The 144179-nt window shown below is 46.6% G+C and overlaps 1 protein-coding gene across 2 annotated transcripts; it reads left to right on the top strand.

Annotated features, from left to right (window-relative positions):
• Nucleotides 1-29333: 29333 nt before the first annotated feature.
• On the top strand, nt 29334-143310 carry ACER1 (alkaline ceramidase 1). Of its 2 annotated transcripts, none has more exons than XM_078668997.1 (7): nt 29334-29760; nt 57295-57398; nt 119606-119720; nt 126635-126773; nt 128398-128535; nt 134722-134859; nt 137836-143310. In XM_078668997.1, exons 2-7 carry the CDS (start codon nt 57306-57308, stop codon nt 138011-138013), a joined length of 801 nt encoding a protein of 266 aa, XP_078525123.1. In that variant the 5' UTR covers nt 29334-29760; nt 57295-57305; the 3' UTR covers nt 138014-143310. The 2 variants fall into 2 exon arrangements, with proteins under 2 accessions (XP_078525123.1, XP_078525124.1); XM_078668998.1 differs by lacking the exon at nt 29334-29760 and adding an exon at nt 48027-48103.
• The last annotated feature ends 869 nt before the right edge of the window (nt 143311-144179 follow it).

Raw genomic sequence — 144179 nt, 5'->3', positions numbered from 1 at the left:
CGGTAGGCATCGTCTGCGACTCCGCGTCCATCGTCGGCGTCGTGATCGCCGGGATGACGTCGTCGGAGTACTTAGACGCCGCCCTCGCGCACTGACGTCAGTTCTTTTTGACGCGCCAGCAAGCGCAGATCCAGGAAGAGCAGTACTCTAGTCATTTTTTGACTAACTTTTTTGATCTGTTTTGGATCTGTTTTCGAGTCGACTTCGACTCCTGGTGCCGGTAGGAATGCTTGGGTTTAAGCCGTGCGACGCCTGTCACCGCCTGATGCTGGTGACCGACCCCCACCGCCGGTGTCTCTACTGTCTCGGGGCCGACCACGACGACAAGTCTTGCCCCGACTGTCGGGCCTTGACCTCGAATGCTTGGCGGGAGCGGTCCCGCAAGCTGCTCGAGCTCCGGCATTTGGCTCCGCGCTGCTCAAGGTCCCGGTCGAGAAGGAAGTCAAGGGACCGGTTGCGGAGCCGCAGCCATCGCCGCCCATCGAGTCATCACCACTCCTTGGGCTCCAAGTCCTCCGGTAAGTCAAGGCATTCTAAAAAGAAGTCGAAGAGATGACATCGCTCTTCCGACTCCCCTCGGCGGTCAGGTGACGCGGCGGAGGGTTCGGGCGACACCGCCCGTGTGGCACCACCGGAGCCGCAGGCGCCGCATCCAGCCCCACACCCTCCAGTCCCTGGGCTGAATGCAATGCCGGAGGAGATACGTGACTTCCTCGTGGCCATGGGGACTCACTTCAATCCATTGAGACCTGTCGGCGCGCATTCGGACCCCGCAGACCCGACTGGGGGCCCTTGCCGGCTGGCGGCTCCGGCCCTGGCGCCGTCGGGTGCTTCGGCCCCAGCGTCGTTGACGACTTCGGTCCCGACACCGCAGGGCCCCGGGGGGATCCAGGCCTGGAACCCGGTCGACGCCAGTTGACCTCATGACTCCTCCGCTAACGCCAACCCCACTGGTGTCGCTCCCGGTGCCGTCTTCGGACGACACCGTCCCCAGTTTCAGTCCGGGTCCGCGTTGGATCGGCGCCGCATGGCACCGTCTCCGACGTCCATGGGTGAGCAATTCATCTACGACCTGGCTCCGTCATTCCTGCCTGTTTATCAGGACACGTATGAAGGGGAGGACTGGGAGGGGTCTGAGGACCCTCTGGCACAACAGTGCCAGTTGAGTCAGGACTGGGCAGATGAGCTAGGGGAGGCCAGTGGTCTAGATACATCGCCTGACACTAGATTTATCTCTCCTCCCTCCGTGGCTACGGAGGAGGGTGCTACCTATGGTGTGGTGTTGCGCAGGGTTGCCAAGGCCTTACATCTTGAGCTCCCTGCCACGCCCGTGAGGGCTAATCTCCTCACCGAGGTGCTTCAGCCGCCAGTAAGCTCCTCGGAGCCTCTACTGCGGTTCAATGTAGCCCTCATGGACTTTCTGATGGGCACTTGGTCCAAGCCCTCCACAGTGCCCCCTGTGGATCGGGACGTGGCCCGACGCCACCGCCCGGCTCCGTGCGACCCTAGCTTTCTGTCCGTGCACCCCACCCCCGAAAGCCTGGTGATCCAGGTCCCAACGTCCCAGATCGCAGTCCCAACCGCTCCCCCAGATCGGGAATCCAAAAGGTTTGATCAGTTTGGGAAGAAACTGTTCTCCTCGTTGAGTTTGGGGTTGCGGTCTATCAACACCGCTTGCCTTTTGGGCCGTTACACCCACTCCCTGTGGGACACGGTTGCGGACGTGCTGCCCCAGTGTCCGGAGGAGGCCCGGACAAAGCTCGCCCAAGCCCTTGCTGAGGGGCGGGATGCAGCACGTTACTCTATATGATGTGGACTTCATACAACGGACTCGCTGGGCAGAGCAATTTCCACAACAGTGGCGGTTCGTCGCCAGGCCTGGCTGAGGTCCGCCAATTTTTCAGGGGATGTCCAGTCCACGCCCTTCAATGGCGGTCGCATTTTTGGCGACAAAGCGGACAGTGCGCTTGAGCGTTTCAAGGACTCCAGGGCTACGGCCAAGTCCTTGGACCTGTCGGGCCAGCGCCAGCAGACTTCTGCTTTTCGCCCATTTCGTGGCCAAGGAAGGGGCGCCCCCACACGTCCAGCCGGCCACAGGCCGCAGAACCAACCTCAACGCGGGCGTGGGCGGGGACGTGGTAACCACCGTGGCGGTGCAGGAGGACAACGGCAAGGTCAGTCCACATCCGCTCCCTAGCATCTACCTCAAAGCCTTCCTAGTCCGAGATTTCAAGCCCATTCGACGCCAGTGGGGAGCAGGGTCCGCCATCACCTCCTCCACTAGCGTACCATCGCGTTGGACAGGTGGGTGCTGCAAATCGTCCAAAGGAGCTACTCCCTCCCCTTCGAGGCGACCTCTCCAGCCATGCCACCGCAGTACCACCGCTTGTCGGGGGATCCACTGCAACTTCTGCAGGAGGAAGTTATGGCCCTCTTGGCCAAGGGAGCCATCAAGCGCGTTCCTGGGCCAGAAGTAGGACGCGGTTGCTACTCCCACTAATTTCTGGTATTCAAGAAGGGCAAAGGAGTCCTACGCCCTATCTTGGACCTCTGGAGCGTCAACGACTTCCTCCAGAAGGAGAAGTTCAAGATGCTGACTTTAGCTCAGGTCCTAGCTGCCCTAAACACTGGAGACTGGTTGGTAGCGTTGGACTTGCAGGACGCATATTTCCACATCCCCGTCCTGCCGGCCCACCGGCGCTACCTGCGGTTCATGGTAGGCCACGAGCACTTTCAGTTTACCGTGCTCCCCTTCGGCCTCACCAGTGCCCCTCGGGTGTTCACGAAAGTGATGGCGGTGGTCGCAGCCCATCTGCGCAGATCAGGGGTCTCAGTCTTCCCCTATCTCGACGACTGGTTATTGAAGGCAGGCTCGCCCCAGACAGTCATCTCCCACCTCCAGACTACGGCCCATCTCCTGCACTCGCTGGGGTTCTCCATAAACGTGCCGAAGTCACACCTGTGCCCCTCTCAGAAGTTCCTTTTCATCGGAGCGGTTCTGGACTCGGCGCAGTTTTGGGTTTATCCTCTCAAGCAGCGTGTTCATGATATTCAGGCTCTGATTCCGATATTTGAGCATTTATCCCGGGTTTCGGTCAGGTTGACACTGCGGCTCCTGGGGCTGATGGCCTCCTGCATCCTACTGGTGCATCACGCCAGGTGGCGGATGCGGGCTCTGCAGTGGGACCTGAAGTTCCAGTGGGCACAGCATCAGGGCAACCTGTCCGACCACGTCCTGATCTCGGAGGGTACTGCGAGACAGTTGCAGTGGTGGCTCACGGACCGCGATTGTGTCAGCGGCAGATCCCTCTCCCTACCCCAACCGGAGCATGTAGTAGTGATGGATGCGTCCCTCCTGGGATGGGGGGGCCACATGGGAGAGGCGGAGATCAGAGGGCTCTGGTCTCCGGTGGAGTCCCGGCTCCACATCAACCTTCTGGAGCTGCGGGCGATCCGGCTTGCACTGAAGGCATTCCTTCCCACTGTCCGGGGAAGTGTAGTGCAGGTGTTCACGAACAACACCACCGCCATGTGGTACTGCAAGAAACAGGGCGGGTGGGGTCGTGGACCCTTTGTCAGGAGGCTTTGCGCCTCTGGACATGGCTGGAACACCAGGGCGTCACCCTGGTGGTTCAACACCTGGCAGGTTCCCTCAACGCCAGGGCGGACGAACTCAGCCGTCGGTGCATGATGGATCGCAAATGGCGTCTGAACTCGGCCGTGGTCTCTTTCAGCAGTGGGGAGAGCCTTGGTTAGATCTATTCGCCACCGAACAGAACGCGCAATGTCATCAGTTCTGCACGTTGGAATTTCCAAGGCGGCGCTCGCTCGGAGACGCTTTTCGTCGCGAGTGGAGCTGCGGTCTGTTGTACGCCTTTCCACCTATACCACTTCTGCCTAGAGTGCTGAAGAAGATCAGGCATGACCGGGCCCAAGTCATCCTTGTGGCTCCAGACTGGGCACGAAGGTACTGGTATCCCGAGCTACTCAGCATGTCAGTCGATCCCCCGAATTGTCTGCCTTTTCAAGAGGACCTTCTATCGCAGCAGCAGGGGACGGTCGTCCACCCGAACCTGTCCAGTCTCCACCTACATGCTTGGAGATTGAGCGGCGACAGTTGATGCCATTGAACTTGCCTCCTGAAGTCTGTGATGTGATTCTGGCAGCTAGGCGTCCCTCCACAAAATCAGTATACGCCTGCAGGTGGAACAAATTTGTGGCATGGTGCACAGCAAAGGCTGTGGATCCACTTTCTGCCCCTCTTTCAGAGGTTCTCCTCTTCCTTCTTTCTCTTGCCCAGCAGGGCTCTACTCTGGGCACCATCAAGGGCTATCTCACTGCCATTTCAGCCTTCTTGAGGCTTCCTTATCAGCCTTCTCTTTTCAAGTCCCCTGTTGTAAATAGATTCTTGAAGGGCATCACACACATGTTCCCTTCTTGATGCCTCAGTGGGACTTAAACCTTGTATTACCTTATCTAATGTGCGCTCCATTCGAGCCACTGCACAACTGTCCTCTTCGTCTCCTGACTCTTAAAACTGCCTTTCTGGTGGCCATCACCTCTGCCAGGGGAGTGAGTGAGCTCCAGGCTCTGTCTTCTAAGCCTCCTTTCCTCTCTGTCCTTCCGGACAAAGTTGTTTTGAGAATTCGTCCTTCTTTCCTGCCTAAGGTGGTTACAGCCTTTCATATCGGGCAGTCCATCACCTTACCCACCTTCTTTCCGCCTCCGCATGCCTCGAAAGAGGAAGAGAGGCTACATCATCTGGACCTAAAACGTGCGCTCTCCTTTTATCTAGACCGCACACGCCAGTTCCGGGTGGATGACCAGCTCTTTGTTGGTAACGTGGGCGTTAAGAAGGGTTGGGCGGCGCACAAGCGGACCATCTCTCGGTGGGTCGTGTTGTGCATCAAGGTCTGTTACTCCTTGGCGAAAAAGGAGCCTCCTGTGGCCACGGCGGCTACTACTGCCCTGGGCCGGGGAGTCCCCTTGCAGGACATCTGTCAGGCAGCTACGTGGGCGCTGCACACGTTTGCTAAGCACCAGCCAAGTCTTGAGAGATGGCTTTTTCAGCTGTTCCGTTCTCCGGGACTTTCTGGTGTGATCTTGGTTCGCAGACCCACCACTGGGGTTGGTATTGCTGGGGTATCTATTCTAAGGTAAGGAATCTAACATTAACCAGTTTCTTTCAGATGCACAAGTTACTTACCTTCGGTAACAATATATCTGCAAGAAACAGTAGTTAGTGTTAGTGTTAAAGTTACATGAGAGCGCCTTTAGGACTAGTATTCATGGAGGAATGAACAAAGACTACATTACCCAGAAGTCTTAGCAGCGTCATGCTCAGGGGCGTTTCTATATAGGAGTGCACTTCCTGTACTCCTTGTCGGATATTCTTGCTGTTTTTTAAAAATTACTGGTTAGCAGTCTGCACCTTCTTGGGGGAGGCACTGGTTAGAACAATCACAGGTAGCCCTAGGTTGATTCTGATGGGTTTGTTGGAAGAATATGATTTGACAGATAATATTACCCAGTTTATATTTTATGTGATTGTCATCGCTAGAAGAGAGGTATGCAAAGAATGGAAATCCCCAACCCCTCCTAGGTTTGCAGAATGCTTAAAGAACTTTATGGCTATCAGTAAAACAGACCTCAAATGTGGTGGAGAGGAGGCGGAAAAGATTTGAGCACCGTTGCTTAAATGGTCGGACAGTTAGACACTAAACGTCCAATGATTAAGCCAGGGGTTTGTGGTCTGGTCCTCCCCAGGACAAGGTACAGGAACATCGAACAGGGGAGTTGGACTAGTAGAAAACCCACCTCTGGGAGATTTCTCGAAGGCCACACATATAACCAAATATTCCAGGGCGCACAGTAAGGTGGTTTTTTTGTGTTGGCAGAGTTGAGAGTTTCCATTTGGAGTCATTCTATCTGGTGGCATATATGAGGGCAAAAAGAAACAATATAAAAAAAAAAGTGAAAAAATGGGAAAAAAAAAAAAGTATATTCTTGCTGTTTTCAACCCCTGTGGGTAACTTGTTGGATCTTGTGCTTTGAACCGTTTCCCTACGGTAGATTCCTGTTTTGATTATCGCAAGGATTGAGAGAAACTCGATCGGAATTTCGGGCGGTCTTTTCCCGCGCTGGTCCTCTGTTGGCGAGTCACGGATGACTCATGCAGAGGACGATTTGATGAGACGAAGCAGTAGCGGATTTGCTTGCTTAATATTTGCCCTCCGTTGGAAGAGCCCTTGGAACCCGGCTCATTGCGGAGGACGAATAGCGATTCCTCTTTGGCATTGGCTCATACTTGTTTCATATTGCCATGTTTTTGCCCTCCGTTGGCGAGTCGCGATTCTAGCGGCTCATGCGGAGGACAATATCTCTACTATCTGGGATTTCCATACCCGGCTGGGTAATCGGGTCTTCAGTTGGCTGAACTCTCATTCCACTTCACAAGTAGAGGATTGTGTGTGAGTTAACACATTATTCCTTCTGCCAAATAACGGAACTTAGGAGGTCTTTTGATTTCGAACTTGGAACTTACACCTGAAGTAATTTCCTGTGCTACTATCAAGGTACTGTTAATTTACATTCCGATATTTAGGTGAGTTAACCCATTTGTTTTTTTGCTTTTCTACAACATTCTTCAGTGGATTTCTGGGCTACTGTTATCGTTCAAGACGTCTCACCTATCTGTTAAATCTATTACAGTGAGGGTATGCACAAACCGTACACGTTCTGAAGATATTCTGTATGAGTATATACAGTGGGTAAGGGTTGTTGCTCTTGTGTGTTACAGTGAGAAGTAGCGCAGTACTGATCCGTCCAGGGTTTGATGGTAACGAAGAGGCTTATCTTCTACACATACAATTCTGTTTCATTTCTTTTACAGGTATAGTGTATGTAGAGAGTACTGAAGGTGGTTGGGTCAGGTGGATAAAAAATACTACTGAGACATTAGAATTGGTTCAATAATTGTTGTTTGTCATTTCAGATCTCCTTCCCCGCTGTTCCCTTCCTTTCCCGCCCTCGTTTGATTCTTCCTTAACCCACGGCTATCACAGCATTCGGGGTTTGGATAGATCAAGAGGTGGCATTATTTGAGCATCACACTGATCCTGAGGAATGCGAGAATAACAATTAGATTCCTTACCGTCCCACCCATCCTCCCCGTTCTGCGAACCGATATCTAGGGTTAAGGTATCTCCCTTTGAGGGCCCTAGTTTAATGGCACCAGTGTCGGTTTCTTGCATGGCTCTGCATTCCTGGCGCGGAAAGCTATGTACAGAACTGACATCAGCGCGCAAGGGCGGCGTCTAAGTACTCCGACAACGTCATCACGACGCCGACGACGGACGCGGAGCCGCAGACGACGCTTACCTACGCGCAGGGGTACTGTGGACGAAAACGTTCTGGATCCAGTCTGACGCCTGTGCTGTCGCTGGCCGCAAGTCTCAGACCTTGCGCATGTCCTTACCTTTGGCGGTGCCCTATCTGACAGAGCCTTGGGTCGCTGGCTGCAAGTCTCAGACCTTGCAACACATCCTTTCCCCTGGCAATGCCCTGTCTAGCAGTGCTGTGTGGTCGCTGGCCTCGAGTCTCAGACCTTGCAGCTCGTCCTAACCCCTGGTAGGGACCTGTCTAGCAGAGCTGCACATTCGCTGGGTGCGAGTCTCAGACCTTGCAGCTTGTCCTTACCCCTGGCGGTGCCCTGTGTGACAGAGCTGTGAGGTCGCTGGCCGTGAGTCTCAGACCTTGCAACACGTCCTTACCCGTGGCGGTGCCCTGTCTACCAGAGCTGTGCAGCCACAGGACTGGAGTATCAGACCAAGCAACACGCCCTTACCCCTGGAAATGCCCTGTCTAACAGAGCTGTGCAATTGCTAAGCACGAGTCTCAGAACTTACAACACATTCTTACCCCTGGCAATGCCCTATGTAACAGAGCCATGGAATCACTGGGCGCGAGTCTTAGACCTTGCAACACGTCCTTATCCTTGGCAATGTCCTGTCTATTTACTGAAGCCGAGTCCACTCCTGTCAAGATTCATGCTCAGTTAAACTATTGACTTTTTGTCTGAAGCTCCTGTGCACACCTGGCTGTTGGGGTACCGCACTCCTGTGCATTCCTGGCTGTTGGGGTACGAACTCTTGTGCACACCTGGCTGTTACGGTACCGCGCTCCTGTGCACACCTGGCTGTTGGGGTTCCGCACTCCTGTGCACACCTGGATGTTGGGGTACCGCACTCCTGTGCACACCTGAATGCTGGGTTACCACACCGCTGTGCACACCTGGCTGTTGGGGTACTGCACTCCTGTGCACACTTGGCTGTTAGGGTACCGCGCTCCTGTGCATACCTGGTTGTTGGGGTACGAACTCTTGTGCACGCCTGGCTGTTACGGTACCGCGCTCCTGTGCACACCTGGCTGTTGGGGTACCTCACTCCTGTGCACACCTGGATGTTGGGGTACCACACCGCTGTGCACACCTGGCTGTTGGGGTACCGCACTCCTGTGCACACCTGGCTGTTAGGGTACAGGGCTCCTGTGTACACCCAGCTGTTGGGGTACGAACTCTTGTGCGCACCTGGCTGTTACGGTACCGAACTCCTGTGTACACCTGGCTGTTCTGGTACCGCATTCCTCTGCACACCTGGATGTTGGGGTACCACACCGCTGTGCACACCTGGCTGTTGGGGTACCGCACTCCTGTGCACACCTGGTTGTTGGGGTACCGCACTCCTGTGCATACCTGGCTGTTGGAGTACGAACACTTGTGCACACCTGGCTGTTACGGTACCGCGCTCCTGTGCACACCTGGCTGTTGTGGTACCGCACTCCTGTGCACACCTGGATGTTGGGGTACCACACCACTGTGCACACCTGGCTGTTCGGGTACCGCACCGCTGTGCACACCTGGCTGTTGGGGTACCGCACTGCTGTGCATACCTGGCTGTTGGGGTACCACACCGCTGTGCACACCTGGCTGTTGGGGTACCACACCGCTGTGCACACCTGGCTGTTGGAGTACCACACTTGTGCACACCTGGCTGGTGGGGTACCGCACACCTATGCACACCTGGCTGTTGAGATACCGCGCTCCTTTATACACCTGGCTGTTGGGATACCGCGCTTTTGTGCACACCTGGCTGTTGAGATACCGCGCTCTTGTACACACCTGGCTGGTGGAGTACCACACTCATGTGCACACCTGGCTGTTGGGATACCGCGCTCCTGTGCACACCTGGCTGTTCGGAAACCGCGCTCCTGTGCACACCCGGCTGTTGGGATACCGTGCTCCTGTGCACACCCGGCTGGTGGAGTACCACACTTACCACACTTGTGCACACTTGTGCTGGTGGGGTACCGCACACCTGTGCACACCCGGCTGTTGGGATACTACGCTCCTGTACACACCTGGCTGGTGGAGTACCACACTCATGTGCCCACCTGGCTGTTGGGATACTGCACTCCTGTGCACACCCGGCTGTTGGGATACCACACTCCTGTACACACCTGGCTGTTGGAGTACCACACTTGTGCACACCTGGCTGTTGAGATACTGCACTCCTGTGCACACCTGGCTGTTGGAATACCACACTCTTGTGCACACCCGGCTGTTGGGATACCGCGCTCTTGTGCACACCTGGCTGTTGGAATACCACACTCTTGTGCACACCAGGCTGTTGGGATACCGCGCTCTTGTGCACACCTGGCTGTTGGAATACCACACTCTTGTGCACACCCGGCTGTTGGGATACCGCGCTCTTGTGCACACCTGGCTGTTAGAATACCGCGCTCTTGTGCACACCTGGCTGTTGGGATACCGCGCTCTTGTGCACACCTGGCTGGTGGAGTTCCACACTCTTGTGCACACCTGGCTGTTGGAATACCACACTCTTGTGCACACCCGGCTGTTGGGATACCGCACTCTTGTGCACACCTGGCTGTTGGAATACCGCGCTCTTGTGCACACCTGGCTGTTGGGATACCGCGCTCTTGTGCACACCTGGCTGGTGGAGTACCACAGTTGTGCACACCTGGCTGTTGGGATACCGCGCTCTTGTGCACACCTGGCTGGTGGAGTACCACACTCTTGTGCACACCTGGCTGTTGGAATACCACACTCTTGTGCACACCCGGCTGTTGGGATACCGCACTCTTGTGCACACCTGGCTGTTGGAATACCGCGCTCTTGTGCACACCTGGCTGTTGGGATACCGCGCTCTTGTGCACACCTGGCTGGTGGAGTACCACACTCTTGTGCACACTCGGCTGTTGGGATACAGCGCTCCTGTGCACACCCGGTTGTTGGGATACCAAGCTCCTGTACACACCTGGCTGTTGGAGTACCACACTTGTCCACACCCGGCTGTTGGGATACCGCGCTCTTGTGCACACCTGGCTGTTGGAATACCACACTCTTGTGCACACCTGGCTGGTGAAGTACCACACTCTTTTGCACACCCGGCTGTTGGGATACCGCACTCTTGCGCACACCTGGCTGTTGGGATACCGCGCTCTTGTGCACACCTGGCTGGTGGGGTACCACTCTCCTGTACACACCTGGCTATTGGAATACCACACTCTTGTGCACACCTGGCTGTTGGGATACCACACTCTTGTGCACACCTAGCTGTTGGAATACCGCGCTCTTGTGCACACCTGGCTGGTGGGGTACCACGCTCCTGTACACACCTGGCTGTTGGAGTACCACACTTGTGCAAACCTGGCTGGTGGGGTACCGCCTTTGCAAAGAGGCCTAGCGGTCTGAACAGAAATCCTTAGACCGCTTGAAAGGCCAGGGCCCCTGAAGAAAGGTTATAGATGACTCGCTGTCACAAGTGATGCCAGGCTCCCTTATTTCTAAGTAACAATAACCTCTCTGTCAGAATTGCTTCGCAAGCGCAATGTGTATGAGGTCACACAACAGTGAGGGCGAGGGGTGGGGGTCAACATAGGTTCAAATAGGGTAACACTTAAGATGGTAATTAATTGTCAAGTTGGGTGATACTGACCGTAAAACCAGCCATCTACTTTACATTTTTTATACATTCATTAAGCATACATGAGTTGGAAATATACCTTTTTCTATTGGTATAGGGTGATAGTACTCCTTTGTATCTTTCAGGTTTCAGCTGGTAATCTTTCAGTGGTCTTTTGAATCCCTGGAGAGAGGTGTTGTTCAAGTGCCGTGAAAGGGAAGAGTAGGTAGAGGGGTTGTGAGTTAGCAACCTAGTGCATTCTGGGAGCTGTAGTCCTCGTTGAGTATGGTTGACCCAACTGAAGTCATACACCTGCAAGCCATGATTTGTAGGAGAGCTGAGGATTGCTCTCTTCGAGATCCCCTTACGGTGAACGGCTGAGAGAGTCAGGGAAGCAGCGGTGTGGTTCCGTGAATTCTGAACCCGTTTTATAAATGGCATGGTTTTGTTACGAATTTGATAGTGGCGAACCGTAACTAGTGAGTTCGGCAAGTATGAGTGATCTTGTCGTGCTAGACCCATAGAATCATCCTGTATTTAGAGATTTCGTTCTGAACCCTTGGGTTCCATTTTGTGTGTGGCAGTCATTTTGTGGTTGCCCTCACATAGGCCGATGACTGTGGATGAACTAGTCTTATAGGTACACGTACACCTTAGCTCGAGTTCGTGCTGACTTCTGTTTGACCTGAGTGCACTGACCCTGTTGCCTGAAGCTGACCTTGTTAAACCAGTTCCTGCCCTTTAGCTGATCTAGATTAAGGATCAGAGCACAGGACATCGTAAAGTTTTACTGCACACAAACATGCTTTATCTTACTTCTATCTGTTTTCTGTTCCTTCTTTTATGGTCTATTTATGATATGGGTTGTGGTCCTTTTTTATTATGGGTTTGTCCGGCTTGTCTAAAGAAGAATGTTGGGTTTGTTCAGTGATTGATCATGAGCCGGACAACTGTAAAATGGGTTTGTCATTATGCAATACTTTTTGCTGTGGAAACATGTGATTGGTTGAACTGTAAACAAGGAATGTTTGCCTGAAGCATAATGTTTGGCATAAAAAGGGATGACTTGCTTTGTAAAATTGAGCAGTCTCCTGAGAACTCATACCGTGATGACTTCTAGGACTTCTGTTACTGGCTGCAGCCAATAAATTTGATCTTTGACGCCACCTAGAAGTATTCCGTGCCTCTGTTTGCCAGGACAGGGGAATCCGAAGACATCGGGCGTGTCCCTGACGCCGCCGGTTCTGATTGACCCGGTGCTTCAGTTGGCGCCCAATGTGGGGCGAATTCAGCGGTACCGGTCCAAGCCCAAGGATCGTGAGGAGCTTCGTGAGGAAATTCTGGAGGAAGGCCGCCACTTAATCGACCCCGGTATGTCGACGTGGACCGTGTAATAGGTGTTTGCTGCGAGGCTTCCCGCTTTCCGACGGCTACGAAGGACTGCTGCCCTGACTGTCGCCCTGTCTTGGACCCTCGATAGATGATTTGTAGAGCGAGACAATAGACGGTCTTCTGGTGGCGTGACAGATATTTTGGTTAAGTATAAGTGGGTCGCTCCCACAAATTTGTTTGGTTCTTGGTTTTGTTTGGTTCTTGGTTCTTGGTTGATTCGGCTGCTGCAGCAATCGAAGCCGAGGGGCTCGTATATTTGCGAGAGTATCGATAGTCGATAACCCCTTGAAGTTGGAAGCTAGATTAGTGAGCTATAAGATGCCTGGTCTTAGCAAACTTAGAAAATAGTTTAGTTGTGGTTGCAACAAGGATTCCCGACTAGAGGACTCGTGTCCGATACCTCCGGTTGGAACTCCGACTTATGAGCTCTATTCAAAACACGGAGTGGGTCCTATTACTTATAATGAAGTATGGATCCGCTACACTAAAAAGGACGGTGTTTTACGATGGCCCCAATATGGTAGTTTCGAATCAAATATTTTAGATAATCTAGAAGTTGCGTTATTCAAGAAGAAAGCCCGGCCGGCAATGTTTGACTCTTTCCGCCTTTGGCGAAAGGAAGCAAACAGAGAGAAATTAAACAAGCTAAGAGAGATCGGAAAGATAAGAATATGATGATGATGGAGAGGAGCGAGCGAGTGAAGTTCTAGATAGGCAGCGTTGTATGGCCATAGATAAATGTTATTCGGCCTTGCCGTCTCCTCCTCCAAAAGCGATTGAAGATCTTGGAAAAGATCCTTTGATCTCTCACTTGTTGAGATTGCCACCTCCTTATGTGCAGGGTGCTACTGCACCTCCATTACCACCGGTTGTTCCACCCTTTGTTGTTCAACCTCCTGCTGTTGGTCAGCCACCTGGTACTCCACAGATGGTTTTGCCTCCTCCTGCGCAACCCGCTCTAGGGTCGCCAGCTTTGCTACCAGCTTTGCCTCAAACTCCTTTGCCTTCTACTTCTGTATCTGAAGCTCCTACTGTTCTTATTCCTACACCTTCTTTGCCTCAGAATACTTATTCTCTTGTTCTTATGTCTGCTTCTTCTCCTTCTGTTCGAAAACGAATGACAGAGACTGTTTCTACTCTGTTGTCTCTATTGTTTGGGTCACTGAATATGACCCCTGTTTCGGAACGTAAGCAGAGTCGTAGTCAGCTTCCTGGTTCCGAGGAACGGGTTGTGTTGGATTTGTTGGCTCGTAGATGGATTATAAATGCTTCACGGTATGATTTGCCAGCGGTTATGGATGTTTTCTTTCAGTGGGAACCGCCTAAGCAAAGGTATGTTTTTAATGTGATGTGTATGTTTCTGCATCAGGAATCGGAAGATAATGATTTGGGTTTGATCCCGCAGGAACTACTTGATGTTCAGTCGGATTTTGCTAAAGGGATGATAGTGGAATCTGATATTACAGACGCCGTAGAGACGATACTGGCTTTTAGGTCTAGACTTCCGCCTCAGACATTGTACGAACCTGATTCCTCTGTTAGGAGAAAAGCGAGACAGTATCCAATGATAGAAGTTCCTCCTGTATGGAAGGAAGCAGTTCAGGCTAATGTAAATCAGGGTATTGTTGCCGCTCCGGCACATTTTCAGCGAATATGGGTACATGTTCCTTGGAAGAGAGCAGAGGCTTGGCTCTTAGGCAGACCTTACCTGACCCTCGTAGGAATCCTGCTGGTTATTATAAGGAGTTGTCTCAGACAGTTGAAGCATGTATCATGAATTTAGCTGACATAGATATGTTAATGGGTAGTGTAGTTCCGCAACCTTTGTGGGCGAAGATTCGTCATGAGAATCATGCAGTAGAATTAGGAGATACTTGGGCGAATATTGTAGCTGCAGATGCTAGACAAGAAGGAGGTGCTAAACCTGAACCTTTAGTTTCAGAATTGCCAGGTAGAATTATTACTCTGATGAAAACGATGATGCCTGCGTTACGAGTGAATTGGGATAAGTTAGCAGCATGTAAGCAGAAGAAAGACGAGAATGTGTCTGACTTCTTCACTAGGTTTGAAGAGACGTTTATTGATCATAGTGGTCAGGATATGAGTACGGAAGGTGGTCAAAGGTTGTTCGTGGATAAATTTGTCTTTAATTTGCTTCCCGAACTTTCTAATAAGTTGAAGGACTCTGAGAGTTCATGGACTGTTTCTTCGTCGGCCCAGATATTGGCTACTGCCCAATATTACGAGAATAGGGGTAAAGATGAGAAGGATAAAGCGGAGAAGAAAACGAAAGATTTAAAGACGAAAGTTCTTTTGCAGCAAGCTTATCCGCCTCATCAGAATCAGCCTCAGTTTCAGCAACCTTCGCAATTTCAGAGATTGTTACAGAAGCCTGAGCCATATGTTCAGCGATTCTTTCCTGGCCCTAATCAGTGTGCTTACTGCAGAGAAGAAGGTCATTTCAAGAATAGTTGCCCGGCTTTGTTACAGCGTGCGAATGGTGTGTCTGGTCAGAGAGGTCGTGGTGGTTTTCAGCAAGCGCCTAGAGGAAGAGGACGTGGTGTGATCCCCCAGAATGAGCGTTCCTCTTCCCTACAGAATTCAGCGAATTATTTTGACAGGCAGAATGCTCCGAGTGGACAGTCTGCCCAGTATTATGTTGAGGATTACTATGTTGAAGGTGAGAGTTCTGGTTATAATGATAGCTAGGACAGCCATGGACAAAGTAAGGGGGTAGTGTCAGTTCCAGTAGATCAGAGTGGACCTTATGTTGAAGTGATTACATCAGGTGTAGTAGAACCTTTTCTTTTGGATACTGGTGCGACAAAGAGTTCTGTTATGCATTCTAAACTCCCTGGCGCACCTTTGTCTGGCTTAACCAATGTTTCCGTAGGATTTTCAGGCGCCCCAGTTCGTAATCCGGTTTCTAGTCCTTTGTCCCTTTCTATTGGCCCTTGTGAATTGGAAGCTCCACTTATTCTAACGACTGGTTGTAATGAGAATCTGTTGGGTTTGGATTTGCTGAAAAGATTGTACGCGACATTGCATTGTTCTCCTTCGGGAGTACAGCTTACCCTCGGTAAGAAAGTGATTTCTCCAATGTATTTGTCGAAAGATTGTTTGCCACTGGAATTGCGTTCGCTTCCTGATACGCTTTGGGCTACGGGTCCAAATTATGTTGGTCTTTTGCAGATTCCACCGTATGTTATTACCCTTAAAACGAATGCTAAGCTACCTCGTATTCCCCAGTATAAAATATCGAGCGATGGCGAGAGAGCTCTTTTGGCGATTGTCTATGATCTGGTTGAGAAGGGTGTAGTTGAAGAAACGAGAGGAAATGTGTCAGGTTCCACCCGTTACTCCTCGGGGCTGCGTTCAACGTCCTTACTCCACACCCACACGACCACCCCGCGGCCCGATAGTAATAATCAAAGACCACCAGGATGATCCCGTGAGCGCGGGGAAGGAAGGGAACAGCGGGGAGGGAGGTCTGTAACGATAAACACAAGAGGTTTTAGAATCACACCCCTCCCTATCTGAAACTAGCAGGTAATACAATTAATACTGAACACCCAGTTATTGTTAACAAAACAACAGCATACCTGTAAAGAAAAATACACAGGCTTGAAATACAGGAGAGGGAGGTGAGGTCCTGTCAATGGCGGGGATTGATTCTAAGGAGCAAGAAATTAAACATAAGACTTAGAACATTTGGATACAGAGCTTAAGCTGATCCTGAACCACACCTACCACTTATATGCGAACGCTATGCTGTAAGCCATTTCTTCCATCATACTTAGGTACCCCCCTTTGTTCTCTCCTGTATTGTAATAGAAAGCAAAAAACAGGTTGTCTTCAAATCAACACACTTGAAATGATTCATAGGTTCCAGACACCTTCAAATTCCGGTGTAACGCTGCATTCACAGTTCAAATATGTACAAGTCCGACTTTAATAGTGCATACGCACTGCAATCTCCGGTTAACTGCAAGTCTGTCTCTTTCTTGTAACAAGGTGGTTTATGCCCCCACCAAACTCCTAAGCAAATTATCCAATTACCACCATTGGATTACATGGCCCATTTAAATACTCGACTGTCCTGTTTCAATCACCGTTTTCCCCGCATGAGAAAGCAGCCGCTTTTCTCTTCAGGAAAACGGGGAAAACAAACACAGGTCATCAACCGTCACAAGGATCACACACAGCCGTGTGCGCATCAAAAATCGGGCTCACCCGTAGTCTCGTGAGGCGTGGGGTCGTGTGTCACCAGCCGGCGAACACACACACAGAAGTCTACTCACAGTAGCGTTGGTCTCCAGACAAGAGCCGCTCCACGAACAGACTCTCTCTCGGCGGAATTATCGGCACTGTTCCTGCCGGGTTCCTGGTTTAAATTTCCTGATCTGCGCGTCTGACGTCACGCGCTATGTGCCCCAGAGCCCTCTGGGGATTGTAGTTCGACATTGTTTTGGTTGCCGTTTCTCACGCATTGCGCGGACGGCGGCCCACAAGGCCGGGTTCCTGACAAAATGTGTGTAACAGTCCTGTTTTGCCTGTTCTTAAGCGTACTGATGCTTCTAAGCCACCTGTGTATCGGTTTGTGATCGACCTTCGAGAGGTCAATAAAATAGTCGTGCCACAGTTCCCTGTTGTTCCTGATATCACTGCTTTGTTGACGTTGATTCCTGCTTCGGCAGCCTGGTTTTCTATCATTGACTTGAAGAATGCTTTCTTTAGCATTCCGATCGCTGAGGAGAGTAGGGATATTTTCGACTTCTCTTTAGGAGGACGAAGCTTGCGGTTTAAGAGAGCTCCCCAAGGTTATTGTGAAAGTCCTTCAATCTATAGTCAGGCGTTGAAAACTCAGATTGATGGTTTTATGTTGCCTGTTGGTGCTACTCTTATTCAGTACGTTGATGATTTGTTGACTGCTGCTGATGATGAAAAGATTTGTAAAGAGGCTACTCTTTCGTTGTTGCGGTATTTGTCTGACCTTCATCATAAAGTGTCACCTTCGAAGTTGCAATATTGCCGCCAAGAAGTAACCTACTTAGGTCATCTCTTGTCGAAGGAGGGAAGGCGATTATCCCAGAAAGAAATCAAGCGATTGCGCAAATGAGTGTGCCATCCACACAGAGAGAAGTTCGTGCTTTTTTGGGTATTACGTCATATTGTAGGCAATGGATCCCCAACTTTTCACTGTTGGCGAAACCTCTGTTAGCATTGACTACGAAAGATACTCTGTATCCTCTTCCTTGGTCTGATGAATGCCAGAAAAATTTTTCTGAATTACGTGATGCATTGTGTTCGGCTCCTGTGTTGGGTACTCCAGACTATAGCAAGCCTTTCACGTTGTACGTGCACGAGAGAGAAGGTTGTGCGTTGTCAGTGTTGACACAATCTTTTGGGGACAAGCAGCGTCCATGCGCGTATTTTTTGGCAACGTTAGACCCAGTTGCTAAAGCATTGCCGAGTTGTTTGAGAGCTACAACCGCAGCTGCCGTTTCTATCCGACAGTCTGCTGGTTTGGTATTGGATAATACGCTGATTGTGATGGTTCCGCATGCAGTGGATACCTTATTGAACAGGACTAAGACACAGCACCTTACTAGTGCACGTCTTTCAGGTTACGAGTTGACACTGTTGGCTAGCCATGTGCACATTAGAAGATGTAATGTGTTGAATCCAGCTACATTGTTGCCGATCTCTACAGAGACGGATGCTCAAGAACAGCATGATTGTTTTCTTCGTACAGAGGAAGAAACAAAAGCTAGAGTGGACCTTAAGGACAATCCTTTTGATAATGTTGATGGTACGCTGTGGGTTGATGGTTCGTGTTTTAAGCTCCCGAATGGTGAAACGACTGCAGCGTATGCTATCACAACTTTAAATATAGTTGTTGAGACAGCACGCATACCACAGAATTCTGCGCAAGCAGCAGAGTTGATTGCATTGACTAGAGCGCGTGTGTTGTCAGAAGGAAAGCGAGTGAATGTTTATACCGATAGTCAGTATGCGTTTGGTGTTGCTCACAGTTTTGGACGTTTGTGGAGAGAGCGTGGGTTCCTTACTTCCTGTGGAACTAAAATTCAGCATGGGCAGTTAGTGAATGAACTTTTGGAATCTCTCACTCTCCCAAAGCAGATTGCAATTGTGAAGTGTAGTGCGCATAAGAAAGTTGTGGACGATGTTGGCCGAGGGAATGCGTTTGCGGATGAAGTTGCGAAGGAAACAGCGAAAGATATGATGAGCCGTATGTATGTTGCAGGCCCAGCTAATTGGGTTATGGCTGGTAGAATGTGTGAAGACACAATAGAAAGTGTGAAGATGATTCAGGCTGAAGCTACAGAAAAGGAAATGAATGTTTGGAGAGAGAGTACGGGTATTGTGGATTCTACGGGTTGTTGGATTGAGTTGTCGAAACACCAGCGATGGTTGTTGCCAGACGCGTATGTGCTCCCAGTGGTTACAATGGCTCATGGATTGGCTCATATAAGTTCGAAAGGGATATGCAAGTTGTTGGCTCCAGTTTGGCAGAATGCTGGAATCCCGAAATGTGCAGAGAACGTGGTGAAACATTGTATGATTTGTCTGCAATATAATCCTGGTAAGGGAATTCCAACTCCAGCTGGTCATTTTGCTCCTCCGACTTATCCGTTTGAGGTGATACAGTTAGATTATATTCACATGGAGGCGATGCAACAACCTAAAATACGTTTTCGTGGTTGTTTGCGCCTTTTCTAGATGGATAGAGGCTTACCCCCAAAAAGATAATACTGCATTGTCTACAGCCAAGGTTTTGTTGCGAGAGTATTTCCCTAGGTATGGATTGCCGAGAATTGTATGGTCGGACAATGGGAGTGAATTTGTGGGTCAGATCACGAAGAAAGTATGTTCTAGATTAGGAATTAACCAAAAGTTCCACGCAGCGAATCACCCCCAGTCTGCTGGACTTGTTCAATGTTACAATGGTACGCTTAAGCTGAAATTGGCTAAAGTACAAGCGAGCACTGGTCTTACATGGCCAGATGCCTTGCCGTTGGCTCTTTTGTCAACAAGGACGACTGTGCATTCTAGAGTGAAGTTTGAAGTTTGAAGTTTATTTATTTTTGCTTGATTAATTAAAACCATTGCATACAAAGGATAACATTTCTCATGGTTGGTATTAAAAATCTAATAAATGGTATTTAAAATAGCATAAATAATTAAAACGTTCTGTACGTAAGCCATGTTCGGTACCAATATTGTTTTAACTATGGCAATTCCATATACATTCCAGTTGGCTCGTGTAATAATTAGTCTTTTTGCCACTCAGTCCGGTGTTTTATTCTTTTTGCAGTAATATCAAGGAATGTAATTAGCCGGCAATTTAGCTGAACCAGGTCGGGGTTGAAGCACATCATTAACGCTTGTCTGCATGTTCTAGCTCCATACTGTTTGAATGCTGGCTTTAACAAAGTAACCCTTATATCTTTGAGCATGTTGCAGATGCATATAACATGGATTGCGTCCTCAATACCGCTGCCGCATAAACGACACTGCTGGGCTCCTTCCTTTCTCTCCCAAGGCGGCAGGAATTGGTTAAAGGGACCTACCCCCAGTCGGAATTTTAGACATTTTTCCTTAATGTTAATTTTTAATCCCATATTCAGGTAGAGCTGGGGTTTTAGTTTGTTATATGTATGTAGAACCATCCAGCCATGTGATCGTTTGGCTAATGCTTTCTTATCCTCAATTGCGGATAGTAAGCTAGTTACTTTTGTCACAGATTTTTTGAATGTTAGATGGTTTACCTGGGTGTCCCAGAGCTCTCTTAAACCTAGGTCTTTAATAGATTCCTCAAGGTACACACTTGCTGGTGATTTTCCTGGGTGTGAGAGCTCAATCCAAAGTTGCTCATTCAGGGTCCCCTTTTCATCACCTTTGATTTTATGCCAACATTTCACGTATGCTCCCATCCGTTGAAAAGACTGTTTTTGTAGCCCAAATTCCAGTCGTATTTGGGCGGGGGAGACCATTCTGGGGAGTTGGAAGATTGCACGATATGATTTAGATATTATATTATCAAGGGTTAATGAATCCTTTCCCTTGAGCACTTCACTCCCGTAAGTAATCGTTGGCTGGAGTTTTGCTTGTAGGACCCGTATTAGAGGGTCGAGTGTAAGGTCCGGTAAAAGCTTATTTAAGGGCTTTATAGCTAGGTAGGTCATTGCACCCTTTCGCCGGAGGGAGTCTAACTGTGGTTTGAATGAGTTCTTTTGGTCCAGTATTACCCCTAGATATTTATAGCTTGCTCCTTGTTCCAAGCGATGACCATCAAGGAACCATCTCAGATGTTTCTTCTTGCGGTAATTTACTGCCATTATTTTTGTTTTGTTATAGTTTATTTTTAGAGCGTTTTCTTGTGAGTATATATGGGTGGCATTCAGTAGATGTTGAAGACCAATTGGAGTCCTGCTTATCAGTACTAAGTCGTCCGCATAAAGCAGGTTTGACAAGGTAGCGTTTCCAAATTTTGGTGCATGGGCTGCAAAGCTATTCAGTTTTTCTGGTAAGTCCGCTAGGAATAGATTGAATAGCGTGGGGGCTAGAACGCACCCTTGTTTAAGTCCATTTGAGGAGGGAATTTTATTTGATATTTGTCGACCATCACCAAGCTTTATCCTGACCCATGTATTGGTGTGTAGGTTCCTTAGTGGTAATAGGAGGTTTGATGGAATCCCCCAGCCATCTAGTTTTTGCCAGAGTTTAGTTCGATCTACGTGATCGAATGCTGCAACAAAGTCTATAAAACAGAGGAAGAGCGGATATTTTCCCTGTTTGGCTGCATCCATAAGAAGGGTCAGGGTCATTATGTTTGTTATTGGTCCTTGCCCTTTCCGAAATGCAGTTTGTGTTTAAGGTATTATTTGATTCATTTCAGCCCAGGCGGATATATCGTTTAGGAGGAGTCCTGCGAAATATTTAGCCTCGATATCGATCAATGTTATTATACGATAATTTTTCGGCTCGGCCCTTGTTCCTTGTTTGTAAATTGGGCATATAATAGAACCTCTCCACGATTCAGGAATTATAGTTTTTCTAACGCCATAATTGAAAACAGGCTCCATTGCGTTACACCAGTATTCCGGGTCGTTTTTAAACAGCATAGGTGGAATTCCGTTGGGACCCGAGGCTCCAGCCAGTTGGCCCCTTGCTATTTGTTTCATTATCTGTTTAGTTGATTTGGTGGTGAGCCCCTCCTTTAATCTCCAATCAGCATTTAGTGCTTGTGATTCTATTGGTTCTCGTTGTTCTTGAATTAGTGCTGATCTATTGTTGTCCTCTGTAGGAGATTGGCGGAGGGGTTTTGGCTCCTTTTCCTCATCACTGCAGTTCAAAGGCTCTAGACATTTAGATTGGAAAACTGTTTCTTCTTTTTTATTAAAATGATTTAAGAGAAAAGCTGTCCAAGTCTCTTCAGAGATGTAGGAGTTGATTCCGTGATGGTTTGGCCGATGTACTTTATTTACTGTTTCCCAAAATTTTGTGCTGTTTTTTTGTTTGGCATCATATAGCAGTTTGGCCCAAAATTCGTTGTTCGCAGTCGTTTTCCTAGCCCATCTTCTCCTCTTTAGAATGGCCTTTGAGGCACGTAATTACTGCTGCAAATTTTGATTGCCAGGTGACCTCTGGAGTTGGCGCAGAAGTTGGTTTATAGATGTTTTCAATTTTTTTGACACTGGGGTCGTTGCTATCAGATTTGGAGGGTCATTTGCGATCTTTCGTTTTGGGCCCTTGCTGATTGAAAATTTATTGCCAAGAGTGACGGTGAATTTTTCCCAAGTTTCCAACGGGTGGCTTATGTGGTCGTGTACTTCCTTAAGCACTTCTTTTGCTATTACTGCTACTGTTTCAATATTTGTTGAATTACACCTGATTCGATGAAGATTGGTTGTTCCTATTGTGACAATAGATTTTTCAGCCTCCTGAAATATTGTAGCGGACGTATTAAGTATAATTTCTTGTTGCATATGGTCACTAAGTGTGCTGTTCCCTATTTGAAATGAGGCTATTTTGTCAAACATAGTTAGTGTTGTAAAAGTGAAGTCAAGATGGGAAGATGCTTTAGATGAATGAAATGTAGGTGCTGGGGCATTATCTTCCAAGAAGCGGCCATTAACTGCCCTCAAATTCAGATGTTCTAGTTCTGAGAGTAAGTAGTTTGAATTTGTTGATGGTTTAGTTACCATTGAGCAACCCTGGGACGGGATAGCCCATATACCAGTTAGATCCTGCGTGAGGTCGTCTTCCTGGTTATTCCCTAAAAGGTGCATGTTAAAATCTCCTGCCAAGATGACTTTGTCTGTGTCTGCCTCTTCTATTATTCTTGTTATCTCTTTGATTGCTTCTTTGGATGCTTGTAATTTGTGTTTGGGATGAAGTTAGATGTTTATCAAGATTACCTTTTGAGCTGTCTGATTGAAGAACAGCATAACCGTTGAAGCTTGAATGCAACTTGGGGAGGTGATATATGTTTTTAGTGAATGCATCTCGCCAATTTTTGTTATAGAGGAGAGAATGAGTAAACCCCCCGATCGGCGTCCAAAAATGGAGTGTTTAATGGCAGAAGTAAAACTAGAGGTGTATCCCTGTAAATCAAATGGTTTGTCTTCCCAGGTCTCCTGGAGTAAAATGATGTCAAAAGTTTTGAGGTAGTTCAAAAAGTCATGATCACTCATCTTCGAATTTAAGCCGTTAATGTTCCAAATACAGATTTTGACTTCATTGGAGCCTGATCGAAGTGGTGCTGTGGGTAGCCTCCTGTGTCAATTTAAGTGCATTAAAAGGATAGTGCGTTGGAGCCCTTGCCTTCCTTCCGTCAACAAAGATTCCTTTAGGGAGGACTGACTGATTGTTGGTGTTCGACCCTTTGCTCCTCTTAGGACTGAAGACACTGGTCGAAGAGGGCTGTCTATAGTTAGAAATGGAGCTGGGTATTGTGGTTTTGGGACTGATTTTAATGTGATCCCCCAGTTTTGAAATTTTTTATTTTCTTGGGTGATTCTGCTGGCTATTTCCGATGTTTTCCATCTAGTTTTGGAAACTTCAGTAGTTGACAGACCATTATTCGGTAAGAACTCAACGTTCAATAGGTCGGAGCTGTGAATGTTTGTTAGTTTGGGGATGGCTTGCAAGAGTCGTAGTATGTTCCCTCTGTTTAAGGTATCTATTCGGCCTCACGATTTGTATAGAGGTACGAAGATGATCGTATCTGACTCCTCCTCTTGGGCGGATTCCTGGATCGGATGCGCAGTAGTATAGCTAGCCGCGCCGCCAACCTGGTGTAAACTGGAGGTGCCTGAGACAGGGAAATTCCATCCAATAGTTTCGTTGTTGGATGGTAAATTGATATGGCGATCCCGGTCTTTTGCTTCCGTGGCTCCACGTAGAGATATTTTTTTCGGTGGTTCTTGACTTAATTCTCTAGTTGTGGGTTCAGATGTGCGTAGGCTCACTTTTTCCGTTTCTTGGTTTTGAGCCGAGGGTACCTTAACTGGGGCTTTTGTCACGTATCGAGACTCCTGGGTTTTGATTGTTGGAGATATTCCTAATTGGCAACTTGGTTTAAGGCTTTCCACTCCTGCCTCGCATGCCTCTGTTTGCTTTACTTTTGGTAAAGAATATGAATCATCTTGTGTCATTTTGTACAATTGAGTGGGTTCACCTGTGGTGCCTTCTTTTGGTAGTGCTACTAAAGGATTTTGATTGCTTGTGGGTTTAAGGTTCGTATCCGCTGGTTGCCGTGTTAACCAATTAGACAGATGTTGGGCCTGAGCTGTATTTTTTCTTTTCCTCCCCTTTCTTTTGTTTCAGCGGCCGATTTTCGTTGGCGTTATTTTTCTTAGTTCTACTGGTTCTGTTTCTACTTTTTCTGGAGAGCCGACCTCTTGGTGTAGGGGAGCCCTGTGCTCTTCTATTTCTTCAGACTCATTTGGAGTTGGCTTCACTATATAACCGAGTTTGGATTCTATTGCCCCCATTGCTGGTTGGTCCGGGCTTCCTGCTGTTCCAATTACTGTTGTTGCAATAGATAGTAGATCGCTGAGTAATGATGGTAGCATGGAAAGTTTGTCTATAATTGGGGCACAGGTACAGTCTTGCTGATGTAATTTGTCGTTGAAGGCTGCTTCCTATTCTCTTTTTATCAGTCCATTTAGGTCGGCTAGCTTCCCATCGATTGCGGATGTAAAGTCTGCCAGGGTTTGAAGCACTGTCAGTTGTAGATCCATTTTACGTGATTGGTATTGAAGCACAGCTGTTGAATACTGCATCATAGAGAGGACTGTTTCCCAAAGAACATCTTTGGTCTGTTTACTTTTATCACAAACTTCTGCTTTTGTACTGTTTGTTTTGTTTCGAGAATTTTTGTTGTATGCGGCCACTAACTCCTCCCAATCTTTGAATGCTAGAAACGACAAGTCGCCGTTAGAATTTTGATGGGACTCCTGATGATGCCCCGGTGCGGTATTATCTATTAATGATTGTACTTCGCTTTCAAGAGTGGGACTTAGTCCGTATGAGATTGTGTTTGGTCGTCCAGCTAATGTTTGGAGTGTGCCTCGTCCGAAAGAATACAGCAGTATTGAATACCCTATGTTGGTGGATTACTTACATGACTTGACTGCTAAATTATGTGTTCTCCACCAACAGGTCTATGACACTCTGCCGACAGCCACTACAGATCCAGGCCACGTACTTGAACCTGGACAGTACGTTCTTGTGAAGAATTTTCAGCGTACCAAGAACTTGCAGCCTAGATGGACCGGCCCCTATCTGATTTTGCTGGTTACTAGAACCGCTGTTAGAGTAGCAGGCAAAAAGAACTGGGTGCATGCCACCCACTGTAAAAAAGTTCCTTTGCCTTTGCCATATGATCAGTGGGTAAGGGATGGTAAAGCTGATTTTGATTATGAGAAGGTCCCTAGATTCATTCCATTTAGTGATGCTCATTTGACATGGACACGGTCTGAACGTGAGGATGACGAAGTTCTACAAGCTGCTGTGCCTCCGCATTTGAGATTGGACACCACTGAGCCTGAACTCTTGTTTACAGACCAGACAGTGCCTGGTAAAGGCCGTTATAATTTGCGACCGAGAAACAATGAACGAATAAAAGTATAATTTTTCCTTTTATTTTTGGAGAACTGCACTCTCTCATCCAAGAAACTGTTTTGGCCTATTTTTCTTTTTTGAGCTGCCATCCGAGCTCAGCTGTAGGGTCGCGGTATAAAGACTTGGGATTGCAGCCGTAGACACAAGGTCGATGGTTCTGGTTGGTCCTAGGGCGTTCCCTGGACTGACAGATGCATTCCTTAGCGGAAGAAAACTAACTGCCGCGAACAGCACGGTTAGAGGGTGGAGTTTTTGTGATGGAGAGAGCTGCCGAGAAAATGAACTTTAAGACGAGACTGTGTAGACTAATGAGTAGCAAATGTTTTTTGATAACATGTCTTTTAATGTTACTTAGCATAACGATGTTCTTAGTGGGATATCTTGTTTTTTCTTTCCAAGTGACTTTTGCACCCACCTCCCAACCTATGTCTTTTTCTACTACTACTTCTTCACATTCTTTTCATACTTTACCTGAACACGAGCAAATTAGCAGGTCTGAATTTGTGAATAATTCTTTTGTACAGCTTCTGCATCAACACCAGTTAGTAGTGAACACCACTAATTGTTGGGTGTGTGGTCTTATGCCACATACTATGGATAGAGGTATTCCTTATCTGGTTCTGCCATTCAGTTACAATGGGTCCGTATGGGCATATCAGACGATGTTTGTTTATGCCATCGAAGTCTATCCCCTGCGTTCCATGAGAGATAAACCAAGTAATAAAGCCTTGGTGAAGGGAATTACAGATATGAGAAGAGATATCGAAACGTATAAGACTATTCCCAAGGATGAGGTACTAGCATATGTTGGTTGGAATGCAACCGGATATAGTATTAGTCTGGGTGAGAAGCAGAGACGAAAAAGGTCACATCCGATTTGGATTGTACCCCATCGTGGTCATTTTTGTCTGCAAGGGAAAGGCAAGAATCCCAGAGCTCAGTTAGGGAAGAGTGTTTGTACTCAGACGTATGTTTTTGCGTCCCAAACTTCCCCACCGTTTTTAGCAGCTAAGGGCACGTATTTTGTTTGCTATGATAGAGCATATACATGGTTGCCCCCTGATTTTTCGGGCACATGTTAAGTGGCGTATTTGTTGCCTCCTACGTACACTGCTGCTGCAGATTACCACAGAACGAGAGTGGTTAGAGGTGTCTTCGATCTGGAAGATACTACGGGACAAGAAGTGGGAGGCTTTTTCAAGGGTTTCCTACCGTTTTGGGGACCTATGGCAAACAGTAGAAACTTACGGCAATTAACGAAGGTGGTTGAATCCACCATAAATGAAACTGCTGGTGCCCTTAGTAATCTGACCGCTGAGCTTCAAGCAGATCGCCTTATGACGTTACAGAACCGTATGGTTTTAGATGTCATACTTGCGGACCGAGGTGGGGTATGTAAAGTGATCCAATCGAGTTGCTGCGTTTTCATACCAGACAATGCTCCAACAGTATACAAGGCTATTTCCAGACTGCATAAGATCTCCGAGTCTATTCATGTGGATAATGGAGATTGGTCGTTGACTGGATGGTTTTGGGGATTGTTATCCACTTGGGGATGGAAGATTCTGGTGATCATTGGGATGGTTTTAGCGATTCTCTTCTCATGTTGTCTTTGCGTACAGTGTGGCCCTGCCATATGTGGCCTTTGTGCTACTACGTGTGTGAGAAGACCTGTCTCGAGAGAAGTCCTGAGTAATAGGATGATGCTCCAGCAGCATCTTGATGATCTGATGAATATTGACATCGACTCAGACGCAGACTGAGTGATTGCCTATGTAAAGGCAAAAGGAGGGTCTGTGGTTCCGTGAATTCTGAACCCGTTTTATAAATGGCATGGTTTTGTTACAAATTTGATAGTGGCTAACCGTAACTAGTGAGTTCGGCAAGTACGAGTGATCTTGTCGTGCTAGACCCATAGAATCATCCTTTATTTAGAGATTTCGTTCTGAACCCTTGGGTTCCATTTTGTGTGTGGCAGCCATTTTGTGGTTGCCCTCACATAGGCCGATGACTGTGGATTAACTAGTCTTTTAGGTACACGTACACCTTAGCTCGAGTTCGTGCTGACTTCTGTTTGACCTGAGTGAACTGACCCTGTTGCCTGAAGCTGACCTTGTTAAACTAGTTCCTGCCCTTTAGCTGATCTAGATTAAGGATCAGAGCACAGGACATCGTAAAGTTTTACTGCACACAAACATGCTTTATCTTACTTCTATCTGTTTTCTGTTCCTTCTTTTATGGTCTATTTATGATATGGGTTGTGGTCCTTTTTTATTATGGGTTTGTCCGGCTTGTCTAAAGAAGAATGTTGGGTTTGTTCAGTGATTGATCATGGGCCGGACAACTGTAAAATGGGTTTGTCGTTATGCAATACTTTTTGCTGTGGAAACATGTGATTGGTTGAACTGTAAACAAGGAATGTTTGCCTGAAGCATAATGTTTGGCATAAAAAGGGATGACTTGCTTTGTAAAATTGAGCAGTCTCCTGAGAACTCATACCGTGATGACTTCTAGGACTTCTGTTACTGGCTGCAGCCAATAAATTTTATCTTTGACGCCACCTAGAAGTATTCCGTGTCTCTGTTTGCCAGGACAGGGGAATCCGAAGACATCGGGCGTGTCCCTGACGCCGCCGGTTCTGATTGACCCGGTTCTTCAGCGGCCCTCACGTGGCCTTCCTCACGCCATTGCTGCCAGCTTTGCACAAGCACCAGCCTGTTCAGTTCTTCTCCAGCCTTCCATGACGTGATTATCTCTCCCCTGCCACCTCGTCTGGGTGTTGCACCTGCCCGGCCATCCTTTCTGAGGCACCACCGACATGGAATGGCTCGGCCCCTGCCGTGTACCGAAGCGAGTTGTAGGTGCTTCCATTCCTCTAAAACTGCTGAAAGTGCTTTCTGGGAGATCGAGTAAGTAGCTCCTCAGCTTTCGGTGCATTGCTGGAAGGGCATGTCAGTCGTTTTCCAACGTATTATTAGCTGTGCTTGAAAGCAAGGTGTGAAGCAGACAGATGCTGGAAGGTGTAGTTGTAGTTGCATTTATTTATCCTGCTCACCTTAGCAGCCTTTCGCAGCTCTGCCTGCCTCACGGTCTCCAGGACTGACTTGTAACTGACTCAATCCCGGTCATATAGGCTTCGGACCTGAACTGTAACTGACTTACCCCTACCCCACCAGCCATTCTGAGCCCCAGCCTGTCATACAGTCATCAGACAGATAGATACTCTATTGTGCATGGTTATTTAAAACCTTTACAATATAAAAGAGAAAAATCGGTTAATAAAACATGAGTCAAGTTTGTGCGTGTTACGACGATAATTCCATCCTTTAAAAAACATGGTGAGATAGCAGCAGCAAAATTAAAATAAGCTTAAGATCATGTTAAACGGCCTGTTTATCATAAAAAATGAATCAATAAATTCTTCCTCAATGCCGGCCAAGGGGTAATATGGTAAAGTGCCAGTGTGCACGAAAAGAATGGTTTAATTATAATAACAGTTTGGGGTGTCCCTGTTGTATAGTCCGTGATAATCGGTGTGAGACAGAGTCAAGGTGTCGCGCTGGAGCTTGGTCTTCAGGGGTACCGTTGAGTTCATCCTTTCGTCCTTTTACGGTACTGCTAAATTTTGTTTGTTTCCTTCAACATCATCAGGCAGGACTTGTAACTGGCTCTGCCTCTCCCTAGCAGCCTTTCTGAGGCCCAGTTATATGGTCTTCTGACCTGACATGTTACTGACTCTGCCCTCCCAGCCTTTCTGAGGCCCAGTTATATGGTCTTCAGCCCTGAATTGTAAGGGGCTCAGCCCTTCCAGCCTTTCTAAGTGCAGACTCGTCCACGAACGGGTCGCGCCGGTGCAGTGGTATGCAAAGGCTGTTCATATTTACTGAACGTGTCATAGGCTGGCAGCTCCGGGCAGCCCTCGCGGGGCAGAGGAGGGGAGGGGAAGAGCGACAGACAGGAAACCCAACACAATGCCATCGGAGAGCGGGGCGAGAGAGAAGACTGGAGGGGAGGACGCGGCATGACAGGAGGAAAGTGACCCGAGAGAGGGGCGAGGCGCCGAGAGGAGCAGAAGGGAGGACAGGAAGAGGAAGTTCGGGAAGCCTCCCCGAGAGCCCAGAGGGGGGATGCTCGCCGAGAGCGGAGCATGAGAGCAGCCAGAGACACCAGCACTGAGACAGCGGCTGGGAGCGGGGCAGCAGAGCCGAGCGGCGGCCCGGAGGAGCGGGTGAGTGCGCGCCCCACCCCAAGCAAGCCGTCAGCCTCGAGTGGCAAAGACAGGACAACTCACTGCATGTGTGCGGTGGCACCTCTTCCGCTCAACCTTCCCTCTGACAGCTGCCGGAAACTTTGCCCGGAACTGTCAGATGGGAAGGCTGCACAGAGAGAGAGAGAACGCCAGGCGTCTCTTGTGTGCACTAGAAGACCCCCTCCCCCTCTCTAATCCTTGATGGAGAGTCTTAACGCCGAAGGATTAGATGACAGCCCCGGGCTTTCATGGCATCAATCATTCAGGTGTGTTTCTCCCGTCAGTAAACTTGAAATGGAGCCAAACTACATCTCCCAGTGTGCATTGTGCTTGCAGGTTAAAAACCTGGTCTACACGTGCGGTGGCACAGAGCGAGCTGATCCCCGCAACAAGCTCCCTCAGAAGATGTTTGTTTTGTATGTAGCGCTGGCCCACGCCTCCCCCACATGCTCTGGACCCCGGGGAGGGTGTTTGGGGTGGGGTGCTCGCTTTATCTGTGGACTGCAGACGTGTGCCGGCCACCACGCCTGTTGTATGTCACGCGCTGTACTCAAGGTATTCCAAGTTTTTTTTACCACGTCCTAACGGTTCATATATCAGCTCGTCTTCTTTGGCAACAGGGTAGCTGTGGTGCAGCCGGTGCAGTGGCGCCGGGGCACATACGCCTCACGGGCTCACTGAGCCCTCGCTATGCTGCATTTAACTAACGCAACAGCAGTCAAAAGTAGTTCTTGCTTGCACCAGGAGAAATGGCGTCCTCCTGTCTACGCTCTTGTTTGGCACCAGCACGCGCAGGCACTGAAGGAACCTGGCAGTGAAGTGCTTTTCAGCTTGTTGTAAGTCTCTCGTGGTCAGTTCTTTAAACGGCTGATCACGTCAGGCTCTGAGTGCCTGCACAACACTCAGTTCATTCGACCTCCCGGCCGAGCACTTCTCACCGAGGGCTCATTTCTACACACACTTCTCAGATGGAAGCAGCGGCTCTTGGACAATACTACCTGCACTTTTCTTCATTTATTGCAAGCACTGCCTCACACATAAGTCCACCAGACGACTTCATGTCAGCGAAGCCGCCATGCCCCAGTCCTGGGTTTTTCTTTCACATGTCATTCGTTTCAGGTCTCTTATTTCGATGGGAAGCAACTCTAGTGAATCAACGTTACCAGTACCATAAAGCACTAGAATGCAGAATGGAAAGCCAGGACTGGACGGGTCAGGTCAGTGTGTACTTAACGACACAGAGCTGGTAAACGTTCTAGCATCCAGCAGTCTGGAGACTAGCAGCCCCATGAGGCGGCCGCCTGCTGCAGGGGTCCCATAAGGACAACGTCCAGGGTGAAATCCGCAACCACACTTACAACAATAAAGGACCGGCTTGCGTCACACCTGTCTTCAAACAAGCCATCCGCTCTACCACAGTAGCTCCCATAGCAGACAGGTTTTACAGGTCCATGAGGGATGTGCTGCTCCCGTTTAGGGGCGTCCCTTTGAACTCTGGGACTTTTAGTACTCTTTTATAGTGGAATAAACAAGATTACAAGTCTTAAAATTTAAAGAAAAAACCTGGACTAGAACGGTACGTCACGAGCAGACCTGGGTAACTTGAAAGGGCTGAGCTCCCCTCCTTAGTATTAGTGATAGCGGGGCTTTAACTGGACAGGTACTGTCTGGTACCAAGTACCTGCACTTCTTTCATTTGGAAGGGAGAGTGTCTGCACTTCTCAGCACTGCTGCAATACAAGTAATGGGAGAGTACCTGCACTTCTCAGGAGCCAACAGGTGCTGTAAGGAGTGAGTACCTGCGCAACTATATTTCCACTTAAAGCACTGAGTTTTAGTGAACAAGTAGTCTTAAAATGTGCAGTTCCAGAGGGGTTCATGTTCCTTACAAGGCCCCAAGCACCCCCTGGTGAGCGTGTATGTAATGTTGAAGGTGAGTGACAATTGTGTTCTATTTTCAAACTGGAAAAAGACTAACTTGGGCACCAAACAAACCACTTCCAACTTATTTGTCAAGTGACCCCTCAAGTCCCTCAGATATCTTAAGTTTCACAGTTCCATATGAGAGTATCATAGCCGGTCCAGAATTTCTTGAATTGTGGGGCTTGTAGTTCTGGCGTCATAGTAGCTTAACAGTTCTATAAATCCCAGCATGCAAAGCAAAATAACCTTGCCTGGACGAGCTACTCACGGATGACACCCTCCTCCACACTAGATCAAACAACTCTTTGCATTATTGAAATGGCAAGTCTTTACCATGAATGGGTTGTGTGTGCAGCCCCTGCAGTCAAGGAACCATTCACTAGACGCTAGAGAGTCAGAACTGGGAAACCGTGTCCTCAAATATTGGACCATAAGTCAGCAATACACAGAGGAAAACATGTATTTTGTTTAGTGATTACATTAGTTGTTTTTCTTCATTCACTTTACTAGATTTACTGAGCTCCTTAGTACCCCTTGTCATGTGCCAGTCCTGGTTTTTAAACATCAGCACTTTGCAGGTTGTGATTTTCTGCCTATACATGCAGTGTTGAAAGAGCAACTACAGGTCCCAGAATGCAAAGTAATGTTGGCTAACATGCTGTGAGCTGCCTAAGGTGTCCCTCAAGCAATGGACCCCACGGAAGCCATAGATAAATGACGTCACCTGCAGTGATGTGTCCTGAGTGAGTAGTTTAGCCAGTCCTGCTTTTTCCTTTACATTAGGAGGTTAGCTGTTGTCCTCTTGCATTGAGACACCATTACTACAAGTCCCAGAATGCAAAGAAACATCACGGGCAAAAGAACTAGTTGCACCCTTGGATATCCGGAGAGTCTACACTTGGGAATACTCAAGAAGGAGATTTTGGGGCAGAAAGAGGGATCATGTCACTATGCCCAAATACTTGGAATCAAATGAAAGAATATAATCTATTTTAGCACAAAATTTGCACTCCACCTTCTAAATAGGGAGATTTGTCATGAATGACCTTGGATCACATGTATGCAAGTACCTTGAGGGGCGGGGAAGCAGGCGTATTCAGTATATGTCTGCGTGTTTCTTGTCCTGCACGTCACCCTTTGGGCTTCGGTGGGCATGGTCGATACTGGGAGGTCAAATTTACTATTACAACTCCAGTCGTAGACATTTTGAGGGAAAATTGCAACTCTCCCTCAAATACAACAGGAGGCTCACTTACTATTCCAACTCCACTCTTGCAATATTTTAGTGGGAAGTCAAAAAATTCACCAACTATTTTAGGAAAGGGTTGTCGTGCATTGTGAGAAGTGCTGCCTATCTCAAGGCAAAAAACATTAGGATATGTTTGCAGCCCTGCTAAGTTGCACAGTGCCATGCGTGATGAGCTGCCCCAGTCTTGTTTTTTTTGTTTGCATTTTGGGACTTGTAGTCATGACTTTAGAATATGCATGACCGAATGCAGAGATAATCTGAACTGGAGCAGCTTATCACGCAAACACCAGGGTATATTGGCAGCTATGTATTTGTTATTCTATGTACTTCCACTCCCGTACACCTTCACCTGAAACAGAAAATACCATCGGACGAGCCTCATCGCTCTCTTTGCACATTTTCTTCTCCGCAGGCTTGGAGAGTGCCTATAGGGCACTGTTTCCACCTTGTATTTTGTATTACATTTACTACCCCTATGTGGGGCACTGAACATTTTCCTCCATGGGCAGCATGCTATGCTTCGCAGAAGATAGCTGTCTCTGATTCTGTGTGGAAAGTGTTTCCATGTGGTGGGATGACCACCGAGCTGCGGTTATCATGTTATGGGATGCAGTGCTTAGCAGTGTGATGGACGACCTTGTAACTGATCGAAGCTACTAAAAAACAAGGTCCGCACAGCACTCATACAGATTCAGACAGAAATAGGGAAAACATTTTTTTTTCAGCTGGGACCTACTAAGAAAGGTTCGCAGGAGGGTACGGACCAGTGCTTGATTTGAGCTGGTGGTTTGCAGTGGTCAGCACCAGCACTTAATCATCAACACTGCCACTTTGCATGAGCACCAGTTAAGGACAAATTCATTTGTGGTAGGATTTGCCCAGAATCACAGGATGTTGAGCCAATGCCGAGACTCGAACCTGGCTCCCCAGCTCCTAAGTCACCAGCTTTGGCTATTATGCATTATCTTTCTACTTTTATGGTTTTAAGTTGGTTATGCTTTAGGCAGTGCTAACAAGAGAAATGGGATGGTGCAAGCTGCCTCCTGCCGAGAGCCCCGTCTCTTATTTTTTTTTACAAATTACACACTGGTGCAGGCACGTGTTGGCCTCGAACTGTGCCTTAGTTTGTAGTCTTGCAGACAAAATAGTCCTTTGCCAGCAGAAGCACTGCCTGTTAACTAAACAAATGTCACTTTCTGGCCCATTTTTATTAACCACATCGCTGTTAGCCCCATTTTCTCTCCTGTGCTGGGGTCCAATATGAATGGGTGTGGTCATGACGAGCTCAGCTCGTCATGAGCATGGAAGGGGTTTTTGTACCACCTCAGAGTGGAAACCTAAGGTTGCTGTCTGACCCCGCCTTGTGAAAGCGCCAGGCTTTGTAGCAGGGCATATGGCCAGATACAGCCCTTTCACTGCTCCTGTCCTTTAACCTTTAGTTACTGAGGGACAGAGAGTCCATGGAACCAGTCATATTGATAGGACTTGTCCGGTTGTGGCCAATCAGCGGCCAGAGGCAGGACAAAGATGCAACAATGTTCCATCTTCAGCCTCCTTCCCTGCCGTTTGATTGGCTGGAAAAGAAAGCCACAACCTGCAGCCCGGCCACATACACCATCGTCAGTACTGTGTACTGGGACACCACTGCTTTACATACTAGGGTTAATATTTGCTGTTTTATTATTCTAACCTTAAGCCTCAATATCCAGGTATGTAAAGTTTTGTTGACTGAACTGCCACCGCTGACTGAAGGTATCAAACATGGCAAGTAGCCACTTGGTAACTAAGTGAGCTTGCTTTAAGTCTGGGCAAGGGCAGCCCGGCCTTTCACACTATATTGACAAAATGTGCTGCATTGCAATGTCAAACAGTGATATCAGGGCTGGCTTCAGCGCTGGTGGCACCCGGTGCGACAATGTTTGTTAGCGCACCCCCTGCCCCCCAATGACCACATCCTCCACGGATTCCCTCACTACCACCCTTTAACAGTGCCCCTCCATTCCCCATACCACTCTCTCTCAACTGCATTTAATTCGTTTTATAGCGCCACTCATACCAGTGTAGGGTGTCAAAGCCCTTTACACCACTCAAATATTACACAGAGACAATCAATCATATGTGTGTAAATTAGTGTATGCGAAATGTTACATAAGACGGAGGACTACAAGGTGTAGGAGCCCCATGTCACCCATACTGGTAGGCAGTATAGTTTGAGTGCTTGGTCTGGAGAAGCACAAACTTAGAATTTAAAATGTAACCCCATGGTAGGGGATTCTCTTTAATTATAAGAATGGATTTCTACCCCAATGAAGCAATTTTGCAACATTAGAATAATGAAAGACTGGGGGAAAATCATAACGCTCTAACCTATACCTTAAAGTTTCCATGCAGCTCTTTGACAGTTGATTGCTCAGTGTTCTACATAGGATTCTAACTTATAAACTGCAAGTAACTATAGGATCTCTCTGACGAAAGCAGTAACCTATGGGCCTATTTCATTATATGCACTTTGTGGTCGGCAGGGTGCACGTCTTTTGCAGCATGCTTATTAAACCTCTTGGCTACCTAATGGTGAGTCAAAACTTCTACTTGATAAAACTCTGATCTCTCTCTCTCTCTCCCTCTCCAGGAAGATCATTAATCACCAGAGTTATCTTGACATTTTTATTATTGCCTGAAAATTGCTGGAGGCAAAGAACACAGCAGCAGGTGTTTTTAAAACCATAATATATGGCGCCCCCACCCAAAGTCAGTGTCTGTTGTGGTGGCACCAGTTGCACCGCCCTAGAGCCGGCCCGGAGTGATATTATTAATAAAATGGCTGCCAAGGTTCCCAGGTCATGCGTGACTAGTTAAGCAGTCCCGTTTTTTTCTTAGTACTATGGGACCTGTAGTCTTAAGTAATCCAGTAGAAAACCAGGACCACAAGTCCCAGAATTCTAACATAAAACAGACTGGACATACTAGCCACGCATGGGCTTGGGAAACTTGACTGCTCTATTTTAATAAAGTGCAATCCCGGAACTTAATACTGTGAGATGAATGCCGGGTATAGCAGCACACTCCGTTGTTGAACAAGCGCATCGTGATGTAACTCCGCCAGCAAGATAGTTTCTCACAAGAAGGGCTGAAGCACGGTCCAATTAAGGGTTTTTGGGCCCTGTGCTTCTGTTACAGAATATACAGGGCCACTGGAATTATAAGATTGTGTGGCTCCGGTGATTTTTGCATAATTATAGATTTTCTACATTTGTCACATAATCCACCAGCTGCCGCATAATCTGCAGATTTTAACAAAAAACATTTTTGTTTCTAGCTCAATCGGATCAAGAGTTACTAAAAATACAGTAACACGTGTTGCTGCGCAGTGGAAGGTCCTTTGCAAAGCTAGACTGGTCACCTTTCAGTTTCTTTTTGCTATATTTGGGTATTAAACTGCTACTAATGAGGTGCAACCAATGTCCAGACAGTGTTACCAAGTTTAAAAATGATGAAGTAATACTATTACAAAATGTGCAACATTATGCTGCATAAATTGGCTTTTCTTGCCGCATAATGTACTCTGCCCTGACACATAATTTTGTACTCTCCTGCTGCATAATTCCAGTGGCCCTGAAAATAGATTAAAATAATAATAAAAGCAGACCTTTCCTGTGCTTATTTACACAGCTAACTTGACTGAATCACTAGGTGGCGCTAAACGCCAGGTTTCCTATCCTTAGCGAACGTTACTCTTAATCATGAGGTAGCATTACAAAGCACATGGGGCTTCACCTGAATTTTTGCCTGGAGCCTGGTTTAGGCTTCTGACAAGCCTGCCCCTCAGAGACGCCTCAAGTTTCCTTCTTTCAGGGCATGAAACGAATTGCTGCAAAGTTTCCCAGGTCCATGCATGAAGAGCTGCTCCAGTCCAGGTTTTTAGGTCTTGCCTAGCGTTGCAGCGCTCATGTGCTACATGGTCTGCGAGACATATTGTGCATGAGGAGATTTCAGAAGAGGACTTGAAGCTTCCCCTCATTTTCATTGGCTGTCGTCATCGTTTATGTAAAACTGTGGCCTCCGATTGAAACTGAGGCTTTTTGGTTTCCGCCCTTTCTTCTTTTCGTCTGGACTGGATCGTTTGCCTTTCGGCTGTCGTGAAGCAATTTCTTATCTTTATGAGGCGTGTACTGCCGGGTCATGTTTCTGACAGCTTGTTTTTCTTCTTAATGAGTGCTGGTTGCAGCGAACAAGTGTCAGTTCCGAGGAGGGCGGACTGCTGCCAAGCCGCGAGTTCTGTGTACAACTACAGAGTTGTGAGGACTGATTGTTTTTACTGTTTAAAAATATACGAGCACGTACATATCTTCACTGGAGTTTGAATACAATTGTAATCCGAGCGCAAGGCTCACAGCGCTTTGTTTGATTTGTACAGCTTTACCTAGTTTCCTAATATACTCCATTCTGCCATGTAGACTGCTTGTCACATCGTGATGTGTAATAATATAGATTAGAGCAGGACAAAACCAACAATAGGCTGGAGCCCGTCGTCCCCTGGCATTTTAAATTCAGATGATATATTTCATGGCTGTTTTTAAGGGACTCTCCTCTAGGGCAGTGTTGAATGTCCGAAATTCACTTTGCATATCCTCTGCGAAGAAAGAACACAACACACGCCAAGCCCCCATTCAGAAGTATTGCGAGAAACCAAGGAGGCTGGCCTAAAAGAAAATGTCTCTCACAAAGCAATTTCCGCTTGCGGTAGTCTACTTGAGAATAAATGGCCGCATTTTCATACATTTCATGGCCATAAAAAAATTACGCAGGCCGACTCCTTTCCCACCTCATGCGGCACTGTCACCAACCAGCACTTCGACATTTCAATATTTGTAAGGCTCCCCCCTCAGACAGTCTGTCCACGGAGACTAGAAAAGCATGCAATGTCAGCTCCGAAAAACCTGTGTTTTGTGTATGGTAATTGTTTGAGAATCGCCAGTAGGCATTCATTTTGTCACTGACTTTGTTTACAGAAGCAACACCACGGAACCCGCTTTATCAGCAGCCGAGCCACACCTCTGGTGTTGGGGAAACCTAAACGGGTATTTTTACGTTTGCTGTTTTACTTCTGGTGGTAATATAACATCGTCCATTTTAGGTTCACTTCTGACATCCATTGCTTAACCTTACTGAACGTCCAGTTGTAAACAACAGAACTCTCGCAAGAAGACAATACTTCCTACCTGTGTGGCTACCATGAGATTCTGAACTGCCACCAGCGTCCATTCTATTGTGTGATCTCCGAGGAGACACTTTGACTAATAAGGGCCTATTCATGGAGAAAAGTGTCAACTGACCAAAGAGAGCCCTTTAGAACTGACTCGTGCACAAACTTTAATTACTACAAACTGTGAATACCCCTATCTGACATAGGGTTGTTGACTATACTGCGGTGACCCCCCTCCCACACACACACACACACACACACACACACACACACACTTTGAATGTTTGAGAAGGATTGAACATGAGGTCTATTTTGACACACAGACAACGAATCCTTCTCAGAATTGCTGGTCATAAACAACTGTCTGAGGCCCTTCTCAACTCAACCCAGATTATTCCATCTTGACATCACCAGAATACATAAAAATAACCCGATGAAGTAAATATGATGACTCGGCTCGTATTTGCATTATCCTCTTTTATGCACAAAACATAGACTCAGTAAAATCATAAAATTAATTAAAGATGGGATGAACACAAGTAACAAAACAAACCAGCCTTAATTTCAAAGGTAATCGTTCACAACTTGGTTATTTGCACTTGATTTGGGAGCACACTCATTAGAATTGCTCAGACTTGAAAGGCAAATTATAGTTACTAGGTAGACTTTTTACTTTCGCCCTTTGCTAACCAGCTTCTTGATTTTGCATCCTCTACCTCAGACTCTTTCAACGCCTTACTACCAATAAATTAATGCATTCATTAATTCTGTGCTTGGGTGTATGTGTGTTTTTGCCAGTATACTCTGTTGGCAGTTTTTGTGTTTTTTTTGTATTTTTATGTGCATGTCTGTTATGTGGTATACTTGGATATTGTCAGCTGTATGTGCTACATTTTGCATTGTTTGGGGATAGGAGCATATAATGGGAGAAAATGAGACAAAATCTGAAGTCACTGCACTCTAAAAACGTTTGAATACATCTTCATTTGGTATGATCGCAGTTTATGTGCATCAGTATCTTAGGTCACTACCACAGCCTTCGCCAATACATTGGTGGGGGAAAAAGAGAGTATACTCTCTTGCCAATCCGTGGCCTTGTGTTACTATACATCTGTCCATCTAGTCCCCACCAATTCCCAATAGTCGTTAAATCTAACCTCAAGTGAAAAATAACTCTTATCACTTTTGCATTTATTAAAATAAAAAACAACCAAAATGCTCTTAAAATATTTACAAAAGAACTGTCTTGAAACAGGACAAGCAGGGGCTCAAGTTTATGATTATGAAGACACAATTTCAATTTCTGAAGTAAATGTAGCACCATAAGACCAATTACTACACTAATTAATTTTGAAAGGATTTTGTGTAAAGTCTGCACTTCCACCATTGTGGCTCCTACACCATCCTTGTTACATCAATTCCTAAGTCTTGAGAGAGTTTCTTTCCTGGCACCAAATTAGGCCCCGTGTTACTTACTGGTTGGATATATATACTTTGCCTGTACCTCTGCTTCTTCACTGCTGATAAAGGGGATGTCACTGCCTTCTGTTGTTACACGGTGAGTCTTTTTAGGTCTCGTGACCTATCAATGCGCATTGAGAGAAGCGAGACTATAGGGCTTTAAACAAAGTTTACCTAACTGTGGCGATTTGGTGCTGTGCCCGTGGCTTTTAGGTCAATGCGCAAGCGCATTGACCTAAAATGCGCGTGCACATCACCAAATCGCCGTCTGTTCCCTCAGCCGCACTCCTCCCACACCTTTGAAGTGAAGCTTAGCTTCACTTCAAAGGCCCCGGCTGCTTCACACCCTCATGCCGCTCTCCCCGCTCCGCCCCCTCCCCTGCCCGCCGTGTGCATTTCTCCTCCCCCCCCCTCCCCACAGCAATGCCCTCCGTCTTGTTTCCTTTCTTGTTTTTCTTTCAGGTGAGATATCTTTTCCATCATTTGCGATAATACAGTTCTCATATGCATTTTTTAATTATTAGCAGCATATACACAGGCGCCCCTTCGGCGCTTTTGCTCTCAACCCTACTATCCTGTCAGCCGCATCTCTATAAGTTACTCGAAGCATGGCCTGACATGTGCACAGCTTATTCCGGCACCACCATCCTGCCAGACGCTTCTGCTTTGTTCGCCCACCGCATGGCCCTATTTGTGCACATTTTACTTTCGTGCATACCCTTACCCGCAGCCTCTCCTTCCCCACTTCTGCCTTTTCGGGTCTCGCGCTCACCGCAGACCCCTTCACATGGCTCACACCCACCTTTTTTTCAGGTTACCATGCCATTCCCCACCTATCCCCCAGTCCTTTCCGGGTAGGACGCGTGCACCCAGTGGACTCTCGGCCTTGGCCCGCTTATTCTGCCAGCCGCTTCTGCTTTACTTCCGTAATTTTTTATTGAAAATAAAGAGCATATTTACATGGTACTGGGTGAAGAACACATGGGGAAAGAGAAAGAAGAAAAAGCGCCGGGGGGGGGGGGTTGTCAAGCATTGTATACATTGGCTTTAATTAGTTTGGCTCTTGACAGTCCATTCTGCAATTTGTTACATCTTCTTCTCTCCGTTCTTGCATGTTCCAGTTTCCCCCGTGTCCCTTTGCCACCGGTATGGTTATCTTTCCGCCCCCCTGGTGATGTGAGGAGATAGAAGATCAAAAGAAAAAGAGAGACGTAGGCATATTATGTTGTTGAGTAGGGTGCATGTGTGCGTTCGGTAGTATTGTCTGGTCTGAGTGTTTAGGGTGGCTTGTGAGAGGACAAGTAGTTGTCTAGTGACAGCCATAACTCGCTCTTTTTCCCTGAGTCCCTTTGGCTGTTGGACGTTATGGTGTCGGCTCCCCTTAGGAAAATGACCCAGTTGAACCAGGCTTTAAAGGTGGCCTTTGCTGTGTCCTTCCAGTTATTCAACACCGTCTTGACCGCTGCTGTAAGCAGGAGGTCAATCAGGTCTCTGTCATTTTCGGATGTTATGGAAGGGTCAGTGTACCCCAGTATTAGGTGGTGGAAGTCCATTGATAGTGTGGCTCCTGTCATGTCATTGATTAGAGCGATTATGGAGTGCCAGAACTTCTTTGTTTTGGCGCAGTGGAATAGGAGGTGTGCTAGGTCTCCCTTCTGCCTGTTGCAGTTCCAGCAGGAGTCAGTCTCTCTGATGCCTATGTTGGCAAGACGAGCTGGGGTCCAGTAGGCCCTGTGTACTAGCCAGAATTTTGTCTGATCCAGCCAAAGCCAACATAAACACGCTCGCCCCATCAATAACACAATACGCCAACAGCCTGAACATCACGGGACACCAGGTAGCACACATATACAGAGCCATGACCCCCAAAACGTCCAAATTGAACAACAGACCTGTAAGCCAATGGGAAGAAGCAGCAGGGAGAGAGCTAAGCGAGAAGGAAAGGGCAGATTTATGGTCCTCCACATCAAGGAGGAAAGTGACAACGACCCTGGATCAGCCGCTTCTGCTTTGGTCGCCCACCGCATGGCCCCATTTGTGCACATTCACTTTCCTGCACACCCTTACCCGCAGCCTCTCCTTCCCGACTTCTGCCTTTTCGGGTCTCACACTCACCGCAGACCCCTTCACATGGCTCACACCCACATTTTTTTCAGGTTACCATGCCAGGTTACCTCACTCACCCTCAACCCCTCACCCTCACTCACCCTCAACCCCTCACCCTCACTCACCCTCACTCACCCTCAACCCCTCACCCTCAACCCCTCACCCTCACTCACCCTCACCCTCACTCACCCTCAACCCCTTACCCTCACTCACCCTCAACCCCTCACCCTCACTCACCCTCACCCTCAACCCCTCACCCTCACTCACCCTCACCCTCAACCCCTCACCCTCACTCACCCTCACCCTCACTCACCCTCACCCTCACCCACCCTCACCCTCACCCACCCTCACCCACCCTCACCCTCACTCACCCTCACTCACCCTCACCCTCACTCACCCTCACCCTCACTCACCCTCACTCACCCTCACCCTCACTCACCCTCAACCCCTCACCCTCACTCACCCTCACTCACCCTCACTCACCCTCAACCCCTCACCCTCACTCACCCTCAACCCCTCACCCTCACTCACCCTCAACCCCTCACCCTCAACCCCTCACTCACCCTCAACCCCTCACTCACCCTCAACCCCTCACTCACCCTCAACCCCTCACTCACCCTCACTCTCACTCACCCTCACTCACCCTCAACCCCTCACCCTCACTCACCCTCACTCACCCTCACCCTCACTCACCCTCACTCACCCTCACCCTCACTCACCCTCAACCCCTCACCCTCACCCTCCCTCAACCCCTCACCCTCACTCACCCTCAACCCCTCACCCTCACTCACCCTCACTCACCCTCACTCACCCTCACTCACCCTCACCCTCACTCACCCTCACCCTCACTCACCCTCACTCACCCTCACCCTCACTCACCCTCACCCTCACTCACCCTCACCCTCACTCACCCTCACTCACCCTCACCCTCACTCACCCTCACTCACCCTCACTCACCCTCACTCACCCTCACTCACCCTCACTCACCCTCACTCACCCTCACTCACCCTCACTCACTCACCCTCACTCACCCTCACTCACCCTCACCCCCTCACTCACCCTCACCCCCTCACTCACCCTCACCCTCACTCACCCTCACTCACCCTCACTCACCCTCACCCACCCTCACCCTCACCCACCCTCACCCTCACTCACCCTCACCCTCACTCACCCTCACCCTCACTCACCCTCACCCTCACTCACCCTCAACCCCTCACCCTCACTCACCCTCAACCCCTCACCCTCACCCTCACTCACCCTCAACCCCTCACCCTCACTCACCCTCAACCCCTCACTCACCCTCACTCACCCTCACTCACCCTCACTCACCCTCACTCACCCTCACTCACCCTCACTCACCCTCACTCACCCTCACTCACCCTCACTCACCCTCACTCACCCTCACTCACCCTCACTCACCCTCACCCTCACTCACCCTCACTCACCCACCCTCAACCCCTCACCCTCACTCACCCTCACTCACCCTCAACCCCTCACCCTCACTCACCCTCACCCTCTCACCCTCAACCCCTCACCCTCTCACCCTCAACCCCTCACCCTCACTCACCCTCAACCCCTCACTCACTCTCACTCACCCTCACTCTCACTCACCCTCACTCTCACTCACCCTCTCTCACTCACCCTCAACCCCTCACCCTCACTCACCCTCAACCCCTCACCCTCACTCACCCTCACCCACCCTCACTCACCCTCAACCCCTCACCCACCCTCAACCCCTCACCCCCTCACTCACCCTCACCCACCCTCACCCTCACTCACCCTCACCCTCACCCTCACTCACCCTCACTCACCCTCACCCCCTCACCCTCAACCCCTCACCCTCACTCACCCTCAACCCCTCACCCACCCTCAACCCCTCACCCTCACTCACCCTCACTCACCCTCACTCACTCACCCTCACTCACCCTCAACCCCTCACCCTCACTCACCCTCACCCTCACCCTCACTCACCCTCACCCTCACCCACCCTCACCCTCTCCCACCCTCACCCTCACTCACCCTCACCCTCACTCACCCTCACTCACCCTCACTCACCCTCACTCACCCTCACTCACCCTCACCCTCACTCACCCTCACCCTCACTCACCCACACCCTCACTCACCCACACCCTCACTCACCCTCACCCTCACTCACCCTCACTCACCCTCACTCACCCTCACTCACCCTCACTCACCCTCACTCACCCTCACTCACCCTCACCCTCACTCACCCTCACTCACTCACCCTCACTCACCCTCACTCACCCACCCTCACTCACCCTCCCTCACCCCCTCACCCTCACTCACCCTCAACCCCTCACCCTCACTCACCCTCAACCACCCACCCTCAACCCCTCACCCTCAACCCCTCACCCTCAACCCCTCACCCTCAACCCCTCACTCACCCTCACTCTCACTCACCCTCACTCACCCTCAACCCCTCACCCTCACCCTCACTCACCCTCACCCTCACTCACCCTCACTCACCCTCACCCTCACTCACCCTCAACCCCTCACTCACCCTCACCCTCACTCACCCTCACCCTCACTCACCCTCACCCTCACTCCCTCACCCTCACTCAACCCCTCACCCTCCCTCACCCTCACCCTCCCTCACCCACCCTCACCCACCCTCACTCACCCTCACTCACCCTCACTCACCCTCACTCACCCTCAACCCCTCACCCTCACCCACCCTCACCCTCACTCGCCCTCAACCCCTCACCCTCACTCACCCTCAACCCCTCACCCTCACTCACCCTCAACCCCTCACCCTCAACCCCTCACTCACCCTCACTCACCCTCACCCTCACTCACCCTCACCCTCACTCACCCTCACCCTCACTCACCCTCAACCCCTCACCCTCACCCTCACTCACCCTCACTCACCCTCAACCCCTCACCCTCAACCCCTAACCCTCACTCACCCTCACCCTCACTCACCCTCACCCTCACTCACCCTCAACCCCTCACCCTCACTCACCCTCACCCTCACTCACCCTCACCCTCACTCACCCTCACTCACCCTCAACCCCTGACTCACCCTCACCCACCCTCACCCACCCTCACCCACCCTCACCCACCCTCACCCACCCTCACCCACCCTCACTCACCCTCACTCACCCTCACCCTCACTCACCCTCACTCACCCTCACCCTCACTCACCCTCACTCCTCACCCTCACCCACCCTCACCCTCACCCTCACTCACCCTCACCCTCACTCACCCTCACTCACCCTCACCCTCACTCACCCTCACTCACCCTCACTCACCCTCACCCTCACTCACCCTCACTCACCCTCACTCACCCTCACTCACCCTCACTCACCCTCACTCACCCTCACTCACCCTCACTCACCCTCACTCACCCTCACTCACCCTCACTCACCCTCACCCACCCTCACCCACCCTCACTCACCCTCACTCACCCTCAACCCCTCACCCTCACTCACCCTCACCCTCACTCACCCTCACTCACCCTCAACCCCTCCCTCACCCTCACTCACCCTCACTCACCCTCAACCCCTCACCCTCACTCACCCTCAACCCCTCACCCTCACTCACCCTCAACCCCTCACCCTCACTCACCCTCAACCCCTCACCCTCACTCACCCTCAACCCCTCACCCTCACTCACCCTCACCCTCAACCCCTCACCCTCAACCCCTCACCCTCAACCCCTCACCCTCACTCACCCTCACCCTCACTCACCCTCACCCTCACTCACCCTCAACCCCTCACCCTCACTCACCCTCAACCCCTCACCCTCACCCTCACCCTCACCCTCACTCACCCTCACAACACTTATTGTGTTACAATAGGTGTCACATTTGCGAAAGATAAAACTATTGGCATTGTAAATAACAAAGCTATTAATTTCGCTATTTTCAAAACAAGCACATAAATAAAAAATGTGTCCTTTACAATACCAATAGCTCAAACTTTCCTAATGCGAGACCTATTGCATTGCTGTGCTTCTCTCCCCTGCTGCACTCTCCTGCTCTCTAGAGATGTGGCCTAACGACCAGAGCTGCCATCTAAGTGACGTAAATACAAAACATGTTGCATTCCAAATGCTATAGGTGTCACATTCGCGAAAGTTATAACTATTGGCATTGTAAATGACACAGCCATCAATTTAGCAATTTTAAAAACCAACAAATAAATAAAATATGTCATTTACAAGACCAATAACTCCAACTTTTCTAATGCGAGACCTATTGCATTTCCAATGCTTGTTTAGTCTATAATTACTATTTTCTTTAAATAGTTTCTCCTACTGCAGGCACGATTTTTTTTAGCAATTGCCAAAATAAATTACAATGCATTTTATTTATGTTTTACAAAAGAAAAACAAAACAAAAAATGTCATTTACAATGTCAATAGCTCAAAATAATGTCAGTGCGAGACCTATTGCATTGTAAATGCTTGTTTTCTTTTCATTCCGGAACTTGCGGTCATGGTTTTAGAATGGGACAAACAAGACTACAAGTCCCGGAATTAAGAGAAAAAAACTTTGACTGGAGTAGGCAGTGATGGACTGGAATACTGACCTATAGCTGTGTTTATTTGTTTATAAAATTAGGACTACCAGAATGCAAGACTTGAGAGTTAAGTTTTCTACCAGTTATGCGCTACCACTCTGCCAGCAAAAGTACTATACACATTTTAGGGCTGCTCATTATAATCCATTTCACAGAGAAACCACTTTTCCATCCTGGACATTGCTTTTACATATCAGTGCATTCTGAGAGTTGTAGTCTTGGTTCTTTTTTAATCAAATCGATTGGATCAACTACCTACTACTACTAAAATTCCAGGAATGGAAAATTGGAGTAGATGGAGCCATCTGGCCACCCTATATAAACTCAGATGTGCGGTGGTCTCTTCACATATGTGTATTCTGGCAACGACTGCCCGCTGACATCAGTCGAAGGATGTGCACTGCCTGGCCATCACATTGCGGCCTGCAGTGTAAAGCTACCCCATCATTTCGTCAGGTCCATACATGAGCAGATATTACAGTCCTATTTTTTTCTTTGAATTCTGGGACTTGTGGTTCTGTTTATCCCAACATAAATTCAAGGAACACATGTAATCGAATGCAGATTAAAAAAGCCGGATTGGGTGAGTTACTCATTCAGAGACATATGAAGTCTGAGATTTTGGGGAGGGAGATATGTTCATCAAGACGAGAAGGGGAGACATGTTCATTAAGAAGCTGAAGGTAAAATGTAGGGCCAAGAGCTGAAGATAAAAGTAGGTCCGTGCTCAGATGCACATCCTGACCAATTTCTAAGCTAATTTTCTCCTCGCTGGAACCAATTTCCTAAATTAAAAAGCAGCAATCACGTGTATAGTCTGAGGATTGGCAACTGGTTGGCTAACTTCGAAAAGGCATAGTTCAATTTGGACTGCAAGCCAGAAAGTGTCCACAATATGCCCACCTCGCTGGGCTGGCAGGGTGCAGTTTAACTATCTGCATGACCAGTGCCTTGCCCCCAGGTGGCTGCTTTAAATATACGTTGTGCAAAATGCCCCAGGTGTAGAGAAACAGATGCAAACCTTCTACAACTGAAATGGCGTTGTAAATAAATAAAAAGAAATAAAAGGTGCAAATGACCAGTGGGATGAGTAAAGATATTAGCACTGTGACTCTGCAATTGGGCGTGGTGACGTGGTAATAGAGGGACACCTTGAAGTGCAAATGTGCCCAGATAGCCTTATTTTTGCAAAGAAGAGTAATGTGATACATGGGGCGCTGTCCCTGAGACCCACACTTTCTAGCTGCTGAGAGATGACCAGCAATGCAACTCCAGATGAGACAACTGACAAACTGTCCGACAACTGGGCAGCCCGTTGCAACAGGTGATGTACCATCCTGACCGTAGACCCTACACAAGGCAGGCGGGTGGTGGATTTGAGGTGGTGCTGAGTGCAACTCACCCTGGACCCCGACATAATAGTTCCTGGAGGTGCCTCACACACTAACTTAATATCACCGCTTAGGTCCTGATTGGCTACAACAATGATAAGGTACTCATTTTATCATCCTCAGGAGGCTGAAAGGCTGAGTAGACCTGATTGGATTTGAACCTGAGACCATGAGGCCAAGCACGGGCCCCTACACTGGTCGCATTAGCCCACCAAGCCACCAGACCCGACGTCTGGTCCCCTCCCCGCCCCACCTGTCTCTTCTATCCTGCAGGTGGCAGCCGTAAGGCGTTGTCGCACACGCCTGTGGGACTTTGCCCGGCCGCCTCCTGTGAGATCGCACGTGGGAGCAGGGGTGAGGCGAGGCTTCTTGGGCAGACCAGCTGCATGTTTGCAGCTCCCCTCCTGCCACTCCGGGACAAACAGAGCGCCGGCTGCAAGCTCAGGTAAGTGCCCGTCTCTGCTTGTCACTCAGCTGCCTCCTCAGACACCTTAGCACGGGGAGACAGATAGAGCAGATATTTCACTTTCCTTGGCTAATGATTTCAAGTTCAAATGCCATTTCTCACTGGCTGTTTTCAGGACGTATTTGTGTAATCTGAGTCTTTGCATAGAAGTGTGAACTGACTTGAAGCTTCTTCAGGGAAAGCAGGTGAATTAATATCGATTTCTCAAATAGCTGTCCCCAAACCCTTAATAAGATCTTTATTTTTGTTTTCATAACATTTCCGGGACTCGGTGCATAGAAGCAGTTGTCACTCTTACTCAGTCAAGAATTTTAGACTTTAACAATCTTATCTGCAATTGGATTTTTAATAGCGTTTACAAGCTGATCTGTGTTTCGATGTATATAGCGCTTACTAGCTCACCTGTAATTGGATCTATATAGCGCTTGCAAGCTCATCTCTAATTGGATTTATATAGTGCTTACAGGCTCACCTGTAATTGGATCTATATAGCGCTTGCAAGCTCACCTCTAATTGGATTTATAGAGCGCTTGCAAGCTCATCTCTAATTGGATTTATATAGCGCTTACAGGCTCACATGGGCCAGGGGCGACCTTGTTGCCTAAATATCATATGTTCTCGCATGCCCCCTCTGCAGGAGATCATTAATGTAATGATTAACTCTAGTGTTTCTGGAGCACCCACTAGCCTCCAGGGCAATGAGGTTCTTACTGTATGTGGACCAATGAAGGCGGTGCATCTTAGTGGCAAGTATCCTTTTGATTGTTCTGCAGGAGCAGTTACAAACCTGAAGGAGGGACTGGTGATCTGGCTAACTAAAGGGGATCCAGTGGATGGTGCATCCACCGCAGGGATCTGTGTTTGGCCTTATTGTCAAAAACAAGCATCCCATTGGGTCTGCTCAGGCAGTCGTCTCTACCATCTCGTGCAAGGTTGATAAAAGAGGACCCTTTACTTTGGTTACTATGTGTAGTTGTTATTATTGCTCATCGCTAAGATCCCCCTCGAATGGTCATTTCGTCTACAAAATATGTCTCTTGTGTTATGTTAGTAGGGGCGTGCTGCAAAAAATGGGTTACAGCAGTGGTTCTTAACCTTTTGACTACTGTGGACCCCTCATTTACTCATTCCTGGAACTCGGGGACCTCCGCTGAATCATTATTGGAGTCTGGGGACCCCCGCTGAGTCATTAATGGCAGCTGGGGCACCCCAGCCTAAGCGTTTTCAATAATGTGACCCACAAAACAATTCACAAAGAAGAATTCTTCAAAAAAATACACAAATCATGAAATATTTTATTTAATTAATGAAGAAATATAAAAAAATGAAAATTTTAGTAGGGAAGGCTGAAGCTTTTCCAGATTCAATTGAGACCACTCATTGTCCATACTATAATCTGTTTGTTGCACTTTCACTGCTCCACACAAATCAATCTGAGGATACTATTCATTTTTAGCCTCCAATTTCAAATTCCTCCACATTTCCTTAACATTAAAATTTTGTATTTACATTGGGCTTCTTTATTTCCATACACTTTTTTGATCGGTTAATATTCAATTTTCTAAGCGTTCACAGGCTCCCTGTGTAGCTTTCACTGACCCCAGGAGTCACCGGACCACCGGTTAAGACCCACTGGTTTAAGGGGCTTGCAAGTCCACAGCTAAGAGGTCCATTTGCAGACGGTCTTAGTTCCCATGTAACACTGCCTTCTTACCTGCTTTCAAATATACTTTGTGTTGCGCCCTACCTCCACGGGGGCATGGGCAGATTTTGATAACTTGCGAAGCTCTTTGTGTTTTTGGGAGGTTCTTTCCTCTTGTTTATCTTAACAGAGTGTGATTTAAGAATGAAATATGGGTTAGGTGCAGTATCTTAAGATTCGGTCTGTGGAATAATATAATATGTGGAGGGATGAGATTCCGCGGTTGAGCTGCCTGCGCAGAGAAGGATCAATCCCTCGATCCTCAAGTATTGTTCGAGGGAACCTTGGGAATATGATCTGGTTAAGCGTATGACGAGACATGTTCTCCTTCAGCCCTTCCTATCTATGTGAGCTTTGTAAGCATTTGCTTGAACCTAGCCCCATGTGATGGATATTTAGAAGAATAGGTACTCACTGTCTAAGAGTAACTCTTTGCTCCTGAGAAGTGCTTGTACTCGCCCATTAAATGTATTGCACTCTTGTTGAAAAGTTCAGGTACTCTATGTTTCAAGATAAAGAAGTGCAGGTACTCTGTACCTGACTGTCCCCGCCCACTTAAAGCACTGCTTGTATTGCAGCTTTTACTTCCAAACAGAGAGAAAAGTTGGCATAGCATTGTAGCGTTCCAATTGGGCTCAGTTCTTGGACAGTTATTAGTTATCAAATAATGAACTGACTTCCTGGTTGCAGGGGACCGGGAGGTTACACAGTCTGATCAACAATTTGATCTTCCAAAAGCCACCCAAAAATCTGATCTTACGAGGATCTTATCCTTCCTCCAGTATTGGTGCAAGGACAACCTGTAGGAGCGTTGGTGCGCTTTATATTTACTCTTCATTCATTAAATAGAGGATTCTCAGGGCTTGCCTACGTCATTAGGTCTTGCCTAGTGCTGTATAACTGAGCATGAGAGACCTCATAGTACTGTTTTATTTGTCATTAACTGGGAGCTCAATCATGGCAGATGAGGTGAAAGATTCGGATAACGATGGAGTGCAAACCCCAACTTACAAGCAGATAACGCATCCCTCGTTTGCTTCCATCACAAATATGTTGGGTCCCTCACTGCCACAGAGTCCTTTGAGCTGCCCAGGAGAGTCAAGTCCTTCTCAAAGAGGTTTGTCGGCATGCCGCCATGTCTACTCTGCGTGCATTAAGAAAGTGTCAGATACCTGTCTGCCAGTAGAAGATTGGGTGGTATTTAAGGTTTGTCTGTTGAATAAGCCTGCATTCTCCTTGTAAGCCTTAGAGACTGCCTTGACATACAAATCCGAACTGACTGCGCATGCTTCTGGGTGCGGCTTGGAGTCGAGAGAGCTGGGGGGTGTTTGCGAGGGGGGTGTAAGGCAATCTTGGCTTCTTGTTATCCACCTGTAGGCGCTGAGGTATTGTATGTATGTACACCAGAGTGCTTTGGGTTAGGTTTGACCTTCATTGTTGTGGGAGGGAACAGCTGGTGGCCTTGAGGTGACAATGAGTTTGTCAAGGACAGTGTCAATTTTGGCTGCTTTTTGAGTGGTTGAGCCTTCGGAGATCATAGATGTAAAAGATTTTTAAGGAACTGAAGATCGTCCTCATGGTTCAGGTTTCCTTTGTCCGGAGTTCTTTGGGGTGTAAAGAATTTGAGTCGAGTTTATGCAGTAGTTTAGAGACAGGAAAATATAAGAGATGCTGGTATGATGCGATCCAGGTTTTTCTCGAGGATGCGAGTAGCGTTAGTTATCTGGAGGGCGAGATGGAGTGAAGAGCAAAGTACTAGTTTTGGGTCTCTTATGGTCCATGGATTTGGAATATCATTAATGAGCATTTGCAAGACAGTATTTTAACCTGTGCATGTGCCCTCCTTTCTTACTGAATATCCCCCACGGGATGGTTTCAGAGATGTTCCTTCTTCTGTATGCCATCAAAGACTCCTGTTGGGCCTTTTGTACTCTATATTCAAGATTCCTTTTTTGTGCACGGCTCTTTTTGTATCTCCCATCCCATCTGCATGAAGGGCCTGGTGCTCTTTCACGTCAAGACTTGAATGTGTATTTATTCAAAATTAACGATCCACCCATCCCTCAGTGCAAATCAGTGTTTCTGGATCAGGATAATTCAAATTCTCGTCAACCAGCCTGTTCACCTGAAGCCTTGTCTCCCACACCCATCTGATGATAAGAAAGGCATCAGTGATATTTCATTTACCACCATAGACCTGTAAAGCGTATCCCAGGAAGCTAGGTTCATGCAGGTGCTTTTTCTAGTTACTTGGGCATCGCTTAATTAGGTGGTGAGTAATGTCTTGCATATCATTATCACGAGATCAGTTAGCACAGATTTCAGTCTGTCACTGTGTTAATCCTTCTGAATTGTTAGATGATTCGGTGAGGGCCACAGTGAAAAGCATTCTGTCATTTGTTTGTACTTCAAATCCATTTTTTCTCCAGGACTGGAGAGTGGTTATGGCTTTACCAAAACTCCTTCCATAGTGTGTATCCAGCGGGTCCCAAGCACATGCTGGGATTCCTGAACCTCAGGGTTGGTGAAGGTCAAGGAAGTCTAGTCTTGGATCCACATCAAGACTCTTTTCGTCCGCCACCTCACACTCCCTCAGGGCTGGCGCTCTAGGGCGGTGGAACCGGTGCCACCGCACCTGGTGCTGACTTCAGGGGGCGCAGTGTTGGCATGTTTATTTTGGTTTTAGAAGCACCTGCTGATGCATTCCTTGCCTCCAGCAATTTCCAGGCACCAATAAAAATGTCAAGATAACTCCGGTGATTAATGTTCTTCCTGGAGAGAGATCGGAGTTTTGTGATCGGAGTTTTGTCCAGTTGAGGTTTTGATTGATCATAGCACAGAGGATTAATACACCTGCTGCAAAGAACGTGTACCATGCAGATCACAAAGTGCATATAATGTAAATAGGTCAGTGGGTTACTGCTTTTCTAAGAGACATCCTTTTTGTTACTTGCAGTCTATAAGTTAAAATCCTAATATAGAACAGTGAATTAATAAGTCATCAAGAACTGCATGCACACTGCAAAGTATAGATTAGAGCATAGATTAATGTTGCAAAAAGGGGTTCATTTGGGTAGAAATTGATTCTTATTATAAAAGTGAGCCCCCAACTGTGGTGTTCTATTTTCAATTCTGAGTTTGTGCTTCTTCAAACGAAGCACTCTTAAACTATACTGTCTACCAGTATGGATGACATGTGATTCCTAAACCTTGCTGTCCTCTCTGTCTTATGTATCGTTTCCTATACACTGATTTGCACACTTATGATTTTGTCTGTGTAATATGTGTGTGATGTAAAGTGCTCTGACACCTTACACTGGTATGAGTCGTGCTATAAAACTAAATGAATCTGAGAGAGAGTGGTTACGGAAACTTGAGGGGCACTGTTAAAAGGTGGTGGTGAGGGAATCCGTGGTAGAGGTGGTCACCACCTCCACCATGGATGGGAGTACGCCAACAAACATTGTCGCACCGGGCGCCACCAGCACTAAAGCCAGCCCTGCTTGTCTCTTTATATTACCCTTGCAGGTTCTTTTTCAACCCTGCTTTCTCCTTTGGTCGCCGTTTGTCAACTTTGTCATTCATATTCCAGAAGTAGCTTGTAGTTGCTTCGCTGGAGAAAGTACTTTTTATACAGGAGAATTTGACACTAAACTCAAATGTTAGGCCGCTTCACTGATATAAATAGAATCTTGGCAACAGTAGAAACTTGTCCCTGTAATTTCCAGAATGAGCACCAGAGACTAAAGAGGTGACCATAAAAAGAGAAAAGCAGATGTTCCACCCTAGGGTTAGTATAAGTATAAATGATTGTAGGAGCCTTCCATTACCTGGCTGTAGACCTTACGTGTCTTTGAGCCCTGAGACCCAGGTCGGATCTTTTCATTCCACCCTTGAGGTGTGCTGCAGCCCTGCCGCTGCACAAATCCTGGCTACTGCACTCCATGATACAACTACTGTTGCATTTATTTATTTAGTGTGCTATATTCCTTTCTCTTAAAACTCTCACTGCATCTCCTAATGATGATGCCATCTCAGGAGGGCTGAAGCTGCGGTGTATTCACTTTATTATATGACTCAAGATCCCATGGGAGTGAGTCAATCAACAATTATGTTTATTTAGACCTTGGTCTTTAAACATTTCCAAAATTAAATCAAACACAATAGTTACAGGCAAGAGGAAAATAGCGAAATAGAAAACGGTTATTAAAAACAATGACCCTCCTATTGTACAAATACCAAAACATTTACCCATTTCTGATCGCTCAATCAAAACCATTAACCCGTCCTGCTAATAACTATCTTCCAAGTGTGCATGTGACATCGAGATACCGAGATACTGCATGTCCATTCAAAATATAGCTTTTTTTGTGCCTAATTTAATACGCCATATTTCCTAAGTAATGGTCTAAGCAGTGCTTTCTGCGCCTTTAAAAACCATAGACAGTCTAATAAAACATGATTTAATATTACATTTCATCTTCAAACCACATGTATGAATATTATTGCAGTCTAACATGACTCTCTTAGCTGGATTGATAGCAAGAATTCGGTTCACACCGCACCTGAACTTTAAAAGTGCATGTCTTAGGGCTTTATTAGGTGTGGCATAACTCCATTATTCACCCACGACTGTCTCAAAGGTTGAATGGATATCGTATCTTTCAAATATCTTATGTCGTTTTCGCTGAGTGCATTTTGGATTCCTGCCCGGAGCTCACTGTTGCAAATTCTTCCTCTGTGGACTTGGAACTAATGAAGCCTTTTTGGCTTCTACATAAGTTTGAGTTCTGCAAACTCTACTCCCCCACCTTTCAGTCTGTGTGGGTGCTGGGTCATGTGCTTTCTTAGATGAGTGTAAACACTTGCCCATTAGCAAACATTTGTACTTGAGAGGTACTCCCCACCTGCTACCCACACGATTGGTTACCTTTTTATTGCGTCCAGGAAAGAAGCATTGCCAAAGTCACTGCGTGTGGCTCTAATGGGCTTATACATGAAAACAGCAGGTGTGCTTCTCCATGTTTGCCTGCATAACCTCATAAAACCAGGACCTGTTTGCTTTACCAGTGTTTTTTTTTATCTCCATCTGTGGTCACAAGCAACACGAAATTAAAAAAATTGTTTTTTTATTTTTTTGCCATAGTTTTTTGCAGATTGAAGTTCAAACAGACTGCATAATAATTCCCTTATATTGCTTGACACTCTTACACTCGCATAACACCAAACTCCTATGAGTCCTTTCTTCACCCAATCTTGTTCCAGTCCACAGTAATAATCCACAAATCAACAATTGAGCAAGCCTAGAATACTTGGAGAGATCTGCCACATACTGCTTGCCAACAGAGGACTCTAAATGAGTCTACCAATGAGGGTCCCCACCAGCTACACACTATGATCGCTTCTTGACATCTCTCAATGACAGTCATATATGGAATCATAGTAACAAAGCCTATCCCAGTAGGTCTCCCTACCATCTCCCCCTCCAACCTACTCCTGCTCGGGATCATAAACTTTAAACTAGAAATCTGAGAATGGACAATCTAATGAATACCCAATAAAGTAGATTGTAAGAAATACAACAAAGGGGCCTGCAGAAAGGTTTAAAGGTGCTCGCTTCCAGAAAACCATAAACTGCGCACCTATGTTTCACCATTCTTCATTTACCAGACACCTGGGTGTTGCGTTCCATAACACGATAACCGCACCTCAATGGTCATCACGCATGACATGGAAACACTTCCCACATAGGATCAAAACAAAAGCAGTTCCCTTCCAGCAAGCCTTTAGCATATGCGAGCTGGGTCTCCGCCGAGGGCGCCAACCTATAGAGCAGCATTTGGAGCTCCCTGCAGTAGTCTCCCTGTGGCTTTGGTCCAAAGAAAAGTCCATGATACACTTATTAAGAAGGCCACTGGCGCCCTTGTCTGCTCTCTGTTTATTGTTCTTTTCACAATGCTCCTCCATCTTGCTCACCTCACTTTTCTTCTACTCCTCTTGCATTTTCACGACATAGACAATTAAAAAGGACGAGTTAGAAGGGGAGTCAAATGTTGTTTCACCCAGAGCATTCTCTGAGCAAAGGCCCCCTCTGCTTCCAGCCACACACCCTACTTAGTGTATTATGCTACCCAAGTAGGCAAGCTCCTAGGTGCCCCTGAGCGCTATATAAATGTTACAATACAATACATCCAGTGTACCTAACCATGCTTTTGTGTAACAGACACAGAGAAAGTCTACCCATTAGTCAAGGGTGTCTATTTTTTATTTTTACATTTTGAAGAGTTGCATCTTTATATGTTTTATTGGATTACTGATTCCATACAAGTTCATTTCCACATTCTGTCCTTTAACATCCATGCAAGGAAGAGCTCTTTCGCAACAAACATTCCAGACAGTCCACTAAAGGCCACGCCAGTAAAAGGCACGTGCTGTACAAATGCATTAACTTGATCTGATGTTCTTAGAAACTCTGGCATCTAGAAGGATTGCAAAATGTTTTAAATGACCGGTCCCTTTGAAAAAACAGCAGGGCTGAGGCAGAGACAGGGTCAGTATTAGGACTGGCACTCGTTCAACCCTAAAAACCAGTTTAGTTGTCGCACACTTACATCTTTGATCGGCTCCATATGATCCATGTGTGTTCTATAAGGTTATAGTCATGATGGCAATTGTAAAACATTTGGAGTGTGATTCACAAACTTCACTTTGTAAAATGTTTAGTTGTACCACTAAAGGTACTACAAAATGTAAGTTTTACTTTTACTCGTGCATGCAGAATTTTCCGCCTCGGCTGTGGAGTTGCATCACTCTTAAGTATAGGTTTTAGTAGTAAATATTGGAGGGACACGGGATTGGATTGGGAATGGGGCAGACTTCCTAGTAAACTGGATGGATTTAATGAGTAAGAGGGGTTGAGGCAGGGTCAGGTTTTCGGGAGGGATATCGCCCTACCACACAAAAGTAAGTCAGCTGCTTTACTCTGAAAGTGTTGAGATGTAACTTGCACTTTTGAGGTAAGTTTGTACTCTGAGTTTCCGAATACCGAAAGGGGTAAACTTACTCCAACATGTAAACTTACTCAAGTCAAAACTGTAAGTTAACTTTACGAATCACGCCCTAGGTGTCAGTAGAGGATTGTTTTATAATGAAATGTAGGTTCATTTGCACAACTAAACCTCTTTGAAGTAGTCTTTCTGGTTTCCATCTGACAAAAGCTGTTTTTCAGGTTTGCTGTTTACATTTCTCCTGGTTGCAGTCTGCACGATTAATAATCAGTTGCATGCACCTCGCAGACTTCTTGGATAGCTGTCTTGCTTCTCGCCCAGTAGGACAGGATCTGCTAATGACAGGCATGATGTCTCTGTGTGTATGTTGTGTTGTTATAGGAGCTGGCCCGACAGGTTGAGCTTGCTGCCCTTAGTGCCTTGTGCCTTTGCTGTGTGTGACAAAGATTTCTCTTTTTCAGAGGGTCCCACCATGGTGCACATCCTGACCTACCAGAGCTCTGAGATCGACTGGTGCGAGGGTAACTTCCAGCACTCTGCGCACGTGGCAGAGTTCTACAACACGGTGAGTGTTATGGTGATGGTTGGTGGCCTGGGCCTAGTCTCATGATCACCAAAAACTCCTCTCAGTAAATGATACACAGGACAGCAAGCGACTTTTGCTTTTTCATTCTAAGCAGTGTCCTTTCCTAGGTATTCAGTCTGTACTTTGCTCTAGCATCCACCTTCAGGGTCGCCATCTTGATTCCAGGTGTAGGTGATCTGCAGAGATCACATCGTTCATACAATTTAAGAAGGTACTTATGAGCAAATCCAAAATTGTCATAGAATTTGTACATCAGCTACATAAACTATGAAACCTTCTTAAGAGATTAGCAGGGCCTCACCCATTCATTTGGATAAAAAACATTGGGCGGGAGATAATGACATGTGTTTTCTTGAGAATCAACAGACAATTAAGTCTGTGGTGCGTACTACATATGTAATGAGATTTCGTCAAACATCTGTCACATGCAAGAAAATTGCTCGCATGTGTCCGGCATGCTGAAGGCACATTTTCATTCAGCTTAAAAAGGTTGCGGTGTAGCAAGAATTCCTTGGCTTTAAGCAAGCAAAGAAAATTGCCCCTCTGACTGTTGTGGGGGTGGTAAAGTACATCAGGGTTCAATAGGCTGCGCAGGTCCTTGAGCCCTGGTGCCACTGCACCTGCTGCACCAATGGTAGATACGCACACAGGTGTGCAGGTGAAAGGCCCACATTGCCTATTTCAGTGGGGGAAAAAAAGAATGAATCATGTCCTTGGGAACCTATCCTTTCTAAATATTTAGACAAGTGGTTCTTAACCTTTTGACATCTGTGGACCCCCACTGAATCATTACTGGAATGTGGAATCCTTATGGGAGATTACCGAATTTAAAGACCCCACTGACTCATTATTTGAGTCCAGGGAACCAGTCCTATGCAATTTTGACGATTTGAACCGCATAACAACACACACAAAAAAACAGACACAAGCTTTCATCAAACATACACATAATGAAATATATGAAATAATAAACAAATATAAAAAATTTACAATTTCAATTTTAATGGAAAGGTTGAAGCTTTTTTTTTTATTCAGTTAAGGCCACTCTTCATCTTTACTATATTCTGTTTGATGCACTTGCTCTGCTCCTGCGAATCAATCTAAGAATACGAACTTAATTTTTAACCACCAACTTCAAATTCTTTTGATACAGAATGTTTAAAGTGTTCAATTTTACATGTTGCTTCTTTGCTTATGTACACTTTATTAATCTTTTACTAATGCTTAGTTTTCTAAGGTGTCGCAGGCCTCCATGGGTCCCCAGACCCAAGCTTAAGAACCAATAATTTAGGAAATATATGTTTAATGTATACATTAACCTGCATCGGGAATAGTGGATTCTTGAGCGTTGCAGTAAGGAAATATATGCTATGTCACCTATGCATTCGTTATTTACTAAGAGCATCTCTCTCATTTACCTTGTACAAAACTGTGTCTTGCTATATAAAGTATTCCTGTTGGTTCCTTCCTACCAAGTCAAATAAACGTATTTTTTCATCACAAAATGCCATTTCTAAATAACCCAACTGATGAACAGTCCATCCAGACATGAACAGTAGCAGTGTGCTAAAGAAAGGCTGTCTTCTGTGTGACTGACCCTCCCCCAGCCCAGCTGGACTCCCAGATTCCATGGCCTGTAAGGAATTCTCCCCCACAGCCCTGTGCGCGCCTGAACAGAATTGTATCTTTGTCACCCCATACGCCCTTCATTGACACGAGTGTTCAATAAATAAGTCAGGCAGCAAACATTCCATTCCACTCATTTGTACCTTTTTGTGACTACAAATGATACATTGCCTGCCACAGGCACACACACCGGTCTACTCACAAGGGCAGCAATTCACATATGGGGGCAGATTTATGTTAACTGGCGCATCCCCAGGGATGCGCCAGTTAATGTGCGCCACAGTGCGCCACAGCTCCGCCACCCATGGTGCGCCGCATTTATAATGCGGCGCACCATGGGGCAAAAACGGCACAGATGCGTGACGCATCTGTGCCGTAAAGGTGGCGCATTGCTGGAGTTGCGTCGCAAGCGCGACGCAGCTCCAGCAAGGCTCGGGGGTGCCCCATCCTAACAATGCTGCATCAAGACCTACGCCTGCTTCAAGCAGGCGCAGGCTTTTGACGCAGCATTGGCCTGAAAGTGACTGAGTGAAATCTTATAGATTTCACTCAGCCACTTTTGCGAGGCGCACCTGCCCCGGAACGCCCACCCTGCGCCGGAACGCCCACAAGCGGCGCAAGGCTTTACAACGTGACGCATCTGCCTAGATGCATCACGTTGTAAATCGTTCGTAGGGATGCGCCACGTTTACGCCGCCTTGCGTGACGCAACAGCGGCGTAAACGTGGCGAAAGGGCCTCATAAATCTGCCCCTTAGATTCTTAGCAGGCGATAAGCACATGTTCCACGGATTGACTGTTGCCCAGGATTGTTGGAGATGTCGACCTGGGTAGGCAAACATTTTTCCCTATAAAGGATGGCCCCTTTTAAACTGATTCTGCAGATGACAGACTGTTTCTGCTTGTGAGCATTTGAGCGCGAGCAGGGGTGGCCCTTGCCCCAGTTTTGTAATCGGCTTCTCGAGCTCCCTCCTCGCCCCCGAGAGAGCAGCGCCCGCCCACTTCCGGCCGCTTTGTTGTGGCCGCCCTAGTTACAGGGTGAAAGGTACTTAAACGCTTCTCACAGCCGGCCGACGCTTCTAATCTGTGACCGACACAAACGAAGCCGAGAGTCTGGGATGGGCGGGGAGGGGGTAGAACAGAAAGATGGGGGGATTAGAATATAACAGAAAAACAACCCTAATGATGCACAACCGACGCAGTAGGTTACACAACAGCACACTTCGATTTCGGTCGACAATAAACTGTAGGACTGGCATTAATCAACCGTGCTTCCGCGCCACGGCAGGTTTAGTAAGCGCTTTATGAATCTAATTACAACCATATAATACAAAACGTTTTTAAAACTGGGCCCCGGGGATTTGTATATTTTCCCAGCTGTAAGTGCACATTTCCCGTACTCCATTCCCAGAAGCTGGCCGGGTAAGCACAGAGGAGGAGGGGCAGTATACTATAAGCATACATGCCAACATTTAAGGACCAGGAAGTGGGAGATTTAAAAGAAAAAATCGGGAGAATGAAAATTCCCCATTGACTTTTGTTGTAGAAAATGCAATTTCAGGCGGGAGACACCTAAAATAAAGCCATTTTTGGCTTTTAAAATCGGTAGTCTCCCGCCTGAATCGGGTCTGTTGGCATGTATGTATAAGATATATCTAGAGTAACTCCTGGGGAAATATTTTACATCTTCAGAAAGTCAGAAATCGCATTTGGAAACTTTCGCTGTACATTACATATGCACTGTAATATTTATATATGTCATTTAGCAATCAGGGTGAACTAAACTGGAACAACACCATCACTCCTTTTTGACAATGTCATATCTGGTTCGATTTCAAAGTACTTGGATGTATATTTTCAATATTTTTTAGATATTTCTGCAGAGGCCTCGCCAGTTCTATTTCGTGTCAATTGCTTGACCACTATGGTCCTGTGCATTTAATCTCTTTGCTCAATACTTTGTCTTTGTTTTAGACTAATGTGTTTTTAGGTTTCGCCTAGACAGCGTGCAAGCGCTGCTCTAGGGGGGCCTTTAGCCATCGGTCTTCACTTTTCAAGCACTCGCACTCGTGGCGGCATCCGCCTTGTGGGAGGGAGCAGCGGCGCGGCCAAGTTGATTACAAACATATGGCTGCTACTCGCTCCCGCAAGGGGGATGCCGCCACAAGCACGAGTGCGAGTGCTTGAAAAGTGAAGACAGTAAAGACAGCTTGTTTACGCTGTGAAGCACTTCCACCCATCACTGCCTCTCTTCCGTCACTGCTTTTTAAGGTTTATTAAACCAGCGCAACAGCTGCACTTGCTAAGCCGAATAGTGAACAATGGCAGCCGTGCGCTTTTTTTTTCTTCAGCGCTTGTTTGTTTCCAATATTTGGCCTCTTTCTGCTCTTTCATGTGCCTCCTTCGAGATCCTCCTTTCCTTCCGCATTCTGCCAGCACCCTCCTACCCAATAGTCATCCACAACCACCACTACGTCCACGCCACTACTACGTCCACCACCACCACGTCCAACACCACCACGTCCACCACCACCACATCCACCACCATGTCCACCACCACCACGTCCACCACCACCACCACCACCACCATGTCCATCACCGCGTCCACCACGTCCACCACCGCGTCCACCACCACAATGTCCACCACCACCACCATGTGCGCCACCATGTCCACCACCGCCACCACGCCTACCATCACGTCCACCACCACGACTACATCCACCACCACATCCTCCACCACCACGTCTACCACCACCACCACTTCGTCCACCACCACCACGTCCACCACCACCACACCACCACGTCTACCACCACCATGTTCACCACCACCATGTCCACCACCACCACCATGTCCGCCACCACTTCCACCACCATGTCCACCAACACCACCACGTTCACCACCACGCCCACCACCACCACCACCATGTCAGCCACCACGTCCACCACCACCATCATGTCCACCACCACATCCACCACCACGTCCACCACCACATCCACCACCACCACATCCACAACCACCACTTCCTCCACCACCACTTCCACCACCACCACTTCCACCACCACCACTTCCACCACCACCACTTCCACCATGTCCACCACCACCATGTCCACCACCACGTCCTCCACCGCCACGTCCTCCACCACCACGCCCACCACCACCACATCCACCACCGCGTCCACCACCACGTCCACCACCACCATGTCCACCACCATGTCCACCACCAACACGTCCACCACCACTACCACGTCCACCACCACCACATCCACCACCACGTCCACCACCTCCATGTCCACCACCACCATGTCCACCAAAACCACCATGTCCACCACATCCACCACCACCACATCCACCACGTCCACTACCACCACGTCCACCACTACCACATCCACCACATCCACCACCACCATGTCCACCACCACATCCACCACGTCCACCACCACCGTGTCCACCACCACATCACCACCATGTCAGCCACCACTACCACGCCCACCACCACAACGTCCACCACCACCACGTCCACTACCACCACATCCACCACCACCATGTTCACCACCACATCCACCACCATGTCAGCCACCACCACCACGTCCACCACCACCACCACGTCCACCACCACCACGTCCACCACCACCACGTCCACCACCACCTCGTCCACCACCACCCATGACGGGTAAAGTGTCACTGGAGGGCAGGGGTAATAGAAGTGTCAATCCCGGCTGTACACGGGACATTTACGGAGGCATTGGGTGCGGGAATAGAGGCTAGAAGTATTGCACAAGGCCCAAGATACATTTTGAAGAGGCACAATGTCACAGGGGCTCCTGTAAAAGCACACGCAGCATTTCTACCTCACAGTGGCATACCTGCACGAGCCACTCATTCAAAATAAGCATTGGCATAGCCATAATGTCTCACCTTTGGGACCTTATAAGTGTTTAGCCATGCAACACTGGATGTTGTTGCACCAAGGATATTGTGCTGGATAACTAAACACTTATAAGGTCCCAAAGGCGAGACCTATTGGCTATGCCAATGCTTGTTTAGTATTTGTATACACGTTGTTGAATTGAATATTTATTTTGAAAGAAAATGTACATGATTCTAAGCCAGCAAACCTATCTGGGTAGGTGTAACCTATCTTGGACGTGCAACAAAGATTAAAAAACGCAGACTGACAATTAAATGAGATTTAGTCCACTAAATCCTTTAAAGTTCTTGTGATCGTGGGGGTGTGGCGGACCGGAATAACAGGCGTAGAGGCCGAATATAGTGGGCGATGTCTTTTTATTATGTGGTACAACAGTTTATCCGGGCAAGGTGGAAGGAAAGAGTATTCGGGTCTTCTCCGGGAAAAAGAGGAAGGAATGGGTGTTCGGATCTTCTCCAGATGGTCCACCGGGATGTCGGGTCTCGGGAGAGCTGCTTCGGATGTCGTCCTCGGAGGTTATAGGGAGTAGAGAAACAAAAAAAGGGATATTAGTCCGGCTGGACTGAAATAAGCGAGTACCGAAACCGACACCAGGGGGTGCGTGGAAATTGAAGAGACCGTGAGGAAGGGAGGGGTTGGATACGAGAAGGGAGGTTGAGAGCTTAAAGACGGGAGGGTGTTTAGATGAGTGTCTGTGCACAGGAATTTACACTAGTGACCAAGTGAAAGCTCCAGCGATGCTATACAGTTTCTATATACAGTGCACTTACGGTCCCGGTGAGATAAGTACTATATACACTGCACGTAAGGTGCTAGAGAGGATGTTATCTAGGTTCTGGTACTCACATGCCCCGCCACAACTCTCCCGCGAGTTGCGGCCGCTCCCCAGCCACCTCCTGCGGACTCCACCAGTCCTCACTCCACACGTCTTCTTCCTCGTCCTGGACCGCCATCTCTAGTGCTGTGCTCGTCCGAGCCTCCTGCCACGAGTTCGCCGTGTTGCACACCTCTCTTCCTTTGGCGCCGTCTTTTCCGGTGTCGGGCTCCGGCAGTAGGGTGGAACTTCCGGGGTCACGAGAAAGTGCTTCAGGCCTTACTCCGGTTTTGATTGGCTCTTGCAACGAAGGACAGATGGGTGGAGTCCAGGTTGTCAGGGACGCTTCAGGGTCGGGTTCCGAGAAAGGGGATCGTCCTGGATGACGCTGTGCCGGAGAGGTAGGGGAGGTCTCCGTATCACAGTTCTCTCCTGTAACAGGAGGGTATATTTACATTTTGGGAAGTTGACTCCCTCTGTCTTAAGTGTCAGATTGTTACTCAGTTGAGGAATAAGTTAATACCATTGTGTTGCTAAGGAAACTGCCAGACACGATTATTGGGGAAATACTCTCTTCGATGCGTTTGATTGAATTAATAAATTCCATTAGGAACTAAGTATTGGCAAAATCAATCTGTCTGGCACCGGCTGCCAGCCTTTATGGCTTCGTCAAAGCTGGTTTTGTTTTGCCGTAGATTTTATAAAATGTTGTTGTGGGAGCTGCTGGGCCCTCCTCAATATTAAACGAGCCGTTGCAATGCAATAGGTCTCACATTTACGCAAGTTTGGGCTATTGGCATTGTAAATGACAATGCCTTTTATTTATGTTTGGTTTTTAAAACATAAATGAAAGGCATTGTCATTTACAATGCTAATAGTTTAAACTCTCACAAATGCGAGACCTATTACATTGCAAATGCTTGTAAGAACCAGTTTAAGATACACATACGCTGGTTGCAGTTACATGGCGACAAATGTATGATAATAATGGTGCTTTGGTTAAAGGCTATAAAAACGCACCACGAAGAAGTACACGTAGCCTGCAACTCTCACAAAAATCATATGGTCCCACTATTGGAGGAGAATGCACGGCCTCACCCTTTGTTAAATGTGCATAATGACTGTAACAGTGCCTCACTTGTTTAAGGTGAGCTATGAGTACGGTCTTGATTCCCGTGATGTCCAGCCCACGATGCTTGAGGTCAGACTTAAGGTTGATGACGCACAGCTTGCTGATCTTCTCACTCGCTGAGACAGCGGCCACCGTTTTGCAGATGTGTGAGCACCGGATTTAGACTTGATAAGGCCCTAAGCAACTGCTCGATTAGGGGCCCACTTAACTCACAGCTGCTCCGGGAGGCCCAGATTGAAAACAAATGCGAAGTGCGGTTCCAGGCTGTGATGTACTGTTTCAGGCTGCAAATCGCGGTGCCAGCCCGGAAATGACAGGTGGCGCATGACTAAGAGGAAGAACATCACATTCTTCAGCCCGCCCCGCCCCAGCTAAGCTCACTTCAGCCAATCGGAGCAGCTGGTTTGTGTGAGGGCGGGCAAGGGCGATGATAGCTGTGAAAGACAATGAAGGATTACAAAATACAATACTTATAAAGCCTTATATGACGTCTCAATAATTAGATAGCAGCGCGAGCTACTCTCAGAGGGTCGGCGAGCTACTACCGGTAGCTCGCGATCGACCGGTTGGAGTTGGAGACCCTGCCCTGCCCTAGGCAAATAGCGCTTTGTTCTTCGAAAAGACGCGCTAAAAAAATTGGGTGAAGAGTATGGGACATCCCGGACGTGCAGCATTGGGACTAATAATATTTTTTGGGGGCCCCCAAGAAAGTGGGGGGCCCAAGCTATAGCTTGTGTAGCTTATACGTAAATCCTGCGCTGTGTGCGAGCAGTTGAGAACGGAGTAAGCCGCCAAAGAGCGCGAGAATTTACGGCGGCGTCGTAATGCGAGTGGGTGTAGCCATTGAGCTGGAAGCTAAGGGCAAAAAGAAAGGGCGTGTCCCCCATTAATATTAAATATTAATCCAGCAGCACGCCATGCTGTTAAAAGAAAAAACATAGAGATAGTATGTATACGGCTGTGGAGCGGGGAGGAAGAGTGTTAAAATGATAATAGGGCGCTGCATATGGCCCTATTGTAATAGTGAAAGTGCACATAGCGCACTGCAAATAAATAAAATAAAAAGTGGTTGCCATTACTAAAGCTAGCATCCCACCAGTGCTCTTTAAATAAAGTTAGCAAAGAGTTCTCAGAAGGGCTAATGTAAGCTGATCAGTAAGGACACCGTGAAAGGTCCAGTCCTGATGGTAGGTTACAAATGCAGACACGTCGTTACTAAGGAGAGACTAATAACCCTGTTAACAAATCAGAAGCAACCATTTAGAGGCAACAGCAACAGCAGCCAACTGGAAAGATGGGCGGAGAGTGGGCGAAGCTTCAAGTCCATTCCAGAGTTCCCCATGCCTCGCAGCAGCGCATGCGCTGCCCAGACTCGACCTAAAAACTGAAAAAAGCAAAAATACTTTTTTCGCTCTTTAAAATCAGACATTGCCGTAGTGGTCACTGGCACTTGAGGGGAACTACTTTGCAAATAATTTGTTTGCTGTTAATACACACTGGGTATATTTTGTGAATTGTAATATCCGAGTTCAGTGCTAATCACCAGGTTCTCTTTCCATAATGCTGAGGCCCCAGCTTAAAGTCAGTTTCAGCTTCTTCGAAATGACTAAGTATATTCAGAATGGCATGGCATCTCTTTTGCTGTAGGCCATTGGAAAGATACTTTCAAGTACTATAGGTCCAGGTGTGAAGATTATCACATATTTAATATTGTCAAGTGACAGCCAGACACCATCTGTCCCCCTCACCATCTAGTGTTCATCTCTATTCTTGTCCTTCTACTTAAAAATTACAAGTCAGCCCTGTGGAATACTGTTCTTTCAGTCCAAACATTACTGGCAGGATACTCTCCAGGTAGGATTCCCAAAGGAGACCATACACCCTGTAATCTGTTCTAGGAAACACAATATTTGATGACTGAATTGATTTACAGAGTTCAGTCAACTCTGCCAATGTCTTGATGTTTTTGACACACACACAGCATGGTCTCCAGCTGCCCTTATTTGTTGTGAGTATTGAAAAAAAATGCCCCTGGTCTTTTATTATTAATTTGGAGTCTTAGGTGAATGTTCACTGCTTAGTGCCACTCGTCCCCTCGTGGAAGATTTCTTCAGTTTTGTTCTTTATTTCACTCATGTGATTCTGCCTACGACGCATTCTGTAGAAAAAGTTACTTTTCTGTAAACATAGATTCTTTACAGCGCCTGCTTGGTTGTAAAAGTAAGAGGGGGCGTGACCCTAAGGATTGTGGCATCTTTCAGTGACAAGAGGCTAAAACAAAATGGCTACCCTGTATTATTTTTAAACGAAGTAAAGTTATTTTATAGATTGTAAAGTGTTACAAGATCTTCCGCCTTATAGAAACCAGTTTTTTGGCGTCATTCATACCTATAGGTAATATCTAAGTTTGAGAACAGTTGCTAAAGGTATGTAAAATGTTTCTTTCTGTTCGATGGGCTCTCCACTAGCTGACAACATTACAGTTTTCTCTTTGCTGCCTTTTGTTCTTTCTTCTGAATTTCGCATCTATTTTATATATTGTCTGCTTAGCTTCATTTTTCTAATTTCTCATTTTCTTTCTTGTGTTCTTCTGACACTTTTATCTTGTATCTTTGTCTATCGCTTCCCCTCAGATGTTCTCTGTATGTTCCCCTCTTTCTGCCTGCCATCTCATTCTTGAATTGAAGAGAACATCGGAACAATCTTGATATAAAGGTGTAATCCAGGTAAATGAACCTATGATGTGTAGCAATGGTGAGGCCGGGGGGAGTTTTGTGACTGTGTGATGAGTAGCAATGGTGATGCTGTGACAGTGCGATGAGTAATAATGGTGAGGCTGTGGTGAGTGCTGTGACGAGTAGCAATGGTGAGGCTGTGGTGAGTGCTGTGACTGTGATGAGTAGCAATGGTAAGGCTGTGGTGAGTGCTGTGTCAGTGTGACGAGTAGCAATGGTGAGTCTGGTGAGTCTGTGTTACTGTGATGAGTAGCAATGGTGAGGCTGTGGTTAGTGCTGTGCCAGTGCGGTGAGTAGCAATGGTGAGTCTGTGGTGAGTGCTGTGACTGTGATGAGTAGCAATGGTGAGGCTGTGGTGAGTGTTGTAACAGTGTGATGAGATGCAATGGTGAGACTGTGGTGAGTGCTGTGACAGTGCGATGAGTACCATTGGTGAGTCTGTGGTGAGTGCTGTGACAGTGTGATGAGTAATAATGGTGAGGCTGTGGTGTGTGCTGTGTCAGTGTGATGAGCAGTGATGGTGAGGCTGTGGTGAGTGCTGTGACAGTGCGATGAGTAGTAATGGTGAGTCTGGTGAGTGCTGTGTCAGTGTGATGAGCAGCAATGGTGAGGCTGTGGTGAGTGCTGTGCCAGTGCGGTGAGAAGTAATGGTGAGGCTGTGGTGTGTGCTGTGACAGTGCGATGAGTACCATTGGTAAGTCTGTGGTGAGCGCTGTGACAGTGCGATGAGTAGCAATGGTGAGGCTGTGGTGTGTGCTGTGACAGTGCGATGAGTACCATTGGTGAGTCTGTGGTGAGCGCTGTGACAGTGCGATGAGTAGCAATGGTGAGGCTGTGGTGTGTGCTGTGACAGTGCGATGAGTACCATTGGTGAGGCTGTGGTGAGTGCTGTGACAGTGCGATGAGTAGCAATGGTGAGGCTGTGGTGTGTGCTGTGACAGTGCGATGAGTATCATTGGTGAGTCTGTGGTGAGCGCTGTGACAGTGCGATGAGTAGCAATGGTGAGGCTGTGGTGTGTGCTGTGACAGTGCGATGAGTACCATTGGTGAGTCTGTGGTGAGTGCTGTGACAGTGCTGTGACAGTGCGATGAGTAGCAATGGTGAGGCTGTGGTGTGTGCTGTGACAGTGCGATGAGTAGCAATGGTGAGGCTGTGGTGAGTGCTGTGACAGTGCGATGAGTAGCAATGGTGAGGCTGTGGTGTGTGCTGTGACAGTGTGATGAGTACCATTGGTGAGGCTGTGGTGAGTGCTGTGACAGTGCGATGAGTAGCAATGGTGAGGCTGTGGTGTGTGCTGTGACAGTGCGATGAGTATCATTGGTGAGTCTGTGGTGAGCGCTGTGACAGTGCGATGAGTAGCAATGGTGAGGCTGTGGTGTGTGCTGTGACAGTGCGATGAGTACCATTGGTGAGTCTGTGGTGAGCGCTGTGACAGTGCGATGAGTAGCAATGGTGAGGCTGTGGTGAGTGCTGTGACAGTGCGATGAGTAGCAATGGTGAGGCTGTGGTGTGTGCTGTGACAGTGCGATGAGTATCATTGGTGAGTCTGTGGTGAGCGCTGTGACAGTGCGATGAGTAGCAATGGTGAGGCTGTGGTGTGTGCTGTGACAGTGTGATGAGTACCATTGGTGAGGCTGTGGTGAGTGCTGTGACAGTGCGATGAGTAGCAATGGTGAGGCTGTGGTGTGTGCTGTGACAGTGCGATGAGTATCATTGGTGAGTCTGTGGTGAGCGCTGTGACAGTGCGATGAGTAGCAATGGTGAGGCTGTGGTGTGTGCTGTGACAGTGTGATGAGTACCATTGGTGAGGCTGTGGTGAGTGCTGTGACAGTGCGATGAGTAGCAATGGTGAGGCTGTGGTGTGTGCTGTGACAGTGCGATGAGTAGCAATGGTGAGGCTGTGGTGTGTGCTGTGACAGTGTGATGAGTACCATTGGTGAGGCTGTGGTGAGCGCTGTGACAGTGCGATGAGTACCATTGGTGAGGCTGTGGTGAGCGCTGTGACAGTGCGATGAGTACCATTGGTGAGGCTGTGGTGAGTGCTGTGACAGTGCGATGAGTAGCAATGGTGAGGCTGTGGTGTGTGCTGTGACAGTGCGATGAGTACCATTGGTGAGGCTGTGGTGAGTGCTGTGACAGTGCGATGAGTAGCAATGGTGAGGCTGTGGTGTGTGCTGTGACAGTGTGATGAGTACCATTGGTGAGGCTGTGGTGTGTGCTGTGACAGTGCGATGAGTAGCAATGGTGAGGCTGTGGTGTGTGCTGTGACAGTGCGATGAGTACCATTGGTGAGGCTGTGGTGAGTGCTGTGACAGTGCGATGAGTAGCAATGGTGAGGCTGTGGTGTGTGCTGTGACAGTGCGATGAGTACCATTGGTGAGGCTGTGGTGAGCGCTGTGACAGTGCGATGAGTACCATTGGTGAGGCTGTGGTGAGTGCTGTGACAGTGCGATGAGTAGCAATGGTGAGGCTGTGGTGTGTGCTGTGAGGCTGTGGTGAGTGCTATGACCCTGACTATTTTGCTCCTCAAAATACTGACATTTTCCGACGGCTTTGACCCATCTGTATGCATTATTTTTTTTTAATTAATATTCAGTGTCTCTGAAATGAATGTAATCTCTGTCTTTTCCTGGCTACATTTTTGCAGTTTTTACGTATTTCTTATCCAGGGCATCCGAATGCTTTTCGAAGTGCTGTTGTTTTTGCCGGTCTGTGTGCTTTCCGTGTCTCACGATGCTTTAAAGGTCCCAGGAGAGGCCTTGTTGGTCTTTTGTAAAACACCAGAATATGAATAAATACATAGGTCTCCCACATTGTAACATCTGGTCCATGGACATGCCACGTAGATCATTGGATGAGTCCGTATATTTCTGCAGTTCTAGTGCCAACTTTACTAGTGCCCTGCCCAATCTGCGAACAGCAGCTGCATTTGTGTGTCCATGATTCAGCAAGGGCTGAGCACGAGGCCACAGAATGGCGCACACATGGCACTGGGGGGAAGGTTCCTTCCTGTCCCTTCCTCAGTAGCCCCGCCCTCTGGTTAGTTACAACTGGCCGTGTGTGTGTACACACTGATCTCTATCTCCCACTGATACCAGGAGAGACAGCTCTGTAGAAATAGAAGGACATGGTGACGGTTCAATGTATTGGTGTGCCTTCGCCTGTTTCCATGACTTTAGTGGAAATAAAAGAAAGACTGGCGATCTGTTGTCTTTTGCGGCTCTGCAGACTGGGTCTGGGACAATGCAGAACGTCATCAACAAAAGGGGAGCAAACGAGGGAAAAGTAACCAGATCGTCCTCCACTCACTAAACCATAATACACAATACCTGATTATGGGGGAACACTATTCTTTACAAGGGGCAGTCGGTTAGTGATAGTGAGGCTTTGGTGAGTGATGAGAGTATGTCGGTTGCATTGGTGAGATTGGTTAGTGATGGTGAGGCTCTGGTGAGTGATGTGAGAGTATGGCAGGTTGCATTGGTGAGATTGGTTAGTGATGGTGAGGCTCTGGTGAGTGATGTGAGAGTATGGCAGGTTGCTTTGGTGAGATCATTTGGTGATGGTGAGGCTTTGGTGAGTGATGCGAGTATGGCGGGTTGCATTGGTGAGATTGGTTAGTGATGGTGAGGCTCTGGTGAGTGATGTGAGAGTATGGCAGGTTGCTTTGGTGAGATCATTTGGTGATGGTGAGGCTTTGGTGAGTGATGCGAGTATGGCGGGTTGCATTGGTGAGATTGGTTAGTGATGGTGAGGCTCTGGTGAGTGATGTGAGAGTATGGCAGGTTGCTTTGGTGAGATCATTTGGTGATGGTGAGGCTTTGGTTAGTGATGAGAGTATGGCAGGTTGCATTGGTGAGATTGGTTAGTGATGGTGAGGCTTTGGTTAGTGATGAGAGTATGGCGGGTTGCATTGGTGAGATTGGTTAGTGATGGTGAGGCTTTGGTGAGTGATGCGAGTATGGCGGGTTGCATTGGTGAGATTGGTTAGTGATGGTGAGGCTCTGGTGAGTGATGTGAGAGTATGGCAGGTTGCTTTGGTGAGATCATTTGGTGATGGTGAGGCTTTGGTTAGTGATGAGAGTATGGCGGGTTGCATTGGTGAGATTGGTTAGTGATGGTGAGGCTTTGGTGAGTGATGCGAGTATGGCGGGTTGCATTGGTTAGTGATGGTGAGGCTTTGGTGAGTGATGTGAGAGTATGGCAGGTTGCTTTGGTGAGATCATTTGGTGATGGTGAGGCTTTGGTGAGTGATGAGAGTATGTCGGTTGCATTGGTGAGATTGGTTAGTGATGGTGAGGCTCTGGTGAGTGATGTGAGAGTATGGCAGGTTGCTTTGGTGAGATCATTTGGTGATGGTGAGGCTTTGGTGAGTGATGCGAGTATGGCGGGTTGCATTGGTGAGATTGGTTAGTGATGGTGAGGCTCTGGTGAGTGATGTGAGAGTATGGCAGGTTGCTTTGGTGAGATCATTTGGTGATGGTGAGGCTTTGGTTAGTGATGAGAGTATGGCAGGTTGCATTGGTGAGATTGGTTAGTGATGGTGAGGCTCTGGTGAGTGATGTGAGAGTATGGCAGGTTGCTTTGGTGAGATCATTTGGTGATGGTGAGGCTTTGGTTAGTGATGAGAGTATGGCGGGTTGCATTGGTGAGATCGGTTAGTGATAGTGAGGCTTTGGTGAGAAATGAGAGTATGTCGGTTGCATTGGTGAGATTGGTTAGTGATGGTGAGGCTCTGGTGAGTGATGTGAGAGTATGGCAGGTTGCTTTGGTGAGATCATTTGGTGATGGTGAGGCTTTGGTTAGTGATGAGAGTATGGCGGGTTGCATTGGTGAGATTGGTTAGTGATGGTGAGGCTTTGGTTAGTGATGAGAGTATGGCGGGTTGCATTGGTAAGATTGGTTAGTGATTGTGAGGCTTTGGTGAGTGATGCGAGTATGGCGGGTTGCATTGGTGAGATTGGTTAGTGATGGTGAGGCTCTGGTGAGTGATGTGAGAGTATGGCAGGTTGCTTTGGTGAGATCATTTGGTGATGGTGAGGCTTTGGTTAGTGATGAGAGTATGGCGGGTTGCATTGGTGAGATTGGTTAGTGATGGTGAGGCTTTGGTTAGTGATGAGAGTATGGCGGGTTGCATTGGTGAGATTGGTTAGTGATGGTGAGGCTTTGGTGAGTGATGCGAGTATGGCGGGTTGCATTGGTGAGATTGGTTAGTGATGGTGAGGCTCTGGTGAGTGATGTGAGAGTATGGCAGGTTGCTTTGGTGAGATCATTTGGTGATGGTGAGGCTTTGGTTAGTGATGAGAGTATGGCGGGTTGCATTGGTGAGATTGGTTAGTGATGGTGAGGCTTTGGTGAGTGATGCGAGTATGGCGGGTTGCATTGGTTAGTGATGGTGAGGCTTTGGTGAGTGATGTGAGAGTATGGCAGGTTGCATTGGTGAGATCATTTGGTGATGGTGAGGCTTTGGTTAGTGATGAGAGTATGGCGGGTTGCATTGGTGAGATTGGTTAGTGATGGTGAGGCTTTGGTGAGTGATGCGAGTATGGCGGGTTGCATTGGTGAGATTGGTTCGTGATGGTGAGGCTCTGGTGAGTGATGTGAGAGTATGGCAGGTTGCTTTGGTGAGATCATTTGGTGATGGTGAGGCTTTGGTTAGTGATGAGAGTATGGCAGGTTGCATTGGTGAGATTGGTTAGTGATGGTGAGGCTTTGGTGAGTGATGTGAGAGTATGACAGGTTGCTTTGGTGAGATCATTTGGTGATGGTGAGGCTTTGGTGAGTGATGAGAATATGTCGGTTGCATTGGTGAGATTGGTTAGTGATGGTGAGGCTTTGGTGAGTTATGTGAGAGTATGGCAGGTTGCTTTGGTGAGATCATTTGGTGATGGTGAGGCTTTGGTGAGTGATTAGAGTATGTCGGTTGCATTGGTGAGATTGGTTAGTGATGGTGAGGCTTTGGTGAGTGATGCGAGTATGGCGGGTTGCATTGGTTAGTGATGGTGAGGCTTTGGTGAGTGATGTGAGAGTATGGCAGGTTGCATTGGTGAGATCATTTGGAAATGGTGAGGCTTTGGTTAGTGATGAGAGTATGGCAGGTTGCATTGGTGAGATTGGTTAGTGATGGTGAGGCTCTGGTGAGTGATGTGAGAGTATGGCAGGTTGCTTTGGTGAGATCATTTGGTGATGGTGAGGCTTTGGTTAATGATGAGAGTATGGCGGGTTGCATTGGTGAGATTGGTTAGTGATGGTGAGGCTTTGGTGAGTGATGCGAGTATGGCGGGTTGCATTGGTGAGATTGGCTAGTGATGGTGAGGCTCTGGTGAGTGATGTGAGAGTATGGCAGGTTGCTTTGGTGAGATCATTTGGTGATGGTGAGGCTTTGGTTAGTGATGAGAGTATGGCAGGTTGCATTGGTGAGATTGGTTAGTGATGGTGAGGCTTTGGTGAGTGATGTGAGAGTATGGCAGGTTGCTTTGGTGAGATCATTTGGTGATGGTGAGGCTTTGGTGAGTGATGAGAGTATGTCGGTTGCATTGGTGAGATTGGTTAGTGATGGTGAGGCTCTGGTGAGTGATGTGAGAGTATGGCAGGTTGCTTTGGTGAGATCATTTGGTGATGGTGAGGCTTTGGTGAGTGATGAGAGTATGTTGGTTGCATTGGTGAGATTGGTTAGTGATGGTGAGGCTTTGGTGAGTGATGTGAGAGTATGGCAGGTTGCTTTGGTGAGATCATTTGGTGATGGTGAGGCTTTGGTGAGTGATGAGAGTATGTCGGTTGCATTGGTGAGATTGGTTAGTGATGGTGAGGCTTTGGTGAGTGATGAGAGTATGTCGGTTGCATTGGTGAGATTGGTTAGTGATGGCGAGGCTTTGTTGAGTGATGTGAGATTATGGCAGGTTGCTTTGGTGAGATCATTTGGTGATGGTGAGGCTTTGGTGAGTGATGAGAGTATGTCGGTTGCATTGGTGAGATTGGTTAACGATGGTGAGGCTTTGGTGAGTGATGTGAGAGTATGGCAGGTTGCTTTGGTGAGATCATTTGGTGATGGTGAGGCTTTGGTGAGTGATGAGAGTATGTCGGTTGCATTGGTGAGATTGGTTAGTGATGGTGAGGCTTTGGTGAGTGATGAGAGTATGTCGGTTGCATTGGTGAGATCATTTGGTGATGGTGAGGCTTTGGTGAGTGATGAGAATATGTCGGTTGCATTGGTGAGATTGGTTAGTGATGGTGAGGCTTTGGTGAGTTATGTGAGAGTATGGCAGGTTGCTTTGGTGAGATCATTTGGTGATGGTGAGGCTTTGGTGAGTGATGAGAGTATGTCGGTTGCATTGGTGAGATTGGTTAGTGATGGTGAGGCTTTGGTGAGTGATGCGAGTATGGCGGGTTGCATTGGTTAGTGATGGTGAGGCTTTGGTGAGTGATGTGAGAGTATGGCAGGTTGCATTGGTGGGATCATTTGGAAATGGTGAGGCTTTGGTTAGTGATGAGAGTATGGCAGGTTGCATTGGTGAGATTGGTTAGTGATGGTGAGGCTCTGGTGAGTGATGTGAGAGTATGGCAGGTTGCTTTGGTGAGATCATTTGGTGATGGTGAGGCTTTGGTTAGTGATGAGAGTATGGCGGGTTGCATTGGTGAGATTGGTTAGTGATGGTGAGGCTTTGGTGAGTGATGCGAGTATGGCGGGTTGCATTGGTGAGATTGGCTAGTGATGGTGAGGCTCTGGTGAGTGATGTGAGAGTATGGCAGGTTGCTTTGGTGAGATCATTTGGTGATGGTGAGGCTTTGGTTAGTGATGAGAGTATGGCAGGTTGCATTGGTGAGATTGGTTAGTGATGGTGAGGCTCTGGTGAGTGATGTGAGAGTATGGCAGGTTGCTTTGGTGAGATCATTTGGTGATGGTGAGGCTTTGGTTAGTGATGAGAGTATGGCAGGTTGCATTGGTGAGATTGGTTAGTGATGGTGAGGCTTTGGTGAGTGATGTGAGAGTATGGCAGGTTGCTTTGGTGAGATCATTTGGTGATGGTGATGGTGAGGCTTTGGTGAGTGATGAGAATATGTCGGTTGCATTGGTGAGATTGGTTAGTGATGGTGAGGCTTTGGTGAGTGTTGTGAGATTATGGCAGGTTGCTTTGGTGAGATCATTTGGTGATGGTGAGGCTTTGGTGAGTGATGAGAGTATGTTGGTTGCATTGGTGAGATTGGTTAGTGATGGTGAGGCTTTGGGGAGTGATGTGAGATTATGGCAGGTTGCTTTGGTGAGATCATTTGGTGATGGTGAGGCTTTGGTGAGCGATGAGAGTATGTCGGTTGCATTGGTGAGATTGGTTAGTGATGGTGAGGCTCTGGTGAGTGATGTGAGATTATGGCAGGTTGCTTTGGTGAGATCATTTGGTGATGGTGAGGCTTTGGTGAGCGATGAGAGTATGTCGGTTGCATTGGTGAGATTGGTTAGTGATGGTGAGGCTTTGGTGAGTGATGTGAGATTATGGCAGGTTGCTTTGGTGAGATCATTTGGTGATGGTGAGGCTTTGGTGAGCGATGAGAGTATGTCGGTTGCATTGGTGAGATTGGTTAGTGATGGTGAGGCTTTGGTGAGTGATGTGAGATTATGGCAGGTTGCTTTGGTGAGATCATTTGGTGATGGTGAGGCTTTGGTGAGCGATGAGAGTATGTCGGTTGCATTGGCGAGATTGGTTAGTGATGGTGAGGCTTTGGTGAGTGATGTGAGAATATGGCAGGTTGCTTTGGTGAGATCATTTGGTGATGGTGAGGCTTTGGTTAGTGATGAGAGTATGGCAGGTTGCATTGGTGAGATTGGTTAGTGATGGTGAGGCTTTGGTGAGTGATGTGAGAGTATGGCAGGTTGCATTGGTGAGATCATTTGGTGATGGTGAGGCTTTGGTGAGTGATGAGAGTATGGCGGGTTGCTTTGGTGAGATTGGTTAGTGATGGTGAGGCTTTGGTGAGTGATGTGAGAGTATGGCAGGTTGCTTTGGTGAGATCATTTGGTGATGGTGAGGCTTTGGTGAGTGATGAGAGTATGGCGGGTTGCTTTGGTGAGATTGGTTAGTGATGGTGAGGCTTTGGTGAGTGATGTGAGAGTATGACAGGTTGCATTGACATTCTGTAATCTAAAGCACAACTATGCTTTATAGCAAATTAGGTATTCCAACAGTGCAACGCCAAACCAAATGTCAAACCAAGGGACATCTGGAATAAAAAAAAACAAATACACATCATCAAAATGTTGGCCAGTCTGGATCCAAAACCCAATCCCACACCTCAGGCAAGGGGCCTTCTGTAATCCAGAACTCAGATAAACAAAGGGATGTTCTAGCGCTCAGAAACCAATCACACATCAAACAAAGGGGCATTCTGCAATTGATTGTTGAAAGTGCTGTAAAAAGTGAGGAGAACCTTTACTTGTTTTATTTGTTGTCTTTGATGGTCTTTTTGAATCTCTCTGATTCGAGGGAACATTGGGATGAACTCACAGTGCAAAGTTCTTTGTTAGTCATTCCACCAAATCACTGCTGGAGAACAAAAGGCATGAGAGTGAAAGAGTAGTGAAGGCGAGTGCTCGTGAAGGTGAGAGGCTTTATGGGCCTGATCCAGAAAGGGACTTGTGTGTAGTAAATGTACGAGTGCGGGTCCCCACACTCGTGTCGGAATCTCTGCACTCAGGGTGGAATATCCACACCATGGACTGCAGAGAGTGCGCTCTGCAGAGATTCCGCCCTGAGTGCCGAGATTCCGCCACAATTGTGTAGACTGCACCACGATTACGGAGACTTTGCCACTAGCGTGAAGAATCCGCACTCATAAGTCATAACTTTACTACACGTAAGTCCCTATGTGAATCAGGCCCTGAGTAAGTGAGAGAGAGACGGGGGCGAGTGTGGGATCGTAAGGCAGCGTAAAGGAAAGGCTTAGAAAGCAACAGGTTGCTGGGATAGCGGGAATGTGGCTGAGTGATTGACAAAAAAATGCAGTGCCTCGTCAGGGATAGTAAGTGCAATTACAGTTACCTGGAGGAGTCCCTCCCACAGGTAGTCTTGGATTCCCTGAATACTTAAGTTTTTCTCTTTTTAGTGATAGTGGAGCGGTCAGCCTATATTTCAAGCTGTCCCTGCCAGGTGCAGGCGATGTGTCCCACTCAGGTGCATGAGCCAACGAGGCTACACCCAGGCGCATGCTTGTTTGGGAGATAGATCGTTTTCTAATACTAAATAAACTCAAACTTTAGACATACGGTGCTTTGTGGTAGCACACGCGCCACAAAATATATTTGAAATCCCATTTGCTTAGTGCAGTGGTCAGCAAATAAATCTATTTGTGGCAGTGGTGTAGCCAGGATCTAGAATGCAAGCAAGCAATAAGCCCCACCCAGTAGCTGGTTATCTACTAAAATACAGCCCTAAATCACGTGCAGGGAGCACCACAGACCCCTGGGCAATAGTGCCACTGCACTTGCTGCACTCTTTATAGATGCAAGCCGGTCAGTGACTGTACAATAGATCACTATCAACAATGATCACTCTGAACCTCCCACGCAGCACTTCACGCACACTTGAAGGACCACCACAGATTAAAATGGTGGTCCTTCCACAATGCCTAGATGTTCTGCAGAACTCTCTCTATTGTATCCCATGGGTGTACTTTCAAAGTCTGGATCGACTTCTGGTGGAACTTTTGTGGGGATCTAAATGGAAGAGAGTAAAGGTGGATACTCTGTAGAGAACGTGGGATCAGGGGTGGCTTGGAGTGCCCTGGTTTACATATTATTGCATAGCGACACAACTTCATCATGCAATACATTGGCTGGATGAAAATGACAATTGGGAGAAACGGCTGTTGGAGGGTACCCATGGGGGGAGTCCCCTTCCGGATCTCCTCATGAAGGGATCGAGGGTACCAGCGCACCTTCCCTATGTCATTAGGCATGTGGCTACACCATGGGAATATGCAATTAAAACAGTAGTGAAACGAGCACTGTATGCTCCGGAGGCCCCGCTATGGGTGGGGATACCATTCAAAAGAATGAGCCAACATATGGCCATCACTAGGTGGACGGCATGAGGTTGTGCCACTATGGGGCATCTATACCTGGGGCAACGATTCCTCACAAGAGAGGAAGCTGAATCGATGTTCGATTTGGGCCGGGGACAATATCTCCAGTACGCTAACATTTCGGCGGTCGCACAGGAGATATGGCCATCATTCCCTGAACAGCCACCCATAACTGCCACACTCCGCATCCTCATTACGATGGCTGGGGGGGCGCAGATTTGTATCCGATATCTACAAGGCGTTAAGAGAGGACCTTGCCGCAGACCTGCAACCAGTGCAAGCCAGATCGGACGGACTACTAGAAGAGCCATTGTCGGATTCAGAGTGGGGAAAGGTATATGTAGAGGGCAAACAAATTAGTTCAAATGTGCGATTTAAGCTTAATCAATTTAATACTGTGCATCATACATACTTGACTCCACATACACTACATAGAATTTATTCGGACCGTTCCTCTCGTTGACCCAAATTAAAACTCAATAAAAATATATTTAAAAAAAAAAAGAAGTACCACCACAGGCTCCCACAAACGTCCACTATTCAAACTCCTCACCAACACCTTTAAGGCACTAAATAACACTAGCCCAGCACACCTCAACAATCCCATCTGCTTTCACAAACCCTCCCGGCGCCTCCGCTAGTCTGTACTCCTACTTGCAAAAATCGCACACATACGGAAAACCAGACCCCGCAGTCGAGTCTTCTCCTACATCGCTCTTAGAGCATGTCAGGACCTGCTACTACACATAAGAGCCTCCTCCTCTTCACTTCTTGAATCCCGCAAGAAGCTGAAGACCTGGCATTTTGAGTAGCCCCCCCTAGACCCTAGATTTGTTTAGACTGACTGACATTTGCTCAGTGCCAGGATATCCTTCTGGGTGACAGCGTGCTCTACAAATATGCATTACATAAGCTAACAGCAATAGAGTCACAAGAACAGTGAGTGTCACTACTGCACCAATGCCGAGTCGCACAAACATTTAAATCCCGACAGCTGAAAGAAGTACACATGTCTACTCCAGGCAGTAGAAGTAGTTATTTAAAAACATGGATTAATCTCCATGGATGGCCACAGAATAGGAAACATAAGTGCACAACCTGGCACGTGCAATAAACATATTTAAAAGCCACATAAACAAGTTTAAAACCATTTACATTTTCAGTAGTTTATAATAATGAACGTGACATTGTGCAGCTGCACAGTGCTTTTTGTGCAGACAAGGGGCAAACAGAAAAAGGCAAAAATATGAATACTAAACACTTTAATCAGAGTAAACAATAGGCTGTGCAGAAGTATAATCTCATATGTCATAATCAATATTTACTTGTAGTAGTTATTAGCACTGTAGATAATCGAACAGTTCATATTGTAAGATTGTCAATGTTTCGGCCCCGGGTAGTTAATTAGACCAGGGCCATCATCAGGACAGTGTCGGAAGACAATTAAAGAGTTTGCCTAAAAGTTCTTCAGAAATGTAGCTTATTATTTTGCTAGTCCCAAGAACGACTTTTATTAATCCTTATTAATGGGGTGTGGTACTTTTATGATGGGTTCAGAGAGATGTAATTTGGATTTAACACCATCATGATCTATTGTTTGTCCCAAATAGTCTAGTGAACCCACCCCTATGCAAGACTCGTCCCGTTTTGATGTTGAGACCGTTTCCTTTAACCTTCGTAAAATGCTCCTGCGAGTTTCATTGTGCTTTTGTTGGGATGAACCATGGATTACAATGTTGTTCTTTTATTCAGATTTGCATATGATTGTTGATAATAGAATGGTACATCTGCTTACCCTTCGCTTTTAGACCTACTTAAACATCTGAGTACTCCTGGAAATCTACGATTGTGAAAGCTTTCCATTACTGCTCCCAGAGTACTTTGTGAATTCCAAATTAGTTGTAAGTGTTTTGCAGAAATTGGATTAACCCCCTTAGAGCAAATTTCTGGGTTTTTTGTTCTCACATTGGTGTGAAATGGTCCCCTCATGATCAGATGGGTGTAAACAGACAATGACTGGAGTGAGTGAGGAATTAGATACCATCCTTCGAGTGAGGGGGCGAATTCAGGTTTGAACGTCCTTGAGCTTCCCTGCTTTTGACTTTTGTCTTTCTTGTCCAATCAATATGTTGATCTGCTCAGGCGACTGATGTGAGGTCTCATCTAGTGCTTGCTCCAGTGTGATTGTTGAGAGCTGATTGCTTGAATCTGCTGGAACATGATGGATCCAACTAAAGTGATCCTCCTTTCAATATGGGTGACTGCTGATCACATTTTCTGGCTGTGACGTCACTGGTGCTTGGTGGCGCTCATGGTTCGTAGTTTGTTGCAGGACTTTTTGAGTGTATTCCTGGTTCGGGGAGTCTCATTTTTGGCCCTCTCGGGTAAACAGCTGAGTATGTCATGACTTTGACAGTCACCTTTGCCACAGGTGCAAGAGGTATTTGCTCAGCAGGTGTATGTGTATATGGAAGATTTAGACATTCTTGGGTGTGGGTCGCCTTGTTTGTGTGTGGTCCGAAACGTGTCTGTTGACAATGAGACAGCTGCAGATATTACTGATTGTTACCTCCTTCTGTTTCGCCAGCAAGTTCCTGTGCAGCTCCTCCCTCTCCTTTCATGCGCAGGCCTTTGCAGCCAGATTTCTAGGTTTCTGGATGTGTCCAATGGAGCAGGGAGGGACCTCTTTGTTTTTCACTACGCTGACTTCAACAAATTCCGGTAGGTCAGCGGTGGCTGAAGAGAAACTGCAATTCAACAAAGACAGAAGTCACAGGCATGACCATGTGCTCTTCAAGGTACAACCGGATGTGCTGCTGTCCACCTCCCTTATTCTGTGTCCAGCTCTGGCAAGGAGAGTTGGAGCTGCAGCAACAGCCTCTGATTGGTTGAATGACTGTGGAAAGCACATAGACCGTCTGATATTATTAAGGGGTGTCTTCCATCCCCTAGAATCCGGTATTACCTGTGCGCTCCAGTGTTCCTGCATGATCTAAAGGAGACTTGCCATCACTTGCCAAGGGATATAGCCTCATACCAATGAGGGAAAACTTTGCCTCTGGCCTGCACTGTGTTTGCAGACGTTGCAGCCAATGGGCTGTCAGCTGGCCAACCAATGGTGCTCGCCATTGCGGTGGTGCCAGTTAGTGCACCGCCTACATCTCCTCCGAGAATGGAGGAAAGAAAGTGCCAGGAACCTCCTCCGGGCATCCCCCTTACAGGCAGGTGCAGTCACTCACTACATCGGGGTGTCAACCCCCTTCTTTGAAAAGCAGGTTGCTTTTTCACCCGCACAGTGAAAGGCGGGCTGGTGGTTTCAAACAGCCGGTCTGGACCTTTAGGAATGCCCGGTTCCAGTGCAGGCACTGGTGCATTTCACTACTGGGAACAGCACCTTTGTCGTGATACGACACCTTTGCCAATTGGTGCCAGGAGCACAATTAAGTGTGCGTCACGGCATAGAGTGGGACAGTGTGTTTTATCCATAGTACCGCAGAGGTACCTGGAAGAGTGCCACAAGGACCTGCTGTCTATTATAAGGTGTTGCCGGAGAAAGGAATACTTGGTTTTCCAGTGTGTGAGAGAAAAAAAGCGCTGTTCTATCCACGAATGCTTAGTGTGAGGTGGCGCTTGATAGCGACAGGTCAAACTACCATATTGTTCCTTGCAGGTTGCGACCCACCCTTACGTCTCTCTGTTGAGCAGGTCTTTACCAGAACTGCTGGTGACAGTGCATACCTGACTACAGACAAGTAAGACTAAAAGACTGGCTAGCATAAATATCAGAACCAATTAGGCAAACTAAATACTCCTCACCTAGGAAAACATATGAGTTTCCGTGGGCTGAAACTCCCAGTGGGTAAAGGATCGTAGCTTGCACAATTCTCTATCTCCCTCTCACCCCCTCTCTCACTCTCTCCTTATAAGAGTAAACTACAAACAATGTAATACACCGTTGAAATCATAGAAAATGACAGATACTTTGAATGGAAAGAATCGGAGTGTTACCGAAGCAGTTTTACAATTGGCATTTCTGATAGATACATCTGCCTTGTGGATTCCTCACCTTGTGAATATCCCCCTTGCGTCAGCAACGTTTGGAATTTTTCTTTGTAGCACGCCGGCGTGGAAGACGTCATAGGAACACGGCATCGCGCGCGACTCCGTCTGATATCACCGACCCCTTATTAGGTCTACGTCGGCGTGATGACATCAGTTCCCTTTTTTCCGCGTCGTCGACGCTAACGGTTTCAGGGATCTTCTGTAGTTACAGATAGAGACTTTGTTACTTTTTGTCTGTTACTGTTTCTGTTCTTCGTCGAGGATGTCGTCGAAGAAAACGGGATTCAAACAGTGTGGCTCGTGTGCCAGGATGATGTCAATTACTGATCCACACGAGGATTGTTTATGGTGTTTGGGATCAGATCACGACGTCAAGGGCTGTCGATCCTGTTCAAAAATGAATCAGAAGGCTCTACGTGAATGAGAAGCAAAACTTTTATTGGCCAAAATTAAAAGTAAAGAAGCCGATAGATCTTCGAGATCAAGATCAAGACACTCCAAATTGAGACCGAAGTCAAGATCGAAGTCACGATCGAGGACACGATCGAAGTCATCGAGGTCGCGATCGAGGTCAAGGGCCAGATCGGAGTCGGCGTCGAAATCAGCTTCTGGGCATGCTTCGGGTTCCTCGAAGAAAAAACATAAAAGGAAGAGGCATAGTTCTCACCATCATTCGGGGTCTTCGGACACAAGGACTTTGTGTCTCCGTCTCCTGTTGGTGATGCCACTCCGGTAAGATCTCGAGAGCATACACCGGAACTGAATCCGAATCCGGCTTCGGGTCAGTCTTCGGAGCATGAGGACGTCGTGAATGTTCCTCAATCTCCGATTCCGGAGGATGAACCAGAAAATCAAAAGGATCAGGAGGAGCCGTATCCAGTACAGCCTCCTACTAATCCTATGTGTTCTTACTATTCTTTTCCTGGTCCTGGTCAAGATCCATCGCATTTCCTAAATGCTATGTATGGAGTGTATGCAAGGGCAATGTACCCCACTGGAGCACCTGCGGGTCCTATGGGTCCTTTGTCTTTCAACTTGGGTGTCCCCCAAGCTTATGCACCGGCGCCTTTTCTACCCTTCATGCCGACTCCATATCCTTCTTGGATCGGTTCAGCGCCGCCGAGGTCATCGACTCCGCACACGGCTTCGCCGACTCCGGAGCGACCTCGGAATTCGGATCGAGGCTCGACGCCGGTTCCTGTTTCTCTACCTCCTATTGTTCCAGCTCCTCGATCGACGCCGGCTCCGACTCCCTTGGAGTCGTTGCCGGATCCATCGACGTCGATCCGTATGGAGTGGTCGAGACGTAGAGCCCAGCGTCTACTAGAGGAGAAAGAGTATATGGAACCTGAAGTGGAGGAAGGTGAACTTCAGGAACATGATGATTGTTTTGAGGATCTTCATTCTGCTAGCAGTCTTGAACTTTTGCCGGAATGGGGATTATCTGTGGTTTCAGATGCACCCTCCAAAGATGTGGTACCATACCATATGGTAATTACAAAAGCTGCCGATTTACTGAACTTAACTTTACCAAAAGTTGAGTTCAAACCTAATATCCTCACAGAAGTCTTGCATTCGCCTTCTTCTATCATTGTGCCTACTCTACCTTTCACTGAAGCTCTAACCGAACCAATTCTGGAAGTTTGGAAAAAGCCTTTGTCTGCACCTGCAGTATCTAGGTTGGTGGCGAGGCGTTATAGGGTGGCTCCTGGAGATCCTGAGTTCTTGTCATCTCACCCTTCGCCAGAGAGTCTAGTAGTTCAGGCTGCTTGTGCGAATAGATCAGCTGGCTCCTTTCCTCAAGTTCCTGGAGATAAAGACTCCAAAAAGTTGGATCAGGCCGCTAAGAAGGTCTTCTCCTCAGGTAGCATGGCCTTAAAATCAACAAATGCTACTTGTTTGCTTGGCAGATATGTGCATGCCTTAATGGACTCGGTCAAACAATTATCTGCTAAACTTCCAGAAGAAGACAGGAAAAACTTTAATGAGGTAGTTTTGGACACTCAGGCTGCCGCCCGCCAAGTTATCCAGAGTGGCATGGACACTGCAGACTCTGTGGCTAGAATAATGGGTTCTTCAGTAGCTACCAGAAGAGCTGCTTGGTTAAAGTCCTCAGAGTTTTCCACTGATGTACAGGCTACTCTTTTGGATTTACCTTTTGACGGGGTTGGTCTCTTTGGGAAGAAAGCAGATACAGCTCTGGAGAGGTTCAAAGATAGCCGAGCGACAGCTAGATCTTTGGATTTGCAAGCGAAAGGTACAGCCACCAGAAAGTTCAGAGGCTTTGGCAGATCTTCCTTTCGTCCTTTCAGGCAAGGCCAGCAACAGCAGCAGCAACAGAACCCTCTGTACAAGTCTTATAGAGGTAGACAGAAGGGTCCTGGACGTGGACGTCAAGCCTCTTCCTCCTCTACTTCCTCCTCTAATACCCACCCCCCACCTGCAGCAGCAAAGCAGCCCTAGATCCGCCATTCCGGATCATGCAGGTCCGGTAGGGGGTCGGCTTACTCATTTTCTACGGGATTGGGAATCGGTTACATCAGATCTTTGGGTTCTCAATCTCGTAGAAAATGGGTATGCCCTTCCCTTTCGGGAATTTCCTCCCAATTACCCTCCTTGCCAAGGTTATTGTTCGGAGGACCACCTGCTTCTCCTGCAGGAAGAAGTCCTGGCGTTGTTCAGAAAGGGTGCGATAGAGGTGGTTCCGGAGCAGGAGAGGGGTCAGGGATGCTACTCCCGGTATTTTCTGATCCCCAAGAAGGATGGCAGGCTTCGGCCAATCCTGGATCTCAGGATCTTGATCTTGTATCTGAAACAAGAAAAGTTCAAGATGCTCACTCTTGCGCAGGTTCTTCAAGCGCTGTTGGAAGAAGACTGGATGGTGTTGATCGACTTGCAGGATGCTTATTTTCACATCCCTATCCTGAAGTCGCACAGGAAGTATCTCCGTTTTACGGTGGGTTCGCAACACTACCAGTTTGCGGTCCTTCCGTTTGGACTTACTACTGCGACTCGAGTTTTCACCAAGGTGATGGCAGTGGTGGCAGCACATCTCAGAAGGTCGGGAATTCCTGTATTTCCGTATCTGGACGACTGGCTCATCAAAGCAGAGTCGCCAGAGAAGGTGCTCCTTCATTTGCAAGAGACAACTCAGTTGTTACACAGGTTGGGTTTTTCGATAAATGTACCCAAGTCTCACCTGGTGCCCTCCCAGCGCAACCTGTTCATAGGTGCGGTACTGGACACTACTGTATGTCGTGCATTCCCTCCACCTCAAAGGATTCACGACATACAGGAAATGATTCCTTTATTTTTCAATGGAGCGGTTGTTCCAGTCCTGAAGGTCCTTTGTCTGCTTGGTCTGATGGCTTCTTGCATTCTGTTGGTCAACCATGCACGCTGGCACATGAGGGCACTCCAGTGGTGCCTCCGCAGGCAGTGGTATCAGCACAACGGAGATCTCAGGGAGTCAGTGAGGATCTCCAGAGAAACTGCGGCGGATCTGTCCTGGTGGAGTGTGGAAAGCAATCTTTCTCAGGGAAAGCCTTTCCAGTTGCCTCCATCGGTGGCCACAGTGATAACGGATGCATCCCCTCTAGGGTGGGGTGCTCATCTGGGGGATCTGGAGGTCAAAGGTCTTTGGTCTCCAGAGGAGAGGTTGCTTCATATCAACCTTTTAGAGTTACGGGCGATACGTTTGGTGCTCAAGGCCTTCCTCCCTTCCCTTCGCGGTCAGTCGGTTCAAGTCCTGGCGGACAACACGACCGCGATGTGGTACATCAACAAGCAGGGAGGAGTAGGGTCGCGGGCAGTCGGTTCAAGTCCTGACGGACAACACGACCGCGATGTGGTACATCAACAAGCAGGGAGGAGTAGGGTCGCAGTGTCTCTGCAGAGAGGCTCTGCGTCTCTGGTCCTGGGTTCAGGACCATCAGATTTGTCTGATGGCAAATCATCTGGCCGGAGTTTTGAACGTTCGTGCAGACGTTCTCAGTCGGCAGTTCTCTGCCGATCACGAGTGGAGGCTTCACCCGGAGGTTGTTCACGACATCTTTCAGATGTAGGGGACTCCTCGGGTGGACCTGTTCGCCACTCGCGAGAATGCTCACTGCCCGTCATTCTGCAGTCTCCAGTATCCGATGCAAGGAGCTTTGGGGGACGCGTTTCAGTTGAGTTGGGGAAATCAACTCCTTTACGCGTTTCCCCCCATACCCTTGATTCCTCGGGTTCTGAGGAAGATTCGCCAAGACCTGGCCCAAGTCATATTGGTCGCCCCGGATTGGCCAAGAAGGGTGTGGTACACGGCCCTACTCCACCTCTCCTCTCACCCGCCGCTCCGTCTCCCTCTCAGGGTAGACCTCCTCTCTCAGATGGAGGGGCAGGTTCTACACCCCCACCTCCAGACATTACACCTTCATGCCTGGAGATTGAACGGGGCAACCTGAACTCTTTTTCTCTCCCTCACGATGTGGTGGATGTCATTCTTTCGGCCAGGCGTGACTCCACCAAGTCCATCTATTCGTACAGATGGTCTAAATTTGTTGTTTGGTGTAGGGAGAAGGCTGTTGACCCTTTGAGGGCTCATCTGTCTGATATTTTGCAGTTTGCTCTCTCTTTGGCACAGCAAGGATTTTCTGTTGCCACAGTCAAAGGTTACCTTTCGGCGTTATCGGCATTTCTTTGCTTGCCGGATCAGCCGTCTCCTTTTAAATCTCCAGTGGTTTTGAGGTTTCTGAAGGGCCTCACAAATAAGTTCCCTCCTTCTCCATTTATCGTGCCTCAATGGGACTTACATCTTGTCTTGACTTTCTTGATGGGTTCTCCCTTCGAACCCTTACACAAGTGTCCCATGAGGCTTTTGTCTTTCAAGACGGTCATCTTAGTAGCAATCACCTCGGCAAGGAGGGTGAGTGAGCTTCAAGCTCTTAGTTCTAAACCCCCATTCCTGACCATTCATGCTGAACGAATGGTTCTTAGGACCAGGGCTGCTTTTCTGCCTAAGGTGGTAACTCCCTTCCATCTAGGACAATCCATTACCCTTCCTACCTTCTTTCCTCCCCCTCACTCTTCTAAGGAGGAAGAGAGACTGCACCGTTTTGACCCTAAGAGGGCGGTGTCTTTTTATCTGGATAGAACTAAAGACTTCCGGATTGACGATCAGCTGTTTGTTGGTTTTGCTGGCTGTCGGAAGGGCAGATCGGTGCACAAGCGCACACTTTCCAGGTGGATAATCCTGTGCATCAAGATTTGCTACTCCCTTGCAGGTTAGGACCCTCCTGAGGGTATAAGAGCTCATTCTACCAGAGCAAGGTCTGCTACTTCTGCATTGTCTAGAGGTGTACCTGTTGAGGACATTTGCAGAGCCGCGACTTGGGCCTCCCTCCACACTTTCGCGAAGCATTACTGCTTGGATACCGAAGTGAGGAGGGACGGCCACTTCGCGCGTTCTGTCCTCCAAGATTTCCTGGTGTAGCAGAGTGGACTCCCTCCTCTGGGAGTGGGGACTGCTGTGGGACTCTATTCACAAGGTGAGGAATCCACAAGGCAGATGTATCTATCAGAAGAACAAGTTACTTACCTTCGGTAACGCTTTTTCTGGTAGATACAGTATCTGCCTGTGGATTCCTCACTGACCCGCCCGCCTCCCCGTTGTCTACTCTGCTATACCTGGTCTTATTTGTATATTTATTTGTATGTTTATTGGGTTTTTGATACCTTTGCTACGCACTATGTTTGCTATTATGGTTTGTATGTACTGTGTACACTGTATATATGTATATTTCCTGTCATTGGTCCGTCCGGGTGCATCGAAGGCACGGAAAAAAGGGCGGAACTGATGTCATCACGCCGACGTAGACCTAATAAGGGGTCGGTGACGTCAGACTGAGTCGCGCGCGATGCCGCGTTCCTATGACGTCGTCCACGCCGGCATGCTACAAAGAAAAATTCCGAACGTTGCTGACGCAAGGGGGATATTCACAAGGTGAGGAATCCACAGGCAGATACTGTATCTACCAGAAAAAGCGTTACCGAAGGTAAGTAACTTGTTCGTTTCTGTGTCCACATATTTAGAGAAACTCCATTAGCTCATGGTTCATAACCAAATTCTCTTTAAGGTCCTCTGTATCTGTCATAAAGTTCTTCTTTCTGAGCTACTTTCATTTTGGCCTCCAATCTCTCTCTGTAACATCCTAGGAATTTGTTACTTCCATTGTAAACTGTAACATTGGCCATAGCTCTTCTATCTATTCCTAAATTTCATCACGCCTGTTGCCTGAGGGGGGTCTTTCTCAAACGTCTGTTGAACTTTTGAACAAACTTGCACTCTCTTTAAGACCACATTGCAATGTGTGTTCCCAGTGACAAAAAAATCACAAACCTGACTTTTATTTCTGAACACCTCTCATCTTCGGTGCCCTTTACTAGTGCCAGGACGCACTTTCAGAGTAGCAGCGAGTGTTCTAAACTGTACAGACAATCAATCAGTTAGTTTTGTCACACAAATTCTGAAAACATTGCTGTAAGTGTGACTTGTACAGTTAGTGGAGTTCCGTGACTTAAAACTTCTCAACCATTGGTTCCGGCTGTCTTGGCACGTACGTTTATTTAAAAAAATGTGTTTCGTTTTCAAGAAGGTATCTGAGCTGAGATTGTGTAAAGATGCTGATGAGGAACTAACCACCCGATATATCTCTACGGGACCATTAGGCCCGCGCAGTTTGTGGATTCATGTGTCCTTGAACATTGGTCCAGAACAACTAGATCCTTGAGCCATGTTCAGGATTACCATTGACCATGTAAACCATTTCGATTTGCTCAATGTAAATTTATCTCATGTGAATGAACCTTTGGCAAGAATCCAACCAACATGGCATTATCGGACATGGCTGACTTAGACAGTTTGGTGGCCATTTCACGTATCCTGTGATATGGCCATCTGCTGCGCTCTTGGGGTAATTGCAATTTTCCTACTTCCTTTTCTGAAAATTCTTTGTGCAAGGATATGCAATTGTTTTACCTTGCCGTTGTCAAGGCACATATTGGGTTAACTTTGTGAAGATACACTCTTAGTGACTTGGTTTTGGGTCACAAGCACGACTGAAAAATAGTAGCCTTCACTGCATGATAAATAAAAATACGTAAGTCCAAATGACTCTCAAGACAGGTTCTGCAGCACTTAAAAATCTGTGCCCTGGAAATTCCCTTTGTTCACCTTACACCTCTCTAAAGTGAGCACAATCAGGCTACTCTTAAAACATCAAATTATTATATTGCTTTATTACTTCAACACAAAAGTCACGTGTGATTGGCTAGCACGTGCAATGGAGCAGAAAACTGAACGTACCAACACGTTACCCCAACCTATGGAGAATGTGTCCATTTCAGTTGCTTGTCCCTGCTCATAAGGGTCTTGTCCACACTGACGCCAATTCTGAGAATCACCCTGCCGCTGTTATCAAAGCAGATCGTGCTGTGTCCTAGAGCTAGCTGAATCAAAGCATCTGGGATCCCTGGTCCCATACTAGCAATGGTTCCTAATAAATAACTATGACTTCTTTTCCACTGCTGTGGTCTAAAGCTGCATTGACTCACATCACCTGCTGCTCAGAGTTCTATCAAAAAAACCCAAAACAGGCTCCACAAAGCGCAGCATCGCTTACATGGGCAACCAGTGTAGAAAAAATGTTTTCTCTTTGCCCAGTCATGCATCTCTAACAATCCGCAACAACAGGTATTTGTGAAAACAACCAAAGGCAAATAAGATCAAAAGTCTTAATTGCAGAAGGATTAAGGTACTTCCTTATACTAAGGGGGTGTGGGGACACTACAGACGGAGCTATGTGGAATGTTGACCCAAGGTTGGACAACCACAAAGAATGCTGAAGCTCAAGATTTCATTAAGACCGAGACACCTGACTTAGAAAGTACTATACAACACGTCTACATCCAACAACCACAACACATATATGTTTTCATTTTAAAGTCCCAAAAGAGTAACACATTTCTATTATGAGAAGGAGAAAAACCATGAAAGGCATACATTTACGTGAGATTTTGCATGGAAAAGTAATTTCTATTACAAGGTTCCGAATGCCAAAAAGTGTTACAGGTTGTGTTCAATCCACATGGGCTCCCTAGCTACCCTTTCATATGCAATTAGTTGGAAACATCCTTAGGATTGGCACTGGCATTTTGTAACAATGTCCAACTTTTCCTCCACCGCACAGTCTGGTATCAACACCACCTTGCTCTTTTTCTATACATTAACCACTCAAATCCACAATAAATCTACCAACCCTGCTACCCTCAAGAGTGCCTGAAAAGCTTGACAATACCTTCCTTCTGAGTTTTCCCTTTCTTACTCTCACCACATCACCAACCTTAAACTTTCCAGCATTGCTCCCACCACTTCTTCTGCACACAATTGCATATATTTTCTCTGAGCCTCTTCCAGACCAGCTCCCAGATACTTCCTTCTCAGACATCACCCCCTCACTTTCCAGTATGCGTGGTCTTCTCAATAGAGTCCTGGGTGTCCTGCCTCTCAGTTTCTCAAATGGTGACTTCTCTCCATCCTTACGAGGTGCCAATCTTTATGCCCACGCCAACAATTCCACTGCCTGCCTCAAATCCTTTCCAATACATATTTCAAGTTGTATATCTTCCTTTAATAATACCCTGTTTCATCTTTCTACTTTACGATTTTACTGCAGAAAATATACAGAGGTGCGTATGTGGGTAATGCTGAATTTCTTTAAAAAAACGTTTCATATTCTGAGATAGAAGCTGTAGTCCATCATCCAGTTTCTTTGGCGGACCTTCTGTGGCAAAATCCTCACCCAGGAACTTTATAACTTCTCTTGTGGTCGCTTGAGTATCAAATTGAGCTTCTGGCCACTGTGAAAATTAGAGCTGCTAACACTATGCCACACTTGGGACTCACACCGTTCATGCAGAATGAACCAGTTATATCAAGTGCAAACTTTTCCCACGCCCTTGTGGGCAGCACAATTTCTCAATTGGAGTACAAAGATGTTCTTTTCGACTTCTCGCTCAATCCAAATGCCACTCTCAAGCAAACATCTCATCTGCACATTTGTCCATGCCCAGCCACCAAAAATCAATCGCGAGTCAGCACTCAGCGCCACTCATCTCTGGATGTCCTTCATGTGCTAGAACAAATGCTCACTTCTTCAGATACCCTGGAAATACAAACAATTCTAACCTGTATATAGTACCGCTATACATATTTAGCTCTTTCTGCACATCAAGATACTTGCTGGATTCAACATCTAACTCCTCCTTATTTGACCAAACGTAACTCTCCAATCTTTGAAGATTTTCCTCTTTCTCAACTGCACCCAATGACGACTCCTTTGAAATACCATTCATTGTCACGTTGGATATACAGGCCATCATAACATCATCACCCGCATCATCCCCTTCTTTCTCAACACCTTTGTCCACTGGCAGACATGGTTGGCAATCCACTACCACATTCCCACACCTGGACACACTTTATGTAAAAACAATCTTAGTCCTGTATTTTAAATTGCCATTTAGCAGTTTGTGATGTACCTTTATCACCACCCTAGGGGTCTATGATTGGTTTAGCCATAAGATTTGGCGCCCCACACATATTGTTGATAAAGCGCTCTCCCCAGTAACTCACAATGTGTTGGTTTTTTTTCTCAATTGTTGACTGCTAAGCTTGGCTCCTTTCACCGGCCGCCTGGAAGTGTAGGCAACTGTTTCTAAAGCCCCTAATGACACTGCAGTATAATTGCTCTGACACCCACATTACAGGTATTTGCCAAAATGAAAGAATTAAGGCGGGTATCAAATGGTTTTAAGGCAGGGCCTTTGCCATTGTTTTTTAAATTTTGGGAACAGCTCCTTGCAATCTTCATTACATACACATTGTTTTTTTGTCTTCACTAATCTCTTCACCTTTACAGTTTTGCTAGCAACCTCTGGAATATTTCCTACATAATATTCAGCCAATCCCATGAATGGTCCTAAGTGGTCCATATCGCTGAGACATGGAATACCCTCAATCAAATGTGCCTTTTGTGTCTTACCTTCCTTACTCATTGTGTGCCCCCAATAGTCCCTATGCTGTATCTCAATTCGGCATTTCTTTTCCTTGATTGGGAGTTCTTTGTCTTCCAAAATGTACAGCTCCTTATCCAATGTTTCACAATTTTCACTTCCACACTTTCCATAAACTATTTCACTGAAAGTACATTGGGTACCTCCTTGAATAGTTGGTACATCACCCTTTGAACTACTGTAGATGCTGACACCATGCAGAAGGCATCCACTTGTATCTAGAAGCACCTTCATGATAAAAGAAGTCAGAGACCTGGAGACAGACAGACACACAACCCCCCCAAAATGGGGAAATGGCTCAGCCAAGAGTTGTCAACTATGCTGTCTGGGTGCTATATTTAGAGTTGCACGAGCAGCATCTTATTTCAAGCCTAGCATCCGGGTCATGCAGGTCAAGGAGACCAACATGAATGCAGTTTTCTTTGCTGGGTCTGGCGGCTCACTGCACCAATTAATCTAGTGCAGGAGTTGTGTTTGAATGCATGCTCACAGGTTTAAACCCCTGTACGGCCGCTCAGCCTTTCATCCTCAGTCAGTAAGCCAATAAAATGGAAACCCATATGAATCGGGTAAGAATGGAAATCTGTACTATAGCGCTAAGAGGCCCTTTGAGTGTGTGGTTTACAAATATAGTGTGATATAGTTGAGGAACTAGATCGCCAGCTTCAAGGAGGCCTTTTGAAGAAAGGAAAATGAAAAATCCCAGAAAGTAGTTTCAAACAGTAAAGGCATGTTTTGCTACACTGCCTGGCTGCCAGATTAGAGGCACTTATTATATTTACAAATTAAGCATAGTCAAAACTGATGTGGTCCCTTCTTTTCTTGTGAGTAAGCTGCTCCTATTCAAGATGGCTGACTCGTGTTGCTCACAGACTCCATGCTTTTCAGCTGTGCTCTGTGCATGGTGCCAAAAAGAGAAATTTGCTACAAGCAATCCTGTCTAATGTATTGTAATCTAGCATTTGTACAGCGCTGAAACCATTTGGGGTGTGTGGCTGGAAAGGTGTTGTTTTTTTATTTGAGCCTATGTGGGAAGTGTTTTCATGTTGTGAGCAACTCATACCATACCTATTAACATGCACCATGTGTGTTTAATACATACCCTTACCCCTGAATGACCATGCGCCCTTTTCCGTGCTGTCCATTCTATGCTTTAGGCGCTTTAATACCAATAGTTGAAGAAGCGCTCTTGAAGAGCGTTGTATATCAATGAACAGCATGTCTAACATTTGAGCGAATGGCTGTTATTGAACATTTATTGCACCGTCCTTGAACCATGGACGTTTTTGATCCAACTGAGTGTTGATGAATCAGGTCCATAAATGGAATCCTTTCTTAACTGGAAGTAACCTTAACTCATCACGTGCTTGGTGAGGGTGTGGGAAAGAATTCCAACCATTCGAGTCACTTGTACCTCAAACAGGTTTAAAGAAATGCGGCCTGATTCTTCAAGAGCATTGGTGGCTATGTAGGACTTCATCATGAGAATAATCTGTGTTGTTTTTAGGCCCACAGAACTACTCTAACTGGTGTCCGAAAAATAATGGGGGTTACAAGATTTTGGGCTTAATGGATGGAAATCGTAGTTTCTGTGCAGATTTAGGTCAGATTTTTCTTGGTGTTTCAGAGGAAGATTTCCTTTGCTTTTAGCAGATGAAGTCTCTGTGTGAAACACCAGTACTGGTAATGCCGACGGGGCTGGTACCAGTAGCGTAGGCAGTGCGTCATGGGCCCGGAAGCAAATGGCCCCACAGGCTGCTGTTTGAATGATAAAGTACAGCAATAACCAAGGTACGGTGAGCCCCACAAGCCTCTGAGTCCTGGTGTCACTGCACGTGCTGCACCATGGATGCTCAGCGGGTTCAGGTGGCTCAGTGGACTAATGCATCCACTACAGGGGCCTCTGTTTGACCTCATGGTCACAGGTTTGCATCCCGGCGGGTCCAATTAGCCTTTCATTCAACTGAGGACAATAAAATGAATACCATTGAGTTGCGTAACCATAAACATCTGTTATTCAGCGCCAAGAAACCCCATAAGGGGTAAATGTGCGCTTTACAAATACACATGTTATGTTATGTTATGCCCCTAGCTAGTATCTTCCATTACCAGCTCCAGTGGCTTACCAGCCCCATTTGGATTACTGGGACACTCATAACTAAGGGTAGAGCGGAACTTGCGGAGTTTCGCTCTGCAGAATTCCACAGAGTTACACTTAAATTCCATAAGATTCCGCAGAGTTCGGTCAACGGATGTAAATGTGCAGCTCGAGCTGCAATTAAGTGCTGGTAGCACGAGCAGCGCTGAAAATGAGCACGAACAGCACCATGAGTTGCAGAAGAGCACACAGCCATTCGAGTTGATTTTGCTGCAGCTCGAGTAGAAAACCTACTTGAGCTGCAGCAAATCTACTCGAGCAGCAGCCCTTCGACCTCGACTGTTCACGTTTGAAAATCGCGCTAGGGGCCACCAAATCTCGCTCGCCAGCTTGCATTTTCTGGCGCCTCATGGGAGAAAAATTCTGCCATACGCCGATTGGCAGAATTTGGCCAGAACTCCGTGGTAAAGAGTAACATGGAGTGACCAAAATTCCATCAATTCCACAAAAAAAACATTCTGAAGACCCCTACTCATAATGAGGTGCTCAGTGGTTCGATTACAGTATTTAATTAGTGTATGTGCAAATAAAGTTCTAATATATACTCAGACTTTTTTTCAGGTCTGTCAATTCAGTCTGTCTACTGTGTTCTCTTTTCAATGGAGTTACTGCTTTCAAGTTCTTACACTGCATTACTAATGATTCTTACTATTATATAAATGCATCTGGTCAATATTTCCGGAAACAAAAATGGAAAAGCACCTACAAATGGCTCATAGAATATACTTGTATATGTAAACAAAAACAGACTTTTTAAATCTACCCTAAAGTGGAATTTAAGGCCCTCACTACTCTTGATGCAACATACTTGCTAGTAAATAGATGGTATTGAAGTAATTGGAATGATAGCTCAGTGAGATGAACTTGTCGCGCAAATAAATGCTATGATCTACAGGTCACTAGTTGTAATCGAGGCAAGGCTCACTAAACCTTTCATTCTTTGAAGGTGGGTAAATTCAGTACTATTTTGAGCCCCTGTTACGAGTTACTGTTAATTCCGAGAGGAGATACTGGGGCTGGAAAGAAAGATTCTGTAATCCCCCATGTGTTATGCGGGATAACGAGGTAATCTCCCCAGATTGGGAAATACACTGCTAGATCCAGAATTACCAGGTTTGTTTGACACGTTTGTCCGATTCTGGACAGTTTAACACTGTTGCTTACTTAGTCCTTGCTCTGAGCAGGTGGTAAACGTATGTACGGAGGCCAGTGTGAACAAGAGAGACCATTTGTATCCATGCCATGCTCTGGACTGGCTTTGGGGACAACATAGTCTGTTTCTCGTTGGCGATAGCCAAGTGCTTAATTTGTGTAAAAGTAAGTGCTAGGGCCCCCGTAAGTAGGCCACTGAACTCACAGGTCAGACGGAGGCTCAATTACACCTCTGCCTGCTGCCCCTCTCCAGCCATAATGTTACTGGTGGTGGATCCTAGGCCAGATCCTCTTAATTTCGGATCCAGAAAGAATGATCACTTATAGTTACTTCAAGCAGGATCTCTACCCACCAACCCAGCTCTGCTCAGGCAATTTATGATGTGCCCTTAAATTGGGTAATAGTAACACACACTAAGAAATGGCAGAAATGCAGCAAGAGGCAATATTATAAAAAAAAAGGTTATTGTAGTGTCTGTTCTTTTCGCAGTGGGATTGGAGTGCGTGAAGTTGCCATTTTTGTTTGCCGTTCCCCGACTTGTGTGTGTGTGTAACTCTACAGGCCCGGGTAGAAACTCTGGCGGGGTTTGTGCAGTTGCAAATATGTCTTTTGGGCGTGTTTTGTGCGGCGAGCATTGGCAGGGTGTCCTTTCCCAGCGTGTGATTACTTGTGTACACAAGTCAGGGATGTTTCACGAGTTAAGAGAGTTGTGTACAGTATCTGTGGCTTGTTGCCCTTCGGCAGTGGGGAGTGTGTGGCCGGGTTGTGTTTGCAGGGTACTGTGTGCGTGTGGTTGTAATGTTTGTAGGCTGTGGTGTGTGGGTGTGGCTGTAATGCTTGGAGGCTGTGGTGTGTGCGTGTGGATGCTTGGAGGCTGTGGTGTGTGCGTGTGGATGCTTGGAGGCTGTGGTGTGCATGTGGCTGTAATGCTTGGAGGCTGTGGTGAGTGCGTGTGGCTGTACACCTACAGACATCCCTGCGGGTGACGCCACCATTAGGCGATGTTTGTGCGCCCACCTCTTGACCCAAGGCCTCTGAGCGGCTGGCACCCCTGCCCCCCGCACACAGTGCAGTGTACGTCATTGGCATGGATGTATGTGCGTGACGTGTCCACTTTGACCAGTCGGGTCCATGCATGAAGTGCTGCCGTCTCTCCTGCGCTGGCACTTGAGGTATCTGCTCCCTGCCCGACCTTGCGTGACCCGGCTCTGACCCACCCGTGACCTCTAGGTTGGGATTCTGTATCCGTCTGAGCAATGTCACTCAAGGTCAAGGCAGGCTGGGTGACGTCACTGGCCGGACACCCCTGACTGACCCTTCAGTCTGCTTGTGACATCTGTGTTGTGGGCGTGACTTTGGAAATTTATCTTCATATTCACGTCTTTTATTGTCGGTGTGTGTGCCAGCCATCTGTTGTGTGTCTTTTAATGTGTGTTGCTTGTTGTGTGTGTGCCGCTTGGGACATCTGTGCAAGGGATTAGCTAGAAATGTAAAATGCCTTTCTTTGAACAAGAGCTCTTATGGCACCAAGTCATCGCGACCCTCCCCAGCAAAGCTTGCTAGCCTCTTCCATTCAGGCATCTATCCATTCATTCTTTCCTATTGATATACACCATTTCACCTTTACATTCTCTCATCATTCAAACTTACATCCGTCATTGTCACCATTCAGTCTGCCCATCCATAAATCCATCAACTATTCTTTCACTTCTCCATCCATTCGCTGTTTCACACATCCATTCTCAATCTTTCACTCATCTACCCTTTTACTCAGCCATTCTTCCTTTCAGTCATCCATCCACCCTTTGAGCCATCATCCATTTATCCTTTCCCTCTTCCATCCACCCTTTCACTCATCCAACCTTTCACCTTTCTATCCACCCTCCCTTTCACTCATCCATTCTTTCCTTGACTCATTCATCTTAACATCCTGTGCGTGTGTGGCTCCCTGTGTGTGTGGCTCCTTCTGTGTGTGTGTGTGTTTGTGTGTGTGTGTGTGTGTGTGTGCGGCTCTGTGTGTGTGTGTGCGGCTCTGTGTGTGTGTGTGTGGCTCTGTGTGTGTGTGGGTGGCTATGTGTGTGTGTGTGGCTCTGTGTGTGGGTGCGTGTGGCTCTGTGTGGGTGCAAATGCAATAGGTCTGCTTGTGATCATTTTTAGTGCCTCTGTTCCCTGCTTGTGATCGTTTTTCCCGCCTCTGTTCCCTGCTTGTGATCGTTTTTAGTGCCTCTGTTCCCTGCTTGTGTGTTGGCTCTCTGTGTGTGTGGCTCTCTGTGTGTGTGGCTCTCTGTGTGTGTGGCTCTGTGTGTGTGTGGCTCTGTGTGTGTGTGGCTCTCTGTGTGGGTGCGGGTGGCTCTGTGAGTGGCTCTGTGTGTGTGTGTGGGTGCCAAGGTAATAGGTCTCGCATTTGCGAGAGATTAAGCTATTGGCATTGTAAATGACAATGCCATTTATTTATATGTTTTAAAAACAAAAATAATGTTATGAGGAATGCCAATAGCTCTAACTTTAACAAGGACGAGACCATTGCATTGTAAATGCTTGTTTTAGAACTGGGGTGGGCTGCAGATACCATTAAAAACAAGGAAGATCAAAGTAAACTCTTAAGAATTCTTTTTGATGCATGCACAATCTTGTCTAAATCCCAGATATTTATACCTGTCCCCACAGTTCAAGAGGAATAGCTATCAACAGCAGACCAGTCCAAGCCCATACATACTAGACTTACACAGAACATAGTAATGCAATGCAACAGTGCCATGCACGCATAGACCGCCCTTGACAGAGCTACTGGGGGACAATGGGATTAACTCATATGCAATTGTTATGTAACGGGGTCAGTCCAATAGAGGGTGGGATAGTTGGGAGGGTTAGGAGGGGTAGTTAAATACGTTTCAGGAATATTGTTAATAAACTTGCATATGTACCTAGTCATTTGGGTGTCATTTCAGGCGGACCACTTCTTCAATGTTTGATATGTAACATGATTACTGTGCTTCAGCGAATCAAAGATTGGACTAAAGTCTAAATACAATTGTCATATGTATCACTGGAATGCTTAATTTCTGAACTTACGCCTGCAGAACAGATGATGTTTGTATAATATGCAACATTAAAAAACCATATAAAATGTGTTAAAAAAAATCCCAGATATTAAGTTTTGCATAATCTGGGGTTTTATGCTTTCCATGTAATTTTTTGCACACATGAGATTGGGTTGTAGATGACTTCCCACACCACTGGACAGTTACAGTGCTTAATTTGTGCCAATGTTTTTCGGTTCTCGCCACCGGCAGTTATATGTAAACACCGGCACCCATTTATGAAAATCCTCCACATGGTGGTGCTGTGTGTATATATTGTTGAAACAAAGTTAATTACTGGCATATTTAACTGTTAATACAGCTTAATTCAAAAAAAACTTAAACCTGGAGTATAAAGTGACATGTAGACTGTCCCAGATGCAGTCGACCCGTGGGAAATACCTTTTATTCCGGCACTTAATTTCTTACAAATTAAGCACCAATCTTGCGTGATAGTTGCAAAGAATACCTTGAATTAAATTTTCACACAGTTTACTGCTTCATTTCTTTAGAAAAGTGAGTTTATTTTCAGGGCTGCGTTGGTAGACGATGTTGGCCCATCTGACTGACCTGTGCAGAGTTACAACTGTGTTGTGGAAAGTTACATGCACATTTCTTTGGTAAAGTAATTCAAAGGGAGGATTCCTTTCTGTAATGTGAAGGTGTCTTCTGTGCCAGGCAGGGGTAACGCATTGACTGTTTCGCGACGCAAAGGGCAGGGTGTGATACTCACAAATTCAAAGCTGGGCCTGAACTTAATTTGCCTGCAGATGAGAGGTGTTGAGGCAACTGGATCCCCCGGCTGAGGTGGAACACAGGTGAAGCATCCTTACCAGGCGGAGGTGTGTACCTGAGTGATCATCCAGACAGGGCTAGGCTGGCTGGGATCGGTGCTTTGATTGTGCTGGTACTCACCGGTGCTGAGTACTGGCACTTCCCAGTGTTCTCTAGGGCCGGACTTGCTACCGAGCTTTCCTTAATAAACAATGCAAAACATATGTTTTAACAAGCATTTACAATGCAATGGTCTCGGCAGTTTTAAAGTTAGAGCTATTGGCATTGCTCATGACATTATTTTTATTTATGTTTTTTTTAAAAACATAAATAAATGGCATTGTCATTTACAATGCCAATAGCAGGGCAGGAGAGCAAGCACAAGCAACGAGGGGGCAGGACAGCAAGCACAAGCAACAAGGAGGGGGGGGGAAGACAGCAAGCACGAGCAACGGCAGGACAGCAAGGGGGGCAGGACAGCGAGCACAAGCAACGGGGGGCAGGGGAGCAAGCACGAGCAATGGGGGGGGCAGGGGAGAAAGCACGAGCAATGGGGCAGGGGAGCAAGCACAAGCGACGGCAGGACAGCAAGGGGGGCAGGATAGCAAGCACAAGCAACGGGGGGCAGGGGAGCAAGCACTTGCAACGAGGGGGGGAGGACAGCAAGGGGGGGGCAGGACAGCGAGCACAAGCAATGGGGGGGCCGGGGAGCAAGCACAAGCAACGAGGGGGGGGGGGAGGACAGCAAGCACAAGCAACGAGGGGGGAGAATAGCAAGCACAAGCAACGGGGGCAGGGGAGCAAGCACAAGCAACGAGGGGGCAGGACAGCAAGCACAAGCAACAAGGGGGGGGCAGGACAGCAAGCACAAGCAACGAGGGGGGGCAAGACAGCAAGCACAAGCAACGAGGGGGGGACAGCAAGCACAAGCAACGAGTGCCCAAAATATCAATAAAATAGATACTAGATATCTAGATACTCCTACTGTCATCTGCACGCCATGCTCATTTCCTTTCAGTGTGCAGTGTGCCCACTATTACGGTCTCCTCTTAAAATCTGGGGAGCAGGCTGACGTGATGCAAGCTGCTGACTACTCAGCTAAATTAACCCTCCAGCCCCTGGTGGCCCCTGTTTGGGCCGGGCACTCACGTATTGTGTTCAGTGCGTAAGCTTAGAATGGAAGGAAACACTTGCCATCTGCAGCTCTAATGGAACTTTTGGACCACAAATCTCCACTTAGCATTATGTACCCCAGACTGCTGCACGCGTGCTTCGAAATCACACACACCTTGCTCTGTCTGCTCATCTGCTCGCTTACAGATTTTAGTTTTTAATCATGACGTTCGTAGGGGTATTGAAGCAAACAGAATGGTGCCCTATAGGCCACCCGGATCTTGTAAAGTGGATACTTACGTCTAAATGTAAGGAACAGTGGTACACATAACAGGGCACTGTGATGATGGCGCAGAATGACCAACGAGGCCAGGGAGGGCAGCCCTGGTGAAAAAGGACACAGGGGGGGCCTAGGCAAGGTGCAGCGCCTGGTGAAAAAGGACACAAGGTCGGTGTGGCGGGGGGGGAGGAAGGTGGAACCCACGGCAAGGGGCACAACTCCTGGTGAAAAGGGGCAAAAGGTGGGGACGGGAGCAGGGAAGGAAGGTGAAACGCAAGGGAGGGGCAGCCACTGGTGAAAAGGACACAAGGTCGGGGGGGGGAGAAGGTGGGGCCCAAGGCAAGGGAGGGCAGCGCCTGGTGAAAAAGGATACAAGCTCGGGGGGGGGGGGGAAAGAAGGTGGAACCCAAGGCAAGGGGGGGCAGCGCCTGGTGGAAAGGGCACACGGTGTGGGTGGGGAGGGCAGGGAAAGAAGGTGGGACCCACGGTGCATTGGGGCACAAGTGGGGGGAGCAGAGAAGGAAGGTGGAGGGCAGCACTTGGTGAAAAGGGGCACACAGGATGGGAGGGGGGACATCAGCCGAGAATTGAACCCTAAGGAAATGGGGCATCCGGAGGCTGGGAATGCTGAGGGGGTGGGGGGTGAAAAGAAAGAAATAGAGGGTGAATCACCTAAAAGGCAGTAAAAGAGATTAGAATGGACGAGGGGGCAGGACGGAGGGCACGGGCAGAAGGAATCTGAAAGGAAAGAATGAAAAGAAAGGGGAAACAGGGTAATCAACAACTAGTAGGGGTGTTAAAGGGTGGGTGGGAAAAGTGCAGGGGGAGATGTGAACAAACAGGAAAAGGGTTGAACAGAGAAAAGAAAAAATGAAGCAAAAGGAGCGATTGTGGAGGGAAGGAAAGGTAGGAGGAAGGAGGAAAGGAAATGAGGAAATAAAAGGAAATAAAAAAAAGGAAAGGGTGGAGGTATGAGGAAGAAGGGTATGGATTAACGAGGAGTGGGTGGTGCACAACGATGATGTATGTGAATTTTTAACAAAGTTCCGTTGGTTTTGGGTGCTCTCGTGGGAGGAGTTTCCGTCAGAAAACGCCACTTAATGCAAGGTAAGTCGTGTATGCATAGATATGCTAATACATCCCCACTGGAGGCACACCTTGAGTGCTCAAAAGAGTTCAACAGGTATTGATTCAAATTCGTTTTATTCTTAAATTGTGAAATATTCACGTTGAATTATTTTTCCAATGATATTAATGGCATATCATTCCATGGTTAGGTAATTCATCAATATTACACTTATGAACGCGTACTTCTCCAATGCATTTCGGGCTGTGCCCTTTGTCAAGGAGCGCTGAAAGGAAGAAAGGTCTGTGTCAGGGTAGTTGAACGGTGAAAATACGTATTACAAAAAGATGGGCGGGTTGTCAGAAGTTAACCCGTGTCTAAGGGGCAGAGTGCATTCGATCAGTGACATCAAAATCTAGGGTAGGGACGTGAAAACGAGTGCAGTGTTCCTAGATGGAGGAGGAGAAAAAGGTAACCGGGTGATGCCAAAGGGTGGAGGGAAGAGGGAGATATGCTGGAATCTTACTTCATATCGACGGTAGCGGGACTCGCTACTGCAGCGGTGTGGCGGGCGTCCATGGAGTGAGCTGTGATGGCGGTTTGGTAAATACGGGCGGGTGAGTGAAACTAACAAAGGACTGTGGAGAGAGGGTGCGCCGTGGCGGCCATATTAAAGTGGGGAATAGTAAGTGGGATCGTGTGTCATGCAAAGGAAACACCAATATAACAAACAAGAATATAACATGACCTAGGGGTAAAACACAGTGAGAAACGAAGCAGTGCATATTTACAAGTAACAACTGTACTCAATTCGATCATTGAGGCCATGTGGTTTGAGAGTCTGCAAAAGATAAATCCATTCCAATTCTCGTTTCAAAAGTACTTTGTGGTTATCAGTTCCTTCTCTTTTGGTGATGGTTTCTAGCACTATGAACTGGAGTTGTGCGATGGTGTGGCGAGCTTCAGCAAAGTGCATGGCAATGTTGGATTTTTCTAGTTTTAACCGTATGTTGGATTTGAGTTCATTGAGACGCATCTTGATTTTGCGCTCAGTCTTGCCAACATATAATTTGCCACATGGGCATTTCAGGACGTAAATTAAGTTCATGGAGTCACAGGTGGCATCTACATGAAGTTTAATGGTGTTACCTTTCATGGGGTGCTTGATGTTATTGCCTTTGATTATGCAATTGCAGTGGTTGCAATTCCTACATGGTAGGGTTCCTTTGTGTTGTTTCGGTGTGGGTGTGGGTTGTGAAAGAATTTCCTTGAGGTTTTTACTTCTAGTGTAAGCGAATAGGGGGGGATTCTGAAAAATTCCCTGAAAGTCAGTTTCGAATTGTAAGATCGGCCAGTGTTTCATTATGATGGTTTTGTATGTGGAGCTTGCAGATGAAAACTTAGAAACTAATACTGTGCGATCTTTCGTCTGCTTCGGGATCTTGGATAGGCTTTCGCTTCTGGTTATTTTGTCAACTCGGGTGATGGCTTGGTTAAGAACCTGTTGAGGGTAACCTCTATCCAGGAAGCGGTTGTGCATTTCATTGATGCGTGCTTGATAGGTTTGTTCATCAGACACTATGCGTTTGACACGCAGCATCTGAGAATACGGTAGATGATTCTTCAATGATGATTGATGGAAGCTGGCAAAGTGAAGGGTGTTATTCCTGTTGGTGCTTTTTCTGTATAAATCAGTTGTGAGTCCATGTTCGGTTTGTTTAATCTTGACGTCCAGAAATGTGATTTCGGTATCACTGATGGTCCAAGTAAGTTGAATACGTTGGTCTTTAGTGTTAAGTTCATTTAGTGCTAGGTTGAGAGACTCTTTAGTGTCTTTCCAGATGAGGAACAGGTCGTCGATGTATCTGACGTACATTTTGATTTTGTTTTGAAAAGTGGGGTTCTGGTATATGTGTAGATTTTCGAAGTTCGCCATGTAGATATTCGCATACGTGGGAGCGGCACAGTTTCCCATAGCCATTCCAGATAGCTGGAGGTACCATTGATTATCTTGTTGGAAATAGCTATGATATAGAGTGTAGATCATTAGTTCCATGAGAAAGGATTGCATAGGTTCGTCAATGTCACTGTTCAAAAGCGCTGATTCAATGGCTTCGATGCCTCCGTGGTGGGGTATGGAGGTGTAGAGAGAGCTGACGTCAGCAGTACATAGTATGAGGAATTCATTATCATTGGTGGAGATACTGGTAAGCTTGTTTAAGAAGTCTGTGGTGTCTTTGATGTAACTGGTAGTGCCAGTGACCAAGGGCTGTAAATATTTATCGATGAACTTGCCGGTGGGTTCATGTATGGATCCCTTAGTTGACACGATGGGTCTGAACGGAGGATCGTGGAGATTTTTGTGTATTTTTGGGCACATGAGTATGGTTGGACTCCTAGGGTGTTCTTGCAGTAGGTATTTTTTGGTGCGGTCCTCAATGATTCCTGTTTGTTGTGCTGTGGTAACGATGTTAGTTAAGATCTTAAGGAACTCTTTAGTAGGGTTGTTATCAAGTAACATATAGATGTTGGAATCCTGAATATGTTCGAATAATCGTTGCATGTACATTGTGGTATTGAGGATTACCAGTGCCCCTCCTTTGTCTGCTTTGATGCAACGAATTCTGGGATTGTTCGGTAAAGATTTGAGAGTGTCTCGGTCTTTGATGGTAAGATTCTGTTGTTTTCGTTTGTTTTTTAAGTTGATTTTGGAAAGGTCGTTGCGTACCAAATTTTCGAATAGGTCGATGCACTTGTGACTGCTGGGAGCCTGATATGTGCTGGGAGGTCGGAGACCTCGAAGTTCATCTGGTTTGTCTTTAATTGTTGGTGGTACAATGTTCTCAAAAAAGTGGCGTAATCTTAATTTTCTTGTGAATTTGAAAGTATTGACTTCGAGTTCAAGCAAGTTACTATGTGCCACTGGAATGAATGATGTGCCTTTCTCAAGTAGATTGATTTGATGTTGTGGAATGATAGTATCAGAGATATTAATAACTAGGTGTTCTTTCTTGGTTTGGGGTCCTTCCTGAGGACGGTGCTCCGTGTGTTCGGCGGGCCTGTTTCTTTTTCTTTTGTGATAGCTCCTCCGGAGTCTTCGACAGTACTTGGGCCTGATTCTAAAAAATGAACCGCAGCTGGTTGGTCTTGCATAGTGGAAGAAGTGCTGGCTTGATCAAGGTTTTGAGAGGATGTAAAGGTGGGTGCTTTTTGTGATGGTCGGTAAGTGGAGTCACTCCCGGAGGATGAGGTATCGGTTTGAGTATTAGGTGGTCTAGTACGTCGTCTTTGGGCATAAATGTCTGCCCAGGAATAAACTTCATCCAGTTTATAGTCGAGCGTATTCCGACGGAATTTCCTAATTTTTCGTTCATTGATTTCTTTTTGATGTTTGTCGAGCGTGATTTTCAAATCTTCAAGGGTGTGGTTAAGGTCCTCAGCGGTTAACATGTCCTTGAGTTCCCGATCAATTTCTTTGATTTCTGATTCAAGTTCTTTGAGAATTCCAGCTAATTCTTCAACGATAAGTAAAATCAGGTCTAGACTGCATTTATTTAATATTCCATTCCATTTGTCCTTGAAGGATTTGGAGTTTTTACATAGGGAGGGTTTCAGGGCTATCCGTAACCCGCGAGGGATTCTGAGCGCTCGGTGGTACTTGAGCAGTGTGCTGGCATGGAGTTTCTGATTGATATGGCATTTGGATAGGTACAGGAGTTGCTTGATGCATTGCTCTTTGTTACGTGTAGTGGTAGTGGGACTGATATCTTCCTCTATCAGCGAGTAAATTCGTTGACGTTCATCCTCAGTATATGCTAAGGTATGTGCATGTGCTTCAGTACTTTTGGTAATTTCATCGAACTGCATAGTGTGGCGTGCAAATCACCCGTTGACGGATTGCGAATAATGAATTAACGAGGAGTAACTGAGGATGAACGTCAACGTCAACGAATTTACTCGCTGATAGAGGAAGATATCAGTCCCACTACCACTACACGTAACAAAGAGCAATGCATCAAGCAACTCCTGTACCTATCCAAACGCCATATCAATCAGAAACTCCATGCCAGCACACTGCTCAAGTACCACCGAGCGCTCAGAATCCCTCGCGGGTTACGGATAGCCCTGAAACCCTCCCTATGTAAAAACTCCAAATCCTTCAAGGACAAATGGAATGGAATATTAAATAAATGCAGTCTAGACCTGATTTTACTTCTCGTTGAAGAATTAGCTGGAATTCTCAAAGAACTTGAATCAGAAATCAAAGAAATTGATCGGGAACTCAAGGACATGTTAACCGCTGAGGAACTTAACCACACCCTTGAAGATTTGAAAATCACGCTCGACAAACATCAAAAAGAAATCAATGAACGAAAAATTAGGAAATTCCGTCGGGATACGCTCGACTATAAACTGGATGAAGTTTATTCCTGGGCAGACATTTATGCCCAAAGACGACGTACTAGACCACCTAATACTCAAACCGATACCTCATCCTCCGGGAGTGACTCCACTTACCGACCATCACAAAAAGCACCCACCTTTACATCCTCTCAAAACCTTGATCAAGCCAGCACTTCTTCCACTATGCAAGACCAACCAGCTGCGGTTCATTTTTTAGAATCAGGCCCAAGTACTGTCGAAGACTCCGGAGGAGCTGTCACAAAAGAAAAAGAAACAGGCCCGCCGAACACACGGAGCACCGTCCTCAGGAAGGACCCCAAACCAAGAAAGAACACCTAGTTATTAATATCTCTGATACTATCATTCCACAACATCAAATCAATCTACTTGAGAAAGGCACATCATTCATTCCAGTGGCACATAGTAACTTGCTTGAACTCGAAGTCAATACTTTCAAATTCACAAGAAAATTAAGATTACGCCACTTTTTTGAGAACATTGTACCACCAACCATTAAAGACAAACCAGATGAACTTCGAGGTCTCCGACCTCCCAGCACATATCAGGCTCCCAGCAGTCACAAGTGCATCGACCTATTCGAAAATTTGGTACGCAACGACCTTTCCAAAATCAACTTCAAAAACAAACGAAAACAACAGAATCTTACCATCAAAGACCGAGACACTCTCAAATCTTTAGCTAACAATCCCAGAATTCGTTGCATCAAAGCAGACAAAGGAGGGGCCCTGGTAATCCTCAATACCACAATGTACATGCAACGATTATTCGAACATATTCAGGATTCCAACATCTATATGTTACTTGATAACAACCCTACTAAAGAGTCCCTTAAGATCTTAACTAACATCGTTACCACAGCACAACAAACGGGAATCATTGAGGAACGCACCAAAAAATACCTACTGCAAGAACACCCTAGGAGTCCAACCATACTCATGTGCCCAAAAATACACAAAAATCTCCACGATCCTCCGTTCAGACCCATCGTGTCAACTAAGGGATCCATACATGAACCCACCGGCAAGTTCATCGATAAATATTTACAGCCCTTGGTCACTGGCACTACCAGTTACATCAAAGACACCACAGACTTCTTAAACAAGCTTACCAGTATCTCCACCAATGATAATGAATTCCTCATACTATGTACTGCTGACGTCAGCTCTCTCTACACCTCCATACCCCACCAAGGAGGCATCGAAGCCATTGAATCAGCGCTTTTGAACAGTGACATTGACGAACCTATGCAATCCTTTCTCATGGAACTAATGATCTACACTCTATATCATAGCTATTTCCAACAAGATAATCAATGGTACCTCCAGCTATCTGGAATGGCTATGGGAAACTGTGCCGCTCCCACGTATGCGAATATCTACATGGCGAACTTCGAAAATCTACACATATACCAGAACCCCACTTTTCAAAACAAAATCAAAATGTACGTCAGATACATCGACGACCTGTTCCTCATCTGGAAAGACACTAAAGAGTCTCTCAACCTAGTACTAAATGAACTTAACACTAAAGACCAACGTATTCAACTTACTTGGACCATCAGTGATACCGAAATCACATTTCTGGACGTCAAGATTAAACAAACCGAACATGGACTCACAACTGATTTATACAGAAAAAGCACTGACAGGAATAACACCCTTCACTTTGCCAGCTTCCATCAATCATCATTGAAGAATTATCTACCGTATTCTCAGATGCTGCGTGTCAAACGCGTAGTGTCTGATGAACAAACCTATCAAGCACGCATCAATGAAATGCACAACCGCTTCCTGGATAGAGGTTACCCTCAACAGGTTCTTAACCAAGCCATCACCCGAGTTGACAAAATAACCAGAAGCGAAAGCCTATCCAAGATCCCGAAGCAGACAAAAGATCGCACAGTATTAGTTTCTAAGTTTTCATCTGCAAGAGCTCCACATACAAAACCATCATAATGAAACACTGGCCGATCTTACAATTCGAACCTGACTTTCAGGGAATTTTTCAGAATCCCCCCCTATTCGCTTACACTAGAAGTAAAAACCTCAAGGAAATTCTTTCACAACCCACACCCACACCGAAACAACACAAAGGAACCCTACCATGTAGGAATTGCAACCACTGCAATTGCATAATCAAAGGCAATAACATCAAGCACCCCATGAAAGGTAACACCATTAAACTTCATGTAGATGCCACCTGTGACTCCATGAACTTAATTTACGCCCTGAAATGCCCATGTGGCAAATTATATGTTGGCAAGACTGAGCGCAAAATCAAGACGCGTCTCAATGAACACAAATCCAACATACGGTTAAAACTAGAAAAATCCAACATTGCCATGCACTTTGCTGAAGCTCGCCACACCATCGCACAACTCCAGTTCATAGTGCTAGAAACCATCACCAAAAGAGAAGGAACTGATAACCACAAAGTACTTTTGAAACGAGAATTGGAATGGATTTATCTTTTGCAGACTCTCAAACCACATGGCCTCAATGATCGAATTGAGTACAGTTGTTACTTGTAAATATGCACTGCTTCGTTTCTCACTGTGTTTTACCCCTAGGTCATGTTATATTCTTGTTTGTTATATTGGTGTTTCCTTTGCATGACACACGATCCCACTTACTATTCCCCACTTTAATATGGCCGCCACGGCGCACCCTCTCTCCACAGTCCTTTGTTAGTTTCACTCACCCGCCCGTATTTACCAAACCGCCATCACAGCTCACTCCATGGACGCCCGCCACACCGCTGCAGTAGCGAGTCCCGCTACCGTCGATATGAAGTAAGATTATCCAGTATTTGGGTGTCTTTCATAGATTCACATGCCTGAATCATTCCCCGTCGTCGAGACGGGAGCCTCCGGTAAATAAAAAAGTAATGTCCTATAGACATACATAGAGAAAATAGGCCCAAGGGTCTCCCCTTAGTGGCCTTTCCTTGTCCTTATGTAAAAAGGACCAAACTCTTACAGTCAGCCAATCAGCTCCGACCTCCCTCTAGGACCTCCCTGGGAGGAGCCCCAGTCCCTCAGATTTTCTACCGCACGTTGTGCTAGGGAGTCTCCAGCTTGAGCTCTGCTCAAGATTCCTTTATAAGACAGACCCACAGGACAACCTCTGTCACAACCACTGTGTCGACGACATCAGCGTCATCGCCTTCAGCGTTCACGACGACGACTACTTCCTCGACATCATCAGGTAGACCTGTTTCCTCTATTATATTACTGCAATCGTCGTCGACGACGAAGACCCTGTCGACGACGAGAACCACAACATCGACGACGGCATAGTCATTAACGAGCCCACCGTCATCGAAGAACTCACAGGCGTCATCGAAGACGTCGACGACGACGACGAAGACACCGTCGACGGCGGGCTCGCCGTCGACGAAGGTACCGACGACGACAACATCGTCATCAAAGTCGTCGACGACCAAGGTACAGTCGTCCACACAGTCGACGACGACACCGTCGACGAAGGCACCGTCGACGAAGGAAAAACCGTCGACGAAGGAACCGTCGACGAAGGAACCGTCGACGAAGGCACCGTCGACGAAGGCACCGTCGACGAAGGCACCGTCGACGAAGGCACCGTCGACGACGCCGACGACGACGGAAGACTCGTCGTCGGAGATGGCATCGGAACCATGGAAAAAATCCAAACTGGTGGAGATGCCGACCCTCATGCTGCCGCCGTCGACGACGCCCTCGACGTCGACAGGAACAAATGCTGCGTCTAGCAAGTCTAGCAAAACGCAAATTACCCCAGAAACCACGTCTCCAAGCAAAGTGGAGATGCAACCACCTCACGACATCTTCCAAAGTGAAGAATCCGAAGAGGATGACCGCATGGGTCAAGCTACCTCTATCTCGGACCTCAACGTCAAGTGCCAAAGCACTGATGAGGAGCAGGAGGAGCAAACTTATCAGGAACACTCCATCCACACTAGTGTCCGCACGGATGTCACCCCCATGATCTGCCTACCGGCGACTCTGGTCAATGACCTGCGGTTCCTTGTACAGGAGTACAAACAAAGATTCCCGGATGCGGACAGTGGTCATCAGACACCGGTGGACCATACACCAGCGCCTGCCCCAAAACGATCTCAAACTCTCCCTCAAACCCACCGTGACCAGACCCAGCCTCAGGTGATGGACTCCTCGGACGACGACGAGGAGGAGGAAGAATTGGAGGAAGGAGAGGTCCAGGAAGTCCACTCGGACCACTCGGACCAGGATGGAGATAACGAGTATGTAGCGTCATCCCCGGCTTCACCTGAACCGCGACATGCGGATTCGCCGCCTGTGGACATAGCAGGCTTCCACAAACTTGTGGAACGGGCAGCGAAGAGATTCCATATGGTGGTGGAATCAACGGAAACTGACTGCTTCCTGCACGACTTCAAAGAGCAGACACAAAAGGCAACCAAATCTATTCCAATCATAGAGTTCTTGTGGGAACAGGGCAAGAAATTAATGCTGACACCCGCTTCTGTACCTGCGGTTGTTCCGCGCCTGGACAAGAAATATAAAGCCCCACTTGCAGCGGCGGCTTGCCTCAACGGGCACCCCAAACCTGACTCGGTGGTCACGCAGGCGGCCCAAAAACACTCCCGCAACCCTTCCTCCCCACTGTCCGCTCCTCCGGACAAGGAAGGCAGGAAGCTGGACACGATAGGAAAGAGATTCACGTCCACGTCGGCCATGACCATCAAGGTGGCCAACTCCATTGCCTTGTTGGGGCGCTACAATCGCCAACTCTGGGAGGACATAGCCCCATACCTGAAGGAACTGCCTGATGCCGTAAGGGGGGAGGTCAAGGCTCTCCTGTCGGAAGGTCTATCTTCAGCGGCGGAAATAATTGACTGCGCTATAGATGCAGCCATGACTGGCTTCCGTCAGCTAGCCGGAGCCGCGGTGCTACGCCGTCAAGGATGGCTGAAGGCGACGTCGTTCCGCCAGGAGGTACAATTGAAGGTGCTGGACATGCCTTTCGACGGCCAGCATCTCTTTGGGGACAAGATCGACGAGGCACTGCAAACTATCAAGAAGGACACCGACACTGCAAGGGCACTAGGCACGTTACAGTCACGGAACCAGTCCTTTCGAGGAAACAGATCAAGAGGTCAGTCCTCTTATCGCGGTTCCTACCAGAACCGGTCCTCGTATTCCTTTACCAACAAAAATCAATACCAGCACAAACAACAACAAGCCCGTCAATCTTCATACGGACGATCTACCTTCAGGGGCAGGAATTCCAAAAGGGGCGCCGGCGGACGCCAGTGACCGATTACTCCAGCCAGTCCCACCACCCTCTACATCCTTTCAAATTGGAGGAAAACTGACCCATTTCCTCAACAATTGGCAACACATCACCACGGACCGATGGGTCCTCCAAATTATAAGATTCGGACACTCTCTCGAGTTCACATCCCTCCCTCCCAACACGCCTCCCACAAGACGGACGCACAAACATCTACGGCTACTTACCCTAGAACTCGCTATAATGCTACAAAAAAGAGCAATCGAACGAGTTCCAGCATCCCAGAAGGGAAAGGGGTTTTATTCCCACTTCTTTCTTGTGAGACAGAAAGAGAACAAGTGGAGGCCCATTCTAGACCTTCGGGCACTCAATGCCTTCCTACGGAGCCAATCGTTCAGGATGGTGACGATTCAAGAAATCCTGGGCACTCTCGAACAAGGGGATTTCATGACATCCTTAGATCTCCAGGATGCCTACTACCACATCCCCATCCTCAAGCGCCACAGAAAGTTCCTGCGGTTCGAGGTGGCGGGCCGACATTATCAGTTCAGAGTCCTACCATTCGGCCTCAAGTCCGCGCCGCGGATTTTCACGAAGTGCCTAGCACCGGTGGCGGCTTTTCTGCGTCAGTTGGGTCACCAAGTCTTCCCTTACCTAGACGACTGGCTGGTGAAAGCACCCTCAGCCGAGGGCGCGGCAGCATCCTCCTGCGCCTGCACAAATCTTTTTCAGAGGCTAGGATTAACCATCAATCTCAAAAAATCCTGCATCACCCCTACAACAAGGATCACCTTCCTAGGGGCTATCCTGGACACGGACTGCGTGAAGGCCTTTCCCTCGAAGGAGAGGGCGGACAAGATACTGTCTCTGGCCAGGGCTGTGGCGACAAAAACACACGTCAAAGTGCGCACTTACACATCCCTCATGGGAATGATGTCTTCGTGCATACTCCTCATCCCTCACTGCAGACTCAGGATGCGCCCATTGCAGGAAGCTCTCGCGGCCCAATGGACCCAAAGCACTGGCTCTTTCGAGGACATTGTGCAAATCACACCAAAAATGTCCAGAAGCCTAGCTTGGTGGAGGAATCGAAAAAATCTGAATATAGGATTACCGTTTCTCCTTCCGGCGACGCCTCTGGTGATCACCACGGACGCCTCCTTGGAAGGATGGGGCGCTGTTCTACAAGATCTTCGAATCAGCGGCAAGTGGGACTCTCAGGAAAAACTGCTCCATATAAACCTCTTGGAGCTGAGGGCGGTATATCTTGCTCTACAGGCATTCCTGCCACGCATCCAGAACTCCCCAGTGCTCGTCAAAACAGACAACACCACGACGATGCACTACCTCAACAAACAGGGGGGAACGCGTTCGCTCTCTCTATCACGAGAATCGCAGAAAATCTGGAACTGGCTAGTGTTACACGGGATCCCACTCAAGGCGGACTATGTCCCCGGAAAAGACAATACTATCGCGGATGCCCTGAGCAGGCAACGATCCCTCTCCCACGAGTGGGAGCTGAGCGACAACGCCCTGGAACACGTCTTCTCTCAATGGGGAGTCCCAAACATCGACCTGTTTGCCACCAAAGAAAACACCAAATGCCCACACTACGCAAGCTGGCATCCCCAACAAGGGTCTCTGGGAAATGCATTCTCCATCGGATGGTCCAGCGCATTTGCATACGCCTTTCCTCCGTTTCCAATGATCCCGAGGCTCCTCAGGAAGATGAAGGCGGAGCCATGTACCCTAATCCTGATTGCCCCGTTCTGGCCGAGACAACACTGGTTCTCGGATCTACTTCGACTTTCCATCAGGTCACCGATCCGTCTGAGGCAACACCCGAACCTCTTAACAATGTCCAACGGACAGGTGCAACACCCGAACCTCCAATCGCTCAAGTTTTCGGCCTGGCTCCTGAGCACAGGGAGTTCAGTGGCCTAAATATCCCGCAGGACTGCAGGGATATCCTGTCGAAAGCGAGAGCGGATAGTACAAACAAAACCTACACTCTCAAGTGGAAACGCTTCTGCATGTGGTGTGTGGATCGGGGTCTACGACCACTCTCAGTCACCCCTGAACAAATACTGCCATACCTGTTGCATTTAGCACAGTCAGGCCTGGCACATGCATCCATAAAGGTTCACCTAGCAGCTATCTCCAGATTCACCAGGACTTTCACAGGACCTTCTCTGTGGTCCAGTAGACTTGTCAAACAATTCCTGAAGGGGCTCTACAGATCCTTTCCGAGGCCTCGGAAAGTCCCTCCAACGTGGCAACTGAATCTGGTGCTCAACCAACTCATGAAAAGTCCGTTTGAACCCATCCATCGAGCATCCATCAAACACATCTCCTGGAAAACAGCACTCTTGCTCGCTCTAACATCAGCCAGGAGAGTTAGCGAGCTGCAAGCTTTGTCCATTCAGGAACCATATATGCAATTCAGACAAGACAGGGTAGTACTGAGACCAAACCCTAAATTCATACCTAAAGTCCCTTCGGACTTTCATCTCAACGAGCCAATTGTCCTCAGGTCCTTCTTTGCAAATCCGTCCACAACAGCGGAAAGAGCGCTGCATTCTCTGGACCTTCAGAGGTGCCTAAAATTCTACCTGGACAAAACTAAGGCTCTCAGGAAATCTTCACAGCTGTTTGTGGCATACAGCAGACCAAGAGTGGGCCTGCCTCTCACGAAGCAAAGCATCTCCAGGTGGATCTCCTCAGCGATTGCATTCTGCCACGACAAGGCCGGACGGCCTTTAACTGAGCATGTTACTGCTCACTCCACCAGGGCGATGTCCACGTCCGCAGCACTGTTCGCTGGGGTACCAATCTTGGACATTTGCAGAGCGGCGACTTGGAAGTCACCGCACACTTTCTCCAGACATTACTGCCTGGATATCGAACTTCAGAAGGATGCGGCAGTGGGCCAGGCAGTGCTTCGCCATCTCTTTCAGTGATGTGAGCCTTCCTACAACCCGCCATCCAGGTATGCACGTTCCTTGCTATTGTGATGTTACTGTTATGCTGTCCACATGTTGTATGACGACACATGCATTGTCTACTGTGACTACAGAGCATTTCCATCACGCAGGTGCATATCTGATTGCTAGCTATTCTGATTCAGGCATGTGAATCTATGAAAGACACCCAAATACTGGATAAGAAATGCGTTACTTACCTGTAACAGCAGTTATCCAGTATTGGTGTCTTTCATAGATTCACATGCAACCCTCCCGCCTCCCCTGGAAGGTCTCACATCCCTCTCTAACAATATTACGCCAACCTAGTTGGGTGCGTACGAAAATCTGAGGGACTGGGGCTCCTCCCAGGGAGGTCCTAGAGGGAGGTCGGAGCTGATTGGCTGACTGTAAGAGTTTGGTCCTTTTTACATAAGGACAAGGAAAGGCCACTAAGGGGAGACCCTTGGGCCTATTTTCTCTATGTATGTCTATAGGACATTACTTTTTTATTTACCGGAGGCTCCCGTCTCGACGACGGGGAATGATTCAGGCATGTGAATCTATGAAAGACACCAATACTGGATAACTGCTGTTACAGGTAAGTAACGCATTTCTTCCAGCATATCTCCCTCTTCCCTCCACCCTTTGGCATCACCCGGTTACCTTTTTCTCCTCCTCCCTCGAGGATCACTGCACTCGTTTTCACGTCCCTACCCTAGATTTTGATGTCACTGATCGAATGCACTCTGCCCCATAGACGCGGGTTAACTTCTGACAACCCGCCCATCTTTTTGTAATACGTATTTTCACCGTTCAACTACCCTGACACAGACCTTTCTTCCTTTCAGCGCTCCTTGACAAAGGGCACAGCCCGAAATGCATTGGAGAAGTACGCGTTCATAAGTGTAATATTGATGAATTACCTAACCATGGAATGATATGCCATTAATATTATTGGAAAAATAATTCAACGTGAATATTTCACAATATAAGAATAAAACGAATTTGAATCAATACCTGTTGAACTCTTTTGAGCACTCAAGGTGTGCCTCCAGTGGGGATGTATTAGCATATCTATGCATACACGACTTACCTTGAAGAAGGGTATGGGACACGGGACTCGATGAGAACGGATGAACGGGTGGAGGAAAGATAGACGCGAAAGGGGGAAAGAAGGAAAGAGAAGAAAAATCAAGGAAGGCGGAGGGAAGGAAAAGAGATAGGATAGAAATGAAGAACGGCGGGAGAAATAGGGGGAGCGGGGGAAGAAGAGGGTAGTGCGCCAAGAAGGAAGGGGGGTTAGTGGAGGTTGGTGAGGAAGGGAGGGCGGAAGGAGGGAAATAAAAGAAGTGGGTGAGTGAAAGGGTCGTGAGCTGGGACCCTGCCTTGAACAGGCGCAGCACGTGCTGCAGAACTGCCCCGGGAGCACCGCCAGTGTTGCACCCAGCCGTGACCCGCAGGAGCACGCTGGGACATGCCCAGGTTGCCAGCTGCCCTGCACGCGCCCCCGGGAGGCCGCCTGTTCCTGGGTGTGAAGCTCGCGCGTCTGTTTATGCTACATTTGGCAAAAGGTGCGGAGTGAGTGAGATTATAATTAGGAGTTTGGCTTTAAATGGATGGAAGTAAGAGTATTAAGTAGGAGTAATTGTTCCCGCGCAGACCACGGCCTCGTGTACAAACACGGGGACACCCCGTGGGGTCTCTGAGGGCCTGAGTATTTGCCCAGGGGGGCTGAGGTTTGGAAGCCAGTGGTGAAGCGTGAGACGGAGTTTAGTGGAGTCAAACGCCCAGTCCGGCAGGTCTTGCGTCGGCGGCCGGGTCATGGGTTTATCTGTCTGTGTGTCTAAGTGAGGAATTAATGGTCTTGTTTTTTATGCTTCGGACGTCCTGCTCGTCATCCTTCGTAGCGTCAACCAGCCCTCAGGGTACACTAGAACACTCGGTGCGACGACTCTTCCAGTCAAAAGCATTTATTCAAATCCATAGACCTCGGCGAGAAAAGGGGCGGGGCTTAAAAACGAGAGAGAAATGCCCCCGAATCTGGAAAATACGGGGTTTGAACCGAGTGACGCCCCTCTCCTCCAATGGCTGGCCAGCATTTACTAGGCCAGCCAATGGAGAAGAGGGGCGGGTTCAAGCCCCACTGTAGCCAAAACATAAAATCTCGGACTCTGCCCACTGCGTACGCAGTGCGACGAGGCCTCGACCTAAAAAGTACGCTTCAAAGCTATTTCGTTTGCATTGTTCATTTAGAAGCGCCTGCAGCTTCCCAGCAACAAAATCGGCCCCTCCGCAGTGAACCTGGACCCTTCCCTGCCACCCCAGCAAAAAACGCCTGGTAGCCAATCCGGCCCTGGTGTTCTCCTATTGAGTACTGGTACTTCTGCTTGTGTCAAGAGAGTACCGGTCCTCCTAGTGGCTTACTGGGGTCAAGCTCTGGGGTATGGGCTTGTTACAGTTTATGTTGGGTGTATTCCAGAGCCTGGCTGACTGGGGTTGGTGCTTTGAATGGGCCAGTACTCACTGGTGCTGAGTACCGGCACTTCTCAGTGTTCTCCCATTGAGTACCGAGACTTCTCCTTGTGTCAAGAGAGTACCGGTCCTCCTGGTGGCATACTGGGGTCAGGTTCTGGGGTATGGGCCACTGACCGTTTATGTCTGGTGCATTCCAGAGCTAGGTTGCTCCTTCAGCCTTACACTGTGACAGAGGGACAGGAATAAGGAGATGTGGCTTGACAACTAGAGCTCCCGACAATTAAGCTGTCACGCTGTCAGTTATAGCGTAAGGTTGAGGAGCTGGAATACACTCCCCATTGTCTGTCAGAGCACCTAAGGCCCTTCGGCCAAGTTCGGCTCGTGTCAGCAGGTCACAATTGCTAATTTTTTGCAGTTCTATATAGCGCAAGCTTGGCAGGGGGCATTAAAGCACTTTACATGAGAAGCACAAGTTCTACATGAAAGCATTGTTTTTCAATTTTATGGCACAGGGAGGTGAAATCTCAGCGTCTGCTCAACATCCTGTGATTTTGGGAAAATCACTTAAATCTCTGTGCCATAAAAACAAAAAAAGAGTGCTTTCACATAAAACTTATGCTTCTCGTGTAAAACACTTTAATGCCCCCGGGACAAGTACACGCTATATAAAACTACAAAAAATACCAATTACGCCCTGCACTAATGAGCTGAACTCAGCCAAGGACACTTTGGCACTTTACATTGAAGAAGAAAATGCTGATATTGTACATGGCTGCCTCGAAATGCTAGAAACCACACCCCAGACAGGCCCCTTCCAGACCCACCCAATCAATTTCGTGAGTACCAGCACTTCTCTTTCTCCATTTAAAGAGCTGGCTGAGATGAAAGAAAATCGTGGGCTCCTGTGTTAATGGAAATGAGGGATAATAGTGTAGCAATAAGCACACAGCCGTGTCTCCAGACCTCTGCATCAAAGGGATAATCACTAACTCGACCATTCATGCCTCAAGATTGTACTTCAAGACCTGGAATCATGAGCGCCCATCTAAGGGTATGTAACATTTACCAAGCAATGTTTACAAAGTGAGACATTACAACATAGGTCAGTAAAATGCAAATACATACCACCTAGTAGTAGTTTACTGTGCAAGTATTTTTTTTTATTACATACTTTTCATATAATTTAAAATAGGGATTGAGGGTATAACGGATGGGTTGTTTAGGGTTCAGGGCAGTTAGAGGTAAAGGGACATACAGGTGTTTTTAAGGGTTCAGGGGCGAGTAGGAAGAAGAAAGTTTTTTTTTCAAGCATGAGTAGAGGAGAAGAGACAAGTTTTTTTACGAGTTCTGGGTTGGGAAGAAGTAATTGATGGTAAGGGTTTTAGGCTGCAGGGATAGGTAGACGTCAAGGGATGTAAAGTTTTGTTTAGGTTTCAGGGTTGGCTGTATGAAATGTAGAGGTAAAGGGGCATATGTTTTTTTTTTAATGGGTTTAGGACGGGGACCAGGCACATGCTCAGGTAAACGTTACCACCAGCTGCAATGAGTTCCACACAAGGCTGGCAGACCTGTAAGTTGACAAAGGCAGTTGCTGAATCACCTCATCAGCATGGGGCAGCAAAGATCACTGTATTGTCACCACCACTGTTCCTATTTCCACAAACTTGGTGCTTCCCTTCAATAATCCCCACAATTCTCAGCAACAAACATGGGATTATTTAGTATGTCTTGGGTACAGTAAGCTAGTGCAGCTTTCAGGACTAATATGTGTACATGTCTTTTGTAGAAGAAGCCATCTTGTTCCTTTCATATTAGTTACTTGCATACTTTCAGCTTTGTGTGTGCCTAAAAACACAGAAGTAAAAAAAACTGTAAGGCCCTGGCACCCCATGTATATGCCTACAACTCCAGGACTCACTATAATTTTCTTTCTTTTTTTTTTTAGATCAGCAATGTGACGTTCTTCATCGTGGCTCCCTTGATGATGTACCTCATGCACCCCTATGCCAGGGAGCGCACGTGGGCAGTGCACGTCTTCTGGCCTATGCTGATGGTAGTAGGTATGTGTCTGCAAAAATCTGTTGTGTTTGGGGTTAGCGTGCATGTATTTTGATTTGTCTGAGGCAATTTTACTTTGAGGAGTGCAATAGATCTGCTGTTTTCATGCATTGAACTCCTGTGTCGAGCACTTGCAATGGTCCGTTTGCATCAGCGACAAATGCTTAAATGTTGTTTCTTTAGTAATGTCTCTGAGTCGTCGGATAAAGTCTGGCGCCCCAATCCAAGCGTAGGATTCTGCACCCGGAAAGAGAACGTCCCACTCCGTGGCTCTTAGTTTCTCCAGTGGACCTAAGGCAAGTGGAGCCCACCAGTCACTTTTCATTTTACTTGAAGACTTCCAGATTCAGTTTATTAACCCTGTAGAATCCACATTCAGTATGCCCCTTTTTTTACTGAATTCTCCAGAATGGCAATGATATAAGAAGTTTCAATGGACAACTTCACTTTGCTGAAACAATACCTAAGTATTAGAAATCCATAAAATGTGATACAAAAGTAAAAAAGTAAGTTAAGTTGGAGTTCGGTCTTGCTTGGATATTAGCTTGTCTGGGTAATTGTACACTTCAGGTTACGTCTAGGCTGACAAGCCAATAGAAGAAAGTGATAGAAGAGCTATGGCTGGGGAGGTAGGGCTATGCACTTTTAAGATGTATTGGTCCATAAATTTCTGAAAAATCTTGTATTGCTTTGCCAACTGTGATGGAAATATCTTAAGTAAAAGTGTGCGATTTACATTGATTTATTTTTATTGAAGTTTCTTACATGGCCTTTATCATTGACGATTTTAGCCAGCACCAGTATTGAAATATCGATTCTTGGGTCCAACAGTTGGACACTGAAAGAGGAATGTCTGCAAACTCTTCCAAGTGGGTCTTCCGCTGATATATCGACCACTGGTCTTATATGCTACAGAACATAGACCACTCTCAGAGAGGGTGTGGCGTAAAGGCCTCGGCCGCTGACTTTGGAACTGGTGAATCAGCTCAACGTCTTGTGATTCAGGTCAAATCTCTTAATGCCCCGTGCCTAATTAAAAACATCTATTTGATCTTGTGTAATATATCTGATGGTCATGTAAAGCTCTCCAATACGTTCAGGTCGAGTTTGCGCTATATAAAACTGCAACCAAAAAAATACTCTTCAGAGGCCCCATTCAATTTGGTTCATGGTCTGCCTCACAAACCTAAGTCAGTTGTTTAAGTTGGGTGATTCAACCACAGAGGACGGTCCGAACATCAAGCATTCATCTGGGGTTCTTTCTCTCCCCCACAGTGATACAACTTTACATCTGTGAATTGTGAATCCTAAAGGAGAGTAAGATGTCTTCTACTGCTATTATTAGAGTGAAATCTCATTTTACCTGAATTTTTCTTCTTTCTCAGCATCCAAGCGCTGGGCTCGGATTGATAAAAAGTGAGACATGGGTGACAACTAATGCTTAAACGTAACCCACAGAACATTGAAAAGACATGCCTTTATCTGTCTTGTGTTTTTTTCAGACCAAATCTGTTGTTGGGGCTTTTCAGTCCTATTGGAAGAAATAGAAAATACTGCAATTTTATATGTGGAGGGTTTTGTTTGAAGGGGATGTGTCTTCTGCTAAAAGTTTAGGCATCCACTGTGCTTTTCACAACTTACATAAAGTAGATAGTAGCTGGCGGCTTACTCTACATTACCAAGCTTATCTGTGATGTCAGTTAAGTATCTGTGACATCTTTGACCGACCACTGGTCACAGCCCCGAAGACTCCCCCTCACCGCACCCGCTGCATATTGATCCCACTCTTAAATAGGCAGCCTTAAAAAAAGGGGGGTTCTTTCTTCAGCTGTGATTTTCAGATTTGAGCAGATGTTCTAGAGCAGATCTCATCGATCAAATATGCCTGCTCCGCTTTAATAAATGTATAAATGTATTCATTGTGGGCAACTCAGATGGATGGGAGCTGTCAGACGTAAATCACATTTGCTGTTGTCGGGGGACACACTGGCCCTGGCTAGAGGGGGAGGTGACCCTGCTCAGTTGCCAGTTATGAGTGGAAATCTGTGGTGCCTAAGCCATTTCCACTATGGGTTGGCATGCAGATGAAGGTTACTCCCTGCTGTCGGCAACATGCCAACCTCCACATCAAACCCTGTGATTTTAAAATGTCACGTGTCGTTTAATCAAAGGAGGAGCACCTCCCTTCATCTTACTAAACATCAGCCCTCCAGCTGCTAAGCCTCAGAGCAAGCAGTGTCACTGTGTCGGTCACTGAGCAGTGGCACTGCTGAAAGAATGTGTTGCTGCCGGGCCAACACACCCTCCAGAGAACCGGCTGGGCCAGCTAACTGGCACTCCTGGAATTTGAAGCCTCTCTTAAAACTCTGTGCAATCTCTGACATTGGGCTTGACTGCCTCACCCAGGAAGGGAAGCCATTCTTGAGCGGTTAGGGGGACTGCACGCATGTCCATATACCTGGGCAGGGGCGGCTCCTCCATTAGGGCGGAGGAGCGTCGCCCCACTGCTTTCTCACAGTGCGAGAAGCAGAAACATAAAATGGTAAAACTACCATTTTATGTTTCTGCTTCTTGCACTGCAAGAAAGCAGAAGGGTTTGGTTGGTGGTGTCCGTGTCTGCTGGAGTCTAGGGGAGGAGTGGCTTGCCCACTCTGAGGGCGCTGACTGTTGGGCAGACCAAACCAGTTATATGCACTCTGCATTTTCTCCATGTCGGATGCCTACATGGAGAAAATAGCCTTCCCATAGACACCTGTGTGTTTGGCATCCCAACCAATCACAACGCTGCCATTGCAGCGTTGTGATTGGCTATGGGGAGGGGAGGGAAGCTGCCTTCTTCCTGTTCCAGGAAAACGCAGGACCTGGCCCGGAACTGGAGCGGGACCTGGGAAGGTAAGTTTATTATTATTTTATTTTAATTAAACCCTTGCGCGACCCCCCCAACTAGCCCCCCTAACCACGGGTCGCCAGCCACGACTGTACCTGGGACTCCACTGAGCAGGTGCTGTGTCTGTGGTAGTGCAGGCCACATGTTCATAACAGGCTGCCTTCTTGAAAGGTCATGGACAAGAGTAAATATTACTTATCAGGCCCATCAATCATTTAAAAGGTACTGGGACTGGCTGGCCACGTGACATTATTTGCACACTACCAGTGATATAAGATGTGAGTGATATGAAAACACTTAGGTACTAGGAAACAGAATAAATATTGACTGATGTTTAGAATGAACAGAGACACAGGAAGTTTAAGTATTTAGGGGTTGTATGGCCATATTTGGAATATCTGATTTACAACATATTTCAGAAGGTCAAGTAGGGGCGCGGTAAGACCAGGACACATTTCTAAATGGAAGTAGCGCGGAGTCGGTAAAAAGCGAGAAGGGGCTGGTCTGTACAGGTCTGCTGTGGTGGCTAGAAGGTCTCGATCTTGGATGAGTCTAGAAGTTGTATATCTGCAACTAGATAGAGTGGGGAAGTGGCAGTTTTGTCCATTTTTAGCAGTGTTGAAGAAGTTAGTGTGTGTTTTTAATTTAAATAAGAAATAGTCATGTACCTGTGAAGAGTGTGGAAGAAAGCAGACTTGTCAAGTAGTTTGTTTCTAAAAAGATGATGAAAGAAGCAGACTTTTTTTTTTTTTTAACTCTTTATTGGCGACTGCGATCAGACATTGCAATGTATATACAGGTTTCACACATCTTATACAGTCTTTTCTTTTTTCTCCCCACTTAAACATTAAACATCTGACTCATTGTCTCTCATGATAAAGTCCATACAATTCGTCTATGACAGCGTAGACAACTATGTGTAGTAGTACTATTTCTTTACAAGTAAGTACAAACTGTCAATGCACGATCATTCCTCAGCATGTATACATCTGTGGACTCATAGTTTAAGGTATCGCCAGTCGCCATCCCTCCCAACAACCCACCCCGTTTCGTACGTCTCCTGACATCTCAGCATAGGCTGTGCTGTATTCCTGAGCCTAGTAGTCGCGAAGAGCTGACATATCTAAATGAGTGTGAGCATCATCCACTGGCAAACCTGTACACACCATGGGCAAGGCTCCAGTCGCAGACACACCCGCCCCCACCCGGCCGTCTGCTCTACACGGTCTCCGTCTGGGAGGGCGTCAAGTCCATGACCTCCAACTCCAACAGCATCCGTTCCCAATCTTGTGCAATCGGGTGTTTCCGTAGCCCCCTTTCCTCTTCCCTCCTGAGAATTGCACCCTCCGCTCTACCCCACTTCAATACTTCGGATCGCCAGGTCTCTACAGTCGGGGGTCGTGCAGATTTTCACCTCATAGTCAGTGCCCTGACCGCCAATAATAATGCCAAGTCCAGGAGCTTCAATGGGGCCGTATGTCCTTTGGGTCTTTTCCTGTGCCCAAGCAAGCAAGGCAGCGCCCCCTCTGGTATCTGCATGCCGTGGCAGTGTAGAGTATGTGTCGGACCTGTCCCCAATAGCCGTCTATGCGTGGGCAGGACCACAACATGTGGAGAAGGCCGGCCTCCTCCGCATGACACCGGGGACAGCAATGGGAAGAGGCAGGAAACATCCTGTGCAGTCTCTGGGGGGTAAGGTATGATGAAAGAAGCAGACTTTTCGAGTAGTTTGTTTCTAAAAAGATGATGAAAGAAGCAGGTATCTATCGAGAAAGACTGGAGCATGTGAAAACGGGAGAAGATACAGCCCGCGTCTTACAAGAGTTTTGAAAAAACTGAGCTCCCTTTAGAACGTTTAGAGCTGGAGCAGCTTTGTATGTTTGAATGGTGGAGAAGAAAGACTGAAGTCGATTGAAAATATGAATGACTAACTGGACTTTGTGCTTGCACTTGATTTCGGACCAAAACTGTATCTTTGACTTTGCAGTTGGAGCAGCCATTATGCTGGAAAGATTGGGAAAGGCACAGGTTTGTGTCCAGAACATCCAGAATAATCGATGGGCAATAGTGAATAAAATGGATGCTCCCCCCCCCCCCTTTCCCATCCCCCCAGGTGTTATTATTATTATTATTATGCATCTTGTATGGCGCAAACTAAAACCCAAAGGTGTCAAGGCGCCTAACAAAAAAGATCAGAAGTGCGGGGCACATCTACTCATAAGCTTGTACAAAGAGGCGAGTTTTAAGGGCAGATCTAAAAGTCTGAAGGGAGGGGAGGGACCTAAGTTCTAATGGAAGATCATTCCACCATTTAGGGGCCAGATGGGAGAAAGCCCTACCACCCCATCTGGTTTTCCTAACACGCGGGACGCGAAGAAGAAGATGGTTAGAGGAGCGGAGGTTTCTGCCAGAATTATAATAGGACAGGATGGATCCAATGCCTGTAGGGCAACTTTTCGCCAACGCCTTGTAGACCATACACATGGATTTAAAGACTATCCGCTCCTTGACCGGAAGCCAGTGAAGCTGCTTCCTTGCCAGCGTGGCCGAGGAGCGGCGGGGAAGATCGAGGACAAATATGGCTGCCGCGTTCTGGACTACCTGCAAGCGCTGCAGCGGACTCTTATTCAGTCCAGCATACAGCGCATTGCAGTAGTCCAGACGGGAACCCAAAAAGGCGACAGCCAGTTGCCTTCTTGCCTGCACGGAGAGGTAGTTCCTAATTTTCCTCAGTATGTGAATTATGCCCCAACAGGTGGAAACAGTCCTATTGACCTGTTGGCACATACCAAGGATGGGATCAATCATAACCCCGAGATTTTTGGCCACGGAAGTAGGTTTGAAGCAGGTGCTCTGAGTGACATCAAATAGACAGTGAGAGTGAAGCTCGAGTTGTCATGATGTCACTGAGAACCCAGAGGTGAAAATATGCCCATTCATTACTTTTTACTCATCTACAATTTTACGTTCTGCATGGCCCCCAAAATCATCTGCCCTGCTTGCAGCTGAAACCCAGGGGAAGAGGAGTAACAGGCCAGACATACGTTACATGGTCTCTTCTCCATGTCCCAACTAAAAAATATATATATATATATTAGGGATGCCAAAATGCTGATATGACATGTTGAAAGCTGCTAATTGTTGTATATTTTGCATGAAATCAGAATGTCAATTTTGCACTGAATACCTTGCGATTTTGCACACATCTTGCACTTAAATGGAGTTTGAATGTTATTTAACAAAAAGTATTTATACTTATGAATACATTTTGCACATCAAACTAAATTATTTATATTTATGTGTTTTACCGAAATATTTATGAATTTTAATATTTGCGGAATTTTGCACATATATATATGAAACATTCATACATGTCAAGCAGGATATGATTGTGGCATCTTAAACAAGAGGCAATGTATTGTACATATGATTGCACTACTGCGGATTATGGGGAATGAAAGAAAGACAAAGATACAACAGTCTTTTTTCTATGTCCTTAGGCCCGGGGTCAGGTGACTTGCACATACACTGTTTAATAGGGTGAGGTTTTTCACTATCGTCATGTGATCAAGGGCCCAAGGGCCCAAAACGCGTCATGGCGGCATTTGTGTTGTACACCGAATAAAGTGATGCAAAGTACCTGGCTAGGTCAGTTTCTGTTTCTTATCGGCGGAAAACTGGTGGAGTGAAGCGGAGGTCTTTTCATATATATATATATATATATCACTGACTGCCGCCCACCCAGTTTCTTATTAGGCTGATATTAAAAAAAAATAAGTAGATCTTCATTGCAGCATTTCTTTTCATGACTGATAATACCCCAGGTTTAGGTTTGATGTCGGCAAAGCAATGTCAAAAACAGCTGATGTTATAGCACTGCCGCCTGTGTGTTGTGTCTGGGGTCAGATACACTGATGTGGTGTTATCAATGCTTTCAATGAAGCATTACAAAAGAAGAATAAAACTAGAAATGTTATTTTATGTTTCTCTCCTTGCTGATGTCCTCACGCACCATCTCTTTCCATCTAGGTATCTTCTCAGCCTATTATCACATGACCCTGAGTTACCTGGGGCAGCTGCTGGACGAGATTTCAATCCTCTGGATTCTGGCGGTGGGATATTCTATATGGTTCCCACAGCCTCACTTTCCAAACTTCATCAAGGACAGGTAAATATGGACAAATGCTGTGAGTGTGGCGGTGAGGACATGGGTGCAGAAAATATATACAGATGCATTCACAAGAGTACGTAATGGTACGTTTAAAAGTGCTTTGATATAAAATTGGTAGAAATTTAGAGACTTACAAAAGTAATCTGTGTGCCATAGCTTAGAGCACCCACTGACTGAGACATGTGGTAAATCCTCTTCTGAACCACCATGTGCACCTTTAGGGGTCTTCTGGTGAACAATGTGATAATAGGTGTCAGAACACAAGCAGCCCTATCTGTCTCTCCTTTCAGCATTAATCTCTTCTCCCTTCCCTCAACTCTTTCTATTTACTGCCCTTTCATTCCTTTCCTTTTTATGTTTCTTTCTTTCCCTTTTCTATCCTGTTTGTCTCTTCTCTTTCTTTCCTTTTTTTCACTCTCATCATTTCTCTTTGGCTGCGCACTGTACTTGTGGCACCGCTTCCCTTTGCCTACCCGCCATATTTGTTAGAATTTGTTAGGTCGAACCTTCTGGACAGTGAAAGCTGTTTGGTTTAGAAAGGCATACTGTGAGCTTACCAAGAAAAGACAGGGGATCGCTGCGTGCCCATTGCTTACCTCTGGTTGGCTTTACTGTCACTCTTATTCGCTTGCCTTCCATGTTCCAGCCTGCCTATATAGTGTTTATCCTCCACCTGGAAAATAGCCTGTTTATATTCTTTTTGAAAGGCTGGCTTCTTTCTTTCCTCTGCTTGCTTTTAGGGAACTATTTTTTTTTTTTTTTTTTTTTGTTTAAGCACTCAATTGGAGTGCATGTGTTTTCCAGCTCTCTCCCTTCTGTGCTTCCCTCCACCCCCACATTGCTTTTTCTCACCCACGTGCGTCTCTAACCATGTGGATTCCACTCCGTGTTTTTCCCCTTGTGTTGCTTTTCCACACGTTTTAAAAAGCCATTTGCCCTACTTTAGAATAGAACGCTTGCACACTACTCTTTTTTCCATTTACCGATCCATCTCCAAGAGGGAATAGGGGCATTATTGTAGACAGATGTGAAATGAAAATAAAATGAAATTTCATTTCAGACAGATGTGCAATCTGAAATGAACATGCAGGGACCAATTTGCTAATGTGAAGTTTGGAATTCAGGCATGAGTCAGGACCTAAATCCAGAGATTTCACTTAAGTTGAACAAGAACAGCGATAACAACAGAGGCTAGCATGGAAAGCCGGGGAGTTGAAAGAAGAGGTGTGTACAGTGAAAAGGAATGCACGTCAAGTCTTTGTAGATGTGTTGAGGTTCAGAATGTGGAGGGGACCTCCAATCCTCAGTAATAGTCAGATATTCTCTCAGAAGATGAATGTCATTCCGAACTGGTGGTTGGAGATGCCTGTGTAAGAACTGTACAAACTGGGAGCATTAGGAAATTGAGAGCCAATCCAAGAGCCTGTCTCAGTGCCTTGCTGCTAGTCGTGCCAATCAAGAGGGCTACCATTTCATGAACCATGGAACAGTGTGTGTTGTTGAAGCCCATTTCCACAGTTCACGGCACAGACACTATGCATTAGTGCTTGGCCTGTCCTTTGTGTTTCTAGAGCAGTTTGTGTTGCTACCTTCAATTTTTTTCTTGTGCTTTATGTTACAGGAGACAGTTTGCCTCGGCTGTTTCTGTAGCTGCCTGCGTCACCACCCTGATGTCCTTCGCCAAACCAACAGTGAACGCCTACGTACTCAACTGCGTCACTTTCCACATCATCTACGTGCTTGTGCTGGAAATGAGAAAGTAAGATACAGCAGTTTTATCATTCATAGAGTGTGCTTCTCTGCTTGAGCTTTGGGTTAGTAGGGATGGGGATCACTTGGACACTTAGTAAATCAAGTGTGGGTGATATACTGAGTACTACTGGTAATTCTCCTTCCACCGAGTCATACTCTTCCTCATCACAGTACCTACAGTAAAAGGTGACTGACCTGAAAAGGCGACCACGAAGGCCTTTTAAATGATCAAGTCATTCTATTCCCTTTCCATGCAAGGAGTCCATAGGGACCTGTCCTGCCTTCGAAGGCAGACAAGGCATGCATCGTTTTGACCCATGTGGTTATGCAGGTCCCGAAACTCTACAGGAGAAGGAAGGTAAGTTATTCGTCAACGACCATCATATCAATCTCCAGATAAGTCTATCACAGGAATCTCATATTTCCAAATCTTCAAACAATAAACTCGCATGAGGAGAGTTTTAACAAAGTTGGATCCAAAGACGGAACAATGCAACGCCACCTCCAGAAATGACGATGAACGATCCCTCTGCTCCCTGAAAGCAGGTCTGTTAACGCTGGGCACATGTGGGCTGGAAGCCAGACACGAGAATAAGCATGTCACAAACAAGAAGAATAAAGCAACTGCAACTAAGAAAACAAGCATTGGCAAAGTCAGTGGGTCTTCGAGACCTACATGGCTTTACAAATGGTTTTTAGCCACGCTGCACAATATCAGATGCTTTTTCAATTTTTTTTATTTTTAGTTACTATCCGAGTTGAGTTGGTAAATGAAAAAATACCTGAAAGCATTGTGCCGTTTAAATATTTCTTCACAAGCACAATGTGTTCACCTTGCACTTAGTATGCATTTTGAAAGCATAGTTGATGCTGGATTATAACCCATGGGACTGCGTGCTGTTGTTTGTTGTGTAATTAATTTACCCTTTAAATCGTGCCCTTCTGTTGACTCCCATTGAGACATTGTTTTGCATGATACTATATTTCCCCAGGTCTCACCTGGTGTTACGGGTCTCGCCGGTGGTTTGCAATGTTTAGAAACTGTGACATGAATACGAATACGGCAAATAATAGTGACAGGAAACCCAACCAATGGGCGAGCTCCACGACCCTGTATGTTCTTGGGAAGCCACAATATGTCTGACGACAGACAGCGCATGTGCTGTCTAGTTGAAAAGGCATATGACACAGACACTGCACACAGGGGAGCACATTGTCATATGCATGACCTACCGAAAGTTTCAATGGTCAAACCTGCAATTTGAACTCAGTGAACTGCCCAGTCCTGCAAGAGAAAACCAACATAATAGTCTACACAAGCATCAAGGAACCTCAGCACCACTGGCCCTCACTTAACACACAGGAGAACCGAGGAGTCAATCTCTCAGCCTTAACTGCAGACATTTGACTGAATGGTAAAAAATGAACCCACACAAATGTACTGGATACATTGACATCTTATCTCAAAAGCCATAAAAAATGAACTCCAGTCACTTAACAGACAGGGAACGTTCCAAGTCCAATATGAAGGAGTTTGAATCTGAAGTAACTCCATAATCCGATTACATAGCCCTCTAGTCCTGATTTAGTGTTTGGCAGACCGGTTACTCCACCAGAAATGTGGTGGGGCAGCCTGACCGCCAAAGTGACGGACCACCCGCTCTCTTTGGAGTTGGGTAGATCATCATGTTTCTGATGGTGGTGCCACCGCTGGCTCTGCCATCAAAATCCCCACACTGATGGACGAAAGATTTGACGTTCGTCTTATTTAGAGTGAACTGTCCGATTTTGTTTTTTTTATGGGATGCCAATATGATACAGTAGAAAAATGATCCCAACACCCTTGAGAATGTTTGGGAGAAACAGAACTGACTGGGGGGAAAGAGTGATGATTCTGAGTACTTGTCTGATTTACAATAGTCCCCCAAGCATTTCAATGGAAGCACTTCCTGAAAGGTGGAATGATACACCATCGCCAATAGCATGCGGTGAGAAGTCACTACTCCTCTGGGTGGAGCCAAAACCAACTCTGTGCGTATTTGAGTCTGTCAAATTTGTCACAGAAAACTCCAGCAGTGAACAGTGGTCACTTGGTGCGAGATGGCAGCTTAACTGACCAGGGAAAGGAGGTAGGACAAGGGAACCTCTGGAGAAGCTGAAGATGCCCTCTGCATAAGAGTTTTGTGACTCTAATCTGTTTTAATCAGTTCATTTTACCAGAATTCACATGAAAGATGACACTTTTGGTGCGCCTTTCTTTTCAGGAATGCTATTTGAGAGAAGTACCCTTCCCACGTTTGATCCGCTTCCGGTTCACAAAGCTTTTGGCTTTGCTTTCACTATAAAGGGATGTGAAGCATGTCTGGCAAATCGACAACGGCACTTCCTTTTAGACTCAATGAAGTGTTTGCCACTCCCTATTCTTTGGAAACAAACACCTCAACCATACCTGAAAGTCCTGTTCGTGTGTTTCCCTGAAGATGTATGCTGACCTACATCTGGCGGACTTCCCTTTCTGTATTACAGAGTTTCTGTTTTTTCCAACACAAACTCCCACTTTAGGAGTTAGTTATAGGAAAGCAGAATTTTTCTGAGTGTCCACCTGAGGCTTGCTGAGTGCCCAGGTATGTATCAATGCCTTCCGAGGAGCCTCCATGGTGGCGGCTGCTGTGCGGGCACAGAGGTTTCCTTTGGGCCACTGGAGATCTCGAAAAATGTCGGGCAGTAGGTCCGCCAGGATCTAGGAGGCAGCTAACCGTACTTCAAAAGAGCCCTCTGTGTCCAACAATACACTACCCAAAATGAAAGCTCATGATGACAGATGGGAGCAAGCTAGTCCATGTTGGAATGTCCAGAAAAGGCACCCTGGCTATAGGCGTACAAGGTCACACATGCACACAGCGCTGAGGGAAAATACATTTTCATACACATGGGTGCAAGACACCAGATCAGCCGCTAATTGATGACACCAGAAAACATACAAAATTAGAAATGCATAAAGACACAGTCATGCATGCTCAAAGATATGTCCGTCACTACCCTGACTTTACAAGTACTCTACTCATTGAGGGCACATTATTTTGTCACAAGAGGGTAGATCCTTGCCACTTTATCCTTAAGTAAAGTCCACATTTGTAAAGCGCACAATCACCCGTAAGGGTCTCTAGGCGCTGGGGGCCGTCGGGAAGATTAAGCGAGCTATTGCCCAGAGTCACATGGTGCTGGGCTAACCTGCCGCCGGAGCCGGGGATCGAACCGTGAGCCCCAGATTCCAGCGTCAGTCGCCCTGGCCGCGGCGCCACACCTCTTCCATCCTTACGAACCGAATGTAGTGCACATGCGCATGCCCAGGATGGCTCTGGTTGTTGTCGTCTCAGGTGTTGCAAAGCTGCTTCCTTGCCTTTGACAAACAGAAACCAAACTTAGTACAGTGTCTGAAGGGAAGACATCTGCAAACCAATCTAGTTTGTGACTCATAAGCAAGCATGACAAATATCCTATGCCTTTGTCTAAGCACAGGACAGGAATTTTGGTATGCCTTCTTGTCTTGCAAGTGTAAAAGATTAAAATCCTTCACAGTACCAGCATGTATAGTTTAAGCCATGACCTGTTTTTTTTAAGTGTTGTTTTTTTACTTTTTTGAGTGTTCAGTCCTCTTCAGTCTACGAGATGTCAATATTTCTCAAATTCTTAGAGACATCGATTCACATATTTCACAGAAAAGACCAGGATCATGTAAAATAAAATAAAGAAGACATCTGAGGCAAGTGAACAGTATTCGAAGTGCCTACTACCAGCTCCCTGAAGGGACCGCCATGCATGGCAACCAATGGAAACTTCATGCACCAAACCACTCGCGCATGAACGCTTTGACAGTTCCCGCAGATACCTTGAGCTTACAACATGCAGCACCAGTGCAAGCCTCGGCAGCAGCTGCTCAAGCAGCAGAATTATTATATGAATTATTAATATTATGCTCACCCTGCGGTGCCAAAATAAATTTACATTAGCAATCCCTCTTGCAAGGGAAACTGTTCGAATCCTGCTTCGATATCATGCAAGGAATCTCTTCAGACAACTTGTACAACTCTATCAACTTCTACCATGGAACCTTGAAGATCACTAAACATTATTAATCGGTTACAGAATGCCAGGTTGTTTGATAATAAAAAAAGCCCACAAGGTGCAATATAAGCAAATACAGAACCTTAAAAATCTACATAAAGGTGGGGTTGGGTGACCCTGCACAAGTCCACGCTCCCAACACAGACCGTGAAGGTATTAACCGATGCAGATGCCAAATCCTCGACACAGTAAGATGGAGAATTCTCAAGCTCCAATATTAGGTAAAATACATTCCAGAGCCATGCCGTGGTACACGGTGGAAAGGGGTGAGCCTGAAGCTTCTCACCTACCCCATGCATCCCCTTCCACTAATTCCAAGGAATGGACAATCCGTGTGAACTAGGTGAGGGAGGAAATGTACTATGACCACATACAGCAGAATCTAGGCCACCCTTGACCCAGGCTGAGACATGGGAGCTAGGAGAGGACCCAAGATTGGTACACAACCTAGTCACAGTTAGAGGAGTCCGGGCCACTGTACGTCACTGAACCCTCTCCAAGGATACCAGGCCTCCAGGATATCACCTGCATTGAAAGGCTGATTGTAATAAGCATAGGAAGATTGCTGTTTACGATGTGTTCTGTGAGTGTGTGAATCCGCGAACAATGTAAAACAGAGCGGGAAGTCCGCCAGATGTAGGTCAGCATACATCTGCAGGGAAACACACAAACAGGACTTTCAGGTATGGTTGAGGTGTTTGTTTCCAAAGGATAGGGAGTGGCAAACACCTTCATTGAGTCTAAAAGGAAGTTCAGATGTCGATTTGCCAGACATGCTTCACATCCCTTTATAGTGAAAGCAAACCAAAAGCTTTGTGAAACGGAAGCGGATCAAACGTGGGAAGGGTACTTCCCTCAAAGAGCATTCCTGAAAACAGATTCGAGGCGCAAAACCCTTACGCAGAGGGCATCTTCAGCTTCTCAGGAGAATCACTTGTCCTACCTCCTTTCCCTGGTCAGTTAAGCTGCCATCTCGCACCAAATGATCATTGTTAACTACTGTGTTTTTCTAAGACACATTTTACAGATTCAAATACGCACAGAGTTGGTTGTGACTCCTCTATGGTGTATCATTCCACCTTTCAGGAAGTGCTTTCATTGAAATGCTTGGGGGACTAATTGTAAATCAGAAAAGCCCTCGGAATCATCACTCTTTCCCCCCAGTCAGATCTGTATCTCCCAAACATTCTATAACAAAAGAACCCCATGTTAGTACTTTTTCCCGACAGTAGCAAAGCCAAGAGGTAGGCTTTGATGTGATAAACCCTGCTTGCACATGCAATGCATGTAAATCGCATCTGTGAATGCCTGTGATATCAAGCATTGGTAAATTATAGTACTCATCTTTAGTCTTAGTCTTATTCTTCTATTTGGGGGCATTTTCCGGACAGCGAACATTGTTTTGATGTTTTTGGAATGAACTATTTAAAATACATGGCAAAAAGGGCAGGAATATACTTTGTTTGGGCTGAATCAAGAATGAATCAATACAGTTAGTAAACTGACATGCTATGCATCGATGAACAGGTCATTATGCCACATATACAGTCCATTTACATGCAGAAACTCCAGCCTGTTTTAGACTTTATATTGCTTTTAAAATTCACAATCTTCCGCTGTTTTCTCTCATTTTTGAGGGGCAATGAATAGAAAATATATCTCCTCCCCATACCACCCCATTCAAAGAGTTCTTATAATGGCGTCCATCACTTATCATGGTGTCATGCTATTTAGTATGATCGAGCTTTATTAATTCTGTAAATAAAAGTTTTGTTTTGTAATCTTCCCCCTGAAGATCTAGAATTGTGTTATTAGGCTCAGGGATGATGTGTAGCCTATGAAGGGGCTTGTAACAGTGATAGCTCTTTACTGATACTGCCTGCTGCCAGTTCATGGAGATTAGGTTCCTCTGGGAGAGGAGTGGGTGTGAAAACAAATCTTACTAGAGTCGCCAAAAAACAGCCATGTACTCTGATGTCCAAAAATACACTTCTGGAACCCAAAACTCCAGTTATGCCCAGGAATTCGATCTGTTCTTAGGAGTCTTACCTTCTTTTTTGTTTTTTAGATGCACTATTCCAAAGATGCACCGACTGGCCGCCATGTCTGTGTGCTGGTGGGTGTTGGCCATCTCGTGTTGGCTTAGTGATCGCTTCCTTTGTGCATTCTGGCGACGGATCAATTTTTGCTACCTTCACAGCTTCTGGTAAGTTGGTAGAACTTCTAAGACTCTCTAATGCTCATCGTTCCATCGATTTCTGTAAAACTGCAGAGTAGAAATCAAAGTATGTGAAGAATTTCCAAGTCCTACATAATAAGCAGTCTGGTAAGGCACAGGGCTATATCCCAGTTTTTATTCTCAACGTAGCAGACTTCCTGATGTTTACCACATTGGTGACATTTTTAAAAAGCTTTTCAAAGTTAGCGTTAATAAAGCTGATGAAACTGACACACCCCTTGCAAATACACACAAGCTCTTAAGTTTGTTGGTGTTCCTAGACATTTCCAATATAATTTCACTCTCAATATATATTGGTATTCTCATTATGTTCGAATAATTCCCAAATGCTCTTTTATTTTCAGCGATGCAGGAAATGGGATTTAAAATGTGTAAAAATATATCCAGGTGTTTGTTACCAACCAATAAACCGGCTACCTTCTTGCTATACATAGGTTTAGGGCAGTTTATAATTTGCAAAAATATTAATGCCAGGGCCCTCATTCGGAGGCCACTGCAGCAGGCACCACCTATTGCCCCTGCAAGAGCTGCCAAAGACAGTACCAACCCAACTACAAACCATTGCACTCCGGCAAGTGTGACTTCAGACTATTCCAGCTCCCCAGAGCTATAAGAATGGCTTGAGTGGTAGGTATTGGTTATTTTTTAATGTATATTGCTTCAATAAACAACTGTTGTTGTGCTCATCTCTAAATTAGACTAATAGCGCCACCATGTGAAAGAGGTGGCCCACTGGATGGCATCAAACTTTCTGCAGTGCAACGTTTCCAAAACGGAGGTGATGCTCTTTGGAGAAGCTAAACGCCTGTGGACTCATGACTGGTGGCCTCAAGATCTGGGCCCAGTCCCTGAGCCCAAACCGGTTGTGAAAGATCTTGGAGTAAAATTGGATCAGGAGCTCTCCTTGAAACAACATGGAAACCAAGTGGTCGGCTCCTGTTTCCATGTCATTGGGTTTCTCCGGAAAGTATTCCCCCTGCTCCCTGATACCACCAGAAGAACTTTGGTACAGGCGCTCGTGTTGAGCAGACTAGATTATTGCAATGGATTGCTGCTAGCTGCCAACGAGGGGATTATTTCAAGATTACAGGTTGTGCAAAACACTGCTGCACACCTTGTTCTTAATGCTCCTGCTCGTACTCCATCTAAACCCCTGTTAACCAAACTTCACTGGCTTTCAGTGAAACAGAGGGTGATGTTTAAAACATGCTATGTCATTCATAAGTGCCTCACAGGGAAAGGGCCCGACTACCTGACTAAAAAGTTTAATTTATATGTCCCCTCCCGATCTCTTAGATCAGGAGATCGAGAATTGCTATGTGTCCCCAGGATTAAGAAGACAAGACAAGGGGGAAGGGCCTTGTCAGTGGCTGGCCCAAAGTTGTGGAATAATCTCTCCATAGAAATCAGACAATGCAGAGATCATCTTCCTTTCAGGAAAAAACTAAAAACTTTTCTCTTTCAGCACTAGGCCATCTATCTAGGGAGGAATGTTTTATGATTGGGTCCTCTTTGCTCACAGATGATGCCAGAGGCGCGGAGATACTCCTTCGGGAGTCGATTCCCAGCGCGGTATAAGTTTGCAAATAAATAAATAAAATAAATAAATAAATAAATGTGGCAGACTGACATAAGTGCCCGTGTCAACTAGTGCCGGTCCTGAGCACTGGAAGCCAAAGGCTCAAATGAAGCACTGGTTTAGGTTTTGGCGTGCACAAAAATAAATCAAATTTTGATCGTGTTCCTTCATTGACTATGGTATTCTGGTGAATCCCAAAAGGTAGTATGTGTGTAAATGATATGCATATAACTGGGACATAGACTCATTTCTTTGCGAGAGGCCTTGTATGTGAACATTATGCCTTCATTCCATCACTCCCTTTCCTTAAATGGTGGATTTTTGTTATGTTTGCATGATATGCTCCCTAATTTCCTGTGATTGAAGTGAAGCTTCAGGCCTTTCCCCACAAAGTAACACACACCATCATGTACAAGGTGTCATGAGAATAGCTTATACGAAATCTGGAGCCAGAAGTGAAATATAAAACTGATTCCACTTTGCTAGGTATGATCTGGGCATTTTACAGGTATTAACCTATTATTAGGCTGAACTGTTTTTTGTGCATAGTTGCTGACAACCTGTGTAGATTTAGTTAAAAAATTAATTCATTGATATGTATAAGATTTAATGGAATAAATGTGTACATTTTCGCTGCACTTCAAAGCATTGATTAAACTGTGATTCATTAATATTCTGTGCCATTATAAACAAGCATTTGCAATGCAATAGGTGTCGCATTAGCGAGAGTTTAAGCTATTGGCATTGTAAATGACACTGCCTTTTATTTATCTGTTTTAATCATTAACACATAAATAAAAGGCATTGTCATTTACAATGCCAATAGCTCAAGCTCTTGTAAATTTGAGACCTATTGCATTTCAACGAAGCAGCCGCCATTGTCCCGGGCTGCTTGGAAAGCGAAAGCTCGCATTGCGCGCTGAATGTTGCAGGAAAGCATAACTTGCCTGCAGTAGATGAAACTCATTAAAGAAAATAGTGCTGACAGACTAAAAAAAAAGTACCTTGTAACAACCGTAGTAAAAGGGACAGTCCTCATGGGAGGTTACAAATGGAGAGAAGGCGGTACTAAGGAGGGACAAACAAGCCTATTACCAAATCAGAAGCCAGCATTTAGGAAGGACAGTGACACAAGCCAAAGACAAATATGGGGGCGAGTGAGCAGGGCTTCAAATCTATACTTCAATACAGCATGCCTCACAGAGCAGCACAGCGCAGGTGCTGCCCAGCCTCGACCTATCGATGCTGCTAAAAATAACAGATGCATGCAGCTCAACTTGTTTTAAAGAAGCACAGACCCACTATAATGGGATTTTTTTAGTTCCCTGTGCTCTAAAACATGTTTCCTTGTGTTTCCTTTGCAGGCATGTACTGATCAGCATCACCGTTGTTCACAGCATCACCTTGTTTGCCTATTTCGATGCCGTCTACGAAATTCCACAATGCCAGCCTGAGATCCAGTACTGGCCGTCCAACCGGTGGCAGTTCGGTCTGCCATACCTGGCTGTACTGGCCAATAAAAAGCCCAAGAAGTCTTGTTAACCAGCCGATGCGGGACAGATTAATTTTTTTGTCACGTTCTATTTTGTACTCGTAAGTGCGTGCTGGCCACATTCATACGCAAGTTATTGGCTTGCTTGCTGCTCCCAGCTATTGTATACCAGCCAGAGGATTTACAAGAGCAGATAGGATCTACACGCCATGCTGACCAATCCCAGGAACCACATCTCAGGGTTTTTATTACCTTAAACTATGCAGTGTTTTTACATAACCCTCAGTAAGAAAGTTTTATTGTGTATTCGAGAATTTGTGATCAGGCGGCATCTTTAATGGACTGAATTTCTGTAATTAAGGATGTCTGATAATCAACAATCATGCAAAGCACGAGCATAAAGGTGTTACTCACTGAAAAACCCCTATATTTAAGAAATTAATCTGCAAACTGAAAGGCCATTCAAATATACATTTAAATTACTTTTTGCAATATAAGCAGTCACTTGCCACGTTTATTTGAATCATTGTGATATGTAGTGGCGAGTCAGTGATTAAACAGAACATTGATAAAGATGATACTTATATTAGGCGAATTATAGAAACAATTTGGTTTTTGAAAGCTATTATTTGTGTATAGAACAATTTAAAAGTATTCAGTTCAAGAATTTTAACCTGCCACAGGGCAAGCTTATACATTGCGGCAGAAGGCGTTAGCAAGCTGGGCTTGCTAGGATATTGAGCCACGTGTAATGTAAAGGAAGAGAATATGTGTTCACAGTATAGGGTCATAAAACATATAAAAGATGATTAGTTTGTCCGTCTCTAAGCAGCTGACGCTTGACTGCCTTTATCATCTAGAATGTTTTCTGTAAGTAGTCACATTTACGTTGTGACCTGCAGAGGAAAATCTATTAAGTCGCCTCATTGTCCATATCAGAACTGAAAAAGCTAAACTGCCCTGTAGGAAAACAACAATCGGTTACCAGTGAATTTGGTATGGTTGGATAAGTCGGTCATATAGTTGCCATTAAGCGACTACTTCCCCAGCTCTACCTTGGTCAGAGACACTGGTCTCTGGTCATCGTTATATACCAAGTGGTCACATGTACACTGCTCTCCCACCTGCATGTCGCGACTCCTTTCATAAGATCAAGGCAAGCGCATGTTTATCGGCAGGGCCTAGTGGAGGAAGAGTGATTGCATTCCGTTAAATAAGCTATGGATTAATGGAAGATGATCTCTGAGCTGTAGATGTAAGGCAAAAGCTCCCCAGTACATTACAAGACACATTGTTTACATTCAATTTATATTGCACACAATCTGACCAAGGAGAACTGTGCCTTAAACACCCTCATATAAATGGAGGTGTGATCTTTCATGAAGAAAGTATTCGACTAGTTCAGTATAGTGGATAACCGGTGTAACATGAAGAGTGTAAGTTAAAGTTTACTATGTGCAGCTCATAGTCTGACGTTTTCTTCTACAAATATCCAGAATTACCTAGAAGCGTGAGAAAATTATATTATTGGGTGAGATCTAATCATACAGATCATTCATAGGAGGGAGGATCAGGCTAGATAGGGCCACTTATACCAGTTATGTAAATTGTGAGGGTCTGACTTACAAACAAAAGCGTGTCCGTCTCCCATACCAAAGAGTTGAATCCGATATTCCGTCCCGGCACTGCTTTTCAATTAAAATGAACAATTCTTACCTATTGCCAAACAACTGCTAAACTATACCCATTAGAAGAATAAAAGTATCAGTTGTGGACTCCACGGTGCCCTTTTTCCCCAGAGTGTAAAATAGCTTTTTTGTGAGATTTGTATTCAATTTCAGTTAATGTTAACTAATAGGTAAGGACCTCTTATTCTAGCCTTTCTCCTTAGTGGCCTCTCTTCAGAATATGCTGCTAGGGTTTAAGCAAATGATGTGAAACATTTAGTACGACAAGCATTCCTTTTGAAACTTTTAGTTTGGAAAACATTTAGATTGAAAACGTTTATTTTGAAAGATTTGGAGCGTGTGTCCTTTGTGGCTACATTTATATTTTGAAATGCACTAGTGTCTTCATGGATCCAGTTTACTATTTCCATATTTTTTATATGTATTTTCTAAATGTTTTCTTCCCATAAAATGTTATACATGGAAACGTTCTTCGGGAAGCTAAATCAAAAATGTTGCTAATAAATGTTCATTTCTCTGAAATACTTTACCATGGTATGCAAAGGTAATCCATGTCTTTTACACACACCAGATTTCGCCATACCTTTAGAACACTTTCTGAGTCACCCCACGATAACAATATCAACTTAACCATTACACTAAATATTGATGAACACTTTAATGAAAAGTCAGTGCCTTCCCACCACAGAAGTCAACAATAAGTAGTAAATATGTCCAAGGATGGAAAATCTAAAGCAAGTTTTCAACTGGACTCTTGGCGGGGGAAAGATGGTGAATGGTGAATTATTTACCTACATGAAGAATTCAGGCCAGGAAGTTGCTCGAGCAAAACCCTCAGGGCTCTAGTCGACTTGCAAGATAGATCCGCGTCGATCATTTGTGTGATCTCCTCCCACAGAGGAAGGTTATATCCAAGTTAGGATAGCACATTTTCTGGAGGTGGTCTGCATTAGGATTTTTGTCTTACATTGCTTACATAAATGGAATATTCATTTATTGGATTTGCAAGTTGCTGAGTCCTTTGTGCCACATTAAGTGCACCATTTTGAAGCTTGGATGTCACATTTGAAGATAAAGGATTTCACAAATGTTAGTGGATTTTCTCATTCACATTTGTCCTACTCATATTTATGATTTCTATGTATTTTTAGTTGGCTAATGTCATAGCTGATGTATAAAATATTGAAAACAACCCAGAGATTTAATTTAAGGGAATATTGGTATATAATTGACAAAATGAAAATAAGAAATTGTACAGATTCTTCTCAAAATGAATTGCTTACTTTGGAAACAATCTCTTGTATGTTTTCTGTCCTTCTTGCCGGAATACTGGGATATTCTCCCAAGAAGAGCAGCATACAAAAACACTATGGTACCACTGACTTTCACTCTTTTCAACTCCTGGGTTGCCCTAGCCCTAGCGCCATCTCTTCCTCTGTGTGAGAGAAAAGAACTTTTGGCAAAGGGCTTACCAGCTTCATTCACACCACTAACGCTATCTTATTGCCATGGCTATTTTTAACCTGAGTGCTGCTCCAAGCACATTGGCTTCCTTGTGCTTGTCTCTTAGTTCTTTGCAATGCCGCAGGGCTAGGTGGGCACCATTTTGAAAAGCTGACTTCACCAGGTACATGGAGCCTAACTCGCCACACCCACTTTGTCCTAATGTATGGGCATAGGTGCTACTTGTATAGCCCACAACTTTCAAAAAGGCAGCGAAACTCTGTACCGGCTCAAAGATAAGGATCCAGTCAATAGATAATGTGTGAGATAGCTGGTTTGTAGACTGTTTCATGATATAGTGTTCTTGAAAGAGGTGCATTTTCCTTGTCATATCGGTACCCAAAAGGATTACTTGTGCCAGCGGTTGGCCATCTCGTGTACTAACCAGAATTTCTGAACTTTGTATTAATGGAATAAATAATATATAGGAAATGTAGTTCATAGACATCCCTTTTCAGTGAAAAGTTCATCCTGGACAGAAACTGCTTATAGGTAGATTACTTGCAATCAGATGAAGAGAAAAGGAAAGGTCCTTCAAGGGAACATCAGCTCCAAGACTGGGGATAGTCTTGACTATGCTCTTGCAGGCAAACGCTTGGACTGCCCTTCAGATTCCATCATGACACGTGTATGTACTCCATCGGTTACGGTACCAACTCACCTCACCACAACTTTTGATTCTCTGGGACCCTCCTGAAAGGGTGGTAAAATGTGATTTTGAGTCTGATCACCTAGCGACCAATTTAGAAACAATATGAGGGCATTGAGGTTTGTCTTAACGTGTTTGAGACAACATTCTGTTTTTGTGAAGGGCTTATGAACATCAGTTTTACTTATTAAGTCGCTGTTGTTGCATGACACAAATCTTGAAGATGCACGTCTTGAACATTTCCAAACGTTTACCAATGCTGGATGTAAATTCTGAGGTTTTAGAAGGTGTACAAGAGTAGCCTTTTGTAACCTGACCTGGCTTGGGTGCAGAATCCGAGGACACATAAACAAACCTCTTAACTTCATAAATATGGACTTCTTTAGTCAGAAAAAGAAACTTCTACAAACTCTCTGTTCAAATGCGATGAAGCAGATGGGTTTTAGATGAAAAGATGGAAAGTAAACATGAAAAACAGACAATTAGAGGTCCAACATGTGTGCTTCTGCTCCTGAAATGGAATACATGAGTCATTTAAGAGCACAGCTTTACTTCCCTTTCTAAATTGGTATTGTAGGCGAGGGTTATGGCAGTGCTGTGCCACCTAACAATGTCTTATGTACCTGCCAATCTTGCCTTGCCAAAGACCTGGCCTTGTTTACAATATAATTACAATATAATTTCTTTAGTCATTACGTTGTGTGAGAGGATGTTCCTTCATGAGAATATTTGTGATCTAAAGAGCAAATGGAACTATTGGAAAAAGTCTAACGCATTTGTTGGTTTTTGTGTCTGGAAAGTCCTTATAGTTACAATAGATTGATGCCATCTTTATTGTGTAATTTGAAGATGCTGTTGTTGTTTAACAGACTACAAATCCCTCAGCTGAACTCACTCATTGGTCTCGAGAGGTTTGTTTTTCCTCACTCCACAACAGTGGTATATTCCCTTCCTGAAGCTTGTAGCCTAATGTGCTTTGGTGCCTCTTTCACTAAGGCTGCTCTGGTCTGACTGAGCTGAAGAGGGAGTAAATTCAAGTCTACTTCTGACCCACTGCGTTAATTGAGCCTTTTGTTTATTTCAGTGTTGAATGCGCGTGACTGTCTTCTGTCAATCGTAGCAGTACAAGTGACTGTCTCCTATTGGTTGGTTAGAGACCATGTGAACGAGAAGACTAAATAGAGTGAAAGGGGCGGGGCATCGTTTGTTTCATTTCTCAAAGACAGGAGACAATAGTGAGAAATGGGAAGAATTTCAGGTGAGGACTGCAGGTGAGATGTCAGTCCATCACCTGTGTCATTGAACTACTGCTTTTGTTGGGTTCAAAACACTATAATAAAGTGTAAATCATAATAATCTCTTACTCTGCACAGCATGCCAGGCCTAGTGGACTTTGGTTGGTACAGCAAATCCACCATGTATTTCACCTGGCACTAAGAAACTTCAGCTAGTTCATCATGTTTATATTGTATTCTAAAAATCGCAATAAATAAAGGTTGTAAATGGATCAATGCATGTGTGTGTGTGTAATTATGATTTTTATATTTACTTCATTCAACATTTTGTTTAACAAAGTGGCAGGTTAGACATGCAGCACTGTGATTTGTTCCTTCTAAATTGAGGATCATTCACTTAAGTATGCATTCTAATTGGGTACAAGTACAGAATTGACGTTGTGTTGTGACATTATGGGGCAGATTTTCAACGCAGCAGCCAAAAATGCTGTACTGCATTGCGTGGCAGGAGAGCGCCATATCTACAGAATCATGGCTCTCTCCTCCCTTCTCCCTAGCAGTGGCGCTGATTTCAGGCACACACTTTAGCGCCATAGCACTTAGGTGCGTGCCTGAGTCTAGCATATGTTTTGTACAGGAAGGGTATCCTTCCTGTGCAAAATACTGTGCCTAGACAAGTTCAAACATTTTTCCCACATTGTATGTGTGCATTTCTTTGTAGATGGGGTTTTGCCTCAAAAGGCATGGATGGTTGCATGGGAACGCCATGTGCCACCCATATAATGCCCCCTTGGCACTAAGTAACACAAAGCAATGCTGCTGCTTTGCGTTACTTGTAGGTTACTTCCAAATGCAAAACAAGTTTTGTGCTGGAAAGTAAATTGGTAAAAAAACATTTTTTGTTTGGTTAGAGTCACTTTTGTTTGTTGTAAACAGTGCATACACAGAATGCTTAATCTGAGCCGGTGGTTGCAGGTGGGGCCTAACAGCACTCATTTCGAGGTACTGGCCCGCATTTTTCATCAGGAAACATGGACCCAAAGCAAGAGAGAGAAAAACCGACAAAGCGCAGAGGAGGAGGAAGCGCGAAAGATGGAGAGACGGTGACAAGGGGAGAAAAGAGGAACTTGCAAGAGAGATA

Source organism: Lissotriton helveticus, chromosome 12 (genome assembly GCF_964261635.1).
Source record: "Lissotriton helveticus chromosome 12, aLisHel1.1, whole genome shotgun sequence".
Lineage (NCBI taxonomy): Eukaryota > Metazoa > Chordata > Amphibia > Caudata > Salamandridae > Lissotriton > Lissotriton helveticus.
This window is presented reverse-complemented; position numbering and strand designations above follow the sequence as displayed.

Coding starts and splice junctions, on each gene's coding strand:
- ACER1 (XM_078668997.1), top strand. CDS start 57,306: ATGGTGCACATCCTGACCTACCAGAGCTCTGAGATCGACTGGTGCGAG. Junction 126,774..128,397: donor CCAAACTTCATCAAGGACAG/GTAAATATGGAC, acceptor TTTATGTTACAG/GAGACAGTTTGCCTCGGCTG. Junction 134,860..137,835: donor TGCTACCTTCACAGCTTCTG/GTAAGTTGGTAG, acceptor TTTCCTTTGCAG/GCATGTACTGATCAGCATCA.